General features: G+C 42.2%; 8 protein-coding genes, 1 long non-coding RNA gene and 1 pseudogene across 10 annotated transcripts; 5 read left to right on the forward strand and 5 right to left on the reverse strand.

Moving 5' to 3' along the window:
- The first annotated feature begins 878 nt into the window (after positions 1 to 878).
- On the forward strand, positions 879 to 9,004 carry fosl2 (FOS like 2, AP-1 transcription factor subunit). The gene is made up of 4 exons (XM_079174849.1): positions 879 to 1,587; positions 4,262 to 4,516; positions 4,870 to 4,977; positions 6,517 to 9,004. The coding sequence occupies exons 1-4, from the start codon at positions 1,459 to 1,461 to the stop codon at positions 7,087 to 7,089; spliced, it is 1,065 nt and encodes a 354-aa protein (XP_079030975.1). The 5' UTR covers positions 879 to 1,458; the 3' UTR covers positions 7,090 to 9,004.
- Positions 9,005 to 19,952: 10,948 nt separating this feature from the next.
- On the reverse strand, positions 19,953 to 21,254 carry LOC306707347 (delayed-rectifier potassium channel regulatory subunit KCNS3-like; the record flags this gene model as incomplete). The annotated part of the gene is made up of 1 exon (XM_079174741.1): positions 19,953 to 21,254. One exon carries the CDS (start codon positions 21,252 to 21,254, stop codon positions 19,953 to 19,955), a length of 1,302 nt encoding a protein of 433 aa, XP_079030867.1.
- A 3,070-nt stretch (positions 21,255 to 24,324) lies between these two features.
- wdr35 (WD repeat domain 35) lies at positions 24,325 to 38,111 on the reverse strand. Its single transcript, XM_079175268.1, has 27 exons — positions 37,742 to 38,111; positions 37,527 to 37,644; positions 36,688 to 36,759; positions 36,467 to 36,559; positions 36,253 to 36,381; positions 35,962 to 36,095; positions 34,909 to 35,074; positions 34,664 to 34,809; positions 33,817 to 33,942; positions 33,217 to 33,402; positions 32,490 to 32,550; positions 31,356 to 31,500; positions 30,871 to 30,940; positions 30,538 to 30,591; positions 30,340 to 30,449; positions 30,023 to 30,239; positions 29,841 to 29,921; positions 29,176 to 29,312; positions 28,168 to 28,371; positions 27,913 to 28,059; positions 27,025 to 27,157; positions 26,793 to 26,903; positions 26,358 to 26,522; positions 26,002 to 26,142; positions 25,751 to 25,907; positions 25,308 to 25,548; positions 24,325 to 24,565 (listed from the first exon to the last, which is right to left on the reverse strand). The coding sequence occupies exons 1-27, from the start codon at positions 37,763 to 37,765 to the stop codon at positions 24,415 to 24,417; spliced, it is 3,519 nt and encodes a 1,172-aa protein (XP_079031394.1). The 5' UTR covers positions 37,766 to 38,111; the 3' UTR covers positions 24,325 to 24,414.
- A 1,646-nt stretch (positions 38,112 to 39,757) lies between these two features.
- On the reverse strand, positions 39,758 to 59,321 carry LOC306707348 (uncharacterized protein; the record flags this gene model as incomplete). The annotated part of the gene is made up of 10 exons (XM_079174742.1): positions 39,758 to 39,795; positions 40,057 to 40,194; positions 42,141 to 42,260; positions 42,408 to 42,527; positions 43,772 to 43,891; positions 44,385 to 44,504; positions 54,562 to 54,681; positions 57,025 to 57,687; positions 58,086 to 58,217; positions 58,994 to 59,321. 10 exons carry the CDS (start codon positions 59,319 to 59,321, stop codon positions 39,758 to 39,760), a joined length of 1,899 nt encoding a protein of 632 aa, XP_079030868.1.
- LOC306707515 lies at positions 51,336 to 52,618 on the forward strand. The gene is made up of 3 exons (XR_013767425.1): positions 51,336 to 51,410; positions 51,963 to 52,167; positions 52,456 to 52,618. It is a non-coding gene; the product is annotated as an uncharacterized lncRNA (long non-coding RNA).
- Positions 59,322 to 61,192: 1,871 nt separating the features above from the next.
- Positions 61,193 to 65,768, forward strand: LOC306707349 (G-protein coupled receptor family C group 6 member A-like; annotated as a pseudogene). Its single transcript has 5 exons — positions 61,193 to 61,471; positions 61,703 to 62,503; positions 63,524 to 63,681; positions 64,690 to 64,697; positions 64,847 to 65,768. The product of its transcript is annotated as a G-protein coupled receptor family C group 6 member A-like (transcript).
- Positions 65,769 to 67,902: 2,134 nt separating this feature from the next.
- On the reverse strand, positions 67,903 to 72,286 carry odc1 (ornithine decarboxylase 1). Its single transcript, XM_079174592.1, has 11 exons — positions 72,201 to 72,286; positions 71,171 to 71,320; positions 70,819 to 70,956; positions 70,357 to 70,530; positions 70,040 to 70,212; positions 69,703 to 69,919; positions 69,535 to 69,618; positions 69,221 to 69,383; positions 69,015 to 69,130; positions 68,687 to 68,901; positions 67,903 to 68,368 (listed from the first exon to the last, which is right to left on the reverse strand). The coding sequence occupies exons 3-11, from the start codon at positions 70,918 to 70,920 to the stop codon at positions 68,230 to 68,232; spliced, it is 1,383 nt and encodes a 460-aa protein (XP_079030718.1). The 5' UTR covers positions 70,921 to 70,956; positions 71,171 to 71,320; positions 72,201 to 72,286; the 3' UTR covers positions 67,903 to 68,229.
- A 9,050-nt stretch (positions 72,287 to 81,336) lies between these two features.
- Positions 81,337 to 104,343, reverse strand: nol10 (nucleolar protein 10). Its single transcript, XM_079174293.1, has 21 exons — positions 104,215 to 104,343; positions 103,793 to 103,838; positions 103,601 to 103,699; positions 103,403 to 103,480; positions 103,281 to 103,318; positions 101,924 to 102,060; positions 101,745 to 101,810; positions 101,563 to 101,623; positions 100,224 to 100,309; positions 99,992 to 100,070; positions 98,597 to 98,746; positions 98,338 to 98,404; positions 97,355 to 97,407; positions 93,160 to 93,286; positions 89,702 to 89,781; positions 89,459 to 89,557; positions 89,159 to 89,251; positions 88,340 to 88,516; positions 83,444 to 83,760; positions 83,140 to 83,242; positions 81,337 to 82,175 (listed from the first exon to the last, which is right to left on the reverse strand). Exons 1-21 carry the CDS (start codon positions 104,278 to 104,280, stop codon positions 81,918 to 81,920), a joined length of 2,280 nt encoding a protein of 759 aa, XP_079030419.1. The 5' UTR covers positions 104,281 to 104,343; the 3' UTR covers positions 81,337 to 81,917.
- Positions 104,344 to 106,191: 1,848 nt separating this feature from the next.
- atp6v1c2 (ATPase H+ transporting V1 subunit C2) lies at positions 106,192 to 113,979 on the forward strand (the record flags this gene model as incomplete). Its single annotated transcript, XM_079174743.1, has 13 exons — positions 106,192 to 106,320; positions 107,141 to 107,208; positions 107,766 to 107,851; positions 108,042 to 108,104; positions 108,300 to 108,394; positions 109,879 to 109,961; positions 110,041 to 110,136; positions 111,178 to 111,246; positions 112,657 to 112,749; positions 112,842 to 112,929; positions 113,019 to 113,116; positions 113,199 to 113,328; positions 113,890 to 113,979. The coding sequence occupies 13 exons, from the start codon at positions 106,192 to 106,194 to the stop codon at positions 113,977 to 113,979; spliced, it is 1,188 nt and encodes a 395-aa protein (XP_079030869.1).
- A 2,231-nt stretch (positions 113,980 to 116,210) lies between these two features.
- On the forward strand, positions 116,211 to 117,530 carry kcnf1b (potassium voltage-gated channel, subfamily F, member 1b; the record flags this gene model as incomplete). The annotated part of the gene is made up of 1 exon (XM_079175001.1): positions 116,211 to 117,530. One exon carries the CDS (start codon positions 116,211 to 116,213, stop codon positions 117,528 to 117,530), a length of 1,320 nt encoding a protein of 439 aa, XP_079031127.1.
- Between the last annotated feature and the right edge of the window lie 4,366 nt (positions 117,531 to 121,896).

Here is a 121,896-nt window from a genome sequence, read left to right on the forward strand (position 1 = left end):
CCTTTCGCGCTCCGTGTGCCAAATCGCGCTCTCCAAGTGCGTCGCCGCGAGATTAACGCAAAGACTGAATTGTGCTTGAAACTCTACCGTGTCCGATCAGTGTGAGTGGTCTCTATTAACGGGGGACAGTGGCAGATGAAAGCCGGTAGATGCTGAGCTCGCGTGTCTTCAGATACAACGGGCACGGTGGGCTGTACACGCGTGCGTCCTCCCTATGCTGCCAACACAGTTAGGCATTCGAGACTGATCACAGATGCAGATATCGAATTAATTATTTCACATTAAACCTCCAAGATATGTTTGGGTTTTTTTTGCTCTAAACTCAGACCCACGGGAGCGCGCGCGCGTCACACGGGTTTTTAAACGCTCTTTATTATCTGTAGCCTATACGTTTATAGCTTTCATATCTTCGTTTTTTTCTGCACTCAGCAGGAACCGGACCGGGACCCGCGCACCGAGAGCTCAGAGTCCGGAATGCAGCGCGCGAGGGGAGGGAATCCCTCCAGTGTCTGACGCTTCCCTTTACCAAGGAAACCCACACGCGCTCTCTGACGCAACTGCCCATTTTAGGAAACTTGCGTCAATGGACCGAGGCAAGTCAGACCAAACAGTGAACTCCACAGCGGGCGCTGACGTTCGTATCAAAAAATAAATCTGTCCGCATGTATCTGGGCTGCTTTTACTGTATCCCTTGCGTTTCGGTTATGTCTCCAGTGTCCGCTGGGCGACGAATGGTCACGGCGGATCTCTCTTTTTGCACTGCCTTATCCAGAACGCGACCCCTCCCTGGGAGAAGTTGCAACGCCCAGGCCGTGACGTGGGCTGTTTCGTTGGTGTTGAAAAGCCGTTGCAGTTGCTTCATAGTGCCATTGAAGTGAGTCATCTCTAGGAAGTGTGGTTAAAAAAAAAAGGAAAAGAAAGAAAGAAAAAAGTTAGAACTGTTCCGTGAACAGCGGAGAGCTCAGACAGAGTGCGCGGAGTATCTAGGCAAGGCGACGGGAGTTACTCAGACGATTAGCTGGGCAGTAGGCTTGAAAGCGAACGTTACCTGCGTGAGTCACTCTGTAACTACACTCGTCTCGACTGGATCCGTCTGCGGTAGGTGTGCTGCTGACTTTAGGCTGAAGTTTGCGCACCTGAGAGGATCGACCATAGTGTAGTAAAGATCTGCCTGCGGCTCAATAATAATAATAAAGAAGCACAATAAGAAATAGCTTTAGCGAGCAGGAAGAAATATTCATTGCAGCTGGCAATATCTGTGAGATGTTTTAGGTTAGTTTACAGCAGCGTCATTGCACTTGGTCTTTATCAACTCTTCTCTGGATATCCCGAAATAACAACGTCTCGACTCAGAGGATTTTTTTCTTCTCTTGGTGCCTTTTTAACTGCGAGGATTCTAAAAAAGAAAAAGAGGGGGCGGAGGGTTCAGATCTCAAACAGTCTCCTCTTTCCTGGACCATGTACCAGGACTACTCCGGGAACTACGACACCTCGTCCCGCGGAAGCAGCACCTCTCCGGCCCAGCCAGAGTCCTTCACGAGTGGCAGCAGCACGATCGGAAGTCCGATCTCTACCTCAAGCTACCAGGTAACACAAGGAAACGCCGGGCTTCCGCGACATTATACCTATAAATAATACCGTAATCATGTCAATGTCAAGTGCGCAACATCTGAAACATACACGTCGTTCGTCGTATAGATGTATTTTCTCACGGCACTGCGCTTCCACCAGTTAATAGATTTTATAAAGGCATTCTCCGGGTTGCTTTGGGGGGTTGGGGGGGAAACTAATGAACCCAGTGACACAGATTGAATCGATGACTCAACTGATGCAAGACTCGATCTGTTGGCAAGTATTTGATAATCGTTCTGTTTGAATTGTGTCACAGTTTATCCAAACACCGTCGGATGATGTGCTTTTGATCAAACATCAAATTTGCGCACGGGCTGGTGCGCACAGTAAATATGGAATACGTGGTGATTTTTGCACATGTAAATGAAACCGTACATGTTTCTTCCTTGTAATAAAACAAAACTTCAAAAGGTACAGGTTACACTCATAGAGGTGAAGGTAACTGTGCTGATGTTGTGCAGGAGAAATGGGAGACACTGAATTTAATTTGCTTGGGATTTCCAGATGTCAGTGTCAAATCCACTACATCTGTCCGTCGCTCTCATCTATCGTGTCTGTGCGTAAAACTGTAATATTCGTGGGGGTCTTTGTGCTTGTGGCACCCCAGTGGAGATGGCATTTTACGCGCAGTATAAGGATAATGCCTTTAGAACGCACAGTCCCACATGTCATATAACATTAGCTGTTTACCCAATGCGCCAGTTGGGAGAATGCAACAGGCACGTACTGCTTAATACATTGACACGAGGGCCAGGATGTGTCTGTCTTGGCTACCAGCTATTATTGGAGAGCGCCAAAGACTGTTATGCTTTTGCAAAATACAATATAAGTTCAGTTAAGGTTGGACCATCACATATGACACGACCACGGATCAGATTGTAGTCCAATTTTCTTCGATTGGTCTCGCGCTGCAAAAATGGCATATTTCTTCCAGCGGGATGCGAGCGCGCATAACGGTAGCGCAGGTCAAACCAAACCAAACCAAATACAATTCCCTTACCGAGAAAATGCCACTAAAATGCAAACGCTGCAGCGTTCTGAGCGATCCTTTAAAACACCCTGCAATTATCTCCTCGATGTCATCAGAGGTCTCATACCTTCTCAGTGAGATATACCCGAGGCTACTGTAGGTCTGCCAGAGCAACGCTCTGAGGACGCCGTGCCATGTATTCACAAATGATAGGATGTAAATCATCCCGGAAGAGTCATGTTGTTTGCTCGCAGTTCAGTCTCTGTGTAGTGTACTTCTGTGGAAAAGCGTCGTCAGGGCTCACGCAACATTACGGTAAACGACTTTTGGCCCGTATCTATCATCGCTAAGGTTCCCTGTAATCACACACTGACTGTCTGTTTCTCATTACAGCGGGCTGGAACATGACTTTGTTATTCTTTATTGAGACATATCAAAGCAGAGCATTTTTTTCCCCTGTTTTAATTAGAGCTTCAGATATTTTTAAGTTATATCAGATAAACTGGGGCTTCTCTATATTTAGTGTCATAACTGTACTGATTTAGTTTGAGTGTGATTTATACTCCACTGTATACAATTCATCTTTTTTTATGCTCTTATTTTGAAGCCAGCTCACCAAAAAATTTCGGCTCACATAATTCTGGTCTAACTGATCTGGCTTGTTACAGCTGGCTGTCCCCCCCCCCCCCCCCCCCCCCCCCCCCCCCTCCCTTACTGGAACTGCTCGCGTTTCTCATGTGCTTAACACATCCCATACACAATGACTCACCAGAATAAACAAAGTTCCAATAGACTGCCGGGATATCCGACGGAAATTCGGGAAAGTCGGGAATATCGGTGAGATGACGACGCGCGTAATTTACGCACACGGGCAGGCGCAGCCAGTAATACTGACCAGACATATCCTCATACCGGCATCGTTATTACAGTCAGTTCCCACAAACATGCAGGTTGTAGACATTCATACTTTTAAAATCGTGTTGGAGGATTTGATCCATAATATGAGGGGTTTGTGCCAAAGGTTGAGCGGCATGAACTCATAATCTTTTTCTTTAGATCAGACACATATATCCTGCATCGCGGTTTAGCTCCGCACCCACAACTAAGTGCAAATACATCTTTTTGCTTTAAATAAATTTTTTTTCAAAATAAATGTTAATTCCAACATATAAATCATTAAATTGTTGTCACTTATCATTTTGCATCTCAGAAAAACCAATCCCTCTGTAACCTTCTGTTCAATAAAATAAAGTCCATGCCACCATACGACCCATTATATTATATCCATCAGTCTACAGTAATATGTATATTCACCCTCCTGCCAGTCCAGACGTTTGCAATACTTCAGCTCAGTGCTCTGTCTCATGGTTATTGTAGTAAAGTGAGATGCTGTGGACACCTTGGGCTTTCCCTGCGTGATTCACAGCATGTGTCACTGTTCCACTCCAGGGGTTACATACACAGTGTTTTGCCTATGTTGGATTGAATCATTACTATAAGCTCGTACTGTGGAAAATGTGTGAATTTGATAATGGTGGGTGGTGGTGTGAGGCAGGGCTCGTGGATAGAAGAAGATAGAAGATGCTTTACCGGGAAGTTTCCTCAGATGTGGCCGTGCGTCCCCTCTTATCCAATCCCTCTCGTTCCCTCTCCTTCCAGAAGTACAGGGTCGACATGCCCGGCTCCAACAGTGCCTTCATCCCCACCATCAATGCAATCACGACCAGCCAAGACCTGCAGTGGATGGTGCAGCCCACCGTCATCACCTCCATGTCCAACCCTTACTCCCGCTCCCACCCGTATGGCCACCACCTGCCCAACGGGCCAGGGCTGCTGGGGCACAACACACTGGCTCGGCCCGGGGTCATCCGCTCCATCGGGGATGCCAGGGGGCGACGCAAGAGGGACGAACAGGTGAGGGACATTGTTGGACTGCAAAAAACAGGCTTTTTTTGTTTGTTTCGATAGTTAGACGTTGGTTTCTGTTTATAGAGCTGGATTTTGCTTCAGAAGAAGTGTGTTCATCCTGAAAACAAAGCAAAACACCATCATGTGTTCACCAGAAATCATTAAACATGAGATAGTTTGTTCAACAGAGAAGAAGCAAAATGAGTTTATCAGGCCAATAAATTCTATGTGGTATCATCATTCTCCTCACAGCCAGCCGGTACTACCAGCTCTTGCTTGTTGCTTCCTGTTGACTGAGTGTGTGTGTGTCAAACAGCTTGTGTCATACCTGCTGTGTTCCTTCTCTGCTTTGCCCTTAGCTCACCCCGGAGGAAGAGGAGAAACGGAGGGTGAGGCGCGAGAGGAATAAGTTGGCCGCCGCCAAATGCCGCAACCGCAGGCGAGAGCTCACGGAGATGCTGCAAGGGGTGAGTGGAAACCTGAAAACTGGAGCCGCCGCATCAGATCAGAATCTGTTATTGGGACCCGCTTGAATCACACAAATACCTTCCTCTTATGCAGCAAACATGAGGATGAACAACCATGCTTCCTGTTTTTTGGGCAAATTTGCCATGCTTATAGTTGCAAAAAATAAAAAAAAGTAACAAAAGAAATGATTTTCACACTGAATACATGCACAGGGGAAAAAGAAAAAATAGTCACACCGGTTCTGAAGTCTGGCAGGAGTCCAGTTTTTTTTTATGACTGATCGAGCACACCTCAATTTACAACCTTGCATTACTGGTTCGACTCTCGCCATGTCTCTGAGTGTGAGGTCTGAGCGAGGAGATGACAGGCGATGAAAGGCTTTTTTGTCTCGGGCAGCTGCAGACAGAGGTAGAGCTGTCTCGCAGCATCTAAATGGACTAATTAGCCGAATTACAGTGAGGTAGGTGGAGCTTGTCAGACCTTAAAAAAAAAACAACCAGGAATGGAATTTGCTGTAGGCAGCTGTCTCCGTGAATGAAGGACATTTTGTAAAAAGGGGCCAATTGCTTGTCTCACAATCCCACATAGAGACATTCTGCGTGCACGCATACACACATACGCAAACACACACACACACACACACACACACACACACACACACACACACACACACACACACACACACACACACACACACACACACACACACACACACACACACACACACACACCACAGCCATTGCCTCTAGGGAAAGAAGAAAAAAACGCGGCTGTCTTTTTTTTTCTTCAAAATTCCAAATAAGGAAGTGACCCAGTGAAAAGACTGAGCGTTCCTACAACCACTCCTCTTTGATTGACTGAAGTGTCTCTCTGGGCTCCTCCCCTGTCTCCTTGTGTGCTACTTCCTCATACCTTTGCCCATGAGTCTAAGTTCTCAGACAGCATGTCGGCTTATCTTCATCCGCCTGATGTCTAGAGGTGTTTATGGTTTTTTTGTCTTGAATGTGTGCACATTCAAGACACGCTTCTGATGTAGATCTCATATCCCCCGAGACACAAACAACGCACCGTCATTATGGGAGAGTCAAATTCAAGCAGAGAGGCTTACGCCTTGTAAATCGAACTGGCCCAGGACAAGTTCCTGATTGTGCCCCTTTCTGTGGCTAGTAGAACTGTAGCAAATGGACAGTGCCCTCTTTTGGCGCCTTGGGGGAACAGTCACACAATCTGATGACCTGATTGTGGAAGGAACTTGAAATGATTGGCATTGTCACGTCACATTTTTTGCAGCTATGGGGTCAATTTCTTGGCTTTTTGTCACCAAATATCCGTGATGCAGTATATATTTTTTTTAAACATAATATTTAAGCCATCCTGGTCATTGGTGCGGACCCTGAACTGTCTGGCTTTTGCATGTTGTTCCCCATTTCTCTGTCCCCTTATTTCCTGTCAAAAATGCCCCAAAGAAATGAAGAAAAACAACCCAAAAAAAAGAACCTGCTTTAGCGCTCAACCATGTTTCCTGTTTCTCCTCACAGGAGACTGAAAAGCTGGAGGAGGAGAAATCGGACCTGCAGAAGGAGATCGAGAACCTGCAGAAGGAGAAAGACAAGCTGGAGTTCATGCTGGTTGCCCACAATCCCGTGTGCAAGCTCCCCATCGACGAGCGCCACCATCAGCACCATCAGCACCATCAGCACCATCAGCACCAGCAGCAGCAGCACCAGCAGCAGCAGTGTGCCCCGCTCCCGCTGACCATGCGCCCCAACATGGGCAGCCGGGCTCAGATGAACCATGTTGTCGTGAAGCAAGAGCCCGACGAAAATGACGTCGTGGGCAAGCCCCAGCGCTCCGTCATCAAGCCCATCTGCCTGGGCGGCGGCGGGATGTACTGCACTGACGGGGACAGCCTGAACACACCAGTGGTGGCGGCATCCACCCCGGCCGCCACGTCCAACGCCCCGAGCCTCATATTCACCTACCCGAGCATGCTGGAGCCCGAGAGCCCCTCGCCCTCCTCCGAGTCCTGCTCCAAGGCCCACCGGCGCAGCAGCAGCAGCGGGGACCAGTCCTCAGACTCCCTCAACTCGCCCACCCTCCTGGCCCTATGAGCGGCGGCTGAGAAACAAACACTGTGGCCGACAGCAAGCGTGGGGATCAACTGCGCCTCCCCTCCCCTACCTTTTTAAAGACCCAAGAGCACATTCAAAAGTCCAGACCAAGCTGACCATGAGAGCCGTCCCCCTCCCCCACCTGCAGGGAGACCCACAAGGGCTACGCCGCGTGTTTCTTCTTGTTCTGCTTCAGTGTAATGTTTTTGTATACGTTCAGAGTGTGTGCACCAATCCTAAAAAAAAGTGTCCTCCCTTCGCCATTTCAACTCCAGAGTGTCAACTTGTTTACTGGGAAGACAATTCTGAAGAGAAACACGCCGCAATCTGGCAATTGTGAGTCGACGTGACCGCAACCAGGGAGCGCGTTAATATATATATTTTTTTGCAAATGTTTCAAAAGCCATGTGGCCGACACTTGCACTCCGCCAAGACGAATCAATAAATCACTAAACGAGGTCAGCGTTCTACTGGGCTTTCTGAGGAGGAGACAAAGGAGACGACGAGCAAAGACTTCCTCTCGTCTCCTTTTCCATTTTGAGTTCCTAACATGGACCTTGATTCAGGAATCGCTACGAGCAGTGTGTACACATTTATGATGCTATTTCCATCTCTTTAATCATATTTATGGCCCGTGCTGATTCAGTTTTACAAAGTGTTTTGTCTCCTTAATCCGCCTGTAGAAAAGCTAAATGGTCGTCCACGGGCGACCGAGGCCCTCCTCAGTGTTGCAAAGGATTACGAGCCAACTTTCAATCAATGACTAGTTCCTCAATACTCTATATCTTCTATTTTTGCCATAGCGGCTTGACTTTACAGTAGTATCGGTGTGCTTTTCCTCAGTGATTCTGTACCTGAACTTTTACAACCTGTTTATGACAAAGTGTATGTGATTTACATTGATGTCAGGGATATCTCTCATGTGTAGTAGAACCCCATCGTGAAGAGCGTCGCGCGGTCTAGTGTTGCAGAGGTGGCGATAGACTGCACACGGAGGGATGAGAAAACGTCCTCTCCTTGTTGCGTCACGTAGGGGAAAAGGTTTAACGTTTTCCGCTCGGACGATACAAAAGTTTGATCAAAGCCCTCCACCAGATTCTGACCTTCTTTTCTGTGTTGTCGCACTTTCTCTAGACAAAAGGTCTTACTGCCTCTCGGGGCAGGTCAGGTTTCAAAACGCCAAAAAAAAGCTTTGTTTGACACGTGTAATTTGTCCATCTTTGTCTAAAAAATTTGGAACAAAAACAACAAAAAAGCCACTGTGGTCTAGACCGTCTCCAGCTGCCAATGATGTCAACCCTGTTTATACTGTGCTTGTACATCTGTCACTTTTAGTAAAGACAGTCAGTGATGTTTAAATCCAAGTCAGACGTGCTGATTTTTTACGGGTGTGTGAACGTATGCCAAAATAGAGGTACTCTGTAGAAACGTAGTGGAGGCTGAGCCGGCTTTAAACGAGGGGCCAGACACAGTTCACTTTCTGACAACAAGAAAGGGACGATTTCTTTTTTTTTTACAGCTGGCCTGAGATGAAAGAGGGGACACCTCGAGAAAATGTAATATCTCTGAAGTTCTAAGAAGCACTTCTTTTTTCGTAGTTTTAACGTGTGTGTATCTTTAAAGGGTTAGGGTTTTCAATACTGTGCACTGAGACAGCGACTTTTTTGTTCTGTTCACTTCAAACATTCCTAACGTCAGGGGTTTAGAAGGGGGATGTCGTCTTTGCTCGAAACCCTTTTCTGTTATTACAGGAGAAAATGTTTTGGTTGGAAGACGTGTGGGTGTGCCGGATGCAGGAAAACGGACTTTGCAATTCAATACAAGCTGCTGCTACTTTGGAAAGAACACGTCGGCTGTTTCTCTTCTGATGACGTTTTGGGTTTAACATCACCGGCTGTGATATCGTGTGGATGCAACTGGGGTGGGGGTGGGGGTGTGTGTGTGTGTGTGTGGGGGGGGGGGGGGTCTCTGATCCTGTATGACAACATAAAGAGAAACCAAAAACATTACTGTGGGCGAGTCTGATATGTCTGTATGTTGAAATATTCTGCAGCCCCTCGACACACATAGGAAAGCCATTGACTGTAGATCTTCTGCTGTACATGTCATCTACTGTCTGTCGCCTGTTTTTAAATACTATTACTTCTTTTTCAAATGCTTTAACTGTTCAAAATGATTCAAAATTAATAAAAAACAGCAATATGTATAGCAGTGTTTGTTAATTTAAATGAATAATAATAATAAAAAAATGATAATTTTCAACCTAAAATTGTGCTCTTTCGTTCATGGGGACCCACTTACAGCTGTTAACTGACACAACACCTTTTTCTAAACTGTTGAAAATACCACCACCCAGTTTATCAATCGCTCTGATCAGTCTGGAATAGGAACGAGCATTTGACCCTAAAGACAGCAAGCTAAAGCACAGGTTAACAAGTAGCTGGTTTAAAAAAAAGACATGAAAGAGTTAAGACAAAAAAGTCATTTCAGAATTCATTCTACTTGCTTCTACGAAACATCTCAAAGTGGTGACACAAACATTATCATATTGTAATGTAAATCATATTGATCTTATGTATCTATTATTTAACAGGCTGCCTTCTCATAGTGTATTCTGGAGAAAAGATTTTAATTTAATTTATATTTTCCCAGTATAGGACATATTTTTATCCTGCATATTATATATATATATATAAATGTATATTTATACATGCCAGTATTACACTGAGCAGTACCCTAAACAAATGAACAATGATTATCTATAATACGAGCGTAATAGTGTAATGCTCATATTGAACCACTAGAGGACAGTAGTCTTCAGTCTACATTCAGCTGCCACCATATTAGGTAAAACTAATTAAGTCTAATAATAATAATAATAATAAAGAAACAGTCCTGTCATGAACCCTAGATTGGAGTTGACTGTGTTAACTGTTGTAGTGGTTCATGACGGGAGGATTTGCTGCAGGACTGTTGTATTAGACTGCATTAGTTTTAGACACTGGCAACTGGTATTCATTGTTTTATGTCAAATTATGTTGATATTTTATCCCATTAAATCCAGAGTGTGTTACCATCCATATACACGCCAATGATTGATTAGAATAAAACCTGGAAATGTAACATTGACATTTCCAGACATCATTCACGGAAGTGTCACCTATAATTCTCCAGCAGGCTATAAAGGTGTACCAGCTACCATAAAGCCACTCAACTGAAAAATGATTGTCTTTTATCTGGAGCCAACTGACAACAAATAGATTCACATTAAACATCTCGGTGCTATCATCGTGAAGAGTGGACAGCATTTTATTACAATCACCGCCGTACATTTGAGTTGTTTTACTTTGAAAGAGGAGACAACCTGTTTGGTTTTGATGGGCGTGTACTGCCCTCATGTGGTCACTGATGGCAATTACAACACTAGGTTTAAGCAGGAATGATAATCACGGAAGTTCCTATGTTCAGCGGATGCAACGACCATTTTAGCATAAAACATTACACAGTATAGTCATGTAGTTATGCAGTGTAAACAGTAGTTATGCACATAAAATGTTCTGCCTTTTCTTCATCATGAATTATTACACATAATTATTACACTGGAAAAACATGGTTACCCTTGTACATCATATTTTACAATCATATTAAAAAGCTAATTTTAATTTTAATTTACAAAACCTTCAAGGGAAGACTGTCCATAACAACGTTCAGAATATACTGACATGTGATTGTGCCTGTTGTCTGACATCTGGTTCAAATTAACGAGACTGTTTGAGCGCGGATCAGCCTTTGAGGAACCGAGATAGCCTGATGTCAATCATCGAGTTAATTTAAGCTGGATAATAGGACATTTGATCGACTTAGTTCAACCACGTACGAGGAATAGGGCCCAGATGTCAGACAACAGGATCGTTGCGCGTGTCCGTCCTACTTCAAAAGAGGGAAGCGTCGATCACCGAAACCATGATTTTCTAACAGTACAACGGCAAATAAACTCAAAGAAAGAGCCTCTTTTTACTCCGCTGACGAGCAGGAGATGATCATGAACACATACGAGGAATTCAAGACCATAATCATGGCGAAATCTAACGCTGCGAGGGCTAAACGAGAAGCATGGCAAAATATCGCAGACGTCGTTAAATGCGCAAGTGTTGGGAAAATGTATAGGTTAATTTTAAGAGCCTCATCACCCCAATCAATCAGATGATATTACTTTAAATGTGCTGCTGGCAGTAGGCTTAATGGAACGCATCATCCAATGAGTTCTATAGCGACAATAATTATATCAACTCTTTCAGAATAAGTAGATAAAAACAAGCCCAAAGAGTATCTAACTGATACGAATTAATAGATACTTATGAGGATATATGTACTGTATGCACGTATGTATCATGTACTATGTATATATATGTGTGTATATACATGTATGTGTAGATTACCATATAGAATAGGAGTTTGAATATGCGTGTACGAATCTGTGTATGGGCGGATCAGTGTGTATGTATTATTCATAATCAGCAGTAAAAATAAATTGTGTGTAATTCTCTCTATTCTTATCATGAGTCCACCTTAATCATGTTCTACAACAATGATATCTATGGTGTACTAATAATACTGTCATATCATTATGAGTGCTTTCAACCATCATGTAGTTCAACCAGCCATCAAGAGGACACGGGAGCAAGTAAACACTAAGCACACAAACATTATTCAGAATGGTGATCAATACAACATGTGCCATGGTGATGTAATGAACACATCCAGAAGTTTATTAATCGCCAAATAAACTTTATGAACAGCACGGCATGCAGCGGCTTTCCCGATGTTCTCCGCATCACCGACACTGTACAAACATGAACCACTCGCAAAACAGCGCGAGGCTGTGATCCAGTCTGTGAGACAGTCGATGCTCGGCTGCAGCGTGTGGTGTTCAATGTACGGCTCGGGAAGGTCTTTAAATAAATGATTCCTTGTCGGCAGAATCGATAGCGCTCGTACAGGAAGTCATCATGATGTGATAACGGATCTTGGCGATCTCGAAGAACTCTCTCCCTATAAAACGCTAATCTGACTAATATCGCTTCCTCATCGATGGATCTCTGAGGAAGGGAGCTGACACTTTTTTCCGGGGGAGTGGCAGCTTATCCAGCGGATCTAGCTCAAGCCTGCTCTGGAGCAGGTTCAGGCTTATGGATGTGTTGCTATGGTGATTTTTCCAAACTTGCTTCGAGGAACCGAAAAGCCTCACTTATGTAATCTCATCCTGGAAATTATCCGGCTAACTCAGTTAGCCACGTACGAGGAATAGGGCCCTGGTTCAAATTAACGAGACTGTTTGAGCGCGGATCAGCCTTTGAGGAACCGAGATAGCCTGATGTCAATCATCGAGTTAATTTAAACTGGATAATAGGACATTTGATCGACTTAGTTCAACCACGTACGAGGAATAGGGCCCTGGTGAAAGTTTTCAAAATAAAACAAAGAGGTTTGTAAAGACACTGACTGTTTTTGTCTCTTTGTGATTACTAGAATATGTATTTATGTATTTACTGACACCTCACAGCTTTGTCAGTATGGAACCACAACCCCAATCCTGCCCTGACTATAGCCTTGACCAACCTGTCAGCATCATGTAAATATTGTTTAGTTTACTCCTCAACTTGTTTACTCTTGATGAGGTCATGCTGTACAAGTTCAGTATATTTGCTGAAGTTGTTGTACTTGCATGATTCTTGCAAAAAAAATGTTTATAGACATTAATTAACCTCTTAAACCCTAAGTCTATTTTGAGATCTCTCCTCGGAAATGTCCTACCCATACTCAAGAGAGTGTAAATCTCTAACTACAAGGTCTATTTGAATAATTTAAATGGCATAATAACACAAATAAATGTGAGCTTTGTTAATTAATTGTATATGTCATTGTATATGTTACTGGTAAATGCTGGATGAATGTTACACACAGCTCAAATTGAAAATGTTCAGGTTTGCCTTTTTTTTCGTCTAAAAAGCACTTTTTTTTATTTGAAATGATGCACCCGAAGACCTAAACTCTCCCAAATCATATCACAACACGTCAGCAGTCATTTAAAAAAAAAAAATTGGCTTTGATAGAGTGAAGTACGCTTGAGAAATCAATGCCGGTGTACAGGTCAGCTGAGGTCAGCCAACGTCAATTCTGATTTTGGAAGGAGCACATATAGCGTCTTATTGTACTTTTATATACTATATAACTATATATTTCACTTCTTTTATCACTAATAGTGTTCAATCTATCTAATACAGCAGTTTGGCATCATTTTGAGAGCCTGGGCCCTATAATAACCTGTAAAACTTGGCTCATTTTCGTCTGAATATCAGTTTTACGGATTGTAATTGAACCTAACACAGCCTGTGATCGGCCGATTTGCGCATTTCTCACAGATCTGAACCCGGAAGAGTGTGGGCAGTGTAATGATACATTCTTTGAGTTGTTTGACAGAATTTTAAGCCAATAAAATAATCGAAAACCGTGGTCCGCCCCCATGGGTCAAACCCATGAGGCCAAAACTGAAATTATTACTCATTCGTCATAGAAGCTCGTAGAGACTCAGTTGTTTCGAAGGACGAAGGACAGAGAGCTGCTGCAATATGAGGAAAAGGATTAAAACATTTTCCGGGGCGATTTTCTTCCAGAAAAACATCTAAAAGGTATGGAGCGTTTCAATATTTATGATGATGCGCTGTGTGATGATCTGCAGGAGAATAATTGTAACTTTGTAACGGTCAGAAGTAGAAGAATTCGGAAGCTATGGTTCGATTCATTGTCTTGTGCTAGTGTTCCTGGATATGCAGTGTCTCTGTGAAAGTGCCGTAGATCGCTGCTGGGATCGGTAACGGTGAACATTGCTCACCTTCTCCTGGCGAGAAATAGGTGAAATTGTGGTAGTACTTGTAGTATCTTGAAGTACTTTGTCTGTATATATATGTTTTTGAGTGATTCAAATAGGTTACATGGTCCATTTTATCAGAATTTCTTCGTCATGTAGTTTCTTAAAATATTTTAAAATATAATTTCATTTGTTCTCAGAAGTGATTTGTACTACGTGTGTACTCTTTGTGTGTACCCCCCCCCCCCCCCCCCCCCCCAGCCTCTCGGGTGCAAGAGGTCAGGTGACATTTTCCACACTTGGTTGACCATAAAACTCACTTTAATCCTCAGTACAACAGAGCCGACATTTTTGCTTTCAAAGTCAAATACGTAAATGTAGGAGTCAACTACAAGTCCCAGTGAGCATTGCTGTTAGAAACAACCAATCAGAGAGCTTCAAAGTATAAATTAAATGTTGAATTAGAAGTTGAACTTTGTAGAGCCTCCTGGATGAATTTACAAATTTGGATTAATCAAGCAACTGTAGTGACTTTTGTCGTTCATTACAATAATGCAGTGTTAATTTGTCACTGGTTTGTCTACAGGTAAGATATATATTAGCCCAGTTGTAAGAAACAAATGCCAAATGTTATTCAGGGGATAAATTACATGTTTTCATAGCTTTGTTTTAGCGAGTGACGGCTACAAACTGGATTTCTGAAGTGGCCCAAACACTGAAATGAGAAGTACATTTTCAGTTTTACCTTTATGATGGAAGGTGAGAACCATTGGCTGTGGGAGTGAAAAAACTCATCCTCAGTTTTTTTCAGTCTTTGGGGAGAAAAGAAAAGGACAACGCAAGAATTTGCATCAACCTAAAAAACATGTTCCGTCTAGTACAACATTGAATACAGCTACTACTATACTACTACTACATTGCAACAGGGTATCGCAGAGGTTTGATGACTTAATTGTTAAGGGATGATTTCGAGGTGGACCCAAATGCACGCCACACAGCAGGTTACATCCAGCAAAGCACTTTATTAATAGATGCAGGAGGTTAAACAAAGGTAAAACAAACAAAACACGGCAAAGTGTCCGGTGGACAAAAGGTCACTCCTTCTCCACCGGACTCGGGAGGGAAACTCGACCGATGCCGGTACAGGCAGTCTTCGGAGACGGGAGGGCAACTCAACCGCTCTCTCTCACGGCCAGGTCGGCACGACTGTGTGGGGGGTCCGACAAAGTGAAAGGGACACAGGGCTTCGGCGCTGAGCGGCAGAGGAAACAGCAAACAGAGGATTGGTTAAGATATGCAATGTCTCGGAGTTCCGACTTACGTACCGGACAGGAGACCAGACTGGTAACTGGACGGACTGACGCCGCGTCGAAGAAACCATGTGGTATTTAACCACAGCAGGTGGCGATCACCGGAATGGGTAACAGCTGCGGCGAGGGGCGTTGTTGTGGGCGGAACACAGGGGTGAAAACTGGCTGACACAAAAACAAAACATAAGCACATGGCCCTACATAACAACAACAACAGACAGGGGAAAACAATAGAGGAGCACACAGACGGGAATCCTAACATTAATGGCCATTTAGGCGCATGCATATGATTGAGGGCTGCACGAGATTAGTGTACTATAGTGACATTTTTATGGTTACTATGACATTTGTTGTGACATTTTGACGATATTTTTTATAGCATGCTATACTACAACTTTATTATGCCATAATCTACATTTTATCTATATTTTTATGGTGTATGATATATATATCATATTTTCTATGTCGTAATATATGATTTTCTTTATAGAATACTAATATATTTTTTATGGCATTTTTTTAATGAAATACTATAATTTCAATTTTGTATTTCATATGATATATTTTATGGCGTTTTTTATAGCATACTATACAACTTTTTATAATATATTGATGGCATTAGTTGATATTTTTTATAACATTTGTTTTGACGTTTTTCTAGCATACTATAATATGACTTTTTTAAGACATATGTCATTTTTTGTATTGCATACTACAATATAATAGTTTATGGTAAACTTAGTATGAAACTTGTTATGATATTTTTTATGACATTTTTGTGGCATACTGTATTAAGACTTCATAATTATCATATTTTTTTATCGTATACTACTATTTTTGTGACATTTGCTATAAAATGTTTATGGCATGCTGTAGTATCACTTTTTATGGTATGCTATGACATAGTATACTGTGACTTCTACTACTACTACTACTAATACTATGATCAAGAACTGTTTATGTAATGGTAAACTGTTATTTTTATGACCTATTTATGATATGTTTTACATTTCTTCTGGCTCTTCTATGGCATGTTATAGTATGACATTTTCATGACATGGTATACTATATTTGTATGCCTTTTTAATGACATACTATATTATGACATTTTTATGGCATACTTGCTATATTTCATCACATTTTTATGACATAACATTTTTATGACTATGCAATTTTTTATGACGTTTGTTACAACATACTATATATATATATGACATACTATAATATGACATTTTTATGACATACTACAAAATATTATGCAGCATCAGGCACAGGAGAGTGAGTATTCCAGACATCCCTCTCCCCAGCAGCGCTTTCCAGCTCTTCCCTGGGAACCCCAAGGTTTTCCTAGGCCAGACAAAATATATAATCCGTCAAGCGTGTTCTGGGTCTACCCCAGCACCTGTACTCCACGCTTCCCCTGGATGACTGAGCTCCTCACCTATCCCATCCTCAGTCGAGGGCTGTGCCCAGCCACCCTATGAAGGAAGCTCGTTTCGGCCGCTAGTATCCAGGGTCTTATTCCAAGGCCAACACTGGAAACGTGTTCGACTTTGTATCGAGTATACAGACCGGATGGCTCGTAGAAACAATGTTATGGCATGCTGTTCTATAACTTTTTTTAATTATATATTTTTATGGATTCCCGTGATGTCGATCCACGGGAATCACACCGTCGATCTGCCTGCCCTGCGGTGTCGATCCTCGGGACATCACACAGACAATCCTGCCATCTGTATCGTTTTAAATAAAGTCTTTTCTGTACCTCAATCCTGTCTGTGGTCTGTTGTTGGGTCCTGTCCAGAACTCCCATGACAATAATATACGAAGACTTCTTTATGACATACTATACCATATTTGTCATGACATTACTGACACAGTACTATACTGTTGCAGTCTTCATGACATGTTATGCCAATTTTATTTCATACTATACTTTGATTTTCTAAATTAGATACTATTTAAGGATTTTTAATGCCTTTTTAATTTAACTAAACGTTTTTATGGCATAATATATTTTGACTTTTTTATGATCGTGTTATGGCATACTATATTTTGATATTTTTCAAGAAATACTATACTATATGACTTTTTTTGTGACATTTGTTATGACACTTTTACGGCATACTACATCATTCATTTTCATTCAACGATGAGCAGCGCACGGAAAGGAAAGTCTTGGCCCGGATATCTGCTGACTACATCATAACCCCAGAAATAAAGCCTCTCAGACTGATACCCAATGGGTTCCGAGATTGGGTGGACCGTCAAATAATCATTTGTATGTCAATTACTCATCCATGTTGCCTTGAATTCTTTTTGGTGCATGTCACCTCTTCTACTTGTTTACATCAACATTTCCTCACCTCATGGGGGTCAGCAGAGTACCCAACAACACCGACACTCTCTCCATGTTCCTGTGTAGAAACCGTCTGGCTGTCCTTCAGCAATGAGAACACCTGATATTGCTGACGGTGACGTTCACTTATAAAGACTAAAGCAATGAACTAAATCAGAGTGCGATGCAGTGCGACTTTGAACATAAAGGAAGGACGCAGGAGGACCATACCCCTGAGTGCTGACGTTGAGGTTCATTTAAGGGCTGAAGCCACAAGCTACTTAGCAATTCTCTGACACCTGACAGCTGCAAAATACCATAAATGTTGATGTCATCAGCTGCCAGTGAGAGTGATCTGACTATTGCAGAGGCCATGATTTATATTTAAATCAGTTAGAACGAGTTTCTATTGACTTCCTTTGGAGGGCAACTCGGATATTTGGTCTGTTCTTATTGATCGGCACATTCTTATCTATGGAAGAGATAACACAAATACGACACACATGCGTAGGTACTGCTGATGAGGGATAACTGCGTCAAGAAGCAAGAGCATTAAACCACGATTGAAGGTTTGCTTGCATATTAAACACAAATATCAATGAAATATAATCTGATACCAGCCGCTTGGAAGAAATACGAATCATGTTATTGATAACAAGACAAACCAAGTCACGTAACTTTATAGTCTGGCTTATTCTCTTCCAATTAAAGACTCAATACTCATCATGGGATGAATTGTGAATTCAGCGCCTTGTAAGGATTTTTTATTGACATTTAACGGTCGTTCACCCAGGCACATTGATTAAGAACTAATTACACTGATGACCCAGCAAACAGCAAGGAGCCTATTGGATTACGCAATTGAAAGCCTTTTGAGACAAAATACAGACATGAGAACGAGATGCATGGATCAATAGCAGATGAGAACTGCAAAAGCATGGCAGGAACGGAGACGGGCTTGGACAAAGGACATGAACAGCCACAGAATGCTGTATCATATCTTTCCAGCGGGCACTTCATAACTCACATTATAACTTTCATAATGAATTTAATGGCTTGAAAACACGGTATTGCACTTGGGTTAACTTGTTTATACTGTCAGTGAAGTCAAAGGGAGCAGTTGGACATTTTGGAAATGCTTTGCGTTTTTGGCTAGAGTTAGATGAGTTAATGTATATAACTGTATATAACTATGTACGTATCTGGAGCCAGCAGCAGGTTAGCTTAGCCAAGCAGATAGCCAGTCTCTGTCCAGGTAACAACATCCACCTGCCAGGACCTCTAAAGCTTACTAATTAATATGTTGCTTCTTCTTTGTTTAATCGGAACAAATTCTACTAATCTGAACTACTACTATGCTGTTTTACAGGGGTTATGTGTCGGACTATTTCTTGGCAAGGTCCAGTAACTTCCGGGAGTTTCTGTTGGCTAAGAAATAGTTCATGCTGGCAGTTGGATTTTGTTGCATTTGGACAAAGCCAGGTTAGCCATTTTCCCCTGCTTCCAGTCTTTATAAAGCTTGAACTAAGGTAACCGGCAGCTGGTGCTAGCTACATATTTACTGTACAGTAATAAATCTTGATCCAGACAGCATATTAGAAGTGGACATAATTACCATGACTTCAACCATGGGATTCGTGGACTGCCGCTTTGAAGCCTCGAGTTTGGCATTTTGGTTGTCGCCATCTTGTTTTTTAGGAACCAGGAGTGACACAAGAGGGTGGAGCTAAGAACAACAGAATGCTGAATATGATGTTTTTAGTCGACCAAAAATGGACAGACAACAGACAACTACCAGACCATGATAGCTACCCGCCCTAAAGCATACCTTGCTTTATGATCTATTTGACTATAAATGGACCATCATTTACTAAATGAACCTCATGCTGTATTGAAGAAGACTTGAAACTAGAGATTGAGACCATAAACTCATGTTTACTGAGGTAATAAATCAAGAGAGAAGTGGAGTCATTTTCTCATAGACTTCTATGCAATCTTACTTCTTATTGCAACCAGATGATTGGCCATTACAAAGAATAATAGTTAAAGGCACTTCCGCTTTGGCTTCACTTTTCAGACGTGGAGGTCGACGTCATCTATTGATGACGAACTAAGCTATGAACATATTTGACATCCTTGACCTTTGAATGCTAAGCCCCCATTTATTTTAGACAGGTTCATCGCGGTACATTGTGCAGCTAATCCCTTTTCCCTGCTCTTGTGTCTGGTCACAGCTTCTTTTAAAACTTCTCACGAATTGTGGGTGATAAAGGAATATGTGGGGTTAAACGTTTTGACAATGCATGCTGGAACTCTTTTGAATACTCCTATACTCGCTGGAGAGGGTTCAGTTATTGCTTCGTCTGAGATCTATATGTCTTTGCCGCTCGTAGAACGTGGAGAATTTATTGAAGATGTTAGTAACAGGCAGAGCCACCATCAGCAGCCCACAGAGGATGCACAGGGTTCCTATCAGCTTCCCAGCTAGCGTAACGGGGAAGGTATCCCCGTAGCCCACTGTAGTCATGCTAATGGTGGCCCACCACCAGCCAATAGGCATCGTCTGCAGCTCCGACTCTTGAGATTCTTTCTCCACAAAGTAAATGAGAGCAGAAAACATTGAAATGCCCACGGACAAGAAGAGCACCAGCTGCCCCACTTCGCTGGAGCTGTTGCGCAGTGTGGCGCCAAGAGAGCGGAGGCCAGCCGAGTGGCGAGCCAGTTTTAGGATGCGAAACACTCGCATCAACCTCAAGATCTGCACCACTTTGCCGACATTCTCCAAGTTTGGATTCTCACCTTCGTCCATTATATCACAGGCTATAGTGACATAGAAGGGCATAATTGACAATAAGTCGATCATATTGAGAGGGCCGCACAAGAACTTCCTGGCTGATGGTGCAACAGCCAGACGGAGAATTAACTCGACGGAGAAGTACAGAACACAGATGATCTCAAAGAAAGTCAGCACTGGGTTTTCAATCTCCTTCTCATTGAGATCCACTTGATGGTAGTCCGGCATGCTGTGGACGCACATGGCGACAATGGAGACAATGACCACACTTAGGGATGCTACAGCCATCACTTTGGCTGAAGTGGAGTAGCCTGGATCCTCAAGACGAATCCAGATGTTCCTGCGGACATTCGCACAACAGGAGCCTTCAAACATGTCTACGTCGTCTCCCGAAGCCGGCAGCTCCTCCGTAGACGAGTCAAAGCTGTGGCGCTGCAGTTCATCACTCCCCTGATCCCAGCACTTGTCTTCCGCAAGCTTCATCAGTTCATGGAACTTGTTGCTGCAGCAGAGGTCCAGGTGGCGCTCCTTGATGCCCCAATACTCAATCTCTTGAAAAAATGAGACCACGCACAATCCGTCCACCAGGTGGATTTTGCCCGTGAGGTAAAAGTTGAGAACGTAGCAGAAGAAACGCGGACTGCGGTCGAAATAGTACTCCATTTCAGAGGGACTGAAGTCATCGCAGAGCTCCAGGACTGCTTCGTCGGAGCTGCAACACAGGAGGCGACCCAGGCGCGTCTGTGGGAATCGCTTCAGGACGTGGTGCTCCATTCGCTGTTTGAAACCGCCAACATTGACATTAATGAAGCAGTCGGCAGGGCACTGCGGATGCAGGACCTGTCCATACATCATGTTTAATGCCGTTCGGCTTTTCCTGGCAAGAACTCTCAGACGCTTTGTTGCCTGCACACAAAAACACTGAAGTTAGAATATCTTGCACTTTCTTGTTTGTCATTTGATCACAGCGATGTGCCTTACAGCAGAGCAGTCAAGCTTAAAGTTGCATATAAGTTACTGAGGCACCGTATCATGGAATGGTTGCATGGCAGCATCAGTTGCTCTTTATTTACAGTCCAGAGATAAAAGGTCTCCATCGGGAATTAAACTATATATGTTCACATTTCTTTTTGTCACAAGTTACACGTGTTACACATCATGACAGTGCTCTGCACAATGCATTTGCACGCAATGAACATAAATGAAAAAAAACGTAAATGTTGGATGGGTCAAAAACAGAAACAATTCTTAACATAGAAACAACTGGCTCATTAAACTGAATGTATAGGCTGACAATGACTCGAACTACAAAACTGGTGCTGATCAAATTATAATATTGGTGCAGCATTAGTGTTTTTATGACACCAAGTGTGGTGAACATTTTACATTTTACCTATAAAATCATCGACTTGGAACCCGTCAACGGTCATCAATACCTGCTGTCTCACTTGTATTGTGTTACTGCGTTTCAAATAGCAGTGAAATGGCAAACCAGGGTCAGATTTGACACATTTCTGCAGCAAGAAAACTTGGCAGCGTTTTAGACTGTCAAAAAGAAAATCATCACATGTAATTGAAAAGCGTAAAGTGAAATAAAACAGACTTTTACATGGACATTGGGAATTGTTAGACCAAATATTCGTGCGCAAAATAATACTAGAAACCATGTCAACGGTCGCGGCAAGGGATTCATATTTCCTACATGAAGTTAGAAACTGGATGGAGTTAATCCAGCAGCATACCTGTCCGTGAGTTGTTCCTCAGACGGCGCAGACGTCTTGTAGAGCTCAGCCCAGAGTGGACAGTGAACAGGCTACGTTTGCAGTGGTGAGGGGTTTCTGATCCCAGCACGGGGCGGAGCGCACCTCCATACACGACAGTTGATTACAACGGTTGCCGCCGTGTTCCCCACTAACAGGCTGTTTTTATACGACTCTAAACTTGAATGCGTAACGTGCTACCGCTGTCCGGAGTGCACCAGCTCATTAAAGGTGTATAATTTATCACTGTAAATATTTGATGTCTCTTTAGGTCGATAAGTGCTCGCATCCTTCTTTAAGGGCTGACCTCTGTTCCTCATTTTGTTTTCATCATATTGTGAATACTTTTTAAAGTTTTTGGAAAATAAACTGCTAAAATAATAGAATACAGTCCGAGGGGATTAAAAAGCACTGTATACACATTTGGTTGCAAAGAAATGTAGAATAAGACAGTATTGGTTTCAGTTCATCACTATTTGCCGGCTGATCATTGGATGTTTGGTGACCCGCAGCAGAGGGAGGAGAAACGTGCAGGAGATCTATTGGGAAGATTGAGTGTTTCATTATGGCGACATCATACAGTGTGTAATGTAAGGAATCACTCAAATGAATTGAAGGTACCCAGTGTAATGTCGTAATTATGGGGATAAAACAGTAACTCCTTATTCAAGTGTCATTTAAAAAACGATTGGGCCCAGCCAGGATTGAGTAATTCATTATTAGTCAATGTTAGTAATAATGAGGACAAATCGAGCTGCAGTGGCACAACAAACCACTCTGTAATATGATCTCCTCCTGCAGGGCATAAATTACAGAGCCCTTAACCCTGTGCCTCACCTAAAAATAAAAGTTGCTCTGAAAACCGCAATAAAATGATATTTTATTTTTCACTTTCACAAGTTAAACATTTTAATGAGTCATGATCATAATTACCAAATATACATTTTCTTTGAATGCCACTTTGTTAACATAATAACACTGTTGATAACTGAATTATTTTCTGTAAATCATTTTTTTTTTTTTTTCACATGTCAATGCTTAGCAACAACATTGTTTTTTTTAATGCATTTATATTTTTTTGTGCAGGACACTATGAAAAAAGCATGCATTGACCCTTGGTGGAAAACAGTAGAAACTACAGGGCTCCAGATTGAAAACCTGAGACAACAAATAAAATAATAAAAATAATAATAAAAATGCACGACTTCATACTGTAATGGCTGTGCAATCAAACATTGTGGTGCAATTTTTTAATTTTGGCTACACAGTTTATAATAGACTTATTTTTGTAACTGAGGTTGAATGCCATATTCATACAGCCCACAATTTGGCATGACACAGCCGAAATGATCGAAAAATTCAAAAATTCAAAAGCCAACAATCGGGGCACAAGGATTGAAACATGCTAAACAGAACACTGAGTCAGACAAGACAAATTGAAAAATAACGTTCATACGATGACTGCTTATGATGCCGCATGCTACTCCTTTACTGACAGTAGATGGCAGGAGAAGACTATAGAAGCAGGTCAACATGGATCACTGAGGTGTGAGCTTCAGGACAGCAGAGCCATGAGGATTTGGTTTTGCATTACATTCATTAATGTCATTTGCAGCAAACATTTGTGTTGTCTGAAATACTTACCATGCAATCAATGTTGGGGTCCAGGTCCAGGTCATCTGGTTGGACGATTAGTTGGGCACTATTCAGTGCAGTGGAGTTCTCATTAAACACTACTGATGCTGTGGGCAGTGATTGCTAGTTTCCAAACGGACTAGCTTTGGAAGCCTTCTGTCTTCAGTCACTTCCACATCATGTGCAGTGATCCGGAATGTATCATGACATTAAAAAGGTCAGCAAAATACATTGTAAATTATTGTATTAATGTGAGTTTATTCACCGTCCACGTTCATATAAAAATAGTACACAAAGCAGTTATGTATTCAAGTATGTTACAACATTTTAAAAAGGTAAAAAAACACAAATTAACTACAAAAAATAGATTATTCAAGACGTATAAATTTAAGCTTGCGCAACATATATTTTCTTAATATATAAGTATAAATATAAGTTTTGACTGGACAACTTATTATGGAATGTTTCAGTTCAGGAACTTAAGCATCAAGTTGAAAAGCAGCTATTCCTGCAGTAAATGATTTCGGTTCATGTGCTCCACAGACTCAAACAAATATATAATATAATAATATATGCAGGTCAAAGTACAGCACAATGCTTTGAAATGTGAAAACCAAGCTTCAAGCTACAGGAGTGTGACACAGTGGGCAGCAGTTATATTTACGGATCTCCTTCCACAAGACGCAGTGTTTACACACACTGCACATCCAGAACTGGTACTCCTGGATCGGTAGACCCGTCACAATGCAGGTGGGCAATTTCCCTTCCGCCCTAAAAAGGAGAGACCAATACAATTAGTAAGGCCATAGAGAACTTCACAGTATGAACAGAACTATGACATTGACATCAGAGAAAATCTATTGATTGTGAGCAAAAGTCATTATTTTACTGGTTGGATTGTTTTTAATTATGCATTTGAATCCGCAAAAATCAAAACAGCTGCGGGAAAAATGTTTTTGGATTCCATGTGGATAGGCTCACAGAGATAGATGGGTTTGAATTTTAATTGACGTGCAATTTATATATTTATCACTAATTATTCATGTTTGGTCTGAGAAGACCTGTGTTCCGATCAATCAGCCACCAATCGTTATCGGCCGATATTTGATCTTGTGTGATAGGTGGTCTCTATAAAGGCGGGTCCAAAGAGTCGATCAGGTGACGCATCGATTCTGAATTGAAACATCTTCAATAGTCATTTGCCTGTTGGGTGCCGTAAAGCTCACAGTCGGAGCCACAAGCCAATGTAGATTCAGACAAATTCATCATGCCTTTATTATGTCTCTACTTCTCGTAATCAGTGAATCTGAGCTAAGCAAACTTTACCATAGAGCATAATGACATAAAAAAAGTATTAATGTAATTGTCCAAATCTGTGTAAGAAGGAAAAACTGGCAACATAAGGACTTCTAAATAATATAACAATGTCATTTTGCAGCCATAGAGTTTAGGAAGCTTGTCTCCCGTCAGCGTTCGGAGCCAGAGTTAGATGTGCACCCTTCGGTGCCCTCACCCCTCTGATGATCCGGCCAGCTCTATCGCGTGGCTGTCCTTTGGGGTGTGCTTGGTGAAGATCTCCAGGGCCAAGTCCTCATAAAGCTGCCGCTGCTCGAGGTCCAGGCTCTCTAGGGACTCCAGCTTGATGAAGGCCTGTGAGCACGTGCCGAAGGCCCTGTTGGCTGCGGCGCAGACGGCGAGCAGAGAGTAGATCTCCACTGCCGGGATGATGTCCTCATACTCACGCAGGTGAAGGGCTTTAATAATGGAGAAACAGTGAAGGGTTAGAGTCAGAGCGCAATACTTAAATGCGTTTTTCTACGTAACAGTCTAAAAAGAGGGAATGCCCTACATTAACTAAATAATAGCTCACAAACTCTACTCCTGTCTTTGAGTCAGTGTGGAAAATATTGTGTCATAATTACATCATACGGTGAAGTGTCCTGTGTGATTTGGTACCTGTGCGCATGGCGTTCTCCATGTAGCCTTCATACAGCTGCCTCTGGGCAAGCAGAAAGAAGTGATACGCCTCCGCTCCACGCCAGGCGTTGTCCACAATACGATTGTCTGAAGAGGTTGCATCTTCCTCAAGCAGCCCGGCGAGCGCAGATGTCGCCTAATTACAGTATAGTGATATTTCAAAGCTTTTGTACAAGAGAAATAGATTCATAGTATATATACGTAATCAAGTATTAGTAGTCATATATTACCTCAGACTTCTTTCCTTTGGCTTTGCTCTGCTGTGAAGTCTTCACCTGCTCGTGGTAATTTTCAACGAGTCGTGCTGCCAGCACATAGAGCTTCTTCACCCGCAGTGGTCGGGTCCCTTTCTCCGCCTCCTCATCCGCTATCTGTAACAGAAGGGATTTAAGTCCATGCCCACAAACAAGCTATTCCAGCAATTAATCAGCTCCATATCAGAATAGAATACGTATATTACAGAATAATCTTTCTCTCAGTTATCAAATTACCTAGTATCCTGATTCAAGATGTGATTCATCTTTATTGAAATTATTAACCCTTAAAATGCTGAACATGAAAATGAACATGAAAACATAAGCCTAACCTTGAACATGAGTTTGGCTGCATCTAGAAAATGGTGGGCTTTCCGATACAGCTCCACTGCCTCAAGGGTTTTATTCTTCTCAAGAAGATGTGACGCATATTTGGAAAGAAGAGATTTGATCTCCTTCATGTTGTGGGTCCTGGCTAGTTCCACTGCTTTGTTCCACTGTGAGAAAATGACAACGTTCATTCAAAATGACCACATCATTACTTTTGCGTGTAGCTTTTTAAATATGGCATTTTTTCAGATGAATCTAAATTAATAGTCAGAAAAGTCAGTACTATGAATGCAACACTGAATTGAAGTTTAAATTATGTATGTAAAGAAAGTTCTTCCCTTTGTCCAAACCATCTTGAGCCAGATGTTAAAATTTACATTGGAAGAGCAAAGCTGGAGAGCAGCATTCACGCTGGAGGTTCTCTGTCCGTCTCTCACCTGGTTCAGATGGACGCAGGTGTCAACGGCAGCTTTGGGCTGGTTGCACTTAAGGTAGGCCGTCACAGCTTGTTCACACATTCCCACAGTGGCAAACATTTGCCCAATATCCTAAAACACAGAGATGGAAACAATAGAGCGTTTTTTTTTTTAAGGATTCAGAGTCGTTGATGTCTGCAGCCTCTACGCGAAGCCCAAAGAGAAATATCAAAGACATCGGAACTTGGCTCACCGGTAAAAGTTGATGATTCTCTGGAAGCACAGCGGTCAGCTTTTCAAGGCCGTGATAGTCCTCTAACATGTAGTAGCATTCCGCCAGCCTCTCCTGGTTACGACCCTGAAGGTAGTACTGCACTGCATTGATCCTTTAACACAGTAAGGATTTAGATTTAAAACCTAAAGTGGAGCAAAGTTTCCTCTGATGTTTAAGTACAGGTTTACATCTTAAATGCACTGAAAGGTCGCTCTAATAATTCCTAGTGTCAATACGTGCTGTGAGGAGGTCCCATCATCGATCTGTGCAAGAATGCATTCTAAAGTTCACCTGAAGATCACATGAGGCTTCAGCATTTGCTGTTAGCTAAATCACATAAAGTTAAAGTCTTCTTAGTACAACTTCCCTGTTCTTCTTTCCCCCCCAATGTCGCACTTAATTGTTTAACTTTGGAAGATTCCCACTTGATTTGACTATCTCAGACTAATGACGCCTCGCATTGTTGGCATTGAGGAGAGCATAGACAGATAGGGCTTCAGTTTCCTGTCGGAAAGGGCTGTCTGACAGCAAGGTAAGGCGGGGGAAATATTCTAAATATAGCGTACACTTTTTGAAAAGATAATGTTTTTGGCCTTGATTTGACAGTCAGGAGAGGGGGGAACAGAGGGGAAGACAGGCAAAGGGTCGCAGGTCGGGTTCAAACCCTGGCCGCTGCAGTAAGGACTTAGCCTTGGTACATAGGGCACCAGCTTTTTAGATGTCTAAAATACGTCCACAGCAGTACACTGCTTTGCTCCTGTGCTGGTACTCCTGTCTGTTTCTCAAACTATCCCTTAAATTATGGAATCTTGTTATTGTCATTTATAATACCACCGGAGAAAGAATGGGTAAATAAAATTTCAATACCACTTCTGTCTGTCAGCAAAGTAGTCTCCGATTGCATTGTACGCCTGTTCCAGCAGAGTATCATCACAGTCCCCAGAGCCGGTTTTGAGCAGCTGGAGCACTCTGAACCAGTCTCCCAGCTTGATCCTAAGGCTGATGGCAAGGTCCCTGAGAGAAATGAATCAACTGTTGCTGAAACAAAACAAAACTAAACAAGAACTGAATCAATCAGTGGAGGTCCCTATCAAATATGCACCAACAAATACGGCCAAGTACCTGCGGTCCATATCCAGGTACATACGCTCAGCTTCCTCAAACCTGCTGAAGTAAGCCGCCACCTCCGCCTGCTTCATGGGCTCGCTCTGCAGGTTGCCCAGGCGCTTGACGAACTCGATGCCCTGGTAGTCTTTGCAACGGACGAAGGCCTGTTCGGCCGTCTTCAGATCCAGCTTCTGGAGGGCCGCCTCAGCCAGAAGACGCCTGACATATTCATAACAGAGATAGGGGGGGCGGTAAGCTACTATCATTAGTAGGGCTGCAAGGCATGATGTGTATGCATAAATCCTATTGCTAGGATGCTATGCTATGTTATTAGGCTGTATGAAGTCAAGCCGTGACTACGAATTTGTCTATAATCAATTAGTTTGTGTCAATCTCATGATTCTACAACTGTAGAACTCTAAAAAAGGTTATCCTTGAGTCACAGACTGGAAATTACTCCTGGAACTTTTTTGATGTTGCCAGATTTCAAGGGATGCTGTAAGAAGTGACACACTAGCCAGAGAACACACATAAGCTGCAGCGATCACATTGCTGCTTCAAAAGATTTACCATAAATCTCTCATACTCAGCAGCAACCGGCATAGGGTATATGCTCCGATGAAAGACAGCAGTGGCAGCAGCTATTAATTGGTGCTAATTTGACCTGGCAACAAAGCTTAAACCACTCTTGAACAGACAATTTAGGAATCATTTTTGAGAACTGATTTTGCTACTTTGTATCACTATGTCCCGTGTTAACTTTGATTAAATCACTTGTAAAAGGACATCAGGTGGCTGCCACACCTCACACTCTCATACACACACACACACACACACACATCAGAGGGGTCCAGTAAAACTCAGTGTTCTGCCTTGTTATGTGGGAGACGTCAGATTACCAAAGCTCATTAATCCTGTGCTTCAAAGCCTCCCTTCCAATTTATTCAAAATCTGTTTGTTTTTCTTGAAAAGCGTCAGATTGATGAGATTAATCATTGTACTAGATAGAAATGTTGCATTTACCAGAGTCTTGGGTGAGGATTGTCTTCAATGAACTGCGAGGCATCTTCAATCCCCACTTTTTCAATCAATGCACGACTGTCTCTTAGGGAGCGGATTTCAAAGTTGATGAGGTTGTCTTTGTTCGGCCTCTCTGGATCCTGTGGAGCAAGATACCACGACCGAGTGTCTAAGTAAATCAACAAATGCAAACTGAGCACGTTCAAGGTACTACAAAATAGTTATGAGGAAAGCCTCTGTTAACACTACAAAGGGCCCAATTCACATCCTTTTGCAATCAGCTGTTACCACATGAGTCAACAGATAACATCAAGACAAGTCAGTATTAAGTCTAAACAATTGTAAATCCATCCGTTTTAGGATATTTTAAGGAATACTTAACCCACAAAATTACCATTTGTTTATCTCACACTGTGTTACCTTGAATTCATGAAGAAAAGTTTGTTTTTCTCTCATGCATCCACAGTAAACAGAGAACCAAAAAACGGAGATGAGCTGAAGTAAACGGAGGGGGCGCGTCTTCACTAAAATCCTATCATTTAAAAGACGTACTACTTTTCTGTGCTAGTCCGAGAGTTTTAAATAGATTTTAGCGAGAATGCATGTGTTGTAGTGAAGTAGTGAGCGTGTTGGGACTTTCACGGGCCATTTTTTTATCAAAGGTGTACCTTCATGATTTCATCAAGCAGGACAGATTTGATTTCCAGGTCTTTGAAGTTGCAAATGTAGCCAGAAGTTTGGATGGGTTCCTGTTAAAAAAAATTTAAAATACAATACATGATGGCATGTTTTTTTCCACAACAATGCAAGACAATGCAGCTGACCATCACACAAACACCCGAGCACTCACCTCTGGGTCTAGGTTCCTGAACACATACATCCTGGTCTTCTCCATCATGGCAAAGAGGTCAGGATTGTCATGCGCCCACTTCATGTCCCAAACGTCCTTGCGCTCAAACTTGGATGGATCTCCTGCAGACGCCTGGTTTCCTGTGCCGTCGCCGGAGGCACGGACTTCCAGGTCCAACAAAGTCAGCACGCCTGCGATGTCGATTATGGCCAGACGGCTAAATAAAAATGATTAAATGTTTATGAAAACTGTGTTTGAGTTGGTTAATAATATGTACAGCAACAAGTTTAATATGCATAACACCAATCAACGCTTGCCTGGAGTTGCAGTTCAAGGACAGATAGAAGGCTCTGTTGTTCAAAGTGTATTTCTGGATGAGAACAACATTTGGGAGGCTGTATCTATGGATGGTACCAGACTCTCGGCCCTGAAAAGCACACATGCACCCAAACACTCAATGTTTTACTTTCATTGCATGATTCAGAACTGTTGAATTTAAATAGAGATGTACATACCACTATCAGGGTTTTGTCTGTTGCTGTAATACAACAAATGGGATCTCGAGTTGCCTGAAACGGAAAAAGAGTATACATTTTTACATTTCAAAAGTAAGGCTCGAGACAGTTTAAGTGAACCGAACTCAGCGACAAAGGTTTTCTTTTAATTAGACAAAAAAGGGCTTCACATACAGTAGTTGGAGAGACTAAATTAATATGTAATGTATTAGTTTCACAGTATACTGTTCTAAAAATGGCTCAGAAGTGTCTTCAGATTTATTTACTGATTTTGTGCTTCAACCTGGATGTTACAAAAACCTGTACGACCTGAGAGGTGAAAATGTCTCTTACTGTGAAGGCTTTTGCAAAATCTGGACTGCTGTCGCTGGCTGCAGATGGATTGCTGTCAATGTGATAGACCCTTGAGAGGCAGGAAGTGAGAACAAATGAGAAAGAGCCAGCGCAACTGACAAACAGTTGCCCTTTCCACTGAGTTGAACTGTTGTCCAGGTGCTAGGATAGCCCTGGCAGAACATTAGGCCATGCCCAGCCTGTCTGGAGCCTCAGTGGCCTTTGATTCAGATGAATGGATCCTCTTCATGGTGCTGTCAGTAAATACAAACACCCTACACTGAAACAGTGAGCCAGTAAACTCTAGGTTTCATCCACTGACTCACAGAATAGAGCTTTGTGGTTAATCTTGCCTCCCTGTAACTTTCCATGATCTGCTTGATGTGTACTGCAAGATCTGACGTGGCCATTCTATTCAGTTAAGTTTAGATGCTGCTCCACTGTACTGTAAATGTTAGGGCAATGCCTGAAAAAAAACACCTCACCTCTCCCTTCCCTCCTTCTTAGTTCTGGTCACTTGGTTGATCTCCAGGGCAGTTAATTTCTTTGCCACTCTGTACTGCCACAAGTAGAAAGCCTCTTTGGATGCGGCGATCACGTGTGTCTTGGTCATGGTGACAAACAGCGGATCTGACCAAGTAGACAAGTGACAGACGCAGTTAGAAAGATGAGGATCAATGTCGAATGTGTATAGAATTATATCATTTGGGCGCAAGTAAATCAATTGTAAGCACTTCTGTTTTTATGTAACTTGGTGGATCTTGTGTGTGCCCAGCTTCTGGCATCACATTTCAAATGCGTCATGTCACAATCTAAGAGGATTTCTATATTTTTAGTTTGCTCTTGTTACACCATACAGTTTCAGCAACTATTCACAAACAGTAATTAGGTATTCACATTTTTTTTGGGTGGTATAAAGCAATGAACTATGCCAAAGTACACTGAAGAAACTGGCAATTAATATTTGTAAATCAGTCTTTCTGTAACTTTGAACAAGGAAAAGCTATGCATGTTTTCCGCGTGGATGAATACAAGTAGAAAAAGCAAAGTGTTCTTAAACAGATACACACAAACTGGTCTGGCAAAAAAATGTTATGAGGCCACAAGGAGAAGGAGACACCTCCAAAAGGCCCACACAGGTACTCACTATCTTATTATCTACCTAGGTGGTCAATCTGAAACCCATTCAGTCCCACTAAGCCTTTCAAATCTGCAGACTTTGAACCGTCTTGGCCACAGGCCTGAGCTCAGAAAAACATTCGGACACTTCCAGCAGAGACAGAATGCTGAATATTTGTGAGATATGAAGACGCTCAGTGCGAACAGTCTGTTTGCTATAGGATGCCGTGGGCCCATGAAAGATGGAACTGTGGGCAGCAGGTGGCAGAACGCCATCCACCGTTTCTCTATACACGGGGTGCGATGTCTCACGTTGGCTGGAAGAAATACTCAGACCGTATAGTAAATTAGGACTTTGATCAGCCCACTGTTGGGCCACAAAAAGATTACTACCAAGTTCTCCTTGGTGTGCCCACTGCATGCGAGCTTACAGGGCACATGGCTCATTTGTGTGAGAAAATTCACATTTTTTCATGTGTTTCTTTACTGTATAAACTCACCAATGTCAATGTATTTCGAGTCCAGTGGAGTCCCGATAGAGTTGCAAAGAATCAGCACATACTGAAAAGACACACAGTACTGAAAAGTTATTCTAAAGGGCAATTGATGATTCTTTATCAACCCAAATAGTCCTCATTTTGAGTGTGTGGTTTTAAATTGTACATTACCCTTGCATGACTCCCAGACTCTAACTCAGCATCCTCCTGTGTGGCAATGAATTAAAAAATAAAACAGGAGGCAAGACAGCAGAGAAACATTTGTGATCCTTACTATTGCAGCTCACTCTGTATCTTCCCCATTGTGTGTAACAATTAGAATATATCTGGATAAGCTGGTCTGAGTCATACAGCACGTATCAAGTCAACCTGCAAGGTTTTATAGATCAGTACAAGTCCTGTTGCTTTACTCTCACTGTTACCATGTTAGGACGTATTTACGGTAAATGGACTGTACTTGTAGAGCGCTTTTCTAGTCTTTCCGACCACTCAAAGCACTTTCACACTACTTGTCATCATTCACCCATTCACACACTGATGGAAGGGGCTAAGTGCCACCTGCCTACCAGACTAACTCATTCACACACTGTAGGGACAGCTACGGGGGTTAACTGTCTTGCTCAAGGACACATCTACATGTGACTAGCAGAGCCGGGGATCGAACCGCCGATCCTCTGATTGAAGAACCCTGCTCTCCACTTAGCCACAGTCGCCCCATAATAGTCTGTACCTGAGGCTGCGTGTCATCTGCTTTGCTGGCTAGGATGCAGAAGTCCCCTGAGGTGGTGATGGACATCAAGCTCTTGACATATTTGACAAACTTCTCATTGTTTTTGGTGTCCCAAAATACCACGCAGTACTCCTGGCGTTCTGGCTTTGTGTAGGCATACACCACTGTGCTGCAACAGTAGCCCCACTGTTAGGACACATAAAGGGGCAGGTGAGATTCACCATATGTGTGGGTATATGATCAAACAAAAGACATGTTTCTTCATACAAACCTTTAGGTAGATATTTGTTACTTGGAAGTGAAGTGCAGTAGCTATTTCCCCCCCAAATGGTCAATTTTATTGTAGGTTCATTGAAATGTTTTCTTTGTTTTTCAGGCAGTGAAGTTATTTAGGTGTCACTGCTTTTTGAACATTTGGAAACATGATGTGAAACTATCAATAGCAATCTGTACCCTGAGCAACTGGCCAGAGCTTTAACGGTACTCATGCCAGATGAAGTATTATATTATTAAGTTTCTCTATCTACGAGTGTCTTCAAAAACAGTTTTTCTCCCTCCTAAAACTTTAATTAAAAGCAAGCCACAAGTGTAGCTATTTACCTTGTAGTCTGGTCTTATGTTGGCAAAGTAGATGTAGGAGTCCACGGCCAGACCAATACGCAGCCCTCCTCCCTCCCAGCCAACTCCTGTCATCTGCTTCCCAGGCACTTTAAGAGTTCTCAGATGCTGTGTCAACAAGAAAGAGTGCAAAATCTCAAATTTGTCCCGTCTCATGGTATTTTTATATCCCCACTGGGGTTCTCAGGGGACATGGGTATGCAAGGGATGATTTTTAATCAATATCAATGACTCAGATTTCTGGCTTTCAGAGTACATTTCCAAAATGACTTGCATTTTCAACAGTTCAACAATGTAGAAAAACACAACAGAGAAATGTACTTCATGTTGAAAGGGCCAGTGTGTAGCATTTAAGCATTGGCAGAAATGTAATATAATATTAATGAGTATGATTTCTTTAGTGTATAATAACTCGAATCAAAGAATCGTTGCATTTCCGTTACTTCAGAATGAGCAGTTTATATCTACATGCGGAGTGGGTCGTCTTCAAGGAGTCCACTATGTTGCCCCGGCATGTTTCTACAGTAGCCCAGAATGGACAAACCAAACACTGGCTCTAGAGAGGGCCATTTGCATTCTTGCGTCCCACGCTTGGACGCATGGGAACAGGTTCAGTTGGCTAAATGCCGCTAAATCCTACACTGGCCTTTTAAATGAAATACAGAACACAATAGACATTGTATTCATTATCAACTCTGTCCATTCCATGTAAATTCTTCTTTTTGATCCCTCATAGGATACTGACAGGGACGCCGCATGGTAGTGTACTGCTTATGCCTCATCTTTCTGCACAAAACTCTGTGTACGATAACATAACCTTCACCCTCACCTCTCCAAATGGCGTGTAGAACTGCACGACATTGAACTCCTTCTCCAGATTTGAGGCTCTGAGGGAACCTGCTACCGCCAGAACACTGCCACAATGATTCCACTGGATACTGACCACATTCATCAGAGTGTCGATGCACACTGGGTCTGAAGAAAAAAGAAGCAGCATAGCTCATCACCATCGGTAAACATTTCATTAAAGTGTATATACTGCAGTCTTTGAAGGTTTTTTCTTTCCCCCCTTACTTTCATCATTCTCATAGCGCATGACCTGGCATCGGCCATTGTCAAAACAGATGGCGAGACATGGACAGTCAGGTTCAATGTAACCCCCAGCTCCTGCATACCAGTGGATACCTGCGATACTGATCGCTCCAGTCGCATTGGTGAGACAGCTGATGGTCATTTTTATCTGAAACACAACATAATATTATTATTTTCATGTTAGTAATTGGCAAATTAATGAATACATTTTCCCGATGCAAAGAGAAGCTTTAAAGGGACATTTGTCACATCAGTGTTGATGGCAAATGTAGTCGATTGAAGCAACAATTGTCTGGACTCCACCTCTGGGAAGCCAGGGGGCGCGCATGCGTGAATAAAGTAAAAAAAAACACTTCTCTTCACAAGTATTGCAAACTAGCTATGTCTCCAACAGCGAAAATAGCATCCCAAAATATGAGTGCAGAGTATGTTATGGAAGAGGATGCATTTTACAGTGTTTTGGCTGGCTCGGATATTCAGCTGTATTTATTGGAGACAGTACACGGCTGAGGAAATGCGAAAAGAGAGGCTGAGGCTGCAGCAGGGAGGTTTTGCGCGGCGGGGACCGTCCAGGCGTCAGAAGCTTGTGCGCAATGCATCCTGGTAAATGGAGGCCTTGCCGGCCTGGCTCAGTGAGCAGAAGAACTCAGCTCTCTGGGTCAATAGTGTGGGAATGTATTGCTTCAATTTACATTTATTTACCATTAACACTGTTTGGATATCCACATAAAAGGTGGTGAATTTTCCCTTTAAGCAAGCAATGGAGTTGGTAGTGGTGAGCATGGCTGTCTAGTGCATGTTTTTGACATCCCTAGGAGTCGCCTTTCTTTTTCCAATTCTGACACATAGGGGCTTTACAAAAATTCACATTAACAAGATTATATAATATAGCACCATTTCAAGCCTTAAGCAGGCTAATGATTTGCCAACAATCTGTGCTCTGATAATGTATAATAGACTCTTCCTAAACCTGCTCGTTCCACATGGGTACATAGTAAAATTACATTTCTATTTTACTTAACCGTATGCACTCACTATGAAGTTTCCTTGATTGTCATAGATGTGTACTTCCCCGTTGGCCATGCCGAAGAGGAGGATCTTGCTGTCTGGCGACCATGCCACATGAGCAAGCTGATTTCCCTTTAGCTCCTTCCCCCAAATCCGGTTTCCTACAACAACAAAAAAGGCATTAATCCTACTGTGCATGTTTATACTCAGTATTTGAATAAAGCAATCCTTTATGCTAAATCTTGATGGAAAAATATTGGGATTGATCGCCATTTGTTCGATTTTTTGCAGAAAAACTGTAAATGTGTTTTTCTTTACCATCTACAGATCCAACAATGGCCGCTCCATCTTCATACACAATACAGATCTTCTGACCGTCAGCGTTCCAGCTCATGCTCCTCACCACCGACTTGTTCCGGTTGTTGATCATCTCCTCGTACCATGCACCTTGGGAAGGGGGGAAGACAGACAACTGTGAAAGCCAAATTCATTACAAGACAACTTGCATTTTTGATTTGACGGCAGTAAACACCTTTGTAGAGCATCCATACAATGATGAGTCCATTCTGGTCACTGGTTGTCAGCTTTTCATACTGTTCATTCCACGTGACCACTTGTACTGCACCTGCAAAGTGTAGTAGTCATGAAGTGTAAGATACTTTTCAAGTGGCTTGGTCCCTGCACCACCCTAACATGTATGCTGCCTGTTACTAACATAGTATAATGATTTGGTAACAGCTGAATTTAACTTACCACTGTGTCCCTCTAGAGTCTGGTTCATTGACAGATTACTGGGTGCAGCAAGACCTTTAAGTTTGGCATCATCTGTTGACAAAGCAGAAAAAGAGATCAGGTTCAGAACCCCAACAATGTCCAAGCAACTCTCAGTGAGGGAATCGTTAAGAAACTTTTTGAAAGACCAGCACTTGTCTACAGCATTGGAGCAGTAGTGTGGAGGTAAAACCAGCACAGAGCTTTCATTGTTTCTTTCACTTTACTGTTGGTGTTTAGCAACATAATAACATAATACCAGCGGGTCGGTCCAACAGGCGGAGTGGACAAGGTGGTACCATTTCTACTTACAGTGACTGGACACTGAGGCACCAGAACAGAGCCAAAAAGCTTACGAAAGTTTTCAGATTGTTTATTAACAACGGCTCTTACAATGTAAGAGCCGTTGTTAAAAAAAAAACTCAAATGTAAATCATATGGGTACGTCATTAATGGCTTTGACGGTGACAAATAAACGTGACTGTATTCATCAATTAGTATTATTGTCATCGTTTATATCATCAAGTCTTACCAAACTTTGAAAGTAGAAAGGGATTTTATCTAGTGAAATTAGTGACAATACTCCAGTTATTTTAAGTTGGGGTTCCTTTTTGATGTAGCACACATCTCACAGTTATACGCTGTAAAGCACTTCCCATGTCAAGCAGCTTTGCATTGTGTATTGCATGTGTTTAGTATTTTCCTAATATATGGTTCAGATTTTCATTTGTACTTGAGTTAGGCCTGGGGTCGTTAAAACCAGCCTGTAAATCATAGGTATTAGGACTGTGCAGGCTCTGAGCTCCATCCCCTGAACTCACCTGTCTGAGTTTCTAGCTTGAGCACTCTGAGGAGACCATCGTCTCCTCCGCAGGCAATGAAGCCTTGATCTTTGTTCCAGGAGACACATTTTAGATGGATATTGTTGGGGATAGCAATCTATGAAACACAAGCCACATTGTTAACCAACACTCTATGTTTTAACAGACGTATTGATAGTTGACGTTAACCTTAAGTGGCAGCAGCGCAGACTCACCTTCTTGCTGAGGTAGATAAACATGGCGGTAGTGCTAACGTAACAGACCTCTACCAATCCGAAATTAATTGCTTACTGCGTAGGTATACTAGTTAACATAGAAAGACACCAACCAAACGGTAATTAGCAAACAAATACTAGAGTGAGCTAACTTTTTCAACCTAGCTATGCTACATCACTCAGCCTCCGTCTGATCGATGTAACGTTAGCATACACCGTTAGCTTTGCTAGTAAATTGTCTAACGGGACACAGTTAACGTTAACATACCAAGTACCAAAGACGGTAACGTTAAATGTAGCCGCTTTAATTAACGCTACGTCTATAGTTGAAAACGTAAGCAAATGTGTTCCAGAAAAACTGTTCAAATTCGTCGTTTCATTGCTTGTGTTGGAGGACTCCAGTGCTCAGAAGTTGTAGCTTCAATCGGTCTCCCGTGGTAACCGTAAACCGGAAGAGGGTTTAGGGTCTTTCTGGTAATTGTAGTTTTTCATGTTCGCTTTCTGGTGATGGGCATTCTTTTGAGGAACCGACCCTTTGGCTCATCGCTTATGAGCCGCTAGTTTCTTTATTATTTGGGACTTAAATGTTCTGCTACAAGAGGAAAAGCTAACACTACTTTATTTAGCTTTGCAGGGATGCCTTGCACTTTATTTAGCATACTGTAAAACTGCAGTAGGCTCCATACAGTGGTTCTACATGATTGAATGAATGCATGACAAAAGCTTAATAAACCAGCATTTTAATGCATAATAAACAATGTAAAACGATATTTAAGAACATTTCTGTCTAGTGAAAGAATAGTCACTCTTAAGATTTGTTCTGAGATGCTAAAAATCCTTATCCTAATTTTATTGATTTTAAAAGTGCCTTGGTAACTAAGCTACAACACACAATACAAGTCAGATATGATCCATTGTTTGAGAATATTTATTTTCCATGCGCAACTATACACCCAATAGAAAATATACAGACAAGTTGTTTTCTATCACAAAAGCACCATAATATGAACAATACTGTCAGTTTACACAAAGATTCCTGCACCACAAATACTCTTTTCAATTGGTTTCACGTGTGTTCTATTGATATGACAAAGTAGAAAATACAGTACATCTGTGTATTATATGAAGAAAATGCTGTGCGGTAAAATGTTGCTGTTGCTGAACTGAATGCAAAAACTTGGTGGATCTTGACTTAAAATATCACTATTCAAAACTTGAAAATTTGCTAGGACTGCTACCAGATACTTTGGTACAACACTTGCCAAGTGTGCAAAGTATTGACGCCGTCCAATAACTCCCGAAATAGTTTTCCCTCTCTTACTAAAACAATTGTACCTGTCTGTTAAACAAAACAAAACAATTCATTTTGCGCAATATAGTTGTTGCAATATTTCAGGTATCAAAGAATGGGATTATAGTAATTCACTGTGATGTAACAATGCCATAGACTAATTGGATCGGGGTAACAACAATGCTCTTGTTGTAGAAGAGATTAGTTGTTGTGTTGTGTTCAACAAAAAACTCTGACCAAGAAATGCTCTTGCATCTGTGAATACACAACAAGGATCTGATACAACTAGTTTTCCACCAAAAACATAAAAAATGGTTGAAAGTCTACTTTTAACATGTTTATCATAACATTTGCACTTCTCTCTATTCTATAATTTCCCTACATATCTTACACATTTTGACTCCATACTCAATGGCTTACACTGCCAGGAAGAAATGGAGCCTTTTTTACAAATATACAGGTACACTGTACAGTATATGTAAACGTTTACACCAGTTATACCTGACTTTACTGAAAGAAGCAATAACATACGGTGTTGTGGATGCAAAATGCTTGTTTATGATATGAAATATTAACACAATCAGTGTACTGCATGAGAAATCAATACCATGCAGACCTCTACCAAATCTTAGACATTTTTACTGAAGCATGACAAGTCTTGAGGGCTACAGATGACTTCCGCTGGTCAACAGATGCCCGTCCTAAACATGTCTTCATCGATGTCCTTAATTGTGCTGTTGGCCCTCAATCAGGTTCACTTTGTCTGAAAGTTCATCAAGTGAACAGACTGTCAAGGAAACCAAATTTATTTAAAAAAATTGTAGTTGTTCATCATCACATTGAGCATTTCTAAAGATGCAACGCTACAAATCAAAAGACTCAAACTATGGATTCAGATTCCACTTATACTTAAGAATACTAATGAGAGAAGGCGATTGTAGCAGTAGCCCATTATCTAACAATTCTAGCGGCACAAAGCAGATATTTCTCTTACATAATCACAATTTTAAAAACAAATTCAAACCGCAAATTCTTCCATGTCTCTCAAGCAAAAGGATATGTTTTCTGCTCAGCTCCTGAATGGTAGACTGCACTTTTTTCTGGAACACAATCTGGGCTTCACACATGCAGGCATCTTGAGTTATTTCACTTCTCATTTCCTCTGAAAGAATGAGAAAAAAAACATGGAGAAGGTCAAAGCATTAGACTGGTGTTTCACCATGTTTGGCGTGGCCTCTTTGTAATACTCCATTTGGCTCTGCAGCCCATCATATCTCCTCGATGTCGGTGTTCAGCATGAGAACCATTTTGGAGCTGACAAAATCAGATAAAAGTGAGGTGTTGTTTGAAATGGAAACATAAGCATAATGGATATTGATTGAATAATATAGTAGAGATCAGTTAAAATCATGATTTTTGCTTTTGTGAGTGGGATATAGGTTGAAAAAAGAGTTTCAATCACTTCAACTAGTTAATCACAACCCGGTAGTGCTCAGTTACTGAGGTCAGGCGTGTATAGCATTAAAGAAGACGCAAGTTAATAAACGTTTTAGCAATATACTTACGTGTACATACAAGAAAAATGACTGAAAAAGACAATCACAACAGACACCAGGCAAATAAATTACAACCAATTTAGTTTGGTCCTTTACTTGGACCAAATTTCTGGGTGGGCTCCCACCACAACTTCCATTGCAGTTTCTCTTTCCCTAAACCAGCAGCACAGCACACTTGTATGTCCTACAAACTGCCGTTAACGGCTGGATCAGTGGAAGTATTGCACGTTGTTGGACAGTGGCATTGGTTGCAGTCAACTGCAGACTTCTCCAAAGCTAAAGAATGCAAAAAGGTAGACATGAAAGGTATGATAACTATCAAGATCAAAGTGTATGCATTGTAACTGAAATAAATCTAAAGTTCCTTGTCAGTACCATAGGCTTGACCAAGTTCCAACCTACAGCAGTGCACTGAAATTCACATCGGTTAGAGATTTTAAAAGACTCTGTTTAACAGTACAGGCTGCATTCACAAATTGTCAGCGACTTGTGTAGATTGATTGACAGACGATCACAGAATCGGGGATCCTTAAACTTCATTCTATTCCATAAAAGCTACAGCACCACTTTCCCAAAATGACAGAAGGCCAGGGGCCTGTTAATAACTTATAGGATCCTGAACATTCAGGAATTAGCCTGGATTCCTGTGGGGGGCTATAAAACAACTTATGGTGGGCAGGAACACAGTTGTTTAACCCAGGAGACCGGTGTTCATGTCCCGTGTGAAACCAAAAGCCTTGTTTAGGTATTTGAAGTTATAATAATGGACTGTTTTCCGTACTTACAGTATATTACGGTGTTTACGTACATATTTTGCATAGTCTACAGACTTACTTTTAGCCAAACCATGATGTTTTTCCTAACCCTAACTTTTTGTTGCCTAAACCTAAACCTAATATCCACAGAGCATATTCCATTTTCCAGATTGGTCTTTTCAGCATGGAAGAAGTATCACCATTGCTTACTCTAGACTGCTGAACATGTCATGTTGCCAGTAATATGGTTGATGCCAAAGTAAATTTCAGTACTGCTTTGCATGGGAAAATTAGTCAAGCCTATAGACCCTTTAAGAGGGCAAAGCCTGGGTGAAATATGACATAATATGAAATTCATATCATTATCATAACAGATAGCAATTGGAAAACATCTTACTCTCACCTTAAATCTTCTTGCATAGTTTAGAATGGCTTGAGAATGGCTCTCGTCAAGTCAAGCACAGGGTCCAGCCCGTCTTCGATAAAGCCTCTTTGAGTTTTACAAGGAAAGCGCATCTAAGGAGCCCCTGGTCAGCTGTCAAAATTTGGTTGCTCATACTTTGAGGACTCCAAACCATGCCACACCTTTCGGTAAATTAGTGCCAGTCTGGCACATTTTCTCAGGCGGACCGAGCCCAACACTAGTCGTACTACACAGCTCACAAGGCAATAATATGAGAGGGTTGGGACAAATTGAACCTGAGGCTAGAACTGATTAAACATTTGGGGAATCTCTTGAAAGGTCTCAACACACAGACACCATTATGTATGTTGGGGGAAAAATCCCAGATCCTTACGTGAGCATGTTTTCTGGTCTGCATTCAACACATATCCCACTTGACACTTGCAGTTGTATAAGTCACCGTTGTTGATACAAATCTGCTGGCAGCCATGTCCCTGAGCACATGCATTTGAACCTGGAAAGAGACATTCCCACAACAAACTGACTTGGTTATTGGTTATCATTACCTTGATATGTATTAGTTTCTAGCACAAAATAATAACTTTTTAAACCATCCTGAGGTGCTGCACCTATGTCTAGTTGAAAGGAAAAAGTTTCTTACGTGAGCAGGTCTTCTGATCCATGTTCAACACGTATCCCACTCGACACCTGCAGATGTAAGAGTTCCCATTGTTGACGCAAATGTGCTGGCAGTCATGTCCCTGGGCACAAGCATCTGAACCTGAACCTGAAAAGAAAAGCTCACATCTCAGCTCCTAGTTCTATGACATTAAAACAATCCCTTAGATTTTTGCAGAGCCTTTGGTCACAGTTCTCTATAGAAGAAGCCGATGCCTTAGCCACGTGACCAATACATTGTAACATTCCCGGTCTCTATATCTCCTGCTCATTCACGCTGACCTCAACAATGGAAAACAATATTCGCGAGAATTGATATCTGGTGTGCCCAAAAGGCAAATCCCATGTGGATTTTTTGATCCTGTAGAGCAGGCCCCAGAGCAACAGTGTGAGTTTGACAATTTTTCCTGTGAGGGCCACATAACTTTTCCCTTCTCTGATGGGGGCCGGGGTCAGTTTGTAACAGAAAAAGTGTGACGATTGCAGGGGTGCCTAAATGTAAATATTTATTGTTTTCCAGAAAGTCACACATAACCAAATATTAATAACCCTTTCCGGGATCTTCACAGAAAAAAAAGTCAGGAAACATTACCCCCGATTTCTTCAATGCGTCTGGTGATTGTACTCGCCGACAGACTCACGGCATTAAAGACATCTTTCTTCTTCATTCAAACAGCATTCAAACATTCCTTGACATACTCTCCATCAGTGAAAGGTTTACCGCTGCTTGCTATCAGTTGAGCAACCCGAAAGCTGGCCCGAACGGATGACTGGTTCAGCTGAGCTTGGCGTACAAATGTATTCTGCTGAGCTAACAGTCCACTTTTTAGCTTTGAGAGTTTGTCTGCTCGCATTTGGCCTTGCAAGTTATCATACTTGTCTTTGTGACGGGATTCATAGTGTCGGCGCAGATTGTATTCTTTGAATACCGCCACCGCCTCTTGACAGATGAGACAAACAGCCTTTTCTTTGCATTGAACAAAAAAAGAATCGTTTGACCACTACAGGTTAAATACCCTGCATTCTGAATCGATTTTTCTCTTACCTAACCTTTTCGCCATTATTCCGTTCTATTTGACAGGGGCTAGTCTAGGATTTGCGTGGCCAGACTGAAAAAAAATCATAATGTGTCTCTGGTATTGTTCAGGGGGCCGGGCCAAATGTGGAGGCGGGCCGTATCCGGCCCGCGGGCCTTAGTTTGGGGACCACTGGTCTAGAGGATCAAAAAATGTCATTTTCTAGAGTCTAGACAATGGCTTCTGCAGTATTAGGTCATGCACCTAAAATAATGGAGACACAGCACCACAACATGCACATCAAATGTATAGGTCAAATTCAAGTTCTTACGTGAGCATGTTTTCTGATCTGCATTCAATACATATCCGTCACTACATGAGCAAAGGTGAGTATCACCATTTTTGACACAAATGTGTTGGCAGTCATTTCCCTGGGCACATGTATCAAATCCTGAAACGAGAGACTTCCACATCTAATGTATTCCAACGCAATCAGTTAATGAATCTTTGGCCTGTTGTGGAGCTAAAGATGGGTCAGCAGTATTTAAAAAAAACATGCATGTCAAGTATACAATTACAATTCTGGTTCTTACGTGAGCATGTTGTCTGGTCAGCGTTCAACACATAGCCCTCGTGACACATGCAAGAGTAAGAAACGCCATTTTTCACACAAATGTGTTGGCAGTCATCATGTCCTTGGTTACATGCATCTGAACCTGAAAAGAGACTTCCACAGCTAACATCCACAGCAAACTTCCATGGTGAAGCTTTTGATTGGCCAAAATTGAATTCGAAAACATTATGAAGGCCATGGCCAAATGCTTAATGTCTCCTTCTGCATTTATTCAACTATATACAATGATACCAATAAGGATTGTAGTCAACCACAGATGTACTAGGTGCACTAGGATATGCATATCAAGACAAAAGGTCCAAGTTCTTACGTGAGCATGTTTTCTGGTCTGCATTCAACACATATCCCACTTGACACTTGCAGATGTACGAGTCATCATTGCTGATGCAGATATGTTGGCAGTCATGTCCCTGTGCACATGTATCTAAACCTGAAAAGGGATAGTTACTCAACTCAATTTTTAACTGATTAATTGAATGAGAGCCATCAAGAGGCACTTAGCCAGATGTTTAGCTTTTAAAGCTGTTGATGTCCAAATTAAACTTTTGGAGGACAATGCACCCTGACATGCATATAAAATGAACAGGTAAAATCCAGGTTCTTACGTGAGCATGTTTTCTGGTCTGCGTTCAACGCATATCCCTCACGACACTTGCAAAGGTATGAATCACCATTTGTGACACAAATATGCTGGCAGTCATGTCCCTGGTCACATGTATCCAAACCTGAGAAGAGACACTTCCAACGCTTAGACCATCATTTTTAAATTCAGTAAAACAGTCACACAACAGTAAGACATAGGACTGCTTATTCTTTTGAAGGCCCATATTCTGAATCCCCAATAGTCCGAAAAATGTCCCACTGGACCAAAAGCTCACCAACAGTCCCGAAACGAAACACACATTGTTCCTAAGGCCTATTGCTCTTTAAATACACACTCTCCCTGCAACAAACAGAAGCACTTGGCTAATTATTATGCAAGATGATGCCATTGTACCTTCCCGATATTTTTTCTACCAGAAATCTCATGTGCAAAAAATATTGCAACTGGGAAGATCATTCTGCATAATAATTAGCCATGTGCTTGTTGCAGGGAAAGTTTGTATTTTCGGAGCAATGGGCCTTCGGAAGAACGGGTGTTTGTTTTCGGGATAACAGGCTGTCCCTGGTACATTTTTTGGACTATCAGGCTTTCGGAACAATGGCCTGATACCCTAAAACATGCATAACATAAGGTCCAAGTTCTTACGTGAGCACGTTTTTTGGTCGGCATTTAACTTATATCCCACTTGACACTTGCAGATCTACGAGTCATCATTGTTCTCACAAATGTGATGGCAATCATGTCCATGGGCACATAGATCAGAGCCTGAAAAGAGAGTTGTCCACATAACTTAAGGTAAGGTGACATATCATGACATCAGTCAGGGAGAGATCCTGGACTGTTGGAGCCTCAGTCTGGCCATTACTATAAGGTTACATGCACCACTCTTATTTCTGTATCAATCAGTCTCCCAAGTCTCTGAGTTATTCAAACTGAGCTTAACAACTGACTGTGAAAGTGCGAAGTGCAAGTTGGAATATTAGCCACAAGGAAGAGTCTGTCTGTACAAAGTATCTCAACATCCTCAGAATTACAGTCTGTTTCTATTCACAAGCCAACATTGCAATATGCCTGTCCATCAGCAAGACCTGGGGGTTTCTGTATTCAATCAAGCACTAATGTAACGATTGTCGTAGACCAGAGACACTGCTCCGAGGCATGCATATCAAATCTCATGAGGCATGTTTTCTGGTCCATTTACAACTCATTTGACGCTCACAGAAAATCACACATCAAATCAACTACAAGGACAAAGGTGCTTACGTGAACATGTTTTCTGGTCAGCGTTCAACACATATCCCAAAGGACACTTGCAGATGTAAGACTCCTCAGTGTTTACACAAATATGTTGGCAGTCATGTCCCTGGGCACATGTAGTTGACCCTGAAAACAGACACTCCCACACATGTAACACACACAATCAATTTACTTCAGTCAAGCGCATCGCAGCTGAGACTTTAAATGTTCTCTTGACAACATTCAGAGCATTTTTTGGTATGTAAAGATAGTTGAGTAATGTCTGCCTGAGCAGAGAAGGAAGTCTGGTTCAACCGTGCGTGTCTTTTAGAACATGTCAGTTCAAGTGACTCCCTGCATGTGTGCCCCACTGGCTAGCTAATGGCCGCCGCTCCACACTGCTGTCATACGGTGGTTAGGTCCGCACCGCCGGCGTGGTCGCAGAAGTCGGTTCCCCCTCAGGTGAACACTGTTCTGTGCTCTGTTCTATGCTGTTCTATTCTATGCTCTGTCAACACTGTTGCCTTTGTTTGCACTGTTCACACTATTGGCATCATTAGCTACTAGCCGCCGGCTCAGCTATTACCATGTTCAGAGCTGCGTGGAGTCAATTCCTTAATCATAGATTTGCTCTGAATTCTGCATAAAGCTCTTTCAATGAGCCATACATTTTTTAAATGTAGAAGTCATGGCTATTTGCCCAAACTCTGTCTATCAATCTTATTTCCCTAATTCTATGCTTTTTCAAATCAATTAAATTAATACTACCACACACTTGGAACAGTCCCAAAAAAAAGGGCCTTCGCAACTCTTGCTGCTTCATCAAGAAACATAGGTAGAATTAAAGCTGCGAGCAGCGATGAACGGGCCCTCGCCTCCCTTGCGCGTCGGGGCCGGCGGCGGGACTCCTGCCTGCGCGTCGGAGAACGTCCGCGACCGCGGGACGGCGCGTCCGCGAGCGAGACGTCGTCGATCCCGCGTGGACTGCCTGATGCTGGAAATGATGCTTTGCAAATAGTACTATGCTAAGGAAAAATGACACCGAAATCAAAATGGCCGACTTTGGTAAGTTTTAGAGTATGGTGCCAAGAGACTTATTTTTAAGTCTCCACAGGATACGTGCGCCTACCGAGTTACGTACGTGTAGCTCAAACGTAGCGCCAGGGCTGCTCTTTTGAAATATTGTAGGGGGCGCTACAGAGGCAATTTAAAACGGACAAGGCTAAAAATCATGCCACATATTTCTTCCGATGCCTATAACACATGTGCAAAGTGCCATGAATTTTTGAGCATCCTAACCTACTATGCTATGGAAAAATGAGACCAAAATCAAAATGGCCGACTTCCGGTACAGTTAAGAGCATGGTCCCAAGAGCCTTATTTTTAAGTCTCTATGTGATACATGTTCTGACCAAGTTTCATACATGTACGTCAAGCGTAGCCCCGGGGCTGCTCTTTTGAACTGGCTCGGAGGAGTAAATAAAAGTATAAAATATGACATTTGCTTTTGCCAGTAGGTGGCGCTATGAGTTATTTAATTTCTTTCAATTGATCTGCGTTCAAGCTTGAAGTGGCATCATGCACAAGAAGTTTTATGAGGATTGAATAATGTACCTTGGAGTTATAACAACTTGATTTTTTATAAAAATGATGCAAAATGGCCGCCACGCCACGTCAAGGTTCTTCGACGAAAACTCTAGCTTTTAATAATTTTTAATCACAAAGGTCTTAAGAGCATCCTGAACAAATTTGAAGGCGATCGCATAAATTCTCTAGGAGGAGTTCGTTGAAGTACGGAGGCTGAAAAATGGAAAATGTGCCAAAAAACACAACTTTGCGGGTTTACTGTAGCGCCCCCTATTGGTTGAATGCAACAAAAATCTCAGGGTATGTTACGGGATGCGATGTGCACATATGCTGAGAGTTTCGTGAATTTTCGACAAATGGTTGAGAAGTTATGTGTATTGATATTAAGCCATGCGCCTAGGAAGTTCATTGGTCCATATCTTTTCAACAAAAAGAGCCATCAAAAAGCTTTTGATAAATCTGAGTTATCTACATCCAATAATGATCCACAGCAAATTTGGTAGCAATCAGAGCCAGCGTGTAGGAGGAGTTTGCAAAGATGTGTTTTTCACTAAATTCAAGATGGCGGAAAATCTAAGTAGGCGGAGCTTAGGGGTCTGATTGGCTTTTTTGTAGATCTAGCATGATTGGACATGTGTGTTGAATTTCAAGTAAATCGGACATACTGGCCGAGAGGAGCCGCAAATCCGCCTTGTAGGGGGCGCTAGAGAGCCATTTTTTTACACACAAATATGCAACCTTGCGCAGCAGAGTTTCTACACCAGATGTGAGAGGTGTGCAAATTTGGTGAGTTTTCATGCATGGCAAGTGCCCCAAAAAGTCCTTTCCTGACGCGGACGCCTACAATAACAATAGGGCCTTCGCTGGCCCGACGTTGTCGGTCGCTCGGGCCCTAATTATGGGAAACTTGTGCAAAAAAACAAACATGAAGTCTACCTGAAAAGTCCAGGTTCTCATGTGAGCACGTTTTCTTGTCTGCATTCAACACATATCCCTTGTGACACACACAGAGGTAGGAATGCCCATTTTCCACACAAATATGCTGGCAGTGATGTCCCTGGACACATGTGTCCAAATCTGCAAAGAAACATTTCTGCATGTTAACTGACTGTTGATGAGCACAACAACCATTTGTGGCGGTGCACTATTCAAGGCAACCTCACAACAATAGTCGCAAGAGCTGATCTGTTCCTGACTTTGTGCAAATTCAACATGGTCTGAGCACTCACTTCCCACTTCTAAGCATAACCCAAAACCAAGTAGCAAGCACCTAAATTGAAGCAGAAGCCAATGTGTAAGTGCCTTACAGTGCAGTTTCTTTAATGGCTGCTATAGTGGCTCCGAGAACATCTCAACAATACCAAAAGATTGGGAAAACCCCAACGTTGCTGTTGTGACAAGTCAATGCATCCTAAAGATTTAGTTTAATCCAGAAGCATAAGTAGATTTGTTGGAGAGCTGTGCCAAAATACAAACATAAAGTCTACCTGAAAAGTCCAGGTTCTTGTGTGAGCATGTTTTTTGGTCTGCATTCAACACATATCCCATTCGACATTTACAGATGTACAAATCATCAGTGCTGACACAAATATGCTGGCAGTCATGTCCCCGGGAACATGAATCCAAACCTGAAAAGAAAAAACTGCAACATATGACATGAAACCCTTATTGTGGAACTTATTGTAGACCCTTTGCTTGGCAATAATTATTTTTACAGTTTATATATATGCCCACAGTACAAAGAGCCTCACCAGCTCTTGTATGTACAGTATATAGGCGATACATAGAAACTTTCAGTCGAGCAAAACACATTGGAACTGGACAAAAAACAGCCAACAAATCTCTGAAAAATATTCAGGTTCTTACGTGAGCATGTTTTCTTGTCTGCATTCAACACATATCCCTCACGACATTTGCAGATATATGAGTCATCGGTGCTGACACAAATATGTTGGCAGTCATGTCCTTGGGCACATGTATCTGAACCTGAAAAGAGACACTGAGTCAGTTCCATTTCATACATGTGCACATCACACTTTAAACTACTCATCTTTGCAGACCAATCCCAGGCGAAAAAAAAGTGTACTTTTTTGCACTTAAAATATACTAACATTTTCAATAGTACACTTCAAATATACTTTCTGAAAATATATAAAAATATACAAAAGTCACGCTTTCACCTATTTTCAAAAATATACTTTTAACACACTTTAAAATAATTGTACTGTAGTATACTTTCAAAAAATATATTATAAGAAAAATATACTTTAAGTGAAAGTTCTGTGCAATTACTTCAACATATTTCTTTGAACTTTGTTTTCAAACATATTTTTTGTATATTTCAAAATGTATGATCTAAATTACCATTAAAACAATGTATTTAAAGCACATTTTATAAATACAGATTTTAAATATACCGAATTTTTTGTATATTTTAAGTAATATTTGAGTGTAATTGGTCAGTAAACTTATTCATGCTATTATTTCAATATATTGATTGTACTATTATTTTGGAATGTGTTAAAATGTATTACTGTGAAAATGCACCGAAAGCACATTTAAAAATATATATATTTTGATATCTTGCCATTTTATAAAAATATTATATCATTTTTATTATTTCATATTATAATAAAATATTATATCTTATATATGCGCTTTCTGCGCATGGGCAGAAAGCGTCCGCTTTCCTGTCTGCGCATGGGCAGAAAGCGTCCGCTTTCCTGTCTGCGCATGGGCAGAGTGCTAGAAATTCAAATTCTGAAGGCGGGAATTTCTCACTCTGGGGGATTTCAGTTGGGAGCTCCGGCATTGCCATCTGTCCACAGGTCTCAGTTTTCGGTAAGTAAGCAATTTATAACCATATGTGTGTTATATTTGTTCTAAACAGAGTTGTCTTTACACTTTAAAACAGTGTTTGATAGAAACAAGCATTTAGCTGACACTATCAATTGTGTGTTTGCTACTTTAGCTAACGTTACAATAGCTAACGTTAGCTTAGTTGCTACTTTAGCTAACATTACAACAGCTAGCTTAGTTGTGTAGTAGCATAACGTGAAGGTGATATGTATGTTAACATTAAGCTAACATGATATTGCGCTCAAGTGGAATGCTAGGTGAATTCAATTTTAGTAGCTTTTAGACTGTTTTAGTAGCTTGTGGACTTCACTAAAATGCATGCAAATGTTAATGGGCTATTTAATGAGTTGTAGACTGGTCATGTTGATTGCCAACTGTATATTCCTGACTGGTTGCAAGTATGTTTTCAAATATTTTTAATATGGTAGAATTAGACGAATCTAACTGTGAAATCACGTTAGTAAGTTGAAGATGCTCTCAGACAGCAAGGGGTTAATGTTACCGTCGCTCATAATGTAAACTGAACGGCAGCCATGACACAGTAACATTAACGTTATATTGCTGCAGCAAGCTGCCGGTAACGTTAACGTTATATTGCTGCAGCAAGCTGCCGGTCAGTCAACTCAATGACGCTGAGTGGCAGACAGAGCAACAGCAGCAGCTGACTTTGTGTAAGTCTTAAGTCTGAGTTCACCAGAAGCTTCAGTAAAGTGACAGTAATCACCAGGTTGTGCTTTAAAGTAGTAAGTAAAAGTAGTAGGGTCATGTACGCAGAATTAAGATAATTAATTATTCCATGAAGAAAATGTATAATGAAGTCAGTGTATTTTTAAAGGTCACCATAGGTCCTATATATATATATATATATATATATATATATATATATATATATATTCTAAACATTTTGTGTAATTATTGACGTTTTGAGGGATATTTCAACAACTGTATTCCTTTTCTACAGGCGACAAGTCCTTTCAACCCTTAAAAGGCGGCCATCCTCTGGGCATCCAACTTGAGGAAGCTGATGGGCATCTCATTCTGAAGTATATAGTAAGTCAATGTAACTGCATATGCCAGACACATGTACTGTTTTGTATTACAGAAAATGTTTTAAGATCCTAATATCACTAATAGTTACAACAAATCATTGCGACAGCACAAAGAACTCAGTTCACACCTGCTAATTAGGTATAGAAAATGTCAGATTTTGAGTAACGAAAACAATGCCGAACTTTTTTGCTTTAACTTGTCAATGTGAAGTAAATGTTGATTGCACAGTGTAAGAGCTATAGAAAAATGACTCCACGTTCCTTTTATCTTCGCCAGCATCGTCTGCTATTCAAGTTGAGATGTGTCAGAAATAAAGTGATGGGATTTACTAGGTTACATGTGTCACACATCAGTCATGTGAATTAGTAGAGAGTGGGAACCTCCACACCACTGGTGGTACCGCTCCATAGAGGGATGTACAGACTACTAGCAGTGTTTTAAATAATGAAGCACATTGTATTCATATTTGAATAACGTCTATTAATTCGCAATAGGTAGGTAGAGATCTTCCAACTGTATATTAATGTGTTCCATTGATTCTCTCATATACAGCACGCCTTGGCTGGCAGCACAGTGACAGATTCAAAGAGGGCCTTCCTGCGGCTTAATCGCTCACGGATGACCCTTTTTTGCCAGGATCTGGCTGCCCTGGTGTTCACCAAGGAGGTCCTTGCACTGTCCACCCTGACTGGGAAGTCTGGCAAAATGGGACCTTCTAAAAGGCAACTGGACGTTGCCAAAGTGCAAGCAGTAACTGGTAGGTAATTGTCTTGAGTCGTGTGTAGACAATTTAAAGCTTCTGTGATTTATAAAGCAGCAGGATCACATGTTCGTGGTAAACACACCACCAGTGATGAAATATACGTTTGACCTGCACTGGTAGGAATATTGGCATATCCTATTGATATAGTTCCTCAATGTTAATCTTGATTTACTGTTCAAAAGAATGCTATTGGTTCAACAGGATTTCCTGTGTAGTCAAAATAGAATAAAATGTTGTATGAATATGCTGTGTGACATCCTCTCTCGTCTCTTCTCTTAACAGATGCTGTTATTGCAGAATTTCCGCAAACGAGAGCCTCGGACGTGCGAGTGGTCATCAGAAGGAAGTGTAACAACGAGCATTTTAACCAAAAAAAATTAACATGTTTGTATTTAGAGAGCAAGAGTTTGGGGATGGTTCTGTGTTCTGTGTTTTAATGTTTTGCTCTCTGTTCAGTATATTTCTCTTTTTTTTGGTCATAAATGTGTGTTAGTCAATGTTATATAATCACAAATACTATTTTGGTTTGTGTATTTTAAATGTATTATAAATATATTATATATATATATTATAATAAAATATATTTGAAATTCAATAAAGTGTTTTTGATTACTATCTGGGAAGTTCATTCCGCATTTGGTAATACATTTGTAATATTGTAATGTATAATAGTATGTAGTGTACAAAGTAATAAGAAAGTGCACTTTCTTAGTAATTGGAATAAGCCAAAAGTATAACTTTTGGTATACTATTAGTACAATATAAATATATTTATATTATAATGTTTATATATTTATAAAACACTTCAAATATACTTCAAACACCAAAAAGTATATTTTAAGTTGGCTATAAGCATGTTTATTAGTACATCCACAGTCATATTTAAATTGTAATAAGTATACAATAAGTTGTTCCAATTTAGTCCAAAAAAATGTACTTAATACACTTAGAATTGTCCACAACTACTACTTAAGTATATTAAGTACAAAATAAGTTGTTCCAAAATAATACTCTTTAAGTATACTGATGATAAGTAGGGCTTCAAGTATACTTGAGTATACTTAAGTATACTAAGATTAAATATACTTTTCATACTTATTTTTCGCCTGGGAATGCCCTGCATAATACCCTAATTAAGTTTTTACTGACCACTCAGAACAGGTGGCTGTGGAATGGAAGTTTAGTTGACTTTCCAGCAATGAGCTCTAGACGATTGCATACAGCTTAAAGGGAACATGTCAAGTCACCTTTTCAGTGCTTGTGCACATAAAGTTGAGTATCTAGAGTGCCCACCAACCCACAACCGTTAACAAACGTTAATTTATTAATGATTAATGATTAAATAAGCCTCTGCACTTAACCCATCCTAGTATTATGAGCAGTGGGAAGCTACTATACAGTGCCAAGGGAGCAGATTGGGGGTCAGGTGTCTTGCTCAAGAACACACCAGTAACACCCAGGAAGTGAACTGTCACCTCTACAGCTGTTAGTCCACACTCCATACTTGGTCAACATAGGGACTTGAACCAACAACCCTCCAGTTGTCAAGCCAAGCCCCCATGGACTGAAATACTGCAATCCACACCACAATGGTAATATAAGGCAATCCTGTCAGGTTTTTGTGGGCTGTTTAGTGCAGAAAACATGTGATTTAACAAGCTATGCATGGCTCATTAGAATATACAGCCGCCTCTATATACTACCTTTGCAAAGGTGCACCATATTATACTCGCAAGCCAATCAGAGCAGACTTAGCTTTTATGGGAGGGGGGTTTAAAGAGACAGGGGCTAAAACAGAGCATTTAAGATGCTTTTTTGGCTCTAAAGTACATAACGGAAAGTTGGCAGCAAACCTGAGTCCAGCTTTGAAACCCCCAGGGCAGTTGGGGTAGCTAACCTACTGAATAATAGTATATAATAATATTCAGTCAAGCTTGTTACTTGGAGAGAAGATCTAATTGTTGTCTCTATGTGGGCATCATTTACTTCTAGAATTTGTGCCTCTCATCGGCCCAGGCCTTCATAATTGTCCCACTCATTTAATTTGTGCTGAATAGTGTCTAAACTATTTGGGGCAACCCAAAACATTGGTAACAAGAGATTGGTATGCAGTGTGTTTGCAGCACAAAGTGCCAAACTAACTGATGTCCAAAAGGAACTTCAAAGCTTATGAACTTGGAATTCAAAGGTTCTGTCAAAGTTCTAACATTAAATATTTTTGAAGTTAGAAATGTCCACTTATTATACAATTCCAAATCAATGCTAAAGCAATATAACTTTTAGCCATGTACAACCTTTTTAGTTATTTTAAGATAGTGAAAACACAATGAGATTTTGTCACACTGACACATTGGACAAAGACATTAAAACAAGGATAAAAATACTTACGTGAGCATGTTTTCTTGTCTGGGTTCAAGACATAGCCGATGTGACATTTGCAGTCGTATGAGTAGCCATTGTTGACACAAATGTGGTGGCAATTGTGTCCCTGATCACATGAATCCAAACCTGAAAAGGAACACTTCAATGTCTGATTGGCTTAGGCCTAGTGAAATCAATCATTTTGTGTTATATTTATGTTAGTAAGTTGTAAGCAACTGTGCAATTGTGTAATTCTACAAAGCCACATGCAGATTAGTTAGCTTGATCTCTGTGCTTCATCTATATTGTTGTTATAATAAATTAATTTTGTTGTTGTAAAAATCCTGTTATTTGTGAAGGAACGAAGAGACATGTTGTTTTCAAATGTTACATCGACTTTTGAATGTAGGACACCCGAATAACCTTCCATCTCAATTGTCCAAAAGAATATTCTATGCAAACACAATATCTACTGAGGCAACACTCTGTCGCAATCGTTGCATGTTGTTGGTAGTGGCGTCGAAAACACAGAATTTGTTTGGCTAGAAGTCAGTCATAGTTTTAAGGCCAGTGTCATTAAGTCAACCCCGATCTCATGGGAAGGCGTATAAATTGCACCTAATTTCCACGTGTCATCATTAGGCTTTCCACGTGTCATTATACACCATTAATGTGAAACGGACGCAGTTATGTTGAGGCAACAACTAACTCAGTTAGGTTTATGAAAAACACAATGGTTGGGCTTAAAATAAGTACTTAAAGTAAGTCAAATATATACGAAAACAATGTGACAAGAAAACACGTCACTAAAATAAAACACAACACTTTTGAACACTGCTTCCTGGTGTTCGTCTACCTCCCCACCTGCTAACTATAAGCGGCCTCTCTCACATTTTATACTACATCACATATTGAGAGTGTAGCATATTCACCCGGATGTGCTTACATTGCACATAAAAAGCAAGAAAGGCGTTCTTGTTTGCAAAATGACTTACAAATTGTCGTGTCATTCATATGCCAATTGGTGAGAGCGGGCTGGTTAAATTCAACACCTGGGGGAGAAGTTAGCATGAATAGCATGGGTAACCTAAGCAGTTACCTTGCTAGTCTGGCTGGTACCGAAAGTTTAAAAGAGACATTAAAAAGGTGACATTTTTACTGTGGTCAGTTACTTTGTGTATTCCTCCTGACGACCACAGCTGTCGCTGCATACTTGGGTTGAGCAATGGTTAAAGCAGTGGATATAGTTATTGCTAGTGCTACGGTTGCAGCTGTTGCTATGGCTATTGTTATAACATGGCTACACAAGGCCTTTTAGCCATGGGTTTTCAGTTCGACCGACTAATCTGTCTTTAGCTTAATATTGGTGAGGTGAAGTCATGTGACCGTGGTGTAGCTTGTTTTTAGCCTAACGGCAGCATTTTCCTTCTGGTGCTTGCATTCACGCTTCAAGGGAACCAGTGTGATGCTAACATCAGAGTTGGTCTACAAGAGTGTGTCTTATCTGAAGAACTCAATTGAGACTGCAAAAGAATTAGAAGGGAACACAAAATGATTGCAAGAAAACGCTAAACTTATTCTTATTTTCCCAGTTCTGATATCACCCACATCTATTATAAGCATTAAGTATTACATTAAAGATAAATATTACATTTAGCAGAAAAAATATATTACACTTCACGTTATTAGTTGTTTTTTTCCAAATTTGTAAAAGTTCTTGACCCTGTGAAACCACAACTTGTGGTTTTTGCAAGTTGTTAATTTCTACAAATTCGGTTTGTCAAATAATTTCCGTCGGAGCGAGGCTAGCTGTTTACCCCTGTTTCCAGTATTTATGCTAAGCTAAGTTAACCGGTGCTGGCTCCAGCTTCGGACTTGAGAGTGGTATCAATCTTCTCATCTAACTCTGCAAGAGAGTGAATAAGTGAATTAGTGTAGTGGTCTATTTAATAAGCATATTTAACGTTTTATTGAACGTACATTTTCTTAGCAATTTCGTGAAAATCGAATGTTTCCACTCAAATACATTTTAGTCAAGTTGAGTGCCAGCGCAACCTAATTTAGTTTTTACCGTGCAGGATGAATGGCCGTTAATGTTTGGTCACACATTGCATAAGCCCAAATAGTGGGAAGCTTAGCAGAGAGCAGTGCGCTCCATGTGAAAAGTACAGACAGCATCATGTTAGCTTTCAACCATTTTAAAGTGTTCAGGGTTGCAGAATTTGAGTGATTAGAGGATTTTTCCTCTTCTTTAAGGAGGTTAGTATATGACTTACTGTTGTATGCATTAACTACACTGTTTGTCACCATCAACAGTTTGAACAGAATTTTTTGTGGAAAATCCAACAAGTGGCGGTAAATCACTCCGGTTTCCTTGCCCTTGTTCTCAAGACTAAAGAAGAGGATCAGTGACTTTAGAATGGAGATTACGTCTATGGTGCTGCCCGTATGATCACAGGTTGGAAATTTAAAAGGACGGATCTGACATACCGTCTTTTCTGCCAGCTAGGACTAGTCCATAATCACCGACTCCGCCATCTAATGGAATATCTGCACTCCCGTTATCATCATCCTTACCACACAAGGTTTCCCTAAATTTGGAAGTGAGCTTCTCAATGACACCATAGGTCTCCACATAGAAGACGTGGTCGTCGTGTGGGGGGCTGGCCATGAGGCGGAGGGACATCATGTCGGCCCTGTCCACACCCACCGCGTAGATCTCGATCCCGGATGCCCGGGCCGCGGCCGATACGTCCTCCACCTTGTCCTGGGGCCTCCCGTCCGTCACTATGATGGCTACTTTGGCAATGTTCACGGAGCTGACTCGGGCCCCGGCCTCCGCCGTGAAAGCTTTCTCCATGGCAGTCTTGATGGCCATGCCCGTCATGGTGCCCGAGGCGAGGGGCTCGACGCGGGCCAGTGCCTGCTTTAAGTCGGACTTGGTGAAATAGGTCTTCAGCAGAAACTCCACATGCACTGTGCTGGCGTAATTGACGAGGCCGACCCGCGTGGCGCCCGAGCCGATCTCCAGGCTGTCCACCATGTCTTGCAGGAACTCCTTGGCCTTTTCAAACTCAGCAGGGCGCACACTGCGGGAGCTGTCTATGATGAAGACCAGGTCTATGGGACGATTTCTGCAGTTGGATCGTGTTGCTGTAAAAACAACGATAAACAATATCTTAATTAGATTCAAGGTTTACATTCTGATGTATTTGTAGTGACGATACAGTAGTAAAACTCCACATGCATTACACATCCCTGCCAATATGTGCTGAACACACACTTACTAACGCAGACACACTTTATGAAACAAACACAACCAAATACTCAAAGATTTCCTTTTCAACTATATCAGTGGACTGTCATCCTCTTCATCACAAACAAAACGTATGTTTTCAGCCTAATAAATGAGAAACAAACTTTATGAGACAAATAGCTTAAGGACATGTGATGTGACCCTTTGAACATTTGCCAAAAAGACCGGCCAAAACTCCACTTCTGTCTTTTGGGAGTCAAATGAACGCATGTTAGTTATGGCTAACGTTAAGTACCTTCGTCAGCTCCGATGGATTCAGCAGGGCTGCTGGAGGCAGGCTGCCAGGAGGACGCTTTGCGTTGCAGCTGTGAGAGCGGCTGGTGATGGGAGGACTGGTAGCGATAAAACCCGGCATTACTGCCACCAGCTTTGCAAAGGGAGGTGGGGAGAGGCAGAGGGGAAAGCATTAGGAGCAGTAGTTACTTTGGTTTAATGATGGGCATGCATAATGATTATTGGCTTGATAACAGTTTTTCAATGCGAATATCACAGAAGGGAAAAGAGTTCTGCTCTATGCTTTTTGGGCTGTGATATTTATAGTTTTTCAGATGATGATGACAAATTTACTTTCTGCAAGACTGAACAAAAAAGTATAATTCATCTATTTAATTGTTGCCCATTTTTTTACATGATCTATTGTGTAAAACAAGACGTGCAATTTTTATTGAAGGTAAAAATATATTTTGATCTTTATTATTTACTATTAACTAAATCATATTTTATTGTGAGCCTCTCAAATTACAACAAATAGATAATGCATATCACTATAGCTAAAAACCTTCAGACATGGTCTGTCACCAAAATGATTCTTGTTTTATATATATGAGAATAAGAATAATAGAAATATATATATTTGGAAAAGCACTTTCTGTGTTTTTTCATGGAATGTATTAGTGACAGAATACAAACTGGGGCTACACAAAATCATACAAGTTCCTGGGATTATTAGTCAGTAATACAATTAATTAAAATATGCAAATTAATAATAATTATACAGTAGTAATAATAACAATAGGTGTAGTCAAATGTATGTAAACGTTTTGCACCAAACTTGGACAAAAAACAAATGAGAAAATTGTGGCACGTGCACGAACATTGACAATGAACTAATAGTCACACATAACATCTGCAGGTCCAACCAACCTCCGTTGTCAGCCCTCCGTCTCTCCTGCCCCTGGTGGATGTTGGCCCCTGGTCGGGCCCCCTGCCGGGAGCCCCTGGCCCTGTAACCACCCGGCTGGACCTCTTGAAAAGTTGCAGCACTCGGTGCTTCGTCAGAGCTTTGCTCAATGGATTTGATCTCTTCAAAGCGTTGAGGGACCCGCGGCGCGATTTGCGAGGACACTCGCGGGATTACCGGACGGATTGAGTGGATCTGCCGGTTGCGGGACCCGAGCTGCGGGGAAGTCGCCAGAGTTCCCGCTGCCAGGATGCCAATGAGACAGAGCAGTCCCCACGTTAATGAGTTCATGATGCCCGCGCTCACAGTGGAGTTCCGTCTGGAGGTCCACTTCCTCAGCTGACTGTGTCCTATTTATAGGGTCTCGTCCACTTGCCCACAAGGCGTGGGGAACAAAGAGCCCAGAGACGTTTAGGGGGAAGTGAAGGAAGGAGTGGACAAGTGAGGGTGGTTTTAGTGATTCTGCACTAGAATTAAAAAAAAAAAATCTTAATTTAAGGACTTTGTAGAATGTTACAAAGTCTGAGACAATAATAATATATGTATAATAACCATAACTATATAGTATATACATATGTTTTCATTAAATAATTGTGTATATATATATATATATAAATTTTTGTACTGTGGTTTTACGTTACTGTAGTAAAAGATTTGAGTAGCCTACTAAAATCATTAATCCTGAGACGATATCACTGTTAATGTTAACAGTTGTATAGTTTAAATTTGAATTGAATTTTAAAGCAAAGTAACTCCAATTGTCCAAAAAGTTCCTCTTTTCTGAGCACCTTTAGGACTTTATGTCCAACAATGACCTGTTTATATGGGCCTGACTAGATCTACAAAATATAGTATTATCTCCATATTACTGTTGCTGTGGAACAAATTGCAATGATGACTCACCGTTAACTAAATCACACACCTTTCATTTTTGAGGCACAAGATAGAGGGCATAGTCTATGTAGCAAGTTGCCCTCTTGTGGAGTCTTTTGCAAACTGCGCCACAGTTATTCTATTTTGGGGTCACTGACCTGAATAAAAGGAGGTATTTCCTGATTCAAAATGTTGGAAAGACTGTACTTTTCCAACAGAACCAAGCTTAGAGGCTGTCCTGACTTCAGCGTAAATGGGTAAAAAAAATAAAAAGAAATATGGAAGAATTGAAATACTTGTGTATCACTCATGAAACAACTCTTGATTTAAAAAAAGCATATTAAAAAGCTGGGTGACACACAATAGAAACGTTTGTCATACTGTGTGACAAGTTGGTCTCAGGCAGGTCAAATGGCCTGACGTCATTTAAAAATAAATAAATAAATGTATTTTAAAAAGAACATGACGCGATCACCACTGAAGTATACTCACCAGATAGCAGAAGTTACATTTTCAACATTTTATTGTGAACTCACATGTTTTTTTTTTAAATATTCAAGATCATTCATAATGCTGCTCCCTTTCCCCTTTGTTATATGTTTAATGTTTTTTCTACCTACCTGCCAAGGGGGCAGAAAATAAGAATAGAAAAGTTTAAGTTTATTTCCGCATCATCCCTATTCAAATAAGCAAACATAACACACCAGACAAATACAGACACATGGCTTGTCTAAACTCTCATCCAGATAAGAAATCATACACACATTATTTAAAACCGAATGAATCCTCTCCTGTAACTAATTCAAATCACTCTTACTGAGTAAGTGTCAGCGGTTGTTTTGCATCAGGTGACAGATTCCATCTGACAATGCAAATGATCCAGTCCGACTTCCCACAAGGTGCAGATATACGTAGCTGTTGTTTAGGAACCAGTCCTCTAGAGAGGGGAGCAAATGCCTGCATGTGTTTTCCCCTGTGTATCCACAATGCTCTTGTTATTATGGGTCTCTGTGAGTATCATGGCTGTATTTTGCCCTTGTTTGGGAGAGAATGTTTCTCTACACGCATACTCTCCTGGGGACATCATCATTGGAGGAGTTTTCCCTATTCACGGAGAAACCGATCGTAGCACAGTGTCCGGACAACTCTCCTGTAGTGGGTAAGTATGCTCCCATCGAAATCAATCCATTTTACAAGACTATAAGACAAACTAATCATTTCGGAAATTCCATCCATCCTCTGTCAATTTTTGTAACTATGACATCCAAAAGTTCATTCGCAGTCAAGTGATGATACACGCCATCAGAGAAATAAACCAGCGCACGCCGAGGGTTCTACCCAACTTCACCATAGGGTATGACATCTATGACACGTGTGGAGACGTCAGCCTCGCCGTCAGAGCTACCCTCCAGTTGCTGAGGCGCCAGTCAGAATCTCAGAGCTGTTTAGTACCTACACGCTTTCAATCTGCTCTAACCGAACCCGAAACGAAGGCCGTGATTGGGGAATCTTCTTCTGAAGTGTCAATAGCTGTTGCACGAGTTGTTGCTGTGTCATCTGTTACCCAGGTTTGTCTTCTCTGTACCTGATGGTGTCATATTAACTACTGTTAGATAGAAATGCAAAAGTTTTGGGATGCCTCTGCGTCGTTTGAGATTAATGATGAGATTATGAAGCTTCCATAACATATAATGCAATAGTGGTAATAAATATAATCCTTTGTCTTTCAGTTTAAATTCGTCACTGTTGCAAACAGCATGCAGAACAAATTCTACATGATTTTTTCCTGTTTGTTACAGATTGGCTATGGTGCGACTAGCCAGCTGCTTAGCAGGAAGTTGAAGTTCCCCACTTTTCTGCGAACGATACCCAGTGATGAACATCAGACAAAGGCCATTGCTGAGCTGGTTACCAAGTTCAATTGGAAGTCAGTGGCCATTGTAACAAGTGTTGATGAGTATGGGAAGTACGGAAGTGAGAACCTCGAGGACCTTTTCAGTAAAATGAAGGATGTCTGCAACGAATTCATCTTCGTCCTGCCGGGTAACTTTTCCCAGAACAATAACTGCCTGGCTGATCTGATGAGCAAAATCAATGAGTCCTCCGCTGAGGCCGTCATCTTGTTCACCAAGGAATCTAATGTTGCAGTCATAATGGTAGCAGCTATCGAACGCAGCCTCAACAGAACGTGGATTGCAACCGATGCGTGGTCCACCTCTATGAAGGTATCTACACTGCCAGGCATTGAGGTGGCTGGGGAGGTTTTCGGGTTTGTCTCCAGGAGGAACGAGGTGCCTGGTTTTAAAGACTATGTCATCTCAATGTTCAACGGGACCACTAACGGCCTTCTAGAGGATTACCTGACTCATTGTCCACTCTGTTCTGATCAGCCTGAGGAGAACGGTGAAAGTAACTGCTCGCTAACTAACAACCAAACATCCAAGCAATGTCTGGACCCAAGCTGCTTGGCCAATTACATTGACCAGGATATGTCATACAATATCTACTTAGCTGTTCAGGTCATTGCTGAGGGTCTTAGGAGCGTGCTAAAGTGTGACAACCATCACTGTGAACACAGCACCGAATTTACAGCCCAGGAGGTACAGTAAAGTTATCTTGCATTGCAAATTTATGTGAATTTTTGGAAATATGCTTATTTTCTCTCTTGCAGAGTTTAATGAGAAGATTGTTACCCCTCTCTCTATGTGGTAAATACAGTCCAATATTCACTTCGGTGACTATGGAGAGAAAGAGTCGGTCATAACCTGTGTTAACGTTCACTTCTCCCATTGGAGTTACTGGACTGGTTTCCTTAAGCGGCAGGGCAGTGGTAAAACCCATGTGACACAGACACAGGAAGCTGCCTCTCAGTGGGCTGTCTCTGGTATAAGACTACAGCCAGCTGCTGGTTAGCTTAGTGTAGCATGAAGAGTGGAAACAGAGGGGAAACACCTAGCCTGGCTCTCCCCAAACAGTACCTGCACCTCTAAACCTTACTAATTAGCAGGTTATATCATTGGTTAATCCTTTTTTTCAAGAAGGATCGATGCTAGAATGTGTACCCACCAAAGGTTTTTTGTGTGCGAAACTCTTGCGAGGTGGTTAAGGTTAGGATAGGATAGGATAGGTTAGGATAGATGAAACACTCAATTTGCGAACGTCCGGCCAGATGGTTAAGGTTGTCTTATCCTCACCGGGGGGTTACTGGGAAAGTGGAAACTTCCACAAGTTAGCCTACTGCTCCTGGCCAAGAATAGTCCTTACATACATAAAACAGTAATAATGTGTTAATTGCTGAGCTTTAGAGGTGCTGGTACAGATTCTGTTATTGTTTAACAGAACCAGGCTGGCTGTTTCCAGTCCCTATGCTAAGCTAAGTTAACCAGCTGCTGGCCATACAGCCTTATCGTATCGGTCTTCTCACCGAAAACTCTGCAAGAAAAGGAGTTAAATAAAATGTCTAACTACTCTTTTAAACAAACAAAAATGTATTTCTCATTGTAATTTACTTACTCTGCAAAATTCTAAACTGAATGAAATATTTCATGTTTTAGGATTTGAAATGTTGCTAGTAATAGAGCCAATAACAAGAAACTTTCACTCCATGTTTGTCTCCACAGCTTTTTATGGAAATCAAGAATGTAAACTTCACTGTAAACAATACACATATATTCTTTGACTCCAATGGAGACCCCGGATTAGGATATGATATTTTGTATTGGAACATGACTGAATCCAAACAGCACACACAAATAGAAACCATTGGAGAATACCTTCCGTATGGAAAAATCTAAGTCCCAGATGATCTTGTTAAAAATATGCACAGTGTGAAGGTAAGGTCAGAATCTCATTGTGTATTTATTTCTCAAAAAATGATGACATGTTGTACTAATTCTGTTTTGTCTTTTCAAAGGTATCGGTTTACAACTGTTCTAAAACATGTAAACCAGGGCAAGAGTTGAAAATGCAAAACAAAAGTTGCTGCAATTATTGTATTCCATGTGCAGATGGAGAGTTTTCTGCTAGAAAGGGTAAGTATTTTCTCCCCATATGAAATATCCACCACCTCAAATAATACAAATCCTATCTTCTAAGAGGATCCCTAGTATGGATACATAAATGAGCATATCATCACATTCACGTAGGGAGAATTAGAATGGATTGGATCGCTACCTGCTGAGTGTACAACAAATTGTAACAATAGTTTGAGATTGATATAACATAATTCGTTTCTGATAACCCAATATGGAAAATGTAAGAATTCTTGATTAAATATTGCTATTCTTAACAATTTTAAAACCTGTTTTGTTAATGCTAAATGTATTATGGTGCACAATTTAAATGTATAGTTTGAGTCAACCATTACATATTGCATGATTTGAGGCCTAAACTCCACCCTGATATCAAGCTTAAAATGTTAATAGAACCATCATTTTTGCAGAGCCGAAATGACACATGAAATATGTATCACCAATCTGCAAAATTGTGGCTTGTAGAAAAGTTTCAGTCTTAACATTATTTGATCTCAGAGGTCCATTCGATACAGTCAACAAAAATGATTTACTGGACAGACTGGAAAGCTGGGTTGGACTCTTCTGTGTAACATCTTCATGCAGATTATGGAAAACAACAAAACATTTTATACACAGCTATACTGTATATATACTTAAATATATGACAAGCCCTGAGTAAGTGCATTGAACAAATCAATAATGTAAATGATAGTCTTTGGGATTGTATGATTTAACCAGACCTGTGATCTGCTCTGCTCTTTTGTAATGTTTAGTTCCTTTGGTATCATTCATTCGTGTTCACTCTCCTCTCTTCTCGTTGCTTTAATTTAAATAACACTTTTTGATGGAATTCTATTCTTCCTGATGAATATGCTAAAAATTCTTCAAACTTTCCTCACGCCGTTAACTTTCTGTGTTCCCTCCCCATAGGCGAGGAGTGTAAACGATGCGGCGCAAAGCAGTATTCGTCTCCACAGAGGGATAGCTGTTTGGAGAAAACTGTCAAATTCCTACATTTGTCGGAACCCTTCGTTATCTTCTTGAGTGCCTTGGGAGTGTTCGGTATAACTGTTACCATTGTGTTTGCTGTTTTGTTTATCATCTATCAAGGCACTCCCGTTGTGAAGGCCGTTGGAGGCTACTTGTGCCTCTTGGAGCTTTTTTCCTTGCTGGCCTGCTTCTGCCTTTCCTTTAGCTTTGCGGGAAAACCCACCAATGGTTCCTGCATGGTAGGCCTGCCTCTCTTCGGCATCGCTTTCTCCCTCTGCATCTCCTGCATTCTTGCCAACCTGCTCCAGATCTTAGTAGGCTTCAGCTTTCAACTGAACAAAGAGTCCTGGGCGAAGAGGCTCCACCAGCTGGCGGCCGTGGTGACAATCGCCACTGGGATCCAGTTGGCCTTGTGCGTGCCATGGCTTTGCCATTATCCCTGCTGATGAAGAGATATTTAGGGAGAGCATCCTGAAGCAGTGTGAGAAAGGCTCCTATAAGTTCTTTATTGCCATGTTGGCCTACAATGCTTTCTTGGCCCTCATCTGCTTCCTGTTTGCATTCAAAGGCAAACAGTTGCCAGATTTGTATAACAATGCGAGTTTGATCACGATCAGCATGCTGCTGTTTTTGATCGTTTGGATTTTTATTCATCCCCATTTATATCAGTTTGATCGCGCTGTACAAGAGTGCCATCGAGAGCGCGGCCATCCTCATTTCCAGCTACAGCATCCTCGGCTGTCACTTGGCCCCGAAGTGTTACATCATGGTGTTCAGGAAAGAGCTGAATAATGAGAGCGCCATCACGGAGTACATCAGGAAGCATTATGAGCAGAAAGGCGTGGCCGTGGTGACATCATAGTGTCACACACACAGCCATAAATTATTTGCGGGTTGCCAGGAAACAATTATATGCACGTTTTCCCCGTGGTAAAATCATTAGTTCATTGATGTTTCTCTGACACTTGCAATGAATGAAATATAGCGAGTTAATTTAGCTGTAGTTTGGCTAGACAGATTTTTTGTTACCTTTTAATAGAGCCAGGCAAGCCGTTTCTCCCGTCTCCATTCTATGTGTGAGGCTAAGCCTTTGCATTTGATAGCAATCATCTCATCTTACCCTCTGCCAGAATGTGAATTGAAAGTGTATTTCCTAAAACCCCAAACTATGTATTTAACAGTGTCGTCACACACTGATTGTATACAGAACCAAAGATGAAGACACAACTACATTGCAAACGCAAGGTACACATATGTTTGTGATATGGTTTTGTTTTGCTTTCTACCTACAATACACACTATTCAAATGGTGTATAGTGTACAATGTCAAAAGTGACTTTTTCTGTGTTTAATCTTTACATTTTTTATCATATTATCTTTCAGATGAGTCGTATATAAGAGAATGTGTAGTGTCTGTGAAGACAGTGTTTCGTCGCGACGGGCTGTGTACTGTAAATAAATAAATACTTATATTTTCTTCGGACACTGCAGAACTGCACCTCCTTTGATCCTTGAGTTTGTCCTGTAAGGATAATTAATCTGCAACAAGATGGGAGACAACACAAAGACACAAACAAGTGTCAAATCAATACAGCCTGAATTTTCCCGAAAAACATGTATGTATGTATATATATATATATATATATATATATATGTAATAAATATAAGCTACATAATGACATATTTTTATCCAATGCTCAAGTTTCTAACTGTAATAATAAAGTATTAGCCTTAACATTAATTGTAAAGAAGGCCAACGATTTCATGACGAAGACGTTAATACTAGTTTGGGATGTAATTTCACTGAAAGCTGTTATGGAGATGAAGTGACTCTCTGGAACAAAGTTCATTTGGTGTCTTTCAGATTGAGGCATGTTAAATAATCCAGCTGCTCTATAAAAGGTCAGGATTGAGCTGGGGGGTCATTTACATACCAAACCACATCTGATCCAGAGTGCTGTTTGTAAAGGTTTAACTTAGGAGAGTATTCTACACAAGTATGCAAAAATCAATTACCTTGTGTGCGTGTCTGAAACAGTTGTGAGTACAGATAACTGTACTCAAGCTCTTCCTGCTGTGAACACTAGATGGAGCTCTAAAAATATCCTGTAATTCATGTTCTATGGTCCATATTACTTTACAAGCAGTAATGTACTGGTTTTTCAAAATTTGTCCCATACGTTATAAAACACACAACACCCATTCTTCAGCTCTGCACCTAATGCTTTATTTATTAAAAAAATACAAAACTTCAAAAAAGTTTCCATAGGAAAGCGTTATGACTTTGCGATCCCGTCTCTTTCGTATCCATTTCAGATGTATGGTGTTCACACCTTAAATCATATCATGAGCAGACTTATACACGTTACAAAACAAATACAAAATAAGAATATTAAGGCGGAGAAGAGGAGAGGAGCAGTCTGCTTCTTGAGTCCCTGCGTTGTAAGTATTAATCCTGAAGATGTATTGTATTGTGGTGGATCCTGTAGTGTCAGGTGACCAGAACGATGTTTTAGTGTGTCCATAGCGCTGTCCGATTCATTCAAACGCTACAGACAAGTGTGTTTCTTGAAATATTGACATCTTGAGGATTAACACTTGAGAGGTTCTGTACAGAAGTGGAGATCGTGGAAAAGATAAATATAAACATAGCAGCCATTTTTTGAGGATGTAAATCACCCCTCCAACCACCTCTTTGTAAGTTGACTCCAGATGTTAACAGGGTGTTAAAGGTCAGTCAGCACTGGCGATTGCCTGAGACTAAAGCAATTTTGCTGGTATTTAAATAATAGCATGAGTGACCCGTCACCTCTTGACTTTTGCTACAGTTTCACGTGCTGTGAGCTCTACGGTCACGGGAAACATTGAGGGAAGTAGCTTTGCAATATATTCAGCAAAAGAGATGGTTTATCTACCCGCACTGTTTCAGTTTGGAAAAAGTAGCTTCTTCATTAACTACTGTACTCCAGTTCCAACAGTCAGTTTCCCTCAAAATTGGTGCCGGGGGGGGGGGGGGGCTGCAGAAACGAGCTGGAGTACAGAGTTGCCCCGTAATACTCTGTCTGGAACACAGAGACGCTCAGAGTGTGATTCAGCCTCATTGAGTAGAGTTGAACCCCACTTCCATACAGAACACAGAAAGTTGTGCAGCAGCGTGTCCCTCTCATTCTCCTGTCAAGTAACTGGCCTTGAAATGACAACGTACATTAGGGGAGAAAAAAAATAAAAATAAAAAAATACAGGACATACAGAACCCCTTGTCAATAATTTAGAACAAAAGGGTGCTAGGTCTGGAGAACATGGCTGTGATGTACAGTAGATGTTTAAACCACATGGGCCTGGCAGGGCTTAGTGGGCAGCTCCAAGCTGCTCTCTCGACCGCAGCAGGCTGGCACTTCTAACAGGCAGGACTCCTCCGCAGCAGCTGGCATGCCCTGGGAACAGATCTGCTGCACATGTTGCCTGTAGAGGACAACGCACAGATAAGTTAGATTCTCTGAAGAAACACTGACAATCTAAACAGGTTCCTCACAATTGATGAAAGTCTGTTGTCTCCTTTATGTGACATTTTTTTTTACATTGCTTGCTTCAGAAGCTGAATGGAATTATCCTGGCTAAATTACTGGTAAATGGACTGTACTTGTACACATGGACTAGTGGAGCCGGGGATCGAACCGCCGATCCTCTGATTGGAGAACGACCCTGCTCTACCACTGAGCCACAGTCACCCAATTTAAAAAAAACTAAACCAAACTTCCAGGTTTTGTGACGTCTACTCACCAGGCAGTGCGGGACATGACGTAGTGCATGTCGGGTCTCTGGAAGCCGTTGAAGGTGGAGGCGGCGGCCACGGTGTAGGCCCCCATGTTGTCAAAGATCAGCCAGTCGCCCACCTGCAGGTCAGGCAGGTCACACTGCTCAACGATGCGGTCAAGGCCGTCACATGTCGGGCCCCAGATACTGCAGGGGTACATGCGCTCATCCGGCTTTGGCTTCTATTAGTACAAAGAGAGGGGAGAAGCACAAACCGTCAACCTCCGTTTCACCTGCCACTGACCCACGTGTATGACTAGATCTGCCACTTCTTCAATCCTCCACTTTCACTTACCTTAAGTAGTGTTGGCAAACAGTGAGCGTGGTCATAGAGTATACAGTTGAAGGATCCATACACTCCATCGTTGACGTAGTACATCAGAGTCTTATCATTGGTCCCTTCGTCTTCCTCTGAAGAAAGCATAAAATCATTTTTAATATTGACAAATGTTACAAATGTATTTTCAGAGTAAACTTGTTTTCCTAAATCAAGGCTGTTACCGTCAGAGGCCGACTCGTCGTCCACGATGACCTTCTTGGCAATGATGTTGACAACAAGTGTGTAAGCAGAGGCCACATAAAAGCGCCCTGGCTCAGCGATCACCTTAACACTGCTGTCAGCAGGGAAGTACTTGTCCAGGGCCGGGCTGATTACTGCTGTGATCTAGAAGAAATTATTATTAAGAAAATTATAATAAAAAGGGAATTACCATGAGCTAGTACTACTGATGTTGGAGCTTATTTATCTTGTTTTGTTTTAAGTCAAAAACAGACATGTTTAGCCGCACAGGATAAACATTAGAAAAGCAAGTTACCTCTTCAAATTTGAGTTCAGCTTCGTCTGAACCGGGGAAACCTCCTCCGATGTCCAACAGGTCCATGTTGAAGCCCAGCTCATCCTGAAGTTTACATAAATCAGAGTCTCAGTTAATTTTGCTGCGTGAAAACCCACATAATGCACATGCATTTCTGTCACAACTCACCCCCAAATCGAAGACGCAGCGGGCATCGGCGATAGCCTGGCTGTAGGTCTCCGGGTCAGTGCAGCCACTGCCGACGTGGAAGCTGACGCCGATCACATCCAGCCCCAGCTCCTTAGCACGCTCTAGAAGACCACGGCAAGCTTTGAGTGGGGCCCCAAACTTCACACTCAGGCGACACACTGCCTTTGAGTCATCTGTGGCAATACGCAGCACCAGCCTGGGCACAAAGCAGGAACAAGAGTTAGTGGGGGGGGGTGGGTGGGAGGAGGGAAGAGGGCAGATACAATAAACATTAAATATAAACTAAAGTCTTCATATTATGGTAAAAATGTCTCACTTGGCATTGTCATGACAGCGGGCCACTTTCATGAGTTCCACCTCGCTATCAAAGGTCATCATCTGGACCCCATGGGCAGACGCATACTTGATCTGAGAAGCTTGCTTGCAGGGGTTGGCATAGATGATTCTGCCTGGAGCCACTCCCAGAGACTGAACCATATGGATCTCCGTCTAGAAGTGGAGGGGGGACAATGCAGACAGTCAGCAAATTTAAAAACACAAGCTGCCAGTACAATTTCAGCTAATCGCTACGACAGCTTTTGTGCTGCGTTATTCTCAGAACGTCTAGTGCCACGGGACGTTTCCAATGCGCACCTTGCTTGCACAGTCAAAGCCGGCTCCCAGGGACGCCAGGGTCATGACCACGGCCTGGCTGTCGTTGCATTTGACGGCATAGAAAGGAGTGACGCGAGGCAGGGCCCTCGCCCAGCGCAGGTGTTTCTTTAGCACATCTCCCAGGTCACAGACGTAGAAGGCGTCCCGGTCATCCTGTGGGGAAAAATAAAGAGGTGCAGGTGCGTTTAACAAAAACATCCTCCATCATCCACGATACACTGCAAACAATGAACACCATGTGTGTAATACACAAAATGATTTATTATTATTTGCACCACCATGGTCTGAAGAGTTAAGTAAAGGACATACATTTCACTCAATGCAATACCAGTAACCTGAACACAGGTGTAAGATGTCAGGCGCATCCTGTTGACATTCAGCACCCAACCCAGCGGGGCTATTCTGAGTACCCACTAAACAATGTCGGCACAGGACGCTCACCGTCATGGATGACTCGTTGATCTTCTGCTCAACAATGTCCCGGGCAGAGAAGCCCTCTTCCAAGAAAGAGAAGTCAAACTCGGTGGGAGTGGCAGTATTCATGGTCACAAGAAGTCCTCTCGATTGGTCACCAGTAAACTGAGAGAGGAGAGCGGAGGACACATCCACATTACATTCAGCGTCTCTTGTGTCCTTGATTACACATTTTTAATCCCAACTCATGGGAACGTCTAAGACAAACGAGTGTAAGTCATTTCTCAAAAACGCGTCACTTGATTGAATTGATAATTTTGTCGCAGTTTTATCTGCCAAAGATAACTACGCAGTGTTGAAATCAAGCTGAGACACTTACTTGGATAGGAAAGAGATGGAATTTAGTGTTGTAGTTTACTCAGGTGCAGAGAAGCCAAGGCGGCTCACCAGTGAAGTTAAATCCCTTCAAATATGACTCAAGGCCCGGGCCTGCTGAGTAGGCAGTGTGCGTCTTCCTAGACTGATGATTCTGTAAACGAGAGCATTTGACGGTATTTTAACTGCATATCCTGAAGGGGGAAAAGCTGGGTCAGCAAATATCTACGGACTCACCCACAATATAAATGTATAAGCTACTAAAGTTTTTGTATCTATAAATAAAACACAACATTAAGGATTCTTTGATTAATACCATTATAATTAGCGCATAAATGACCAGACTTCAGGGACACAGTGTTTAATAGCGCTCCATTTTATAATTATGTCATGAGTCATGACTAACGGTACGAGACACCGTCTGCACAGAGAAGTCACTGAAGGGACCAAGTGTTTAAACCCTGCCCAGCGCAGACTTAATCCAATCACAAAGAAGATCCGCCTTTAACATCAAAGGAGTGGCACAAAAATGAACCAATCGGCGACGGACATACGAGGTCGACGTCATTATGCCGGTTCCGTTTAGAGCCCTTCTTGCCATGAGGCGATTTAGCATTTGAAGTTACTTGTAACGTGGTTTAGCAGAGTTAACGCAGCCAATTGAAAAATTAAAATAACTTGTTGAGCGTAGCGCAAACACAACAGGTCTGTGGCTCTGTGAAGTCGACATTACAGGCTAACGTTGTTCCGGTTGGTTAGCGTGGTTTTAAAAAGGATTTAATTATCGCTAGATAACGTTAGCTAACCAGCCCACTGTTACACCGGACACGTCGTATTGGTAATTAACGTACACACTTAAGAGCTACTCAATTTTGATTTAAAATGACGTAAAAGCAACAATAGCAACCACTATCTCATTGTCCTTCTTAAGCCGCCATAACAGATTCAGCCAACTAATTACCGTTTATTGACGCTTAAGCGCCTGTAAAACGTGACTAGTAACGTTAGTACGACATTTAAAATCCTTAACTCACCTTAAAAAGCATTTACAAAGAGTGTGTCCATTAGACCAGAATGCTGGGATTAAAAAAAAGTAACGCTGGCGTGTCGCTTCCGTCGAGACTGAGCTGGTGTGCAAGCCGGAAAAATGATCCCACAGTATTTATAGAGAGCTCGTTGCTACAGCAACGCAGCCAGCTGAAACCGGCCTCCCATCCACGTATGAACCGGTTTAGTCTCGTCCCCTCAACCACATGGTGGTGGGACGGACGGACGGGATAACTTTACTGCGCACACACATGATTCCTTAAGATAACCGTTCAAACGGACCTTGAATCCACGTTAAAGACCTCCCACTACCATTGTGGTGAAGACAGGGCCCATAAATTAACTAGTTAGCACTCACAAGACTGTCTGGCCCCAGCTAGTAACATACTTCTCATGTAAAAACGTTGCCTGTAAGTTACTAAGAGTTACTAAAAGCCTTGTTTGATGTTCATTTGAATTTTTCCCTCTTTTGAGGAAGTCCAAACATTCAATAAATGCTGAAAAAACTTGCATCTTTGACTTTGTGCTGCCATACTGCTACGGACCTCAGAAGCACTTTTATGCTTCAGTCTGGCTGGTGATGATGACAATGATCATCAGTACAGCCCCCCCCCCCCCCCTCCATGGCCAGCTGTGATGGAAGAAGCCTGCCCTGCCTTACTGTTGATCCCAGTGGCGCTCACTGACGCTGTCCAGTTTGGACTGACCTGTCTCTCGATGGCAGTCTGCTCAGTCCCAAGATGAGTTTCTTGACCTGCTTGATGGGATTAAAGGAGATCACGAGTTGACTAAGAGATGGCAAAGGTGTCAACACAGGCACAACTGCTCTGTACAGCCAAGTGCTACACATGTAGATGTAGAATTAATGCTTTTAAAAATTATATCTATCCTTGTCCAGGTTTTAAAAACAAATGTTTGCCATGATTAAAAAAACATATGCGTCTGTATACTGAGAATGCTAGGCAGGATTTCAAAAGGTTTATAGTGCTTCAATTCCTAAGCAGAAAGATGCTTTTTCACCCAGAGCCCTCAAATTCCTGTCCCCCAGATATTTACCCCGTTACTGCACAGTCTAATTGGTCCAAAGGTTGCGTTCAGAGACGTTTGGTTTGCAAGCAGACATTACCAAATGGAGGAAAATGAAGAATTTGGTTGGTGTGACCCCGACAACATGTGGAAATGTTGCACAAGCATGGATCCAGGGCATTAACGTCCAAACCTTAGGGCTTCGCGAGGACCGCATATCTGCGGGCTCAGCTTAATATCTTTTCCAGGTCTCGAGGCCACAATCAAGATGGTAATCAATTCTTCGCACGCCGGGGTTTCCATTCAGACATTCTGCAGGGCGGGTAAGTGAAGTCATGTTTTCCGAGCAGTTTATTGTAAAAAAAAAAAAGTAAAAAACGCAGCCCCTTTTCTGTGAGGTTAAGCGGGAATGTTGTGCAATGACATAATCTCCAATCATTTTCACACATCGCAGTTTTTCCCTTGTAGTCCCCTGCCCAGAATCGTAACTTGGTTCTAGCGGGCCACACGACCTATGCAGACCCAATGCCGGTCAGTCAGGAAGTGGGCCCTGCACTTGGGCTAATTCATTTTCAACGGATGTTTATCAGGCTCGTTCGGAAATCACAAGATCACAAAACACATTTTACGTAAAAACACCCCCCCCCCCCCGAGTTAGATTGTTTCTTAGGACTGCAGTCACTTCCCCTTTTGTTGAACAGTTTTTGTTCACGTTTCTACTCCTCTCCCTCTCCTCGCCTTTGTAATGTTTGCGTCTTGTCTCTGTGTGGACTTTCTGTTATCGTTACTGTGCACCATTGTGCCCTCCCCCCCCACGTCTCCCAGGCCTCGCGAAGGACAAGGATGAGGATTGTTATTGGCCACCCACAAGATACAGTGCAGTGTTAGGGGCCTTGTGGCTGCGCGTATCACGTGTACTGCTGCATCTGGCTTTGTGCTCCTCCCCACTTCTTTGTTAGCTCACAGTCTGTTTCAATGTTTCATCAACTTATGGCCCCGTGTCATCCAGCTTAGTCTGTTCTGTATCTGAGCTTAAAAGAACAGTGTTAAAGACTTGATGTTGTTTTGTTTAACCAACCTGAAATGACCCGGTCACGCCTCAAGCGTAGGCCTATGCATTGGTACGTACTTGTTAAGAGTTTGCATCGCGTGCTCATAAGAAGTTAACACGCAGAATCTGCGAAGGCTTGACCTCGATATATACATGAGCACTTTCTGCTGGTCCAGAAAGCTGCTTATGAAACCAGAGGTCTTAGTGTTTCCCTGCGTTGCTCCAGGCCCGACCGGGCAGATGGTATCTGTGGTGTTTGTTTACTCCTCTGACTCCAGTCAATGTGACTTTAAGTGGGGAGAGCCCCGACAGCGTGTTGACACAGATAGCCTAATGAACTTAAAGCTCTGATGATGCCGTAGACTCCAGCTGTGTGAAGTTAAGACCGTAGCACCACACAGCCACCGAACCAGGACCAGCCGGCCACAGACAGGAAGTGCGTTGTTGTAAGTTGCAAACCAAGCCAACTTTTCTTGCACTTTATCGATGAATTCAAACACTACAGCACCATCTTACCTTCCTGTGATCCGCACCTCATCACAACCACAAGCCAGCTCGAGGCTTCTGTCCTGTGCAGACCAGCTGTGTGGGATAGTGGAGCACGTCTTCAACCTGAGCCTGAAGCTGGGGGGAATGCCACAGCTGTGGAAAACATCCCATGTGGTACCAATGCCAAAGACATCGCACCCCAAGGACCCCAACAGCTACAGACCGGTGGCACTGACACTGATGAAGACCCTGGAGAGGCTGGTCCTTGTCCATCTCCACTTCCTGGTGAGCCCATCAATGGACCCACTTAAGTTTGCCTACCAACCTGGCATTGGGGTAGATCTACCTTCTACATAGATGCCTCTCTCACCCGCAGGCTGGAAGCACTGTGAGAGTCATGTTTTTCGATTTCTCCAGTGCCTTGAACACTATTCAGCCCACGCTTCTGAGGGACAAGCTGTAGAAGCCTGGACTACCTCACCAACCGCCCACAGTATGTGCGGCTATGGGAGTGTGAGTCTGACCTGGTGTCCTGCTGCATGGAGGCCCCACAAGGAACCGTTCTGGCTCCCTTCCTCTTCACACTTTACACCTTGGACTTCAGTCCATTGACTTCGAGACGAGGGAATGCTGACTCATCTCCTGGTTTTAGGACTCATTCCTGCAGCACTCTATTAAATTCATTTCGTAACCTAAATGGTTTTTAAGGCTTTTTGTGTTTTTAACACTAGTAATGGAAAAAAAGCTTCACACGCATTTGTTTCATTCTGGTGATGTTTCGGCCTCACAGGACTTCTTCAACATCAACAAGATTGATCAGTGTGCGACCCCCCCCCCCCCCCCCCCCCTCTACTTTCATGGTTTGTACTTTAAGTTATGCTGTAGTGTCTGGCATGTTACCGCAATACCTTATAAAAAAAGAAAAGTAAATTGAAGGTTTGGTCTTGTGGGTCTGCTGACTGACTGGGCTCATCCACAGTCAGTTCATTCACAGGGCTGATGTCTCTGTACTCCGGCCGACTTGACGTCTCGTCTTGGTAATCTATTTTTACATGCATGTCCTCACTCTCTGGACCACACACACAGAAATTGCGGAATAAATAAAAAACGCCCTGTTTGAACTTTACCCTTTTTACTGCACAATAATGAATGGTTCACAAACCAGCAATAAAGGGAAACACTCCTGCCTTCCCCTTTGTCTTTTTTTGAACAGCGGTCACTGTGGCCACAAGCAGCAGTTACAGGATGATTGTAAATGCTAAAATATAATGTACAGTAGCACACATTTAAAAAAAGAAAAACCCATGTGTGTTTGAGGAAGAAAGTGTTACTTCTTGCTTTAAAAGTTCACGCCCCTAGTGGCGCTTCTAACCCGTTAACAACAGGGGGCCAGGCCGGGACCCATGTTTTCTTTAAGAGGGGCCACTTCAGTCAACTGGAAGTTTTAAAAGTCTCAGTGAAAACGGAAGTCAGAGCATCTTTAGATTCTGTTACGTTTTTTTAAAATGTTTGATGACTCGTTCTGCACTCACTCAGGGACGTTTACGAAACAATAATCACAATTAAATTGTGAGAGGGAGCCCAGGAGAGCTGGCGCCGGAGAGGGCGCCGTTCATCTCTGCGTGTGCTGCTGGGCACTGCAGTGACGGGCCAAAAATGGGCCACGATTTGAATCCCTCTTGTAACTGCACACCATTCAGTATAAAGTTGGACAATGTGTCATTTTACCAACACATTTAACGACTACTAATTTCATACCGTTCAATTGTGGTGTGAATTAAACCACATGATGTTTAATCAGTAAACTTTTAAATTTGATTTAGGAGTGTTGGGGTCAAAATCTAAATGACTAATGATAATGTGTGCTCTGACACTAGTTGTCTCAGCAGTTGTTTAGTCTATCTAAAAGAACACTCAGCACTGCTTGTAGTGATAAATAAAGTTGTAGACGGCATCAATACTTCATGGTGTCTTCCGATTATAAAAGTGACCTTTGTAGGCTGCGAGAACCAATTGTTAAAGTGTCCAGATACGTAGCTGTATTAAGGCAATTTGTGTGTGTTTTCCTTTTGTGACGTATATTGCCTGTGACACTGTTGTTTACTTAGTATAAATATCAGAGGCTCGGAGACAGATCTCCGAGCAGCCTTGATCCATGTATACTGTATGTGAATCAACTGTCCCCTTATTGCAAGAATACATGTCCTATGATTTTCCATTGGTCTCGAGTGAATTTTCCTAACAAGGAGTCATCAAAGTGACGTCACACCATCAGACAATGCGGCCCACTCGTGGGGCAGAACATTTTCTAACCACGCGGACGCTAATCGGCGGAGACAACGGAGAACTTCGAGGAGCTTGAAGAATGTCGGTTTGCCACGAGGAGATAAGAGATCCAAATGTTTCCTGGTCACCACTCCGTGTCCTTGAGGGAAGCATTACCGTGGCGCGAGACAGCTGGAGACATTCCGAAATTATCCAAAGCCCCGCGAGGCTCTGACCCCGCTGACTGTGTCTGTGTAACAGCACACATTAACACAACATGGTCCAGAGGAAACAACCTACAGTAGCTGCCTGGAACAGTTCAGTACACGCAGACAGACACAGAGGAGCAATTACGAGAACAATTTGTGACTTGAATGTCAGAGAATTTCTGAGTTTTTTGTCGCAATTCTATGACTTTATAATCTCAGAGTATATTTAAGTTTACTTTTATCGTTAGTTTGCTTTCTGGATGCTTTAAATTGGATGTTTCACATTTTTTACACTTCTTCTCCCGCAGAGCTCATGAATCTGAATTGAATTTGTGACTCTTGTTGCATCTTAATGAGGACATTTTTGTGTGAAATGGCTGCATATAGTGGTGTTAATATCCCCATATGAAGACATATATAAGAGCTGCTCATCACCTCCACCAACGAGGTAATGTTTTCTGTTCAGTTGGCTGCTTTGTTTGTCTGTTAGTCAGCAAGATTACAGAAATACCACTGGCTCGATTTCCAGGACACTTGGTGGAATGGTGTAGCATGTGCCAAGAAACCGACTACATTTTGGTGCAGATCCAAATCACAAGAAGAGGATACATGGATTGTTATTTTTTTGGGTAAGGAGACGACCTTGGCAGAGGTCTGCACTCTCCGAGTGCCCTTCTAGTTTTTAAAATGTCATGGTGATAACGTTGATATGATGCAGCTCCATTGTGTGTTGTGTCGTTGCTTCAGTTTGTCTCTCCACTCACTCATCAGTGATAAAACCTCTTAAATTCTACTCCTAAAAGTAACGAAAAACTTCCAATATGAAAATATTTGCATATCAAATTATCTAAATACTACATTAAAGCCTTATTACGGTCTATATTATATCAAGATATAAGGGCTGGGCGATACGGAGAAAAATCAATTACTGTTTTTGACAAAATAGCTCAATATCGATACTGTGACAATATTGTAGGTTTGACAATTGGGTCTTTCACAAAATACTTAATTTTTGATAAATATTTGGATTAAATAACCAATTGTAAAAAGCTAGAACAGTCTGGTAAGTTCGAAAAATGACATCACTTTGCTGCAATGCAGCCTTTAAAGCCAGGAAAACACATACACTTGTGCTCAGCCCTAGTTGTTATGACATTTTTGACCATGTAGCTGCCCCACTTGCCCACTTGTCAGCTCTGTTCCTGGAGTGATGAGAAGAGAGTTGTTTAATCTGGCTCTCTGCTGACTCATCATTCCTTCTTCTTTCAGGGTTGAGTTGCCCACAGTTGGTTCGCTCTGGATCATCTTTTCCCCGGACCATCTTTCGTGCCTGAAGCTCGGGGAGTAGGCCGCGTCAGCACATTTCACTCCTTTGATCTTTTTGGCAGGGGGGGTGCACGGACCGAGGAGAAGGCTCACTGCTTCACATTGAAGGTGTCATGGTTGTACCATTAACCACATTAACTTATGTTACATACTGTTGATTGACTAAAAAGGTGCATAGACATACAATAATTATATTATATTATATATGTTGAACATAAAAGAAAAAGAACATGATAGGCTGTTAAAGACTAAATAAATGAAAGTAATTCAAGTTGCACACTGATATATCAAGTTTTGGCCAGCAAGCACATGCACATTGTTGACAGCAGTCGCATATTAGCAAATATGTACGGGCTCAAATCCGGGTGTAAAGTAAGAATTCTGTTGTTCTAACACATGCTTTTATCACGTCCACAGCCATGCTAGCCGCCCTGTGAGGTTGTATGTAGCCACACCTGTGCTTTGTGCAACAAGCTAACGTCAGCATGCTCACATTGACAATGCTAACATGCAAGTTTACCGGTTTACCATGTTCACCACAAGCGGCAACCTCCGCTGCTGCGGAAGTGCCAAAAAAACAGTTCCTCAAATGGCCACGGATTTGACTCTATAGCTAATTTACCTGTTCAAGTCAACTATAAAGGGGAATGAATTTGAGTTATAACTAACCCGTTTTATTTTATATTAAGGATTAGTTGTGCATAATTAAGGGCGTGGTCTCTTTGAGTGACAGGTGGGTGATGTCACAGGTTGCTAGCTGTCTGCTCTGCTGCATCACCCCGGGCCCTAATTCTTTAGAGTTAGACTATGTCGTCGCTGCCGAGTAAAGTATGTTTCCAAAAAACAATGTGCTGGTTACTCTGAAGAGACCTCACTGCCAAACGTTTTCAATGGCACTCCCTTTCTACCCAAGAAATAGTCCCAATGAAACTTGTGGACAGTGTCAGTAGATTATACAGAGCAATGGAGACACTACCTTCCCTTCTGAGAAAAACAGGGAACACTACCATGATGGAACCACAAGATATGGTTTGATTTGGTTACATTAAAGCATCACTGGTTTTTGCTTCTTTTGTGTTTGTAATGAAACCTGAAACACACCATGAGTTGCATTTGCACTAAATGTCCCACTGCAATCAAGCTCTGATTTGCATGCAAGTGAAAAAACATGACTTGATAAATTCCACGAGACAGGGTAAATTATATCAAATAACACCTCCTTGTCTTCATGGAAAGGTCTCCTATTCTTTGTGTCAGCTTCGGTTGACCCACTTCCTGTGACCTGGTTGCCAGTTGTCATGGTGAAGCCACAGCATTGTGAAAGAGAAGGAAAGGAATCCAGATTAAGGAATTATACCAGATGACACTTTGTCCCGCTGTAGAACAAATACAAATCATTTAGCAGTGTCACTGGTGTCAAAACACAAAGGAGTGAACTAGGCTGGGGCTTTGTCGCCTGGCCTCAGTAACCTATCAAACTAACGGTAATCTCTCAACAAATACCTGGATAAGCTTCCTCTTCATCCTCGAAAGGCTACGTACTTCTGCATTTCTGTTTTCAAGTATGACAACACCCTGATCCAGTTATCTGTTTGCAAAGTGTCACGACAATAAAAAGGTCATGTACAAAATTAAAGGAATAGTTTGACATTTTGGGGAAACCGCTCACCGGTTTACGAGTTGTGGCTGGGAGTGAGATGATTCATACCAACCTCACATCTGTACAGAAAACATGTAGCTGGAGCCCACAGTCTTTTAGCTTAGCTTAGCACAAAGACCAGAAAACAGCTGAAGAGCTGCGTTGTCAAAAACCAATCATCGCTGGTTGACTCCAGGGAAGTGAAGAAGAGTTTGACTAACATTAGCACATCCAGCAGCTAAAGTGAAGCGGACTACATTCTGCGGAGATCTGAAGCTCCGCCCCCGCTGCAAGGAGCACTATCGCTCGTTTATTCCAACTTTATTAATATTGAACGCGTCACGTGTCCGAATTGCACCAAATTCGACACTGCACTCCCTCAGGTCCCCAGCAATACACACGTCACACACCGAGTGTGAAGTAGAACGGGTGAACGGTTCTTGACGTATGCAAAGGACACACAGACGGGGATTGCTTGCTTTTTAGTTTAGTTCAGTTTAGATTGAACATATGACACACAATATGCTAGTCAGTGAGCTTTAGAGATGCTGGTATGCAAGTTTTGTTATCCTTGAACAGAGCCAGACTAGCGGTTTCCCTATTTACAGTCGCTAAACTAAGCTGAGCTTGTCGGCTGCCAGCTTCGGCTTTTTATTGAACATACAGACATGAGAGTGATATCAATCCTCTTATGCAACTCTCAGGCAGACAGCAAATAAGTTCATTTCCCAAACCGCTGAGTTATTCCTCTAAAGGTTACAGCGTTGAAATCACGTTTGGTTCTTGCAGCATTTGTTGTTCAACATGCTAATTTAATGGATTTCTCCTCAATGAGGCGTTGTTCACGCTGTCGCGAAATACAGACGGATGGCTCATGGTGCAAAAGCGTGGCGACATCAAATGAGCCTGGGGGCCAGTGTTGGCATGCCGAGGACTGAAACCCCCCCCCCCCCCCCCCCCCCCCCCCCACCCCACCCAGTTTCCAAGAACTGCAGTTGTTGGCGGGGGAAAGAGCGAGAGAAAAGTTCTTCATTCACATTTTTCTCCTTCCCTTCTCTTACTTCCTGCTGCTCTAGTTTGATCGAGACATTTTGGCAATAAAAGCAAAGACGACGAGCAAGTGTTGTACCAAATATAATATACTGTACAAGTGTTGTTAAGCCGGTGTTGGCTTAACAATCTACAGTAATAAAAGAGAGCATTAAAAATACAAACTTTGTTTTTGCAAAAGCATCCATTTCCTCCCCTTCCAGTGACTGAAATAGTAGGCTCAACTGAGGAGCACGTCTAACAAACTACAGACGCCTGAGACAAGGCAGGTCAAGTCCATTCAGTTCTTCATTCCTCTGGGGACGTCCCTGCTTAAAAAAAAAAAAGTAGTCAAGGTACTTTTGAATAATGGCATAAGCATTATATGCACAAAGGCAGCGACATAAGTAATCGTTTTTTTTCAATGTGCTCTGAATTTTCAGAGAGCAGCTGAACACAGACCACCCAGGAACAGCTTGTCTGTTCATCAATGTCAGTCTTTGCCACTTTGTGCAGCATCTCCAGTCTGTCTCGTAAAACCCATACACTTGGAAGTTGAGTTAATGAGAGCCGCTACAAAACCTCGATGTGAGCTGAGGACTGTGCCAGCAATGCTTCTGTAGTCCTCACCCAGGACCAGTTTTGGTCCTGGGTGAGTAGGCCACCCCTCTCAGTAGCGGCCTCTCCCTCCTCCGCTTCCCCCGCCTCCTCCTCTTCCCCCGCCACCTCCTCCTCTTCCCCCGCCTCCTCCTCCTCTTCCGCCACGTCCTCTCCCGCCGCCTCCGCCACGTCCTCTCCCGCCACGTCCTCTCCCGCCGCGTCCTCTCCCGCCGCGTTCGCTGCTCAGGTGTCCGGCCGAGCGCCTCAGCTTCCTCCTCTCCTCGTGGTGTTCCCATTCCGCCTGCTGCTGCTTCCTCTGCTGCTCCGACTGCAAATGAAGACGGAAAAATGCATGTTTCAGAAATTCTGTCCCGCTTTGTGTTTCAAACCTCCTAATAGCGCATTCTTGGGGGGGGCAGTATTAACCATTACTCGCTTCCAGGTAGGGCCAGGCCAGGGGATGAGAATATTGTACATTAATGCTCTTTTCTATTTAGTCTGTATATTTTAGTAAGAAATTACTGTATGTAACCGATCATGTTTAAATAGTATTAATAGTAGTTTTATCAGATTGCAGCTATTCAATAATTGTGTCTACAGTGTGCATTAAACCCTTTTTACACCTACATTTATGTACATATTTGGGTTTTTATGACGCGGGAAAACCCGATAGAAATAGGCGAGAGACTCCTTTCCCAGGGTCAGTAGACAAGTATACCATTATGGGGATTTTATCTGGTGTATCTGGTGTGTTCAAGGTCACGGCTACGCCAGCCGGCACCAGAGTTAGTGAACAGTGAATATGTTCTTTTAAAAATAAGAATGTGTTACTAATTCAGTCTCTCTATAAAAACTCTCAAAGCAGAGTTGATTGTTGAAACAGTGGAGAGACAAACAAAAGACCGTTTTGATGAGTTTGTTTCCGTCAAGCGAGGTAACTTTTGCTTGTTTTAAAGGGATCTTATTGTGTTTTTTGTCTGTAGAATAAATTATAATAATTCCTGAAATCCCTGTTGACAGAAAGCCAGATGTTATCGGGTGTTTGTGGGTCTTCAGTCCTGAAGGAAAGGGGCTTTAGGTAGCCTTTTAAAAAACAATAATGTTTTTTAAGACTATGTGAAGTTAAACCTCCTCCTCACAAATCCATCTGCAAACCAGCTTGGACAATTGGCTGCACTAGTTGGTTTTTAGCAGATACAGCTGTTGGGGGCTTATACGTGTACTTCATTGCTTTGAACAAAGGAGTGAGGTACGGGAGAGTGAGAGGACGGTACACCAAGTGAACAGTTCACCTTTTTGAGAGTGAAGGTCAGCTGCTTGCTGCCGACTGCGGTGTCGGTCATGTTGCTGGTCCCTGAGTGCTCCTCCAACTTCAGACGGTCCTCCAAAGAAGCCCTGGAAGAAAAACAAACATTCCTCAGACACAATATACCAAACAGTGTACAGTTATTTGTCTTTTATTATAATTCAAATTGATATTTATTGAGTTAGGTTTGTAAATCTATTCATTTAGAAGCGTCTTCCATAGCTGGACAGGTCAGGTCAGGTTATCCCCCACCCCAACAGTTCCATTTGATACATATACAAAATACATACTTTTGTAGTCTCTGCTTGTGGGCCACGTCGTTAAAACTTCTGAACTCCTCCCCAGCTTTGATCTGAAAATACTGAGGCTGACTTGTCTTCTTGCCCTCGGCCATGTTTGAGGTTTCCTCTCCTCCGCTCTGGTCCCTCTCAAGCAGGATGGTGTTGCGGTCCGCTTCCTTCCTCCCCTGCCTCCGGCGGTCCCGGCCCTCCTCCCGGATCAGCCTCCGCTGCTCCCTCACCTCCTCCACCCAGCTCTTGTCATCGTCGTCTGAGCTCTCCTCCTCAGAGCTGGCTCGCCCCTCGGGCTCCTCATTGTCCTCATCCGCCTGGATGGGGACGTCACAAAGCCAGAGTTATGTATGCGGTAGTCTTTCCTGACAAAATTCCTATGCAGAGTCTAGAGAAGCCTCATCTTATGCAGAGTCTAGAGAAGCCTCATCCTATGCAGAGTCTAGAGAAGCCTCATCCTATGCAGAGTCTAGAGAAGCCTCATCCTATGCAGAGTCTAGAGAAGCCTCATCCTATGCAGAGTCTAGAGAAGCCTCATCTTATGCAGAGTCTAGAGAAGCCTCATCTTATGCAGAGTCTAGAGAAGCCTCATCTTATGCAGAGTCTAGAGAAGCCTCATCCTATGCAGAGTCTAGAGAAGCCTCATCTTATGCAGAGTCTAGAGAAGCCTCATCTTATGCAAAGTCTAGAGAAGCCTCATCCTATGCAGAGTCTAGAGAAGCCTCATCTTATGCAGAGTCTAGAGAAGCCTCATCTTATGCAGAGTCTAGAGAAGCCTCATCTTATGCAGAGTCTAGAGAAGCCTCATCTTATGCAGAGTCTAGAGAAGCCTCATCTTATGCAGAGTCTAGAGAAGCCTCATCTTATGCAGAGTCTAGAGAAGCCTCATCTTATGCAGAGTCTAGAGAAGCCTCATCCTATGCAGAGTCTAGAGAAGCCTCATCTTATGCAGAGTCTAGAGAAGCCTCATCTTATGCAGAGTCTAGAGAAGCCTCATCTTATGCAGAGTCTAGAGAAGCCTCATCTTATGCAGAGTCTAGAGAAGCCTCATCTTATGCAGAGTCTAGAGAAGCCTCATCTTATGCAGAGTCTAGAGAAGCCTCATCTTATGCAGAGTCTAGAGAAGCCTCATCCTATGCAGAGTCTAGAGAAGCCTCATCTTATGCAGAGTCTAGAGAAGCCTCATCTTATGCAGAGTCTAGAGAAGCCTCATCCTATGCAGAGTCTAGAGAAGCCTCATCTTATGCAGAGTCTAGAGAAGCCTCATCTTATGCAGAGTCTAGAGAAGCCTCATCTTATGCAGAGTCTAGAGAAGCCTCATCCTATGCAGAGTCTAGAGAAGCCTCATCTTATGCAGAGTCTAGAGAAGCCTCATCTTATGCAGAGTCTAGAGAAGCCTCATCCTATGCAGAGTCTAGAGAAGCCTCATCTTATGCAGAGTCTAGAGAAGCCTCATCTTATGCAGAGTCTAGAGAAGCCTCATCTTATGCAGAGTCTAGAGAAGCCTCATCCTATGCAGAGTCTAGAGAAGCCTCATCTTATGCAGAGTCTAGAGAAGCCTCATCTTATGCAGAGTCTAGAGAAGCCTCATCCTATGCAGAGTCTAGAGAAGCCTCATCCTATGCAGAGTCTAGAGAAGCCTCATCCTATGCAGAGTCTAGAGAAGCCTCATCTTATGCAGAGTCTAGAGAAGCCTCATCCTATGCAGAGTCTAGAGAAGCCTCATCTTATGCAGAGTCTAGAGAAGCCTCATCTTATGCAGAGTCTAGAGAAGCCTCATCCTATGCAGAGTCTAGAGAAGCCTCATCTTATGCAGAGTCTAGAGAAGCCTCATCTTATGCAGAGTCTAGAGAAGCCTCATCTTATGCAGAGTCTAGAGAAGCCTCATCTTATGCAGAGTCTAGAGAAGCCTCATCTTATGCAGAGTCTAGAGAAGCCTCATCTTATGCAGAGTCTAGAGAAGCCTCATCTTATGCAGAGTCTAGAGAAGCCTCATCCTATGCAGAGTCTAGAGAAGCCTCATCTTATGCAGAGTCTAGAGAAGCCTCATCTTATGCAGAGTCTAGAGAAGCCTCATCCTATGCAGAGTCTAGAGAAGCCTCATCTTATGCAGAGTCTAGAGAAGCCTCATCTTATGCAGAGTCTAGAGAAGCCTCATCTTATTCAGAGTCTAGAGAAGCCTCATCCTATGCAGAGTCTAGAGAAGCCTCATCTTATGCAGAGTCTAGAGAAGCCTCATCTTATGCAGAGTCTAGAGAAGCCTCATCCTATGCAGAGTCTAGAGAAGCCTCATCCTATGCAGAGTCTAGAGAAGCCTCATCCTATGCAGAGTCTAGAGAAGCCTCATCTTATGCAGAGTCTAGAGAAGCCTCATCCTATGCAGAGTCTAGAGAAGCCTCATCTTATGCAGAGTCTAGAGAAGCCTCATCTTATGCAGAGTCTAGAGAAGCCTCATCTTATGCAGAGTCTAGAGAAGCCTCATCTTATGCAGAGTCTAGAGAAGCCTCATCTTATGCAGAGTCTAGAGAAGCCTCATCCTATGCAGAGTCTAGAGAAGCCTCATCCTATGCAGAGTCTAGAGAAGCCTCATCTTATGCAGAGTCTAGAGAAGCCTCATCTTATGCAGAGTCTAGAGAAGCCTCATCTTATGCAGAGTCTAGAGAAGCCTCATCCTATGCAGAGTCTAGAGAAGCCTCATCTTATGCAGAGTCTAGAGAAGCCTCATCTTATGCAGAGTCTAGAGAAGCCTCATCCTATGCAGAGTCTAGAGAAGCCTCATCTTATGCAGAGTCTAGAGAAGCCTCATCTTATGCAGAGTCTAGAGAAGCCTCATCTTATGCAGAGTCTAGAGAAGCCTCATCCTATGCAGAGTCTAGAGAAGCCTCATCTTATGCAGAGTCTAGAGAAGCCTCATCCTATGCAGAGTCTAGAGAAGCCTCATCTTATGCAGAGTCTAGAGAAGCCTCATCTTATGCAGAGTCTAGAGAAGCCTCATCTTATGCAGAGTCTAGAGAAGCCTCATCCTATGCAGAGTCTAGAGAAGCCTCATCTTATGCAGAGTCTAGAGAAGCCTCATCTTATGCAGAGTCTAGAGAAGCCTCATCTTATGCAGAGTCTAGAGAAGCCTCATCTTATGCAGAGTCTAGAGAAGCCTCATCTTATGCAGAGTCTAGAGAAGCCTCATCCTATGCAGAGTCTAGAGAAGCCTCATCTTATGCAGAGTCTAGAGAAGCCTCATCCTATGCAGAGTCTAGAGAAGCCTCATCTTATGCAGAGTCTAGAGAAGCCTCATCTTATGCAGAGTCTAGAGAAGCCTCATCCTATGCAGAGTCTAGAGAAGCCTCATCTTATGCAGAGTCTAGAGAAGCCTCATCTTATGCAGAGTCTAGAGAAGCCTCATCCTATGCAGAGTCTAGAGAAGCCTCATCTTATGCAGAGTCTAGAGAAGCCTCATCCTATGCAGAGTCTAGAGAAGCCTCATCTTATGCAGAGTCTAGAGAAGCCTCATCTTATGCAGAGTCTAGAGAAGCCTCATCTTATGCAGAGTCTAGAGAAGCCTCATCTTATGCAGTCTAGAGAAGCCTCATTCTATGCAGAGTCTAGAGAAGCCTCATCCTATGCAGAGTCTAGAGAAGCCTCATCTTATGCAGAGTCTAGAGAAGCCTCATCCTATGCAGAGTCTAGAGAAGCCTCATCCTATGCAGAGTCTAGAGAAGCCTCATCTTATGCAAAGTCTAGAGAAGCCTCATCTTATGCAGAGTCTAGAGAAGCCTCATCTTATGCAGTCTAGAGAAGCCTCATCCTATGCAGAGTCTAGAGAAGCCTCATCCTATGCAGAGTCTAGAGAAGCCTCATCTTATGCAGAGTCTAGAGAAGCCTCATCCTATGAAGAGTCTAGAGAAGCCTCATCCTATGCAGAGTCTAGAGAAGCCTCATCTTATGCAGAGTCTAGAGAAGCCTCATCTTATGCAGTCTAGAGAAGCCTCATCCTATGCAGAGTCTAGAGAAGCCTCATCTTATGCAGAGTCTAGAGAAGCCTCATCTTATGCAAAGTCTAGAGAAGCCTCATCTTATGCAGAGTCTAGAGAAGCCTCATCTTATGCAGAGTCTAGAGAAGCCTCATCTTATGCAGAGTCTAGAGAAGCCTCATCCTATGCAGAGTCTAGAGAAGCCTCATCCTATGCAGAGTCTAGAGAAGCCTCATCCTATGCAGAGTCTAGAGAAGCCTCATCTTATGCAGAGTCTAGAGAAGCCTCATCCTATGCAGAGTCTAGAGAAGCCTCATCCTATGCAGAGTCTAGAGAAGCCTCATCTTATGCAAAGTCTAGAGAAGCCTCATCCTATGCAGAGTCTAGAGAAGCCTCATCCTATGCTATATTCTTACTGTGTCTTTATTCTATTTATGTACTTACTTTCTTTTAATTATCTTTTAATTATACCAATCTCTGTTAAATTAGTATTTCATGTATTTTACACAATCTTTTAAAATCATATCCTATGTATGGATGGTGCTTTCTGTTTTTATTTATGTAAAACACACTGAATTTCCCTGTGTAAGAAATGTGCTATAGAAATAAACTTGCTATAGCTATAAAGTAATGGGAAATTACTTCTGTAATTGTTTTATCCCAACGATGGCGGAGCAACGCCCACACACAGTCCTCGTCTTAAACACAATATTTGCGCTCGCCATAGTGAAACAGACTTGCACGCCAACCAGCCTGTTATGCTGACCTCAGCACCAGTTGCTTAACGGTGCACAACTAAAAAGTGTCCGGGTAGACCTCACGCTTGTGTATTTTTTTTTTTTTAAGTTATCGGGAGCCACTGCGGGACAATTGATTCACATTGGATGGAAATCAGTCTGTAGGCGGGGCTCTGCCACGCGTGCGTTACCTGTTGGGAAGCGGCAGCCTGCTGGACCAGCAGACGCAGCTTCTTCTGCCTCTTCTGTCCCACCTTGGAGACGATGGGGTTGAGGAGGCGGAACTCCTCGCTCTGCGCGTCCACCTGGTAGTCCGGGTTTTCGAACATCACCTTGAAGCGGTCGTCTCCCAGGACGCTGGGGAGAGCCTGCGCGTGTGAAAGGTTGGGGGGGGGGGGGGGAATTAGGGTTGGTGCTTTTTCCTCCAGCAGAGGAGGTACAGACAGATACAATGAAACTTGATTTCAATATTAAAAGCGTCAACTGAGTTTCTTTAGAGTCTGTGAATTCAGAGACCTAAGAAATGCTAATGGCACCAGAGTGTAATTAAGTCCCAATGCATCACTCTCTATTGACTTTGTATTGTGTGAAGGTGCCTCCTTGTCACATTCATGCCAAAGAACTGAACCTCTGAGCGACATCAGCAGCAAGAATGGGAACACTGTGGATCCTGACATTTCTAATGTTACCTGTGCAGCAAGCATTCAGTCCAAATGTCAGTTTTAGGTTAACTATATTCCTGTGAGTTATGCAGTGTTGTGTTTTCAGTCACAGTAGCTTGCCGACACACGGCTATCATTAGCTCGCTAACAGCTAACTTGTCCCGTCATTATGTTAGTTCTCAGCTGCTCCCCTGGTAGACATGGCGCGCTGAAATACTCAGGCCCTTCTGTTCGTGTTTCAGCCCTTGGGTGTGTGCGTTCTCCTCCAGTGGCCGTTATTTTCAGAGTATGACACTCTGTCTCTGTCGAGACATAACGACCTTGATTTTGCAATCTGTGTTTTCCTACCTTGCCCTTCTTTTTCCGAGAAGCCAGCTCTGCCTCGTCGTCACCCTCCTCCATCAGCTTGAGGGCCAGCTCCTTGTTTACCTTGGGCAGCTTCTGTCTCAGCCAGAACACACAGAAACACGGTTAATCACACAGGGTTGTGAGGCAACTTGTACATTTTCACTGACATCATCAATGAATTACTAAGCTAAAGGAATACATGCTAACGATGAGAGAGGAAGAGAAAGGATGTACAGGGGCGTTAATGGAACGATGGCACGTTAACGCTTTAAATCACGAGAGGAAAGACGAGACGCTCACCTTAACCTGCACTCTCTGGGTCCTGGACTCCTCGATCTTCTGGCGGATCTGATCCTTGCGATACTCCTCGTATGCGAAAGGATTGGCCATGCTTTTGACCTGCGGCCAAACGAAACAGCAAAAACAAATCCGTCAAATCTAAGCAACACACCTCTTTGAGACACTTTTACAACAGCTTTCATCTGTTACATCACGATCAGTTAAAATTGAACAACTCTGCTAATTATTTGAAGGTGTGTTTACCTTGTGATAAAGCCGGATGTCCATGAAATAGCCGTGCATGTAGGCTCTCAGGAGAGATGATCCCACCAGGTGAGACAAACCTGACACAAATAAGCAAAACACACAGAAATCACAATCTGGACTTGGCTAAATAGATTAATGATAATAAAAAAAAATTCAAGCAGCCATTTATGAGCCATTCACCTCGCCACTTTGGTTCATAATGAAATATATCAACAACTATTGAATGGATTACAATTACTTTTTTACGCACACATTCATGATCCCCAGAGGATAAATGCTACCAACTCTCGTGATCCCCTACATTTCCACTATCATCACCGTGAGGTTGATGATTTAGATTTCTTATTGAAATATCTTGACAACCACCCAATGGACAACCATGCAATTGGTTAATGATGTTGGTGATTGTCTGACTTTCGCTGTGATGCCACAGCATCAAATAGTACTCAACTAGTGAAATATCTCAACATGTTCTACATGGATTTGCAAAAAACTTGGTTGAGTCAATCATAGGGATGGGTATCGTTTGGGTTTTTTCCGATACCGGTGCTAAAACGATACTTTTAAAACGATACCGGTGCCTAAACGGTGCCTGAACAGATACTTTTTTTATTGCCAAGTCAAATTTAACAATATATTTAACTGTTTAAAGTATACTATACATATTAGTGCTGGGCAACGATTACAATTTGTAATCGCATGGATTTTTTGCGATTAATCTCATTGTTATGGCAAAGTTCAATAATTAATTCAAAGGTAGTGTATTTTGCACTTTTATTTTAAAAGTACTGCTATATGAACAAAAGTGCAATAACATTTGGTTTGCAAACACTTTAAACAAATAAGGTTCTTTTTAACAGCAGTATTCCCTTTACACAGTAGCAGTTCTATCTCTTCACTATCTGTGCTCAGTGTGTGACTTCATGTGAAACGTTCCACTGCTGTGCAACAGGAATACATTGTTTGAGCACGTTTCATCTAAATGTGTGTCGTCTTCATGACAGAGCATGTGAATGCAGCTCTACTGTTCATCAATATAATGCTGTAACTCAGAGGTGATGATGGTTACCCAGCGATCAAAGAATAAAGACACACTTACGCACAATGTAGGTGTATTTTCCCTTTAACTCACGAGATGCAGGTAGCATGTTTTATACTTAATGTGAATTTAATTCATACTTTGTTGGCATCTCATTCTGAAGACCGGATGTTCTTCTGAAGAAACCGGATGTTGTCTCACGTTAAATCTTTCCGCTAACTTTCAAAGTCCTTCGCTCGCTCCCGATCTGTGCCGTTTGAATGCGTTTACCGTGAATTTCAGCGTATAGGTCACTAACATGTAAGTGTCTGCTGAGTTGACCACGGAGACCTGAGTGTCTGCTGACTTTACCGCAGCGATGTCCAGTAGTCTCCATTCCTCCACCGCTGCCAGTGAGCAACAGACTTTCAAAATAAAAACAGCCACACTTCTGACCGTTTACCTTTCGGCATTTTCTCTGTTAAAAGGTTGATGGCTAGCTAGCTGCTGTAGCTATACAAACGGTAGCTATCGTTACCTGCTGCCAGGACGGAGTCATCAGAGTAGTGTTAAAAAAAGTATTTCAATCGGCTCAGGCACCGAAAAGAAGCACCGAAATCTGCGTTGCGTTTCGGTCCGGTAGGTACCGGTCGTATAGGTACCGGTGCCATATTGGCACCGGGTTTCGGTACCCAACCCTAGTCAATCATGGTTCCCAGATGATGAATCCTGCAGAATTTTGTGTTCCCCTTTACTTTTCCTCCAGGGCCACCCTGAGGTTGGTATTTGTGGTTCAGAGTGAGATGTCTTGACAACTGTTGGATAGACATTCATGACCCCTTCATGATGAATTGTAATAACTTTGGTGATCCTGCGATTTTTCGTCTAGCACCATCATCAGGTCAAACATATTATTTTGTCAAAGACTTTGGTTCATGACAAAGTGGTTCATCACACGCTGGTCAATGTCATTCTCATCAGCCACAGCTGTACTATACCTGCTAAACATCAGCATGTTTGCATTGCCATCCTTAGCAATTCTGCCTACTGATAACTGTAGGTTAATTGTGAGTCATTTTTCATGCAAAAATGGCAGAAAATGCTGTTCCCACCTCTCAAATATGGAGATTTCCTGCTTTTCTATTTTATATCATTTTAAATTCAATATCTTTGGGTTCTGGAGTGACTACACACGAATTTTAAAGACTTTGAGAAATCTCATTTCATACCTAACGATTAATCAAGAAAATAATTGTCACATTAATAGAAAATGAAAATAATCATTAGTGAGCCCTAATGCGAATGTTAGCATTTAGCTCAAAACACAGCTATGCCGAAGTACGGCCTCACAGAGCCGTTGGCATGGCTATAGACACTTAGTCGTGTTGTTTTCAGGATTTACCTGAAATCTTTGGTGTGAGAGTCAGTCAAATTCAATGTACATCATATGTGATTCAAATGCTCAGAGAACAACCTATCGCTGAAAGTCAGTAAACAAAGGAGCTGATTGTTGAGGATGCATGCCCCTGTCTATAACAATGCAGCTGAGGTGGATCAAGTTAACAGCTCTAAGTTCCTGGGAAAAAAGCATCACAACATCAAACGGTCATCACGCTTCCCTATACTGGTCAGGAAAGCTCATAAACAGCTGCATTTCTTTAGGAAGATTAAGAAGGTGAACATTCCTGTGCTGGAAAGAGATACAGAAGTATCAGTTGCCGTCCTCAGACGACAAACTGCATGTCGTTGCACAACCCTGTTGTAAAACGACAATAAATAACCTTGGGACATTGAGAATCTCCACCGCAAGATTACTCACGCCCGGGTGTGAATGGGAGCAGCAGGATGCACGGATGATTGTTAAAGAAAATATATTTATTTCGTCAAAGCCTGAAACAAGTAGGATCGTGTCGATAAGAGGGGACACCGTGAACGTTGAGTAAGCACGCGTTCCAGGGTCCCGCTTCAGCGCGCTCTGCCCATGCTGCCTCAAACATGACATAACAGGGCCACGTTACACGGCTTCTGTAAACCAACACTGCCGGGCCCCTCCCGGCCCCCTCCTCGCCTTTTATTCCGCCGCAGCCAACCACCTCTCTGCTTCTTGTCATTTGATCTCTTTACTGCTGAGCCTGCATTCCAATGTTCATTCAACCTCTCCAGTCTACACTCCCCCGACCCTCCTTCCCCCAACCACACACAACTTCTCTTACCTAAAACCTCTTAATCATTCTCTAGGCCTCTAGTTAGGTAGTCTAGCCACCAGTGCAAACCCCTTAGGTGGCAAAGTGGCTCAGATTGATTCATAGTTTTGGGTTATACATTGCTTTCGAACTTACAGAGTAAATGGGCTAATTGGGGGGCTAATTGGTTGGATAACATTTGTTTCCACATGGAGTGAGGATTGTGAGGAAGAATTAAGGCAGCAGGCTCTCACCCAGATTTTCCAGGTCCTTCCGGGTCACAAACTTGTAGTCGTCGTACACGGTGCTCTCCGGGCTCTCCTCCAGCTCCTCTGTCAAGTTGTCGAGGAAGGAGCACCACCGAGGTGCAGGGCCCAGGGCCTAAAAGCACGCGCACACACACACACACACACACACACACACACACACACACACACACACACACACACACACACACACACACACACACACACACACACACACACACACACACACACACACACACACACACACACACGGTTCAGATTTAGACTGTCGAGTCATGTAGTTAATAAACTGAAATAGACTGACTGTCCGTGCTCATGTTTCCAGTCCAGTTAGAAATGACTTAGCTCTTCCTTCTTTTTACAAAGAACCGTGGAATTGTGCCAACGTGTAACCCCAAACTGGTATGGCAAAAGCATCACTGCTTCTCAGGAACTCAATTTTACTGAACTGGTTACGAACTACAAAGGTTAGTTACAGCTTCACTTACATTGCTTTGCCTAGTTTCCAAGCTACCTTCCCCGGTCTTTGGGTGTAAATCCAATTGATTTGTGGAGGTAAAATGTAGAAAGATTCTCTGGCAGTGTTTGTGCATTACTGGGACATCTGTCTGAAGCCGGACCTGATAAAAGTGATGATACATCACTCTACTTACTCTGCCCGCGGTTACACTCGTCTTTTCAATGTGTCTTTTGTGATTGGACGCCCCAGATCGTAATTCAGCTGGGATCGCATATGCGTGTGAGAATTCGACACTTCAATGCGACCTTCCTGATGGAGTAGTGGTCGCATAGAAGAAGCGGCTGTGAAACGGTGGATAAACACATTTCATGCCCTATAAATTCTTCATTATTTTTGCTGCTTACTCTTCCTGCCTGCACTATTAATAGTCTTACTTTATAGAAGAATAGCCGCTAACAAAGCTCCACTAATTCTGTGATAAACACACATTCCTATACATTTTTCACAATAAAAGTCTCCTGTTTTGTTATTTAGAAGATTTAATTTGGAAGCAGGCAAATCAGAAAAACGTTTCCTCCTCTCTTCCTTTGGCCCTCGGCGGTAGAGAAACTCCCCTGAGTTTGATAAACTCTCTGGATTGTGTTCGGATCGGATCCCAATGCTAGATCTGATCTGGCCTCCTGGCATGATAAGATGACTAAAGTCGCATTGAAAAGACAAGTGCAATCACAACCTCTGATCATGTAGCTATGGTATGTTAATTATCTAAATAATAACCAGAGTGATGTAACCGATTCCATGTTATCAGCTTTTTGCTGATGAAGGCTACAAAAATGGGCTAGACTTTTGATTTCAGTGCTAAATCTGCCCTGCATCATGTCTAATTTCATCCCATTGATTTCCTTCCAATGGAGCCTGGAAGTTGTGCAGCATTATTTGCCACACCCTTAATATTCAAAACTTGTCTGGCCATTTGTCCAGTAGGGAAAAAGTGCCTTGAGTGAAGGCCTCGACGAGTTATAAATAGCTACAACACGTTCAATTGTCAACAAAATGTGAATCATTCGTCCTCTCCATACTGGCTGTATAGAGATATAGGTGAGAAGTGACTGCTGTGTGGGCGACATGGCCAAAATCCACAACCGTTGTTCTGTGCAAGAATGCGTTCTAAAGTTCAGCTTTTATGTCTCGTCAGTACTTTAAATCAGCCGAAACGAGTGGTTATCTTAGTCATGGCAGGTGTTTTATGTGTTCATTGATTGAGATCGAGAGCTTGTCCCGGCAGCTAACCTGCATGTGACTGCCAGGAAGTGCCCCTCCTTTGTGTTTCTCCAAGGAAACACGGATTTGGGAGAAAAACAGCTGAAGTCAAGGACCGGCATTTTGTCCCTCATCACATACAGTAGAGTCCCTGTGAAGGGGTCACCAGAGGACACGTGTGGGAGAAAGCAAGCAAAAGTGTGTGTGTGTGGGCTGATAATTTTCCCTTCCATTAAATGTGGTTCTCACAAAGCCGCTGCATTCACACCAAATCAGGCGTGACATGTATGTACATGGCATGTATCTGTTGTATTAAGATACTTGAACAGGGCCTAAATCACTGCCTTATGGACTGTTGTTTCCTGAATGACGAGTCTCATCTGTAAATCAAAGATTCGCCAGAATGTCTCGACACTTTCAACTTTGTATTTTCTTTTGTGCCACTATCTAGTGCTGTTTTATTTAGTTTGTCTAGTTTAAAACAGGGCCACTCATGCTATGACATCTAACAGAATAACAATGTGTGGAATTCTTAAGGACTGAAGTTGGTGTTTTTGCCGGTTTAGTGGAACCCGTTCATTCCAGATAGATGACGACATCACATGGAGTCCCACACTGAGGCCAAAGGTCGACAGAATCCTGGTCATTCTTCAGTTTCATTATTACTGGTTCAGTTTCATTATTGCTAAGCAGAGAGCTGATAGTGATAATAATCAAAGCTGTGTGGCTGACGAATCCTGGTTTTTACAAGAGGTTTGCTTCCCACGAACACACACACACGAACACACACACACGAACACACACACACTTTTCATTTGCTGTTGATACTGATTATCAGTTCAACACATAACAAGGTTGTAACAGAAAGTCTTCTTTGTGACATTCTAAGCTTCTATTGAGGTTTTCAAATGAAGTTTCAAATGTTTGTGTCTATTGTCATGTTTTATGCATTCAAATCCATGAACAAAATCCTCATTTTAAATAAAGTGATTCATCAGATTAAATTGGTTAGTCTTAAATTACTATAATAGTGTTGGAGCCAAAAATAGATTTTGTGTTATTGTGGTTGTATAAACGTCATTTATGGTGCTGCTAGATTGCTACTGGGTTTAAACACAATGAACAGAGCAGCATTAAAAAAAAGGAACAAAGCTACACGTCAATAGAATTTGAATGTCACCATTATTAATAAAGCTATTCGGGACCACAATATTTGACAGAAAAGAGTTAAACAGAATTAAGAACTCCTTTTAGATCATGATGACAACCACATTTTCACGCACAAATCTGGGGAACTTGATGAACCCGGGTTCCCAACAAGACAACAATGGTACTGATCCTCTGAGCCAACTAGGGCTGCCATTTCATCAATTCATCTCTTTGATTCTTCGTTTGTTTGGTCAGTTAAATGTAAGAAAGTATTAGGAAAAGCCTGTCTCGGTCAAGGCCATCAGGAATCTCGCCTCTCAGCTGTAGATCCAGCACGTATTCCAACAGCTGGGTGGTGTAATCTCTCTAATGAGGACAGAAGGGCCGGGAGTTCGGCAAATCTGTGTCCGTCACGTCTGGAATGTACTCATTTACACTAAGCAAAGTCTAGTTTACTGTACACACACACACACACACACACACACACACACACACACACACACACACACACACACACACACACACACACACACACACACACACACACACACACACACACACACACACACACTAGAACAACAACACTGTCAGATCATATCAGAGTCACAGGACAGTCTGTTGATGACGGCAAGCTTTCAGCAGCTTGAGGCTGCATTCACACCAAATCAGACGCTGCTGCGATCAGCGCGGGGGGTTATGCGGTGGTGTCACTTAAAAATAGAGCCCCCACACCAGATAATGCTCCCATGAATGGTGAATTGATTACCGCGGGTGATGTTGCTGGCAATCACTGGATTGTTCATTGGAACATTATCTAGTGTGTGGACTGTGTATTTGTACTTTATCTAGTGTGTGGACTGTGTATTTGTACTGTCTTTAACATGCTTTTCTGTCCAGCACGTAGTATTGTATGTAGTCTAGTACAGCATGCCGATTAACCTCTTTTGTTCCCTCGTGGCTGGGTGGTTATGAGCCGCCGCAGCGTGACGCGGGGTTTGCGTTTCTCTAAAAGTTGATTCCGTTTCAACTTCCTGCATGGTTTTCGGCACGCAGCGGCTTTGTGAGAACTACGTTAATGAAAGCAAAAATAAACAGCCCACACACACACACATACACACACACACACACACACAACTGCTTTCTCTTACACGTCCTATGATGACCGCTGAATCACTGAGGCATGTAAATATCCTTTACTGCTCCATAAAGCATGTGCGTGTCAGCACACGCACCCGGTGGACAGGATGTGAACGTGACCCGTCTGCTGCAGGTTGTAAAGTCGGCAGTGAGGAGTGTAAATGTCTCTGCACTCACCGGGACGTAGAACGTGTTCATCTTGGGATCCTCATTGGCGGTGAAGAGCATACCTGACAAGGAGACACAGCAGGGCAGATATAAATGGAGCTCATCTCTGGGTTAAACACTGGATTTAGTTCCAGTAATGTATATGTGAAGGCCCCGTTGCAGATTAAAGAGGGCAAAAGGCTGATAAAGATTTGAATTTGCATATCCAAGGGCAGAATACCCTTAAAATCGTACTATTTAAAACACTTCCACATCAACAGTCTCACACTCGCTACTCGTCTGTGCGAGTCCAAAGTGTTTTAAGCAGATCATCAATGATCAGTAAAAAAAAAGTCAGGGATCTGTAATAGTTATATTTGCTCCCTTCCTTCTTTTGTGCTGATGCAATCTGTGATCCGAACCGTGAGTTTAATGATCCATTGCACCCCTAGTGAGCATACGACTGGATAAATGAGACTTGGATTGTTTGAGAGTTTGTAAAAGGATGTTTTGATATAGTTTTGACATTGTTTCACTTCAAATCATCAAGACTTTTCTTCTTTTTTGATTTTGCGTTCACTGTGGAGGCGGGGAATCATGGTAACACGGGTGAGTAGCTGATGTACAAACTGATCATTTTGTGGGTGAAGTATTACTTTAAAAAGGTTGAAACCTCATTTAAAAGCAAATTAAAAACGAAATCTTCGATAAAAAAAGAAATCTGACTCAGTCAGGACCAAATCATGATTACAATATTTCAAAGTTCACCTTCAATAAGGCTCCTGGTATGCAGTGACAGATGCAGAAGTGCAGAGTCAAACCGTTTGAACTCTGTGGGATGGCGCCACCCTGAGGTCAAAGACGGTTCTATCCCACCACACTATTTTATTCCTCCTTTTATTTTTAAAGTTACTTTTCTATAAATCTCCTGTTGTTCTTCTGGTGCTCTGACACTTACCTGCATGAATGAACTTTATCGTATGTCCTGATCTTGTGTGGGAAGTGGTTCTCACCTGAGTTAGGGTAGATGCAGACATCGTTGATGTTGGTCTGAGGCTGTATGGAGGAGAAGGCCTTGCCCTGTGGTGAACAGATAGAAATAAATAAGAACTATGGAGCCAGAAAGTGTGGACTGATCAAGACAGTCCACTCTTGATAATAGTGTGAGGATGATTAAAAACACTCATGCACAAATATCAAAACAACCCTTAACACATCGTCATTCACGTGGGGTATGAGTCGGGTCCTGTGAAGGCTGTTACTGAGTCTTACTGTGTCTTTGTTCCAGATCTTTATGATCTTGGAGTCGGCGGACACAACCAGGTCCAGTTGATCATGGAAGTTGAGCGACTTGATTGGCAGGTTGTAGAAGTGGTCTTTGACCAGCAGCGGCTGGCTGGAGCGCAGGTCATAGAGCAGCACCTTCAAGACAAAGGGGTGGATTTAGAAATCTATTTCTTCTGCAAGAGGTGGGCTTCCCAATGAGTCCAAGACCCTTTGTATTATCCCCGACTGTGACAGCCATCAAAACCAGCAGCAAATCCACACTGCAGACATTTAGACATGTTATGACTGGTAGTAACAGTGCAACCTGTAAATATGTTTCCTTTCTTTCTTTTTTTAAATCACTTATCACACGACAGGAGGGAGCGAGAATGTGTGTGTTGTGGTGACGCATATTGAATTCATTGCATGCTTAAAAAGTGACGTTTATCAACAGTGTGCAGGTCTGATTAGCAAGTGTAACTTCAGGTGGATCGTGCAGCGGTCACAAGCGAGCCCACAATGAGTGCAATGGGAGGGAGAGATAGATACTAGTATCGCTACTAATGCACTCACTTCTAAAAAGCATCCTCTTATTGGTCATGGTGGATATAGCTATGACTCATGCAGCCCCAGTGCACGGAAAAGGAGAGACAAATAGTAAGAACTTTATTCATGAAGTACCTTTCAAAAATAAAGTCACAAAGTGCTTTACAATAAAACATGATCAAATATATTTAATAGTTAAGAAAAAGACCATCAGTTAAGAACAAGAGTCATAGTACCTTTATAGGAGTAGCTCTTCAGACTCGACAACACCATTTATTATTTGGTGTCTTTAGTCAGAAAAGCACTACATCACTTTGTGACCAAAGAATCTATCAGTAATATGGTTAAGATGGAAAAGAATGTGAATGTGTTGCGTTGCATGTCTATGAAGTGCTATATTAAATGTAAATTTAGTGCTGCTGCTCCTCAAATTTTCCGTAGGGAGCACCAGTGGAACCCTGACATTAAGCTACATTAAACCAGATAAAAACTAAAACTAAATTGCGCGCCTTTTGAAAACAGTGCAAAGTTTTAGAGGGAGGCAAAATGACATCAGCCACTTCTTTGTGAGCCGACTCTGCTCAGGAAGCAAAGGAGGAATCTCGCACCGCGTGGGCAGCCGATAGTTCTCAACGGCAAACAGACACAAAGTCGTAGACCAGTATCATGGAGCGCTCTGACCGGTGTCCAGCTGCTCTGACCGGTGTCCAGCTGATCTGACCGGTGTCCAGCTGATCTGACCGGTGTCCAGCTGATCTGACCGGTGTCCAGCTGATCTGACCGGTGTCCAGCTGATCTGACCGGTGTCCAGCTGCTGCGGCCGTCATGAAAATAGGGTCGTGGCTTAAAGCTCACCTGTCCTGTGCTGGTGCCGACTGCCATGGTGAGGGAGCCGTTGAACTTCAGCGCACTGATCGATGGCAAGCTTTGAACCCTGTCGAGAATAAAACACAAGTGAGACACAGAGAGAGAAATGTGACATGATGGTAAACGCCATTTGAGGCGGGATCAGAAGCAGAAGAAAAAGTGCCATGTGGTCACGCTGACATCAGCATTGGACATCTCAACGTGGTGGCTTGTTACGTACTCTGCTCCCTCAGCGAGGCTGCTCAGGGCGCAGTCCAGCGTGCCCACTCGGTTCCGGACGCGAGGGTCCCAGCATTCCACCCGGCCCTGGTGGTCCGACGCAAGAGATGTCACGCGGTCAGACAAATGAGGGAAGATTTCAGGAAGCTTCATGGCTTTAAAAATGTGTTTTCTTTTCAAGACCAATAAAAATATCTGGTGTTGGCAGCTCCTAATGTACGTGAGAGGTAACGGTTTGAAAAACTTGAACGTCAGCACTCGGAAATCATGGAGCACACTTATTTTTATCAGCCCAGCTGGTGCATGAAGCCTATACCAAACGATATCAAAGACATGAGACAAAAGAAAGAGCTGCCATTAGGGAAAACAAAAATATATATATAATAAAGCCGATTTCTGCAAACATCTTACGCAACAATATGGAAACAGCTGTTTTAAAACAGGTGAAATCAAGCCGTTTCTGACTGAACGCAGTCGATGAAAGGGAAACTCTTCGTGGCATTGTAACTGAACAAACTGTGTGACTGCTCCGTTTTACTTTAAGAACACGTAGCACAAAGATACAGCATGGTTCATAAACAAGTCTTCAGATATTTTAACACATTTTAATTAATCCTTATTACGGGCTTTTATTTTTCAAAACATATCTCGTAGTATTTTCCCTTTACAGATACTTGAGCTTGCGTATCATCCAATACCAGTGCTTTTAAATATATATATCTATATATATAGATGAACAGCTGTATACTACTAACCCTGCATGGATGTCATTATTGTGTGGCTTTGCTCAGGTTAAGCCCTTTGTAAACAACAAATAAATAATCCCATAAAACCTTTCTACAGTTAGAACTGAAAAAATAACTTTAATTAATTAATCTAGGAGGGAATAAACAATAATTCCTATAAAAAAAGTGCAGCTATAATTTATGTGAAAGGTTCAGGTCGCTGACTTGCTCGCTACTTCCATCATCAATTCCGGACGCAGCGATCATTTTTCCCCCAGAGCTGAAGATGGAAGAAGTCTTAACGAGTGAGTCATCTCGTCTCTATCTCATCTCAGTGGAGTTGCTCATGTGCAATACTGATCAGGCAGGATGTAGGAGCAAGTCTTGTGTAACATGTTGTTGTGTATTGTAAATGAGCAGAACGAATGAATGACTGAACTGGCATCGGAACAAACTCTACATGTCTTAGTATATTCTAGAATGCGCGCACGCGCACACACACGCACACACACACACACACACACACACACACACACACACACACACACACACACACACACACACACACACACACACACACACACACACACACACACACACAAACACGGCACTTACCTCAGAGGTTCCTGTGGCAAACAAGTGATGAACGGGGTTGATGTCACACACATTGTTTTCCCTGAGAAGTCAAGAGAAACAAGCACCATGAGCATCAGCTGAGGGCGGTGACGGAGACTTAAAGTGGTGCAACACTTTAAATGTTTTCTCCGGGCTGAACCTCGACACAGTGTTTTACTTACACAGCATCCGTCTGCAGTGAGTTGAGGAAGCGCCCTTGTTCCAGATTCAGTCTGAACACCTCGGAACTGAAAATGAAAAGCAAAAAACCTTAACGGGGTCGCCCGACATGCGCAGGATGAACCTGAAAACATGCCAGGGCGACAAAGTTGCCTCAACATCCATCGATGCAATCTCTCACCTGGTGCCCACAAAATAGAGGTCACAGGAGGGGTAGTGGTAAGAGAAGTCCCGTCCGAACTTGGGAATACGCGTCTTGTAGTATTGTCCGTGCTGGGAGTGGAACTCCACGTAGCGGTCAGAGTGCAGAAACACCAACTGTAAGGACACGGCGACAGAAACAGAAACAGAAGGGCAGTTTTAAAACAAGTGTAAAAATGCTGAAAAACACAGAGGGTTGATAACACATGGACTTGTAATTGCATTACCATTTCGACAATGAAGTAAATTAATTATATGAATTAATTAAGTTTCCCCTCATGTGTAGTGATAAAGAAACATTAAACCATCTCCAAAGCTATACCATGTTTTTAACAGATATCAGGGCTAATCCAGCAGCTTGGTGTAAAACACTGCTAGTGCGGTTCACTGGTAATACAGTAGAGTTTAACCGAGTCATGAAAAGTTAATATGACTGGTGCTGCGAGATTGATGACAGCTTAATATAAATGCAGTTAATTAATAGGTGGTTCTTCATTGGCTAAACTCCCCCCCCTCCCCAAATTGTATATGAAGTTACAAGGAATAAAATAAAATCCCCAAAAGTGATTACAGTTCACTTTTGCTGTTGGATGTAGCGTGCTAACGCTAGCTAGATGAAAGCGGTGGTTATGTCAAAGCAGGCGACTAATACAACACCTATTTGGAAATGACCTCCACTAAGTGTATTTCACCGATGTTTGTGACTGCGAGTAGCCGCTAACTGGGTGTGTTTTTTAGCGACAGATTTAGTGATTTAGGACCCAAGACCAGCGCTGTCTGACTTTGCTTTTAACTCTTTATCTAACTGGGAATACTGCTTTAGGCAGTGGTAGAAGATAAACTCAAAAATGACTCAAGTAAAACTATCAGTACTGCACGGTAACTGCAGGTTGTGCATTCAAATGTTAACTTCAAGTAAAGAGTGACAGAGAGGCATTACCAGCACAATGCACTTAAATGTACTTCATGTCTGTTCAAGGTGGAGCTCTCAATTCTAATACGATGCTGGATCCCTCAATGGATAATAAAGCATCATATTCTAATTGTTATATTTTGAGAGTGAAATCTGAATTTTTAAGGTAATCAACATTTCTCTGTCAGGTAACTGTAGTGTTACAATGAAAGTAGAAGTACACAGTAGTACATAGACGTTTACAGTTGAGATGCGTATAAGTGTTTCAGGGGCCTTTTGATATTTTAGGGTACAGTGACTTAGAATAGTGACCTAATTCAATATGTTTCATATCTAAACATCATAAGAAATCTATTGCCGTGTGAACATAAAAACAAATAAATACAACGGCATCTGTAAAGTATCGGGGCCCTCAGGATCTTACCTTCGAGTAGTCATCAGACAGGATGTCAAAAGCCACAACTTTAAGAAAGAGAGAAAATGCATCAGTTTAGAAGTACATGACACGCAACGCCATACAACAAGTAGGTGTGTCTACTAACTTACCATCTGAATCCAGACAGCGCTCAAACTTTAGGGACAACTGGTAGGTGTCGTAGCAGCGAATCCTGGGTTTGTAAGTGCCTGAAAATAAATGGAAAAGCGGCTAAGTGTTCATGGCGACCTGTTCCGACTGACGACTGTCAAACGTGCCTCTCACTTTTAAGGCAGATTTGCCGAAACACTGTCCGCCATTTGTCTCACCTGTTGCCAGGACGAACTGACCGTCCCTGGACACTTTGATAGAGGTGCACACCGTGGGCATCTCAAAGTCCTGGATGAGCTCAATCCTACGCTGGATGTCTGGGGGAAAAAATATGAAGAGTCAGAATAATGAAGGACATTTCAAAGACAATTACCCAGTCTGACATGCTGACATTGTAGCGGTCAACTCACCAACATCTTTCTTTTGTAACTGTCTCTTCTTCCGATCTGACAACCACTGCAATGAAGAGGAAGAGGTGATGGGGTTTGGCATAAAAAATGACCACTAAAGCACTGCTTGGTTACAGGGACACATTCCGATCTTACCTTTGTTGGGAATATTTTAGTCTTGGCCAATTAACACTACTATACCAATGGTGCAGTCTCAAATGATGTTATACTGTTTAGCTAGTTGTGTTCATTTATTTATATGACACGTTCTATCAAGGTGGTGTAGAATATACTTCAACATTGACATTTTCTTTCAATACACAATGTCAGGACTTCTGTTGTCACGGCTAGCTGTGTTAGCTAGTTAGCTTGCCTCAAGGGAAGCAGCGACTTCTTAGACTATGGGACGTAACTAAGCGTCAGGAAACCGCCGCTCTTCTTACCTCTGGAAGGGATTTCCCATGGCTTAAATTGTAAATCTTCACGTCATTCACACTGGATATCTGCATTGTGGGGAGTGAACAGACTCTGGTCACACATAACACAAATATCGCACACCGGTGTGCTGCACTGGATCCACGTTGTTGCTTCGGAGCAAAACAGGAAGTGAAGGTGAGTTTTCCGAAATAGGTCCGTGTAGAAACCACACTGACTGAACACAGTCCCCCCTCCTCTCCTGCGTTACGGAGTGACGGAGGCCCTAGGTCACGAAAAGGAACGCACAAGATGTTCACATATAAATATAAATATATATATACACTACCGTTCAAAAGTTTGGGGTCACCCAGACAATTTCGTGTCAATTTTCAGTTTCTTCGCAATTTCTCGCATGGAATAGCTTCATTTCTAAGAACAAGAATAGACTGGCGAGTTTCACATGAAAGTTCTCTTTTTCTGGCCATGTTGAGAGTATAATCCAACCCACAAATGTGATGCTCCAGATACTCCTATGTAGATATTTCATTAAAACCAGACGTTTTCACCTAGAATAGTCATTAACCACATTAACAATGTATAGAGTGTATTTCTGATTAATTTAATGTTATCTTCATTGAAAGAAACAGTGCTTTTCTTTGAGAAATAAGGACATTTCTAAGTGACCCCAAACTTTTGAACGGTAGTGTATATATAAAACTATAAATCTAAAATATATATATATATATATATATATATATATATATATATATATATATATATAAAAATGTATATATATATATACATATTATTTATAATAGTCAAAACGTGTTTTAACAGCATTTCAGTGACTTTGTTTCAATTGACTACATTTGTAGCTAAAATAAAGCCACTCAACAACACTGTTGAACCAATTTAAAATCCACTGTATTTTAGCTTTTACATCACCCACTTCAACACAATATTACTGGATCAGATTGTGAGCTTTGATCTATATATTTTTCTTAATCTACAACTATATGTTTCATTTTTAGTCGGCCCCTATGTTGTGTCCCCGTCAGATTAAAGCTGAACAAATATATTTAAAATGTAATGCAGGTCAAAGCCTAATACACAGTCAGATTCTAGCACTTTGTCATCCATTGAGGTCTAAATGATGCATTAATGGGCACCACTGAATAAAACTTGATTGTGAAAACATATCGACAATTTTCCTTGCTCGCTCTTTTTTAAAGATAAATGTACAGTCCAAATATAGCCTTCATTCACCATTATTATTTTTGAAATAATCTTTATTATTATCAATACAAATGGAGGCTCTGCTTTATATTTAGCTGTTGCAATAGTGAATCGTGACATCAGAGCTCGGTTGATGATGGCTTTTTTCATTCACCACGCATGACAGTTCCATGTATAGATGCTAAACAGTATTCTTTTTTAAATTAAAACAGAATCTTTTTTTTTTTACTTTAAGGAACACGCAAAGTGACTGCAAAGTTGTAAAGTGATGGCCGACCAATTCTGGTAACATCTACTCAGATCACCTGGAGTGGTTTAACAGCTTCTTGTGATCCTAGAAGACAGTGGGCTGGCTCTCAGTCAGTCTCGGGTGGAGCTGCTGCTCAGACTTTCCAACACCACAACACAGTGAGACCGACACAGCACGGCCGTGAAGATGACCTGACGGTAAGAATCGTCACTTTGAAAGTTTGTTTCTTTTCATTTTGTAGTTTCTTTTATTTGACTTCAAGTAACCTAGACATAACCAATGGAAACTGGTAATATGATCCGAGGATACTAAATGTCTTAATGGAAACATGAAGAGAATAATATCAACAAAATGTATAATCTAATTTTACAAAGTCAGCTTAAAGCCCGTATATGTTTGTGATATTGGAGTTCATACTGAATGTTTGTTGACTTTGGGTCAGTCTCTTTGGTACTAAACGCCTGCTCTTGTGGGGAAGATTTTGACTGGAACGTCTCCATGTGAAGCACTGGGAGTCATGACAGACTTATGGTTGGTTTCTTTCCCTCTGGACGAGACCAGTTTAACCAGTGTTGAGAAACTGAAGCGCACCCTTGCCAAAACCAACCTGGCCTCCAGCTTCAAGTTCTCCATTCCAGATCTCAAGGTGAGGCTGTGTGTCGTCTGTCCTCATGAAGATCCCGAGGCAGCCGAGTCAACTATATAGATTAAATATGTACATAAGGACTGAATGGGGAAGGGTCTCCTTCTTGAGCTGTGAGAGCAGCAGGGTGAGAAACAAAGAGCTAGAGGAGTGGTATGTGAGCGTTAGTTCTGTGTTTATACCAGTGCAGTACAGTGCAGTTGAGGAGGATGATGGTGTTTGGTGTCCTTCTCTGGTGAAGGGAGAAAGGCTCAGGTTGCTCTCTACCGTTTGAGGCAAAATTTCCATCTGACCCATTTCACTCAACGTGATCAACGTTCACCTCGGCTGCCAGGAATCTTAAAGGGGACATATCGTGCTGCATTTTCAGGTTCATGTTATTTTTTTGTGTTTCTACTCGAACATGTTTACACACTTTTATGTAAAAGAAAAACACATTGTTTTTCTCATACTGTCCGTCTGAATATACTTGTACTCACCCTCTGTCCGAAACGCTCTGTTTTTGCGCCTGTCCCTTTAAGATCCCCTCCCAAACAGCCCAGTCTGCTCTGATTGGCTTGCAAGAAAAATACGTAGCACCTTGTTCGAAGGTAGTTCTCAAGCTGTGGGTGGAGATATTCTGATGTGTGACTTTTTCATGATATGTCCCCTTTAACAGCAGTTTGTCATTTTAATCAAGGGTTCAAAAACCTTGCAATTTCGGTTTTGAATATGATATGTGCACATCTGAGACTGAATCTTAAAAGCCAGTGCGTTCGCTATATAAAATCCATGACACATCAGCCACAGTAACACTGACTGTCTGTCTCTGCTGTGAACCCAGGTGGGAATACTGGACAGTCTGTTCAGCGTGTCAGATGATCTCTCCAAGCTCGACACACTGACTGAAAGGTAAAAAAAAAAAAAAGATGAACCAAATTGAATACGTTGATACACACCAACACCCTTTTTGTCTCAGTGGTCATTACACGTCGTAGTTTAATGTGCAGCTTTGTCCTTAATTAAGACTTGTAACTCTGACCTTGTCTGCACCATGAATAATTCATGGTCCGGGGCAGCAGACGGTTAGTTTTCCCTCCTGATTTTAAATTCCTTCTTGGTGCATCTGTAAGTGGGGAAGTCATAGCCTATTTGAGATGTAAAAATGTAGCCACAGCAGATCAAACCAGACAGATTTTGTCCCGAAAATCTATCCCACTAATTTTGTTATCAGTCTAATCCATTGTTTTCCGAATCTCTCCTGAGCTTGAGGTCTTTACTTGGATAATTAAAAACCCTTGGTTGGACATTAATAGTTAATTGTGGGCCTCCGTGTCAGAATTAGCAGTAAAGTAGATTTCCAGGAAAGGAGCCAACAAATGATTAAACTGGCATCTGAATAAATAACAGACATGATAGTCGAGGCACCTCTGTAGTAACGACATTTTTTTCCTTGTTTGCCCGGTCAGTGTTATTAAAAAAACCCATCAGTGTATGAGGGAGGTGATGGAGCACACCGCTGACAAAGTGCAGGAAAACACCTTAGCCAATGGAGGTGAGTCACTCACAAACGCACGTGCTGAAGGTGTTCATTGCATCGTATAAATCATTAAGTAAATGTAGAGAAGCCCCAGCTTATGTGCACGCTGTGAATGAGACTGAGAGCTACTGTATGCAGAGACTGATACCTTTACCGTGCCTCTTAAACAGACTAACCAGTGTCTCTGAACACTTTCCCCCATCAGACCACGGCATGAGTCAGTCAGCCGTCACGTCCCCCCTGAAATCTTACCTCCAATCTCTGAGGGGTATTTTTTTTTTGATCTGCTTGAGTGCAGTGCTACTGTGTGACCCTTTATATAAAGTGTGCCTTCTTGCAGTGCTTTTGCCCTTGTATTTTCTGAACGGCGCTCCTTATTTCACAGCTTGGTGGTGTGTGTTTACAATTGCGCATTTTTTAAATTTCTGGTTAGGTTGTGACTTCTTGTGTGTGTGTTTCTCAGTGGACCTGATGAGCTACATGACCAAGTTTCAGTGGGACAAAGCCAAGTACCCCACAGCTCTGCCTCTGTCCAGCCTGGCAGACATCATCAACAAGGTACTGAGTCATTAGAAATGAGGATAAGCACACATGAGGACATGTATAGTTATGATTTATTATAGTCGTAATCATCTTAAAGGGGTACTCCGGCAATTTATCATTGCATTTCTGCACAGTTGGGAGACACAAAAGAAACGGTGAAAGTCACAGTGAAATGGAAATCCTGGGGCGTGATGAGTAAACAACATGAAAACGCAAAATACTCTACTGACAATATTTTGCATCAAAACTATTCATGCTGGCAGCAAAGCGTCAAGATGTCCTTCTGAGCTAAATTGTTGTATAGCCTAAAGCTACTGAAAGCTGTTTTTTTTTTAAGTTACAGGCTATATGTCTCGTGCTTTTATTAAGAAAGAGAAGGGAAAGAGTGGATCCAGTATGCGCTGCCTTTGTCAAAGTTAATGGGAGTGATAAAGTTTGTAGTCTTGGTTCGGACTACGCAGCGTCTTGAATATGTTCTTTCCACACAATGATTGGTCGATGCCTTTATTCGAGGTGCAAAAACAACAGTTTTGTACCAACTAATAGCACAGAGAGAAACAAAACGCCTCCGCAGTGTGAAGGCCTTTAGAGCGTCTTTAGCCTCAGTAATGCAATGTATTAATTTGTATTATTTATAATACATCACGGTCACATGAGCACGAGTATACACACAACAAGGCTGTGAAGGTGGACTCGTCAGTGTGATGAAGTTTGGTCGTCACATTTAGCAACTTTTTAGCAACCGCCTTTTTTAGGACGGAGAAAAGCTTCAAAATTAACCAGATGGGTATTTTAAATAAATACTGACGTATTTGATGTCATAGAGCAAAACTCTTAAGCTTAACCAAAAACCCATTAAAATTTAGGACACATTTCTGCAGTACCCTATTAATAATTCAGCATGTAACAAGAGATTAACTGTTATTTTAGGGGAGAGTTTTTCCTTATCCTTTTTTGTGCCAAATTTGCGATTTGTGATATTGGGCAATAAAAATAAAAATGACTTGACTTGAACAATTAACACAGGGCTGCAGGATTACAACTCTGAAAATGTATATAATTGTACTGTGTCTTTAAAAAAAAATAATGTTAAAAATCAAATCAGAGACCAAAACAATCAGATTTTAAGTAAAAAAACACGGGTTCCTACATTTCTAATAATTTAACGTGAAACATTACACCCTCTTTGCCTGGTAAACACCCACATCCCACACACACCCTCAGTTTGTAACACAGGAGTTATAAATGTATTCAAATTGTGTTGTCTCAAAGTTCAAGTTGAGATAACCCTGATGACGTCACAAGGAGTTTTCACAAATCCAGATTAAAAGTGAAATAATATAATGTAATTTGTGTCATATCTTTGCATCTGCACTTAAGCCGCACATATACAGACTTATGAAATGATATTAAAGGTATTCAACATACATGCGTTCTTATCTCACACCTGTTTTGAGGTAACCACTTGGTCCCCCTTATGTTTACATGTCCCGTGTCAGGAGGTGTCCCAGATGGAGACAGAGCTAAAATCTCGAGCGGCGGCGTACAACAGTGTGAAAAGGAGCCTGGAGCACAGACTGGAGTGAGTGACGTATTTAATAAAAAAAAGAGCTTCAATGTATCAAGTATGAACTGATGAACTGGAATGAGTGTGTTTCCAGTCGGACTTTGCAAACTGGCAGTCTGAATGACATAGTGAGGAGGGAAGACCTGGTGGTCTCGGAGTACCTCACCACTCTACTGGTCCTGATGAGCAGGTCGGTAACACACTAAGCGTTATTCACCGTCATTTGATGGTACGACGCAAATGTTTGTGTGTCTGTGTCTGTGTATCCATAAATTAGAGCTGTGAAAAATAACGCGTTAACGCGTTATGATTAAATTACAGGATTAATTCGTTATTTTTTTTAACGCATGCGCAGAATGAGCTTCCAATATACCCACAATTGACCGTTCGCCCCCTTAGTTACTGTTGATACGTCGACAAAACTCCCAGGACTGTGAACCCTAAAGCATAGCGAGGACGGGGACCAGCGCTATATCTGTCAGTGTCAGTGATACTTTTTGGAGTAATATCTCCGCGATATTCTCCGGATCAAGGCAAAAGGGACTGCAATATGCAGTGGAAGGATATATTCAAAACATTAAGATCAACAACGAAGGGGACACAACAATAATCGAAGCAAAAGCATACAGGTCTCAATCAAAAAATCTCTAATGCAGTCAGACGTTAGCTGCTATCCAAACAAACACATGTAACAGACTGTCTCATGTTTGTCCTTTCTGGTGTTGAAGATATGTCCCTTCAGGGTTGCCGTAGAGAGGGAGCAATTCCCGCCTCTAGGAAAAGGGCAGTAAACAAAGAATAAAGTCATGGATAATTCTGATGAACCTGAGGACCTTCTGGATGGGAAGTTCCTGTTCCAAAAAATCAAAGATTTATCTGTTTGATTTAAAAAGAAAAGAAAAATGTTTTATTCAACCATACAATGGCTAAGAAGCCCGAATTCTGTTTAGGATGAAGATATATTAATGTTCCATATGGAAGAGCAAAGAGAACTGCTAAAGAACTGCTGAGTTGCAGCACCATTGTTTTTGTTTTTTATGAATAAAAAAAGAAAACATGTTAAATGTATATATCCGTCTTTTGTCATAAATCTTTTTGTTCTCACAAAAATATACCGAGAAAATCGGTAATATGTGATTAATCATGATTAATCCACAGAAACCTGTGATTAATTTGATTAAAATTTGTAATCATTTCACAGCCCTACCATAAATGTGTTTTTTGGTCACAGAGGGAGATACCTGCAGTGGGAGAGGACCTATGAGTCTTTGTCAGAGTTTGTGGTTCCACGGTCCAGCAGGTAAGCGGTCTGTATGTACTCTTGGCAGTAAGACAAGCCATTCCACTTGATCCCAGTAGAAGTGCACCAGCAAAGCCCCAAGTGCCTGTTCTCAGCATCCAAAAGGTCAGGCAGGTGTTCCATTACCGGCAGAAAGTACAAGTCTGTGCAGCATCACTTCTAAGAAAGGAGATGGGGTTTCTTGTCATAAGAAAGTTTGTATTCAATCAAATTTTTTTATATTTCAATGCTTTATGACATCATGCCAGAACCTGGGTACCTTACAAGAAAAATGAAGCACTTTGTAGACTGACATCTATATTAGAGCAAGAACTAAAAAGCGCTGTCAACCCCCAATTTGTCATGGATGAATTGTTGAAAGGTTTTTGTTTTCAAACTAAAAAGCACTCTTTTAAAAAGAGAAACGGTGCCTCTGAAAAATGATGCAGACACTAAAGACAAATGACAAAGCAAACAATGGTTCTATTATATATGGACCTTATATGGCACGCTCCTTTTGTTGTTTGTTCCATTTCCAGTTTCATCTTGTAACACACTTTAAATGACCATAATCAGAAAACTTCAGTTATGGAATCATATAGTTCTAAACTCGTAAGAAAAACCCCAATTCCAACACTTTATGACTATTACATCAGTCAAGACCAGCAGTGACGGATGTACAGGATCTTTAAAGAAGGCCTATGTGAGGGGGAATGAATGCTCTTATACAATAAGTATTTAAGGTTAAAGTAAATTTAGGGTGAATTATAATGAATAATATTTGTCTTCTAACTCCCTTTATATCACTAGAACAGAGCATTAACAAATTATTTCCCTGGGGAAATATATTTTGTATAAATATACTTTGTACTATGAAATTTCATCCATTTTCATACACAGTTAAAGGTACAATGTGTAGGATTTAGAGCCATCTAGTGGGTTGGCAGATCGTAACCAACTGAATATACCCTCCGCTCACTCCTGCGAAAAGAGTAACGTGAGCCGTTGAGTGCAAAACCTTGGTAACTCAGTCCACTTTGCTCAGAGGTCGTCCTTGCGATAATAACACTACTTTAGGAGCAACGAGAGTCAGACGGCGGCTGGTGGTAACACCGTTTTACTAAAGAAGAGCTGGAGCAGATGGGAATGTCATTAGTTTCAAGTTTTTGCTGATAAACCAAGGTATTGGACAAATAAAAAGGTTGACCTAATGATGAACATTGATGTCTAATGGCAAGTATGTTAGCATGGCATGTTGGACACTATTTAAGCTTCACAATGCGTGCTATCTAGCCTTTCAACACAGATACAGAATTCCAGTACATCACACTGTTGACTTTATTTCCTCTCTGGTGTCTTTCAACGTGACCTGTTGCTGCATGTTGTCACGTGGCGCTCTAATATTCTGTCATTATTTTGGGTGACCATCAGGAAGCTGTACGAGGACGGAGAGGGAGGCGTTTTCTCCGTCACACTTTTCAAAAGAGCCGTGTGTGAATTCAAAGCGAAAGCCGAGGAGAGCAAGTAAGCGGGGCCTGATTGCCAGAAAATACCCTATCAAGTCAAAGCTGTGTTGTAGGTGTCAATTACCATAGTGTAGCCTATGATCCATACAGGTTCACCGTGCGTGAGTACAGTTTTGATCTGGAGGCGAAGAAGCAGCAGGAGATGAAGCAGCACAGTGTTCACAAGAAGGAGCAATACGTGAGTCCGACTTCATACATCGTAGAGTTTTTTGGATTTGTGTGCTTGTTTGTCATATATAATTATAAAAGGCAATGCCTCCTCCATAGGGAATCTTTGTGCGTTGGCTGAAGGTGAATTTCAGTGGGGTGTTTGTTGCCTGGATTCACTTGAAAGCATTGAGGGTGTTTGTGGAATCAGTCCTCAGGTCAGTGCAAGTGGTTTCCTTTCGAATATGGCATGCGATTCATTTCCCTGTGAGTAGACTCATTGGGGGGGTCTCCTGCTAGGTATGGAATACCGGTGAGCTACCAGGCTCTTGTGCTGCGCACGGACAAGAAGCGATCGAAGAAGCTGAAAGAAGAACTCGCCTCCCTGTTCATACACCTGGACCCCACTGCCACCACCTGCAAGACACATGTAAGAGGCCCAATCTACTTTCACTGCTTCAAACTTTGCTTTCAATTACAGTATGTCATTGCTATGTCGGATGTTCGCTCTCGGCCTCTGGATCCGTGCGTGTTACTCAAGGTCTGCTTACTAGCTTTTTCCGTAGCTTTCAACCACATCTCACAGTCTTCATCAGCTAATAGAACTGACACAGGTAAACTAATTGTGGAACTTTCAGTCACATTATGACACCTGAGCCAGAAGAAAGACTGCTAGCAATGCTGGTCGTGTTGTGGTCAAGACCACCCAATCCTGCGTCCCGCGTTCACTTTTCTTGGAGTGCGTGTGACGGGGGGATAACTTTGGTGCATGTTATTCTATTTGCTGCTCCCTTTGGAGGTTGTCCACAGCGGATCATCTGTTTTTCCATCTGGTCGGTAACCCGGGTCTCGGGTTGCAAAACATAGAACTGGCTGGGTAAAAAAACTTGATCAGAATGGTGCATGGATAAACACTCCTGCAGAACAATGATTGCTTTTTACTGGGTCAAGTTGTGTTTTTAGTGTTGCTCTGTCTCCCTCTGCCAAGCAGGCAAGCTGTGACATCCCAGAACTCTGTCAGCATGAGTACTTCTCCTACATCTGCTACCATATCAACACCAATCTGCTGGAGATCAGCTAGCAGTCCGCAAAGAGAGAACACAATGACCAAGGAATGAGGGCTCTGTGGACCAGTCAACAGAAATATATGAATATCTTGGTTTTCAACTTGTCTCGTGAGCCAGAAACAACTGTGGACCTTCCCTTGGACAGAAGTGTACATATTCTTGCCAGATGAGCAGTGGATAGATTTGGGTCCTATTCACCACATTTTCAGCTGCACGTGGGCTACACTTTGTGACTGTGGAACCATTTAAACCTACGAGAACATGGACTGTAAATGTTTTCGTTATTAGTGGCCACCAGTAACCATGTGTGTCGCCAACTCAACCAGCTCTGAAATCTTAAGGATTTAAATATAACATAATGTATCAAAGTAACTTGTACTGAAGAAGAATTCATGATATTGTATGATTATAATTAGCCTATATACTGACGCATCAGAGTGTACGTAGCGTTTGACTCTTGTAGCCAGTCAAGCTAGTTTTAAAGAGAAACTCCACCAATTTTACACATCAGAGTCTGTTTACAGGTTTTGGGGAGTACAACAGAGTTCTGCTGGGATGATGCAATTTTGGAAGCCAACCCAGAAGTTAGCATTACACTCGTTCGATCGACGAAAAGGGGATTTTTCCAATGGGTTTTGGATTATTGCAAGAAATAGGCTCTGTGGAAAACAAACGTTGGTGATGCTCATACATTTTGTTCAGCCAGATAATCTTCACAAATGAACACCACTTTTATGATTTTTGATGAGTGAATGCAATCGGCAGAAGCAAAAAGCTAACATTAGGCTGTAAACAAACTACACGCTGGCAGCATGAGTGCAACAATACACAAAAAGCCTGTGAAACCACAGACCTTATTTCAGACATATAACCAAAAAGCCATTTAAAAAACCTATTGAGTTTAAGACGAGAGAACAGGAAGTGCAAATAATGCTGACTCATTTCCTACTTTTGGGACTCATTCCTGCAACATATGTGAAAGCATTTGAATGAAGCTGTATGGCTCCATGGGAGGGGTGGAAAGTCTGATACATTGCCTCAAGTGATGTCACTCGAGTCAGCATCGGTTGGGGCTAAACACTACAAGTTGGAAAATGAAAGAAGAAAAATGTGTGGCTTACTAGCCGCTACTAGCATAACACATATCCGACCAAACTGGTCAGTTGCATTGTGGGTATTTGTGGGAAGAAAGAATAAATGTGTGGAATAAAAAAATTATCTCTGGTTCTGCTGCATCAATGTCGAAACATTATTGAAAAACATGTCCATCAGAGTGTAAAGCTAAATCTGTGGAGCGCTCTTACACATAGTTCGGTGGTTTAGTCCAGTGGTCCCCGACCCACAGCTTCAGACTCTCCTTCAAAGCGTAGCAATCGGAGAGGTCGCAAGGTGATTGATGAGGACTTTGCTGGACAAAATTTGACATCTTTGGACATCAAATTGTTATCTAAATAAAATCGGCTCGAGTAAAGGAGAAATTTCTCTTTGTGGTAAATGCTTACAACTTATATCTGAAACATGACGAGTCCCATACACTTTGTGTAATGGGCTAACAAAACAAAACTTGTACTGTACTTTATACGTACTTTAGTTTAGCTACTCTCCACCACTGAATGCTATTCAGCACATGATCATGCACTATTTCTGCTCTGTGCAGCCACCATTTTCCACAGCATTCCCGCTGTCATAAATGCTATTTGATCAATCAAAATGTTTGATGCTGGAAGATTTCCTTTGGATATTAACAACAAGGTACATTTTAGTAATGAGTATGTACTCGCTATAATGCAAAAATGTGTTTACCGTCTAGCTTTCATAGAGACAATAGGGCTTTAACCACTGTGGAGAAGGATTAGAGTTTGTCTGTATTATGGGGTGATTAATGCTGCTCTTTTAATTGTTAACTCAGTTGTCGTTGCAAACCAAACAAGCCACATATTGCATCACCCAGGCATGAGAAAGACCTGTTCCCTCTCTTTTACTCTGTGTGTGTTTGTAAGAGAGAGCGAGAGAGAGAGAGAGAGAGAGAGAGAGAGAGAGAGAGAGAGAGAGAGAGAGAGAGAGAGAGAGAGAGAGAGGTGGGAAGTGTTGGGGAAAGCTGGCCGCTCAAGCTGTGCCATTCAGTGCATTAACCGCCTGAGGAGCAAACGTTTACGCGCTGAAATAATGGACTCCCTCTCTGGTTAGCGCGCTTTACTTCATCATTACAGGATACATATTTCATTCTGTCAAACATCTGAGTAAAATGTGGACAGTTCCGAAGCCAAAGTACAGAACTGGTTTGTGCACCGAGGGGGAGATCGCTGTGAACATTGGCGGAGTCCAGGTGGTGCTTTTCGGGGATGTTTTGTACCGCTACCCGGACAGCAGACTGGCGGAGTTGTTGAACTGCTCAACTCAGAATCATGAAGTCATATCCTCGCTCTGCGACGACTTCGACCCGGGCAGAAAAGAGTTTTATTTCGACCGAGATCCCGATGCCTTCAAGTGCATCATCGATGTGTACTACTTCGACGAAATCCACATCAAACCCGGCATTTGCCCCATCTGTTTCATGAAGGAGATGGAGTTCTGGAAAATCGACCAGGGTGTTTTAGACGAGTGCTGTAAAAGCTACCTGAGCGAGAAGGAGGAAGAGCTAACGGAGATTGCAAACAAAGTAAAAGTGATTCTGGAGGACCTGGAGGTAGATCGGTGCATCACGCGTGCCCAGCGGTGCCAGAGGTTCCTGTGGAGGCTGATGGAGAAGCCGGGTTCTTCGCGGCCGGCGCGCGTCATTACCATCGCGTCCTTCCTCTCGGTCCTGGTCTCGGCGGTGGTGATGTGCGTGGGGACCATCCCGGAGCTCCAGGTGGCGGACGCCGAGGGGAAGCTGGTGGAGCACCCGACTCTGGAGGCGATCGAGACCGCCTGCATGTCGTGGTTCACCGCGGAGTACCTGCTGCGTCTCGCCTCCTCTCCGAACAAGCTGCACTTCGCGCTCTCCTTCATGAACATCGTCGACTTCATGGCCATCGTGCCTTTCTACGTGGTCCTATCCCTCACCTACCTCGGCACCACGTCCATGATGGAGTTGACCAACGTCCAGCAGGCTGTGCAGGCGCTCCGCATCTTGCGCATCGCGCGCATTTTCAAGCTGGCGCGCCACTCCTCCGGGCTGCAGACCCTGACCTACGCGCTTAAAGATAGTCTGAAAGAGCTGGGCTTGCTCCTCATGTACATGGGCGTGGGCATCTTCGTGTTCTCGGCGCTGGCCTACACCATGGAGCAAAGCCACCCAGAGACGCTTTTCAGGAGCATCCCGCAGTCTTTCTGGTGGGCCATCATCACCATGACCACGGTGGGCTACGGCGACATCTACCCCAAGACCACGCTCGGCAAGTGCAACGCTGCCGTGAGCTTCTTGTGCGGGGTGATAGCCATTGCCTTGCCCATCCACCCCATCATAAACAACTTCGTGGTGTTCTACAACAAGCAGAAAGTGCTGGAGACCGCGGCGAAGCACGAGGTGGAGCTGATGGAGCTGAAGTCGGGAAGGGACGCGCGCAGGAAAAGCATTGATTGAGATGAGACCGCGGACGCACCAGCAGTGTGAGAATTCAGTCCGAGTCCAGTGAAGACTTTTACCAGAGCTTTTGCTGCGAATTCATTCCTGAGGAAGAAATTAATCTTATACGTGAAAAGTCTTAAACATATAAAGCCAATGTTAATTTATAAAATTCGGACCTTGACATTAAGACAATGAGACATTGTCTATGGTCACACACATTGGGACAGCTCCATGCAGTGACATCTTACTTAGCATGTTGTCTCCACACAGCTGTGTCGTTTCTGTTGCTTGGATGTGTCACGTGCCGCTTGTTCCACGGTGCAGTCATTTCTTTTCATAACTCGCTGTTGTGAAGGCTGTTATCAATGAATTAAAAGTTCATGTGGACACACACTTGTGCACAGAGAATCATTAAAGCGTCACATTTAACCTGCTAACTGAGGTGAAACAAGTTCCCCCCGATTTAAAAAATAACAATAAAATTAAGGAGAAGTGTTTGAGGGACTTATATTGGATCAGTGTGGGTGGATTCATAGCTGCTATCATTTTAAGAAATGCAATAAATTAGATAAGCTAAAATATGACTTAAGCCGAGTCATAAATTGCAGCCCCCTGAAAAATGCATCTCTTTAATTATATTGTGCTAAAAGTGATTGTAGACGATAGTCACCTGCTCATATTTTGTGTTGTTCTGTGCCATTTGTGTCTGGCTGACCCCATTGATCAGATGTGATTATTAATTCCCTCGGGACCATGGATGGGTTACTGAACGGGCCCAGGGGCCCAAAGTGTGAGGGGCTCGCTCCCCCGGCCTTCAACTGCAAAATGTCACAATGTCAAAGAGACTATTTCACATTTTGAACCAGGAAGACTCAAATGACCACAAAGATGACATAAAATGACTACGAGATACAAAACAGCAGCAAATGGACACTAAGAGACTCACAACGACTATGAAAAGGGGCAAAACAACCTCATAGAGACACAGAATCACTACAAATAGACACAAAGCAGCTATGAAGAGACTCATATCACCACAAAGAAACAGAAACCGACTACAAAGAGACTATAAACAATGAAAACAACTTCAAAGTCCGCCCATGGTTTGAACAGAAATTCAGAAACAATGAGATCGTGGTGGGCTGTCGTACTGTCTCAAAAGTGAAAGGATTTTTCTTTTGTGGTTTCTAAGTTATTAATCTTTAGTCTAGGAGACATGTAACCCAACCTGACACTAACCACACATGACTACTGAACAGCTGCTGACAATGACATCCACTATCCCAGAGATGTGAACAAATATTCTCTTCCAGTATTTTTGCTGAGGTCCAAAAAGTAAAGTGTATGTGTCGTCGGAATGTCCCATTCATGTCAGCATGCTTTACTAGTTTTAGAACACAAAACAAGCTATCTATATGAAATCAAGCTATGTGACTAAGCCATGCAACATTTTCACAAATTGCATTTTCAAATCTTTTTTAATGAAAAGATACAGATTGAGTGTTGGCGTCGTTCAAAACTGAATACAGAAGAGAAGGAGTACTTTTTGTTGAAAAGGTATTCACTTATCAAAAGAGTGTTGATGGGAGACCTGTTTGAAATAAAATGATGATTTTATTTAGTTTTTTGAAGATAAGTGTTGAGAAGTCATGTAAAATATTCCGATATGACCACTGATTCTGGGTAATTGAATCCATAACAGTGCATAATAACCTCATCATATGATTTGTGTTTAATCATTTGTAAAGTAAAACTGAAATGAATGTAGAGGAGTAAAAAGTGCAATATTTACAGAGGACAAAGTAGCATAAAATGGAAAGTAAAAGTACCTCAAACTTGTACTTGAGGTACAGCACTTGACTTGAGTAAACGTTCCACTGGAGTAAAACTAAATTTGCATGGCAAAAGGCCACGCCTTTTTGTAAATTCACTCGCGTTGAAAGAAGTGAGTCTGCCTGTGTTGCTTCCTGCTCACTGAGCTGCCTCTCCAATGTGCCAGTCAGTGCTGTATTGTTTCTTCCTGCAGCCATCCTGTATCAAAAACTAGATTCTATTCCGCTAAGAAGAGGTCAACGTTTGCTGTAGCCAACGTCACCGTTGACCCCTGCGAAATGTGTCTGTGTGCGGAAGCACATTTTATAAGTGGTCGGCGTAGAAGTTTCTGTGTTCATGAGCTCCTGTGCATCGCGTGTGATGCGATCCGAGGCGGTGTTCTGTGACAAGCGACCGTCCCCGGCAGGGGGGACACATCAAAGTAAAGGCTGCACGCCCCCACACACTCCACGCTCAGAAACCCTCCCCTCCCTCCCTCTCTCCTCCAACCAACGCCCCACCCTGCTGCCTCCTTTCCACCTGCCCTTGTTCTGGCTCAGATATGAGGAGCTGTCATCTCATCTGGCTGAGAGAGTCATGTTTTCAGGGTATGTGCAGATGCAAAAACGTTGTGTGTTGCACTCTGAGAAGGACCATTCATCAACACAGAAGTGACGACATTAAAGATTCATGCGAGGATGAAGGGAAATTAACTGACATTGACTTTGACCAAATATAGCACTCAATACCTTATGCATCAGCGACCATTGCGGAGGACTCAGTCTCTCCTTCTGCGTGGCTCGGACACACACACAGGTTGAATCCGTATGTTGCTGATCGCAATGCGAGACAACTTTAAAAAATGTGCATCTGAACATTCATGCTGCTTCTGATACAACGTCTTTCTCTCCGTTGCGACCTGTAAACAAACAGCATCAAGGACGCAGGAACATCCTCATCGATACCTGGCTTCCCCCAGAGTGCTTTGATGCTTCACAAGAGAGGTCTCCCACAATCCCCACAGTCCCAGAGAGCGCATGTGTCCGGAGGAGGATTTGATGGTGAATAGGATTCGATTGATGAACGATTTAATACCGACAATTAGTTCTTTCTTTTAATGAGTTCCCACTGGTCGTAAAGCAACGTAGCAGCGTGGGCGAGTGCATGGGGAGGTTAGCCTTTAGAGAGTCTTTTCTTTCTTGAGTCTTGCATGCAACAACAGCACTTGATCACAGTGGAAAATGCAGTACAAAACCACCAACAAATCCTGTTAACCAAAGATTGTCACAGTTTAAAAAGGCCATTTAAAAAAACTAAATCTTTTGTAATTTGTATTCTCTTTGTTCCATTCATAGTTCACGTTTGGATGTAAATGACTGACAGGCTTAAAGGGACGAGTTTTATTTAAGTTCCTGAGAGTGTGGTCCGTAGTGAGAGTCCATGCAGGCAGATGGGTGTGTTGTCTTCATGGAAGAGGTTATGTTCTTCATGGTGACATTCATTTGGCAAATGGCTTAGAGTTTAACAAAACAACACTTGCTTTGATTAAAGGAAGTCATATAGTTTGGTGATTTCTGATCAAATAGACTACAGCACAGAGGAGAAAAACATGTACCTATTTTGAAAAAGGAGGTAAAACCATGGATGGGATGGAGCACATGCGTCCTCTTTAGAATTGTCTTAGTCATTCCTAGGGTTCTCATTTGACTACATCACTAACTAATGGATAGATAACTTTACTTCTAAAACTAAACAGTTTGGTCACACATGCACAAGACGGAGGTGGAGGTAACGAGCCTTAACAACTGTGTTAAGGGGGTGATGTGCCGGAGTTGTTTCCCCAAAGTGGCCAAAAAATCAGCTAATGCAGGTTTAGGCGAACTATGAGGCTACTTGCAACCTCGTGGTCTGGTACGGAGACCCAGAACACCTTCTGCTTAGGGCCCCAAAAACACTTGAACATGTGTGTGCGCAACAGATGGCAGTGCAAACAGCAACGACATTTAAAGCTGTCAGTCAAACCAATTTCACCCAAAACAGAACCAAGGAAACCTTATACCCTTCATGCATAACATCATATCCCACTCTGCTTTTTCTTTCTCTCTCTCTCTCAAAAAAACATTCTCCCTTACCAGCACTGGTCTTCTGTTGTCATGGCTCCAGTCTTTAAATAACAGTCTCGCTCTCATTATTCTGATGAAAAAGCCTTTTGCTTTGAGGCTGGACTCCCGCGTTACATGCACCCCGCTCCATTAATTGTCATAGAGTTAATAGAGCAACAGGGTGTCTCTTTTCAAATCTTATGCACGTCAGAGGAATGAATCATTACAGATATTTTGAGGGGATGCAGGGTTGGATGTTGGAAACGGGGAGGGAGTTGAATTACTTAAAATCAGATCAAGTCCCCATGTAATAAGATTCCATCCACTTGGTCGTGTATCAAGCCTGGCACTGGGGTCGAATTAGCTTTAGGAATAGATTGTGGTTTGGGTTAAATAACTACAGAAGTGCCACTACAGAAGCACGCAAGTTACGTGACAAATAAAACAGTGTTGGTCTCACATGAGGA

This window comes from Pholis gunnellus, assembly GCF_910591455.1.
Source record: "Pholis gunnellus genome assembly, chromosome: 15".
Classification (NCBI taxonomy): Eukaryota; Metazoa; Chordata; class Actinopteri; order Perciformes; family Pholidae; genus Pholis; species Pholis gunnellus.

Bases quoted from the DNA above. Each gene is read 5' to 3' on its own strand.
- fosl2 (XM_079174849.1), top strand. From the start codon at position 1,459: ATGTACCAGGACTACTCCGGGAACTACGACACCTCGTCCCGCGGAAGC. The intron at 4,517-4,869 runs GTGAGGGACATT...CTTTGCCCTTAG, and splicing joins GACGCAAGAGGGACGAACAG to CTCACCCCGGAGGAAGAGGA. The intron at 4,978-6,516 runs GTGAGTGGAAAC...TTCTCCTCACAG, and splicing joins TCACGGAGATGCTGCAAGGG to GAGACTGAAAAGCTGGAGGA.
- wdr35 (XM_079175268.1), bottom strand. From the start codon at position 37,765: ATGTTTATCTACCTCAGCAAGAAG. The intron at 33,403-33,816 runs GTAAATAGCTAC...GTGTCCTAACAG, and splicing joins ACATAAGACCAGACTACAAG to TGGGGCTACTGTTGCAGCAC. The intron at 29,922-30,022 runs GTGAGTGCTCGG...TTTTTTTAACAG, and splicing joins TCAGGAACCTAGACCCAGAG to GAACCCATCCAAACTTCTGG.
- odc1 (XM_079174592.1), bottom strand. From the start codon at position 70,920: ATGAATACTGCCACTCCCACCGAGTTTGACTTCTCTTTCTTGGAAGAG. The intron at 70,213-70,356 runs GTGCGCATTGGA...CTCCACTTCTAG, and splicing joins GCTTTGACTGTGCAAGCAAG to ACGGAGATCCATATGGTTCA. The intron at 68,369-68,686 runs GTGAGTAGACGT...TGTCCTCTACAG, and splicing joins GTCATGTCCCGCACTGCCTG to GCAACATGTGCAGCAGATCT.
- nol10 (XM_079174293.1), bottom strand. From the start codon at position 104,280: ATGCAGATATCCAGTGTGAATGACGTGAAGATTTACAATTTAAGCCAT. The intron at 103,839-104,214 runs GTAAGAAGAGCG...TCTTCATTGCAG, and splicing joins ATGGGAAATCCCTTCCAGAG to TGGTTGTCAGATCGGAAGAA. The intron at 103,319-103,402 runs GTAAGTTAGTAG...TCTTTCTTAAAG, and splicing joins GCGCTGTCTGGATTCAGATG to TTGTGGCTTTTGACATCCTG.